The 136,706-nt window shown below is 35.8% G+C and overlaps 1 protein-coding gene across 5 annotated transcripts; it reads right to left on the minus strand.

The window, feature by feature from the left end:
- Window positions 1-8,652: 8,652 nt before the first annotated feature.
- LOC149806744 (uncharacterized) lies at window positions 8,653-107,343 on the minus strand. 5 transcript variants are annotated; one of them, XM_089957075.1, is made up of 40 exons: window positions 107,145-107,336; window positions 101,358-101,466; window positions 100,299-100,543; window positions 97,829-98,004; window positions 88,130-88,242; window positions 84,666-84,940; window positions 83,774-83,938; window positions 83,361-83,404; window positions 82,872-82,910; window positions 82,227-82,339; window positions 77,727-78,038; window positions 76,749-76,938; window positions 75,615-75,883; window positions 74,929-75,133; window positions 74,044-74,289; window positions 73,258-73,410; window positions 71,608-71,802; window positions 62,510-62,755; window positions 60,067-60,277; window positions 55,643-55,791; window positions 54,233-54,397; window positions 53,739-53,864; window positions 52,500-52,625; window positions 51,474-51,605; window positions 50,279-50,395; window positions 48,826-49,083; window positions 45,935-46,063; window positions 45,390-45,515; window positions 44,458-44,583; window positions 43,666-43,797; window positions 42,603-42,851; window positions 41,491-41,610; window positions 37,959-38,075; window positions 20,622-20,735; window positions 18,806-18,919; window positions 17,337-17,525; window positions 16,317-16,455; window positions 15,316-15,464; window positions 12,366-12,439; window positions 8,653-10,163 (listed from the first exon to the last, which is right to left on the minus strand). In XM_089957075.1, exons 1-40 carry the CDS (start codon window positions 107,159-107,161, stop codon window positions 10,152-10,154), a joined length of 6,186 nt encoding a protein of 2,061 aa, XP_089813201.1. In that variant the 5' UTR covers window positions 107,162-107,336; the 3' UTR covers window positions 8,653-10,151. The 5 variants fall into 5 exon arrangements, 4 of the variants coding, with proteins under 4 accessions (XP_089813201.1, XP_089813195.1, XP_089813205.1 ...); XM_089957069.1 differs by having other exon boundaries at window positions 55,619-55,791; window positions 107,145-107,335; XM_089957079.1 differs by having other exon boundaries at window positions 55,619-55,791; window positions 100,299-100,471; window positions 107,145-107,334.
- Between the last annotated feature and the right edge of the window lie 29,363 nt (window positions 107,344-136,706).

The raw sequence follows: 136,706 nt of genomic DNA on the forward strand, positions 1-136,706 counted from the left end.
AACAGCCCAAGTGGGAGTTGCCAGAGTAAAAGACAATACCGTTTTGCGTTGCTTACGGGTGTAATAGAACATTAAGAAAAGCCTGTGGACAACATTTTTTTCTTTTCCGAAAGATAAAGGCATAATGAAAGAATGGATACATTATTACAAACGAGTCGATTTCAAAGCAACACCATACAGCACTATGTGCTCGTTACATTTCTCAAAGGACTGTTACGAGAGGGATTCTGAAAAAATGGCAGCTCAAGGATACGCAAATGCTAGGCCTAGACTAAAAGTTGGCGCTGTTCCAGACATAACGTTGAATATTTTAAATCCTGGGAAAAGTGTTAAACGTGCGAGTTACGAAAATAGGCAGAAGGCCGAGTAAGTGACCACAAAATGCAACAATCATTTCACAGATCTTTTATCTACACCAGCAGTGCTAAAAATAAATCTGATGGCCCAGGCCCTCTATTTTTAGTTCCGGCCCATTCTGTATTCAAAGTGAGGTGCCCGTCAGGCTTGTCGAAACAAAAATTGTTTGCCTGAGGAAACTTTGATCGCGCTGGTGAAATGAGTAAATGTATTTTCAAGACGTTGACATACATGCCTTAACACGGCACAATCTAAATCAAATCAGTACTGTCCAAGGTGAAATTTAGATTTGATTTTAATCAAATGGAGGTTTTGCCAAAAAAATATTCTAAACCTGTCGTGTTTCGAGAAAACACAATTTTCAGTAATCTTATAAAAATTACAAATTTAAAAAAAATTGTATACATGTTGTATGTGTAAACGGTAACCTGTAATGATTGGAACTGATATAAAACTATTCCTTGGGCAGTTTAAATAGCAGCGATTAAAAGAAAAGAGGTCAAAGTTTCACATTAAATGGCTGACAATAGAAACTGGCGGGGGGAGACACTATTGACCCAACCCCCAACCCCTTGCCCCAATGTGCGAGCGCCCATGGGACGTACCTTTTCTCCATGTGATACTCTTATTATTCACCCAGGACAAGCCCATTTTGCCTATTCTGGTCAGCTGTGGCTAAATTGCAAAATAGCTAAAGTTTTAATTTAAGTACGCAAACAATAAAGCCGGTGTGACTAATGAACAGACTCCTTATCCTTGCATTGATCTTGTGAATAGGACTGCCCTTCGGACATACTTCAAAGAAACCATGTTCGATAGTGTGTGTATGTGTAACCACCAGCAATTGATTACCAAAATAAACGATGCCTATTTTGTTGTTACTTACGATGCCATGGACTTCAGGTTTAAGTCTTAATGCATGTAACACTGTTTGCTGAACAAAATACTTATTCAGAATTAGTTCTTTAGGGCCACATATACTGCATGGCATATTTTGTTTTATTCCTTGTAATTTAATCATGGTAATTAAACTTTACATGTACGGTAGAGGAATGGCAGGTGTTAACTGGCCCAGTTTCTTCGGCGGAAATGGAGATGCGATTTTGTTTGCAGAGAAAATTTCACAGTGATTATTCATTTAAGCTAATTGGTGACAATTTTATTCTTTTAATTTTTTTATACTATAGTACTGTTGTAGTTTAAAAACATCTGAAATTTACTTGAATAATGTTTAATTTTCACGTTCTATTTACTGAAGAAGAAAAAAAGAAAAAAAAAAACTGTTGTGTGATATTAATTATTTCGTCCAGTGCCGGATTTAGACGTGTGTGCTTGTGATTTGAATTTTTAACGTAGCTTTAACAATTTTTCAGTCATATCACTACGATGTCTGCAGTGTGGCAGTTTAGACTGGATTGCATACGTTATATCTATTTATAAATGGTTTGGGGTTGGGTTTTTTTCTTCTGACAAATGAAAATTGACAGACATAATGTAATAATCGGGACTTCGCTACGAAAAATTTAGAGATATTACGAGATCGGGATGTAGATGAGGAAATACCCCCAAAATCGGGAGGTTTTTCTCCCGGCTTGAGAGTTGACAGGTATGAACTCCTCCGGGCTTGTGGAATTTCAGTCAGGGCTTGAGTTTATTTAAGTCACCAGCCCGGGGCCTGTGCCTAATAAATTTCTTTAAGCACTGACCAGTACAGTACATAAACTGTTATATCAGACTGCAGATTCAAGTTTTGAATGTGCAACCCAAATGTGGTCTCCTTCCGCCTGCCTCGCTCGCCAATGTTTATTTGTATTCGAGGACTGGCTAATATTGCGTCACGGTACCACGTGATCTGTCGTCTCATCAAAACTCGGAAAAACTCGGCAATTTACGGACTCGTGGTATCTTCCATGCAATAAAATCACTACCCGCTTACAATATTTAGTTTATAAACATGACAGTCGGATTAAAATCTGTAGAGAATTACATACGTAAAAGGAAAATTTTGATTTCTAGTCTACTTTAAAGCAATTTCACCAATATCTGGTTATCTCCCTAAACCTGAAATATATAGCAAATATTACACTTTTATCATACCAATCATGCTAGTTAGTGATATCATGGTCATATTCGAACTCGAAGGACGAACAACAATATTGTCGCAGAATAAAAACCGAGTGGGTCTTTGGACTAAATGAATAAGACAAATACAATGTGAGAAAGATGGAAATTTATGAATTAATTGATAAAGATAAATATATGATGTAAAAATACAATGATTCTCTCACGCTGTCAACATACGATTTACTCAAATCACTCTACACAACATTCACACATCGAAAATAAACCAAAATTATTAAATCAAAATGAAGTACAGATCCAAACACCTCATGGACTGCATATACGCTTCAAACAGTATTTTACACAATAAGAGATTCACATAATCTCGAATATGAATTCTGTTAAGATTCAAAATAATCTTAAGAACACAACTAAGATTCAAAATAATCTTATGAACATAACGAAGATTCAAAATAATCTTATGAATATAACAAAAAAATGCGATGGAACAATACTTGATCCAAACGTATACTTATAGACCCCTTGTACAGTCGCACGATTCCTTGGGTTGGTCCACACTCTTATCGACCGCTCGTACCCTTTATGAATCCACCACGAGTACAGTCATACGTTACACGTACAGACAGCATACAGCACTTTTTCATTTTTGCTACGTCTACGTCCGTGGCACAGACATACGTACATACATACATACGTATCGACAGCACGTAGCATTAAATGTTCTGGAAACTCCACATAGTTCTAAGCAACTTTAGACGGCTTCGGACAGCTTCAGATCGTTCTAGTCATATTCACAGTCACATTGACAATCACACTTCATAGACACAATCACAGCGACAGTCACATTCAGCTACAATTACACCAAATTGGTCATAATAATAGTTTCTGTTTGATCTCTAGATATATGATAATACTTTAAATCTGCGTTGTAATAAATACATTATTACGCGATAAGACATTACAAACCGAATAAGCTTCGCATATCAAATAAAAATGTAAATTTAACACTTACCCCTATGACTGGAGAACAATGGAGAGTTTATACTCCTTGACGTGATCCCAAAACGACCAGTGTGGTTTTAGAAATTGGTCTTACTTAAATCTATAGGAGAGTGAGTACAAGTCAAGGTAGAATACCCGTGCATATCATGTTAGTCATGTTACCTCGTCACAAGTAATCTCTGGCTAGGTACATGTTAATACAGTCGCTTACCTGGAAAAAACACATTCACCCTAGAAATAGTCGCATTGTTTTAAGACAAAACCAAGTTATTTCTTTGCCTAATTCTGTGACAAATATATATATATATATATATATATATATATATATATATATATATATATATATATATATATATATATATATATATATATATATATATATATATATAAGTTGAATCCTCAGAGAACGTGTATCATGCTCTTCTCTTTTTGATACAAAGATTCGAACCCAAATGTTATTTTCATTGAATTCCATACTCCATCCGTCAGTTATCACAAACACCTTGTGTAACTGTTACATGTAACTGCAGTTGGACTGCAATGCTTCCAAACCTCAAGAATAGTTTGATAATGTTAACTCTTATTGCAATGTAAGTAGCATCTTGCAAAACGACTCGAAAACATTAGCATGAGTCCAGCTAGAAGCAGCTAGAATCAATGACTGGTATATATTGTAACTGACGCTTTGTATTATATAATGGGATGGGAAACGTAGAACCTAAAGATAAATTTATAAGCTCTGTCATGTTTTGCAATGTGGCATCATAGTTTCCTCGTCTTTGCAGGGGATTCTTCCACAGTCAGTTAAAAAAGTATCTGATTATTTACATAGCGATAGTCATACAGTAACCACACAGAAATTAGGTTCAAACAAATATCGTTTTTTCTCCCTCGCTCAGTTTATGTTTATTTATTTATCTCGCTTTTGAACATCGACACTCTCCATCTTGAAAACTATGAACAATATTATACAGAAAAACGTAGACAAGGCACTATTATTTAATGAAAAAATAATATAAAACAAAATATTGTTTTGACTAAACTGAGATGTAATTGCAGTTGTTTAATAGCTGACATATTTCATGTCCATATGTCAACAAATCATCCATTTTATTCTTGTGATTCTCTTTTATATCTCAACTCACCTCCTTTTCGAACACTCCAAATTTTAAACCGCGAAGTGTTTTATGCTTTGTTGATCAAATAATGTTTCTCCCTTTTCAAGCTTGTACTATTATATTGTTGTACTGATTATTCATCTACTGATATAGAATTTATTTGAAAACAAATCTAGCTTCATGATCAGGAAATAAAGGCATTGTAATGACGTTCATTCTTTGCTAATCAATGTTTTCAAGGATTCCTTTTGACTTAACATGTCTCTTGTCATCTTTATTTTTACGTGCTTTTATACATGCACCAATACAATTTTCCTTTCCAAGCAATCAGCATATATATATATATATATATATATATATATATATATATATATATATATATATATATATATATATATATATATTCTTAATCTCATTATTCTCAACAATATCACAATAATCCGACGCATTTCTGTACTTTACACTCCCACAAGTGTACACAAATATTCAAATATTCATATTATTTAAATTTACACACTACAACTATTTCCAAAGTTACAATTTAATTCAACAATAGCAAAATCTAGAATATCACATTAATGAATACACTAGTTTACTACGAAGTAACTAAATAGCAAAATACAATATTAATTCTGACGAGCGAGCAATCTACATAATCATAGCTCATTTCTCAAGTACGCATGTAAATTAAACAATACAAGGGTAATTCTACGTACTAACGATTCTAGTAAGTAAATATACATACTGCACTTAATTACAATTACAATGCGGTAACATTCTGCAACAATCGAGCAAATAACTCACTGACCTTTACGAAGCTTTCTGTCCTTAGAATGTAATAAGAGTTTTCCCGCCAAATCACGAGTGTCTCCTTCGGAGTGAGTATATTCTGCTTTACCAGTACGACGGCTTACAAATCACTAATTCGTTATCAGTTCAACTGACTGTTAAGTTCTGGTTCGAATTGATGGCCCCACCCTTCCTCAGTTCTGATTGGATATCAATTCTACCCCCAGTCGGTCTAGTTTAACAGACGAGACTCAGGCCATCTGTCAAAGCGGGGAGATTTACAATAGCGTTGAGGGTCCTTTGTTCTTAGAACAAAGCTGCTAACATTTATATGCTAGTGTTAACACCTAACGGGGGGGGGTGTTCTTGTACAAACAAAATCGCCGTAACAGTGCAGGGTCGACATACTCATTGCGCTAACCCATTCCTTTGTTCCTGACTTACGTAATCGCGGGCAGGCAAACGTGACAGTGCACTTTGGAGACTTTTGTGATTTTATATGTCATGTCTTTCGCTTAATATTACTTCAGGAAATATAGTTTATTTCAGGACATCTTGATCATTTCGACCATTTCAGCATCCAGTTGTTGGTATTTTATTCAAGCCATGGAATGTATCATGCATATATTGTTATTTTTTTAAAGAGCTCTCTTAAAGTGGTATTTTTGTCCAAATTTTTGCAGACATATCTCTTTACATTCTATTTCGTTTGCGTGTATTGAATTTATTCAACCTCTTGATCTGCGCGGAATTATATGTACGATAATTTTTATTATATAATCAAATTCTCAAGTATAAGACAAGTGTCTGTGTAGGAATGACTGAGAAGATAAATGCCCATGTCAGAATTTCTCTTCTTTGTTAATGAGGCTGCTTTCTGACCATACGTCATTTGGGTACAATGCGTTAATGTTTTCATGGCAATCATAAATATACTGCCTTATGCTGAAATATATTTTTCGAACAACAAATATTTATTATGACGGTGAATGACTCTCAGATATGATAACATTTGAGTTTCTGAACAGATGAAACTATCTGTATACCAATCTGAACCCACAAATATTTCTTCTAATCCTCTTTCCCCGTTCACTTGCAGCGTGTGAGGGGGTGTTGAATGGATATACTGGAGAGAGAGCAGGTTGATTAAGCGCCAGCATTTATTTAATTTTTTTATTTATTCACCTCTTTATCTAGTGGTCTGTTGATATGAATAAAACATTACTCTATCAAGTTTCATGGTCATTATTTAGCAAAAATATCAAGTAAGCTATTGTTTTTTCTTGAAGCATCTATTTGTGAACATTGTTATGGTGTGAGTGAAGTGGTGTGTATCCTTACGAACAATTCGGAACCGCTGGGGCTGGACATGTGTTGTAATGCTTAAAGTTATTTGGCTTGCAGCTGATCATTTTTGAACCACTTGCATTTTTCTACATTATTTGTGCAAGTAGTAAACACATTTAACTTTCAACTGTTCAAAATAGAGTGTTTATTAATCAATCACTGCAAGTGCAATCAACAAGATATGATGAGAGATGAAAATGACTTTTACACAACTGATTCACAAATAGATGAAATGCTTAGGCATTTCACATGTCATGATAATATTATTTCAAAATCTTGTTCCCGTTTTTGTTTCAATTATTATTAGTCTGGGATATTGTTATGTATATTTGATTTCGCTATATCTGATTTAATATATATTTATTTCAATTTAATTGTTTGTCAGTTTTATTTTTTTCAATGCATGATATTGTAATGTAAATTTATTCACTAGATATGATATTTTTTCAGAAAATAGTTTGACATTGACTGTTCGTTTTATAAACACCAGGTGTTGATCTAAATCCTGACCTTGTTTCAAAATTTGTAGCAACCACGTAAACAAGTTCTATGTTTGTTTTAAAGTGATTGGTTGTTGTCGAGGTCATGATGAGACTTCGTGTTTAAGATGTAGACAATTTTTTTACTTGTTATTTCTTAGAGTAAAATGATTTGTTTTCGTCAGGGCCACACTGAGTGGACGTGATCTTTAACAAGTATTTAATTTCTATAAACTTCGAGAACATGATCGCGTGACCCCTTGTTTACGTTTTAGGAGACGATATAACCTCTGTTTTGGAGAGTTATTCTCTGTAGAAGCCGGACTGTTAAACTGGAAGTTGTATGTTGTGCTGTTTGGAGTTATTTCAAACTACTTGGATTCAAAAGGATTAATTCTGTTATTTTTCTGGAAAATACGAGTGCTCATGTGAAATTCGTAATCAAAGACAGTTTTTTTTTCTAAGAAATTTATTTAAATTTTCAAAACCGGAGTGATAATTCTTGTTTCTACAAGGAATTGTAGACTTCAACACTACATGTTATATCATTCGTCATCGTCTTCCATCTTGGATTCTTCGTCGGGATTCGGACTTGAAATCAGTAGAACATTTTGTTATTAAGACTTCAAAAATTGTATTCTTGGATTATTCTTGGGTTACTTTTGGATTTGATTCTATAAAACCGTAAGTTCATATTTTATTTATTTTTACAGAATTTTCCAGGGAAATAAATTATTATATTTTTTCAGATCTTGATGTTTTCACTCTTTCTTGTGTTACTGTTTATTCGCGTCTAAACACGTAACATAGAAATATATCAGGGTAGAATTGTAATAATACTATATCTGGCTTACATTCCCTATAATCATTGGTTGGCCGTGTTTTCACCATGTCATGAGTGTTTCATTTACTGAAAGGATCACTTTGTGCGCATTGCTACCAATTGCAGTTTCGACCAAAATAGCACAGACAGTGTTTGTAAACAAAGAGATATGCAGTTTTGTTTGAATATATGAGAAAAAAGTTTTCTTAAGAATAATTCGAAATTTATTTATTGTAATGCTTTCCAGTAATAATATTAATTATAGGATGCTGCAGGAGTTACTTGAATATTTTAAAGTAACTGCTTAGTGCAGATATTCGAATCTTCACACGACTAGGACTGGCTCTTACGTGTGTATATCAACACGTTCCCTTGTCATAGGACGTATATACACGGAAATCAAGAAAGTTCCCTACGGTTGCATGCTCACACTTAAGAAAAAACTTATGAAGGAAAGGTTCATCGTTCCATGAGATCTAGAGTATTGCTTATGTATGTGTGCGTCAATGTGCATCAATTTAAACAGATTCTGAAATATCACTGGATTAAAAATTAGCATAAACCTACATAAGTAAAAATATATACTGAGATTTGTTACAAACATCTGCAATATCAGATTTATAGTACATAAATAATCAAACAACTTTCAAGAATATATAATTTTGGTTTCAATAAGAAATTTAATATAGATTACAAATGGTACAAAACCAAATAAACAAAAAAATATTTTTTTATTGCCAAAATCATATTTTAAGATGTGACATTTATCTTTGTTTCAAATTAACCTCTAACATATCGGAAGTTTTGCATCACTATTTCAATCAATCCCGCTTCAGCGCTTCAAATACTTACTTAGTAAAAGCAGCTGTATCTTAGCGAGGTGGCAAATCAAATATTTGTGTGCCTGCAATTAAAATATTGTCCATATGTATGCATAACCTGTGTATAAACAACTGATAGGAGTTGGTTCGAATAATCCATTTGCCTCCAACGAATAAACGAATAAAATCCAACAATATTTCCCACAGATTATCATTATAATTGTTGTATCATTCAAACTAAAACATAAACTATTTAAATAATTTTAAAACCAGATTTTAGAAGCAGCACCAATCATGGTACTAAGTTTAATACTAATAGCGGTTGTTGTGTCGTTGGTACCTGCGAAAGCACTAAACGGTTAGAATTAGATTTTCGTTATGAAGTTAGAAACGGTTAGATATGCAATAACCCGTATGTTTATTCTTGTAAAAATAAATGCACGTAATCGTTAAGTGCCCTGATTTAGTTTTAGCGACACGTTTTGATAAAAACAAAAATGAATTTGTGACATATATCAGCAATGCAGATTGTATTGAATAGTAGACAAAGCACACCATTGCAAAGCATATATTATTAATCAAAGAATGATATTGTAAAAATGCATTAGTAATCAAAGTATAATATTGTAAACTATGAGTTAGTAATCAAAGTATAATATTATAAAGCATGAATTAGTGGTCAAGGTTTAAGATTTTTAAGCATGAGTTAGTAATTAAAGAATAATATTGTAAAGCATGTCCTAATGGTCAATTTTTAATATTGTAAAGCTTGTATAAATGGTCAATTTTTAATATTGTAAAGCTTGTATAAATGGTCAATTTTTAATATTGCACAGCATGTATTAATAGTCAATTTATAATATTGTAAATCATATATTAATGGTTAATTTGTAATATCGTAAAGCATCCAAGGTATTATGCACATGATCAACAAAAAATAACTCAACATTTCAATGTTACAGAAAACATAATTTGATGTTAAAAGATTTCCATAATCGCAAGCTATTTTTCTGCTATATGACAATACTTAGTACGAACAAATTGCATTGGAAGGCTTCTGTCAAAATACTTATCTGACAAACAATATTGTATTGTAACCTAAAAGAAATAATATGCATGTCAGATTTACTCCAGTATTGTAGACCGGTGTGACAACAGGATCTTTAGTACCTTATTTTCATCAAGCAGCATACCTAGTCTGTTAAAAATTTGAGAATAAGCATGTTTTTCTTGCTATGCAATATTGTCGCACAATGAATTTGTTTTCAAGACAGTAGAGGATTTATTGACATTATTGAATTCTTTCTCTCCAAAGGCTGATCTTCTCATCATCTCAGTACCAATCCTGTAATACAAAATACGTCTAATAAAACCCAACACGCATTCAAATTTCTAAAATATAAATTTGTTTAAAGAAACTATAAATCAAGCAAGAGTGAAAGAATAAAAACTAAATTAGAAAGTACGTATGCCTTGAATATTATAAATTGTACTATAAATTTCACACTTATCCGGAAACTCTCCAAAGTTATTCGGAATGAAGGTTACTATATTTTATGTGCTTATGAGCTAACACCACTGAATAATCGTAGTTCTAATTCCAAACGTTTTTACTTATAGGTAATCGCATGAAGGTAGGATATCACTGAAGTTCTTGAAATTTTTAAATAATCCGATATATATATTTAAACATTTAAGTCCATTTAATAAATACACATAGTCCAAGAGGTACTGACTGTTTAAATTAAATATTTTCCACTCTGATATTCCAAGGACAAGTATAAATAAATCACGCTTTTCTCCGTCTCTGTCTTGCATATCTGTCATAAACTGTAGAATAATATACGTTGTGTTTCTATTCTCGTATACAGTCACCAAATATCAACCAAATAAGCAAAATCTTATTAACTGGTTCACTAATAAGATTCTAGAACATTTAAATCATATTATTTTGACATAATTCAACAGTCATGGTCTGACCGTCTCAAATTATTGAGCCTATCAATGATTAGGACGTGCATAATAGCTCTGCTTGTCAAATGAACACCTAGCAACAGGTGATTTTCCTGACCTCCAATGAAACAAAGTGCGTGGCTTACTTGACCGAAATAGTTGTTTACCTGACCATTGCAATCTCCCTTGGTTTATTAACGAGATGTCTACGCTTGTTGTAAATGTCATACTATAGTACCGGCAAGCCACCGAATGATTGAATTATAAAATAAATGTTAATGTCGTAAACCCAAAAAACTTCGATGAATAATGTAATAGATGATACAGATATCGTTATATGTACTAACTCGTGGCATTCGTGTCTGAAAGTGTAAAGAGATGACATAAAATAGCTGAGTTGATGCAATTGTATGTTATTTATAAGTAAGAAACAAGCATTTGCATCCTCAGTGATTTTTCTCCTCAATTATGTAAATTTATTAGGGATCATTCCGAAATTACATACTCCCTCATAAAATTTGCTATTACTTTAAGAATTTGTATTAGCGTAATTATCTCGGTTTCCTTCCACATTTTCAAGCCTTAAATAATGTCAGGGAAAATCCCTCTTTGACTTTAACTAAATATACGAGGACTTTATGTTATGGTTTCCTAGGCTTATCTTATTACATTTGCAGTATAGATCCTCATTCCTGAACTGATTTTGCTTAAATAATAATAAGAACAATAATAACAACAGCACCTTCCCATATATTCATATGGAAATGTAGCATAGTATTTCAAGCTTCCGCTCTTATCATTGGCACAAATCACTTCCTTTCATATCTATTTGGAATTTTAAATTAGGTTATTCATTTTATAATATAGTTCTGTTTGTTTTATACAAATCGCTTCCTTTCTGGTCAATGGTTAAAATTTTAAATTGATGTAATACTTTTTAAAATGTAGTTCGCAGAAAAAACAAAGGAGAACATGTGTAGGTTTAGTTTACATTTTCAAATTCAAAATATCGATATGAGCATCAAGCCCAAGCCAACAGGCGTTTTCCATAAAGACTGTGAAATGTGAAATGTATGCCACCTGATATGTTTTAGTCACACTAATCTTATTCCATACCACGTTAAATAAATAGTATGCAAATTATACATATTATTGACTTTGTTACACATGAAATGAACACCTGTTCGGTTTAGTGAGCCCATGACTGATAACAACTCTCTGCTAGTGACACGTGTAAGGAATAAATGCCTGCATCGTCTGCGTTTATGAATATTTGCTCTTATCAAAGTACAAGTACCTCCAATGTCAGCTTCATGGTGCGTTGCTAACCTAAATGAGCGGAAACAGCATACGAATATACAGTGCACTCTTGCAGTTATGCGATTCTACATGCAGGATATTTATTTTAGCAAGCTTCAGAACCAGACTACTGTACGCACTAACTGTCTCTGCTAAAGAAGGCACTTTTGTTTCGTAGTAGTAGCAGCATAGCATTTTATGGTTCATATTTGATGATTAATATCGCGAAAAGTACTCATCGGCAGCAGCATGCTTGTTATCCGTAGTTCTACCAAGTTAAAGAAAAATACATTACCTGTGTGTTATGCGGAGGGAAGCTCCGAGCGGATCTTTGCAAGTTCATCCTTGAACCATACCGCTGGTAGAAATCTAAACGTGATGTAAAATACGTCTTATAAATCAAAACAAAACAGCAGGTCTCCGGTATTGAGGGATTGCTGATTTAATAATCTTATCGTTCACTATCATAGACCCTTCTCCTGAATTTAAGACATAACTATAGACATCCTAAAACCAGACCAATAAACGTAAGCTTACGTTTCTATAATATATTTAACACGATAATCTATTGCAAAAGAATTCCAAATATTTAGAGACGGTTTATCATGCAATATATTTTTAGCATATGTGTCTGGCAAGAAGAGATGCTCTTATACATCAAAGTTGGTTATGGTGTACTTGAGATAAGCACAAGTGTCACGTTATAAGTAAGGAATAATATCCAGATTGCAACATGTATATGCTAGACCCTGAGGCTAATTATTCGGTTCATAAATGTTGCGAGTGTCAGCCTTGCAAAGCGATTTGTACACAGCTGGCCAGCCGGCTTATGTTACGATAGTGTAAGCCGACATCAAAAGGACGGGTGGGAAGCCAGTTGTATATAACATGGCCATATGAACTTGTTATTGGCGCCTTATTTGGCTGTGTGCGATTCACAGGTAAGTGACATGAATTGCCGGTGTTGGGTTCAAAGGAACATCAAGTGGGGGTCGTAAATATACCCTTGACAGACTGCCGGGGAGGGGGCAATGTCTGCTAATTATGTAGACCATGGGTGCATAAACATCCACTCGGAATTGAGCAAGGCGTGGCCACCATTGGAATCGCAAGTTTAAATCTAGGGTCTTGAAACTAAACGTCAGTAGTCGCTAAACCATCTTGCGGAAATTACATATATAAGGAAGTTATAAGCTACTCCGACGTCATTCGAAATTATCGGTAAACATTGTTATTCTGTGAATTACAAAGGATCTTCGGACAGGTCAGTGACTTATTTGCTCGATTGTCGTAATCTATTATGGCAAGGTAATAGATTAATAATTATGTGCAGTATGTATACTTCATTACTAGAATCGTTAGTACGTATAATTACCATTTGTAGGGTTTGATTTATTTGTAGTATTTGATCGACATGCATATTTTGAGATATGATCAATGTATATGTAAAGAATTAATATTGTAATTCGTAGTAAACTCGTGCATTTATTCATGTGATATTCTAGATTTGCAAATGTTGAATTGAATTATCACTTTGTGTAATGGTACCAGTGTGCAACGTTAGTTAATAGGGGTATTTGACTATTTGTGTATACTTTGTAGGAGTATAATGTGTAAGGATATATCAGCGCATGGATATGTGGATATCTGTGTACACTTTGTAGAAGTGTAATGTACAGAAATGCGTCTGATTATGTGATACTGTTCTGTATAATAAGATTGAGAATCTATATATATACCGATGTGATGAAATCTATTGATATGTGCATGATAAGCAGTTGATACCGTGTATACCATACCAGAAAGTATGGGTATTTCGATGTGCACGAATGCGTGACCATAGAAGGTAATGTCTTATCTGATGATATATTGTTGTTTATTGTGAGACTAGATAGCTAGAGGAATATACTAACGTCCATGTGTGTCTTCGGACAGGAAGCTTTTAGGGACCGGAGGAGCTGTAGGAGACAGAGAAGGGAAATACTCTGGTACAGTTGGTCCCGAGTCTCTGGGAGACAAGAAAAGGAGAGAACGGAAGTGGAGGAAGTGGAAGGCTGAAGGACGTGGTTGTTGGACCGAAGGGGTACTGGGTACCAGTCAAGAAATACTACAGGTGAGTAGAAACACAGGACAGGAGGAAAATCTATCACACTAAGTCAGATGATGAAATAGGCCGTCACTTAGTCGAGTGAAAGACGAGTGATAGGGTTTTGAATATTGAATTTCATTTCAGGAAGGACTATCTTTTATTGAATGGCATTACATTTGTTGTTTATTTGAATTTTATCTTTTGTGTATTCAGTAATTTAACTGTCGGCATCGCCGACTGGGGGCTCGGAGCTTTGCATCTCTGTCATTACTTCAATTTCTACCAAGAACGAGCCAGGGTGGGTCTTCTGTAATAATTAAAGATAATACTGGGAGCACCCCACCCCAACCTAAGGTAGTCTACGAGACCCTTACAACAAGTTTAATGAATGTGTGATTATAGCCATGAAAAGCGATCTAATCTATATAGGATGAAATCTGGACAAGTTAAACTTAGCTGGCCACATTTCTTTACAATAAATAAGATATGTTAGGAGAAGGAAATTAACATCATGTCTCACTCAAACATATTCTACATCATAAAGGAAATGTTTCATACTCGATCACAAAGATTATATGATTATTTAACTGGATGGCTTTTCAGACTTTTTATTTAAAAACTGTCCATATGACCAACAGGTTTATATTCCAAGAACATCCTGAAACACAAACGCGGGGTTTCTGTTTAAAATTGAGGAAATAATTATGAATCCTAGTGTTTCAAGCTTACATACTTTTGCCTTTGTTAATACGTTTCAAACAGTTTTCACAACACCGTTGTTCTTGACCGAGCAAGAATCACGGATACTGGCCGTACAAATCCTCAAATTTCATTAGAAACAATGCTAACAAACCTGAATCTAAATTCTCTCCTTTTAAGCAAAAGCAGTGCATGTTCAAATGGAAAATATTAAAATTCATCAGAGATCATATTCTTAGCATGAATGAGAAACATTGCAACCCATAATGTAAATAAGTTATTGCGGTTTTATTCAGTGAACTAAAACATTTATGTTAGAGTCAAAATTAGAGTTACTTCAGTTAAACGCGCTTTATAAAGACCATTATTGATTGTACAGACATTTATAAATTGTTTAATGCAACAGTTCATAGGTACGAAATCCCGAGGCTAACATGACTTAACATAAATAAATAACCTGATGCCAATGGGACCTGACGTGAGATAGCGACTTCATCTCTATCTACACGATCAATGCATTTTCTTGGATCATGGTGCCAGACAAATGTGGTGTACTCTTTTGTATGCCTCGACTGGTTCCTTTCTTGATGTGAATCATGGCGCTGTCTGAAATAATTTTGACAACAAACCTTACATCTCTGCACCTTAGCATGTGCATTTCATTATTCGTAAATATGATATCGTAATCGTTCATGGTAAATATACAAATATCTCCTACTACGTACAATTTATACATGTTGTCTAAATAAATATATATATACTGATCAAATTTAACATGTAATTATTCTCTGATTATATACTGTACACAGTTAGGAATTCGTATTTTTCATCATTGCTACCATCCTCAAGAACATCATTATCCTCGTCGTGCTAACACAAAAGAAGTTAAAGGAGGATGTAAAAGATCTTGACAAATAGAAAACATACAAATATCAGCATGAAATAATTGCATACGAATTAGCAGTTATAAATGATGACATACAAAATAGCAACACGTGTTTGCGAGCATACAAATGAGCATACGAAACAGAAGATGTACATCAAACTACAAAAATGTGAAACACTTTACAAGCAACCTACAAATGAATCACGTAAAGATATTAATACTTATGACCTTTTATGTCAAATTAAGATTAATTCGTATTGTCGGGTGATTTATATTTCATGTATTTGGCTCCTTCTGCAGTCTTCCATCTTGAGGAGGAAACAGTGACTTGGCCATTCCTTGCATAGCAAATGACCATTACATATATATATATATATATATATATATATATATATATATATATATATATATATATATATATATATATATATATATATATATATATATATATATATATATTGACAATAACTTAACAATCAAATGCGTATAATTTTGTTACGACACGAAAAGGAACTGTTTTGCTGGTAATATTTCGTGGGATAAGAAGGCAACAAAATCTTCAAAGTACAAACCGGACATCTTGATTCAAATAACGATTTGCCTTTTCTTTGCGTTTCTTGGCATAAACTATCAAGGCGACGCCGATGATCAAAAGGGACAGGAAAAACAGTGGTACGCCAATGCCAAGCCCGACCAAGAGATCTACATTACCTGTGACAGAATATATGAGGAAATGATTGTCTAGTTACACAGAGGCTCACACTTGTTTCGTTCATAACTAGGACTTGACAAGCAGCTGTGACACTTCCAATTATATTTGTATTATATCAATATTGCTTATTAATGAGTAATACCAAGAATTGTTTAGAGAGTGCAATATCTGTACTGCACAACTAAATCGCTTTGCAATTCAGTTACTTTAATGATTCGCCAGAGATCAATATTGACTTAGCAAATCTAAAGGTTTGTTGACAAACGTAGTGTTCGAGCTGGAGATAGTATTATCTACCCTTCTTTAATGTAGAACAACTTTCCACCGTACACACACACACACACGTATGTATATTATTTGTGTATATGTGTTCCTCAGCCATAACCAGGATAAACTCACTTTCCTGGAGGATGTTTTGGAATCGACTCTAAAATTTCGAGGTAAAATTAGTATATATTATTTGCTTTTACATAATGTTGCTTACAGATATTCAGTAAATAATTTACTACTTTTCGACAGTTTTGGTCTTAATTTCAATGATTGTCAAAACTCTCTATCGGCATCAATCTTGATATCTGACATAGCTTATGTTTATGGAAAGGCATTAACGTTGATACTTGGCATGGATAGCTTAGTATAATGGAAAGACGACATTAATTCTGATATTTGGCATATATAGATATTGTTTATGGAAAAACGTTAACCTTGATACTTAGCATAGATAGGTTTGGCTTATGCAAAGACATTTACGTTGATTCTTAGCATAGATTACTTTCGGCTATGGACAGACACGCAAATGAGTATAACTAAGCACATTTAGTCTTTTGTGGTAAGGCCACAAAGTGTGTCATTCTTTGAGAGAACTCTGAATACGTGTTACCTGGGGGTTTGCAACCATCTGGTGTAAGTAAACACTCCTCTATGTCTTTACTACAGTCGTCTTTCCATCCACGTTTACATATGCAGGTACCATCTGTAGCTTTGCATGTCTGGTTGGCGTTCACGGCATTTGTAGCGTTGCACTTGCACGATTCTCCACAGTCTTTACCATACGTGTTATTTGAGCAAGCTATCAGAAATGTTTGTAGAAGACATATATAATGCAACATCGGACATTTTGAACATGGGAGAAGACAACAATAGCTCTGAATTGATAGAATAATGCCGATAAAATGTGATTTCCTGATATTTGTGAGAAAGGTAAAGTATAGTCTTGTATTCACTTAGCCCCGCCGGAACAATATGTGCCCCCTTCCCCCATACCGATTTTAAAGATGCGAAGCATCAATTTTTACACAAATATTCAAAATTTAACACTGTCATTTTGATCTGGTTCAAACCAAACGGGAGTTGTTTTACTAATAAGGCCGACATATGTGCGTGGGCGTCTATTTTTCATACAACAGGAGTCATGCTGTCCATTGTAAGCGATACTTACCGAACAATTTCGTAAATATTCCTAACTTTGAGCGTTATGTCCATTTGAACCCATGTAAATAAGAGTTCACACTTGCCCCTTTTTATTTTGTTTCATTAATTTGAGAAACATAAAGGCTGGTCATTGTAAGTATTGGATGTGGCGACGCAGGTTTTACTTTCTTTGAATCATTGAAAATGGACTTTTCCAGGAACAGCCAGTAAGGATTGCAAGAGGGCTAGTTATATACCGATTTGTTTTGAAACGCAAAGAAGATGACAATATAGGGGACCCGCTGGCGACAATCACGTTAGAAATTATGAACTAATGATGAAATGATTACCTTTTGTGTATATTTTATATTCTTGATGCCTAGGTTTCTAAATCGATAAGGGAAATACAGACTGTCTGTCGGTCCTGAGTTGCATGTTTATAGGTCCGACCTATTGGTATGAATTAATTTTATTTAATATAATTCAGAATGTATATTGTAGGAAACATAAAAAATATGAATGTCTAATTTCGTAATTAGAAAAGATAATTATCATTATAATATTAGCATAATTAATAAACCTTCATTTGATCTTTTCTACCACATTCATGAATTTATTTCATATGCTATGGACACCACGAAATCTGGTCACAATTATACAGATTTCGTTGAAAAGCAACACTACAAGTGACTATTTATTCAGCCTCACATCGAAATATATTCCACTTATTTAATAGCTCTAATTGACAGTATAGGTAAGAGAGAACTGTTTCATAACTAGTGTAATCAGCAGTTGCTGTTTCAATCTTCTGCTTTTGCACGTAAGCAATATTTATAGATGAACTTGAGAAATAATCCAGTAAACTTATTCCTTCATTTCAACCTCCATTGTGGCCTAAATAAAACAAGATTATCACTTTGTATGCTTTGTTATTCGTACCTTTTAAACAATTACGCTCCGTCCATCCGCTTGAACAATTGCAAACGTAGGCCCCCATTATGTTTGTACACTTGCCGTTGTTTTCACAAGGAGAACTGACACATTCATTAACATCTAGTACACAAAAGCAGAAACATGAAATAATAAATGACTGGAATAGTCCTTTTCAAACTTATTTCGTCTTAGCTACTTATTTTCCAAAAGCACCATTTTCTTAACTAGTTATTGTTAAAATCTGTAGCTTATTAGTATGTGATATACAGTCTTTATTTGTTCTTATGTGAAACGTACTGGGGACTCTGATTTTATCGAAATATCAAAGGATCAGCATGCATCTCGCTCACAACCAATATTAATGTAATGTAACCATTCAAGTGGTGAATTAATCTTTTCAATGTGCACCTTTTTCGTCATGTTTTAAAACTTTTTTCTATTTACTATATCATCAGCACACAACCCTCTCCTTTCCCCGCACAACACAAACTTTAATACTGCCTTGTTTTTAAGATAGTTCCGATTCGCCTACGGTTCGCACAATACCAGCGACATAAAGTATAATTATGCTATTAACAATTTTATGATCAGTTGAAGACGAGATGATATATGAATCGTTTTCAGTTTGTGCTGTTCTGCTACTACGCCTTTATCAACTGCACGTGCACTGGAGATGACTGACTGAGAATATTGTAAGTGGACAGATATAACTGAATTTCGTATTAGTTAATTAGTTACTTCTTATTTTCTGAGGACTCTCATATAACAAAATCGATAATGCCTATCTAGTTCCCATCATAAATCCAATAATGCATATTCCTTTACTTCTCTCTTTTAACACTATCGCAAACCATTTTTTCTGCATACATTATAAAACTGTGAGAGACAAATAACCATTTATCTTGATATAATTATTTTGTTGTACCGACTAAGCTCTTAATTACAGTTCATTTCTTTGATCATGGGTAATGGTTTAGTGACTTAGAAAGCATCAATTGGTATATTTTATATTACATTTGATTCACTTCCAATAGCAAAAAGAATTAGCAATTTATTAGAAATCAGTTTGAATAAATATTGGCAAAACTGAATACTCTTCTATTAAACATATGTTTGTCAAGATTATTTTAAAATAGGAGGTCCTTGAGTTATTGTTGAACATTTAATTCCGTTTATATTTTATTCTATAGTTTTTTTCAGGCTTAAAAGATGCTGAACTCATTACTGGTCCAAATCATGAATAACATTTTTCCACGTTTCCGACTTTGATTGGGCTTTCTATTTGTCAATAAATAACGCAAAGCATTACAAAGAATTTAATCGACCTACAATCATATTCGATGTAATAAATTGACAAAATAAACGAAATGGACAACAGTGCCTGTGACCACTGTAATGTCATTTCTCCCTTTTCCCCAATATTAATTGTTTATTTATTAAATTTTATAAATATATGTTTCTTTTGTTTTCATATGAAATGGTATGTCTTTAACAATATTAAAGCTTTGATTTTGTTTTCAACTGTTCTAAAATGTATGTCATGTTTTTATTATTTTTCTATGTTTTTGGACAGGACATGGATGAGTTAGTCAAGTTGTGTCCAGTCCAGTCCCACACTGTATAACAAAATGCTAACAAATTATGTTTAAAACAAGCTTTTGCAAGAGACAAATGAATGCACTGGTACATTTTGATATATTTATATACTAATAGCAGAATATGATGCATATTATAAACAGAAGATTTTAGTGTACACATTTCATCATTCAGTTATGTACGGCACGATGCTTCCATCAGCAGCATTTAAAGCTGGTTGGCTTACCCATTGAACAATGAAGTCCTGTCCAGCCAACGGAGCAATGACACCAATATGATCCAGCAGTGTTTTGGCACGTTGCATCATTCAAACATGGTGATGTCCTACACTCGTCTACATCTGAGGGAAAAAAAATTCTAAGTAAAACAACAAAAAAAAGATCAAAAGCGGTTGATACTGATTCAAAAGCCCGAATCGCTTAATCTACAAAATAACGTGAATTTTCATTTATATTTTCGATATATTCCTAAAGAAAGAATTGAAGTCTTATTCCAGCACAAATAAGGGTTTGTTTCAAGGTAGCTATCCAAAGATTTCGCTCGATAACTTGGGTTTGGGTTTGGTTTATTACATCCCACTGGGTACAGCCACTGTAGGCCTAAGCTAGAGAAACGTCCAACTTACGCAATGTATAACAAACATAACGCAAAGGCCATGCAGAGCGCGCATTACCAGACAAGTTAAGCCAAAACTTCACGCACATTATGCATTTATCGCCTCTGCATTAATATTGGGAACGCACAATATGTATTTCATTTGCAAAGTTCAATCCAGACTACGATACGTTGAGTAAAACTTTGTTCTTAGTGTCTCACCACGTAACTCGGAGAGACTTGTACCAGGCTGCCAGACAACTGATTTATCCAGCATAATCAAATTGATCTCCTGATGTAAAGTTCTTCCAAAACCTGAGATATTTGTCATGGTACTTATACAATGATCATCTGTTGAATTGTTTTACAATACAATAAGCAGATCAACACTCTAATGTGTAAGGATGTTTTCTGAACCCATACATTAACAATTCTCTGTGGCTAATCTGCAGTTATATAATAACATACTGCAACCAAGACTGACAACGCTAATTCTAATCTCATTAAAAGTTTATTTTATGTTAGTGGAATGCAGTTTGTTAGATAGTAAATCAACGGTTTTTGTTCGAGTTGGAATAATTGATTTATTTGAGGTTACTTACTTGAAGTTGATTCTAGAAATACCAAATGGGAAAATGTATTTTATTCATATCAACGATTTTGGGTTTCATCGGGTGCGTGTCATCTCATTTCCGATGGCGCGTAAACAGGTCCTTTTTAACTTTATTTAAAGAGTGAAACTATAGTATCAAACGAAACCAACCGAATCAGAATGCAAGCATTTGGTTTTTTATTTTGCGCAGATGACACAACCGAAAAATATCTCTAAACATTCTTTAAATCATGCCAGTATGAATGCCATTTAATACGAGGCAGACAACACTTGTATTTTTAAAATTGTGTACACTGACATTTGTCTTGTAAATGCTGGATTTCATGATCCCGCTTTAAAAATGAACCATACAAGCAACAACTTTCATCATTTTATCATGATCTGCATACAATTTGTAAGCACTATACTCTTTCAAATATTACGGGAATGTTCAAAACAGGGCTAAGATAGTTATGTTTCCATTGATGATAGTTTTCGTGTTGCAAAATAGTAAATAAGATATTTCACCAGTCTAAGAAAACAGTTTAGTCACTTTTGAATTGATTGAAAACGTAATGATCTTTCTTCAAAAGAGTTCTTGAGTTTATGTTCTGCAAAGGCATTCTCTCTCTCTCTCTCTCTCTCTCTCTCTCTCTCTCTCTCTCTCTCTCTATATATATATATATATATATATATATATATATATATATATATATATATATATATATATATATATATATATATATATAAGTAGTAAAGTGGGGCACATTAGGGACAATGGGACTTAGCATTAAAAAGACCCCTGGGTCAGATTAGGGACAATGGAAATTTAACATGGAGAGAAATCGTGGGTCACTTTAGGGACAATGGGAATTTAACATAGAGTTTGGGTCTGTCTAGGGACAAGGGAAATTAACATGGGGAATGAGTTTGGGCTTTTGGGATTTTTTTTAAAAAAATTTTAAATTTAAATTTAAATTTAAATTTAAATTTAAAAAAAGGGGTAGGTAATGGAAAGGCTATCTCTTTTCGAGAAATATGGCTGGCCCTGAAAAGGGCCTTTGGGTTTATGTTAATGTATTCATTAACATAAAGGGTACCGCATTGGTCTTCTTCTTGTCCTTAGGCTGCGTTTCACTGTAGGACCGTAAATCAGGACTCTTTTGAGGCATCCTTGTCTTTCTACGTAGATCCTACGTATCCACAGACTGGTGTTTGTCCTGTGGACAACGGTCCACTTGGATCAGACATACATGGGTATGTCCGTCCGGAACATCATGGAAGACTTAAGCGTAGAAGATTGCACATCGGTCCACATCTTGAAGCGACGAGAACAAGTGAATCAATGCACTGAACTGCGCTTATTTATAGGTAGAGGCAGGATTGAAACGGATTGAGTTCATTCACCAATCCAAACACGCGTTACAAAATTCAGTCAGCCCGCATCCAATCCGAAGAGAGTAGTCTGTGATGTCAGTTGGTCTATATAGATTCGCTAGCGCTTGTGTGCAGTCAATCTATGCGACAGTGATTCAACATGACGGAAACTCAGAAAACGATCCATTGGGGTGCACCAGCAGGGGAGACTGCCCAAGGGAACCCGGACTTACTTTCAGAAGAGGTACATTGGGATTTTGTGGATTTTCTTACCTCGCAAGAATTTGTGCCGGAACCTTCGTTACCTTCTTCATTACCGCAAGTGGAGAATTTTAGACAGAGACAGAAAGAAGAATTGGAGAAATTTATGCAACGACAAAAGGAAGCGGAACAAGCTTTTCTCCTACAGCAACAGCAACAGCAACAAGAAGAGGTAAGAAAAAAACAACAGTAACAACAGCAAGAAGAAGTAGCAGCAAAGAAACAAGAGGGTGAAAATCAAACGGCTACGGTACTGTTGGACATTTTAGCGGAGTTAAGAAGTCTGAAACAAATGTATCAGACTTCTTTATCACGACCGAAGAGAATACGACCTTCCCGAGCTAAACACGCCAACCCTGTGACTAAGCCTGTCGTACCACCCTTAGTGATTTCAACCCAATCATCAGAAGTAGGCCTTGGCCGTGGCAAAGGCTTAAGGCAGTTAAAGTTGATTGGTTAAACTCACCCCTACACCAAAATAAAAAGGCCCTTTTCAGGGCCACCCACATTTCTCGAAAAGAAATACAATTTCAATTTGCCAATAACTCAAAAATAAACCCCACCCATTTTACCCTTATAGTACGTGTCTGTGTATGAGTGCGTGAGTGTAGCTTCTTATTTTAAAATCAAAACTCAAAGACACTTACCTTATATCATTCATGTATTCTTTTATCCATTTTTTACAATCCAATTCACAATTCACGACAGAACACTTTAATTAAAAGTTCATTGACTTCTTCTTTCTCCTTGTTTAGTCTCTCTGTTTTTTGAATTTCTTCACCGTTTTTTCCTCATTTTCTTCCCTTCTTCTTTTCTTCTCCTGTTTCTTTGCTTCTTTTAAATATAATTGTCTTCTTTCTTCCTCTTCTTCCTCTGAAGAATCCCTCTCTTCTTTCGAAGAATCCCTCTCTTCTTCCGAAGAATCCCTCTCTTCTTCTGAAGAATCCTTCTTTTCTTCTGACTCCTCTTGTTTCTTTTTTGGGCAATCTGGAGACCAATGTCCTTTTTCTTTACAATAATAACAGGTATCTTGACTTTTGTCTCTTTTAGCCCCTGTTTTTTTTCTTTTTTGACGGTCTGGACACTCTGAAGACCAATGCCCTTTCTTCTGACAGATATAGCAAGTATCTTGACTCTTATTTCGAAAGGAAGGAGAGTAGTCCGTCGGCTGGTCTGAAGAGAATTTTCTAATGACCCCTCGCAAAGCTCTGACGAAACGTTCCATCTGGGTAGTCTCTTCCATCGTTCTCCTCGGTTTGAGAGTGAAATGAATAGTGAAAGGACAAGACACACCCTTTTTATATACGCTGGTTTGCCATGACTATAAATTAGTCTATGGTGTCTGAACTTGAGTCATTTGACGTTTTGCACTCAAGATGAAACGATCCTATTCATTCGAGAAGAAAGAAGAAGAAGAAAGTAAGAGGCAGAAACGTGATCTATCGCCTCGTACCAGGGCTGAAATCTTGGCACAAATTCATGCCAGTGATTTTGAAGGGGACATGAGTGAACCAGAATCCGAACCCTCTAAACCAAGTTCACCACCCTTAGTCAACCCTGAAAAGTACTATTCCATTCGAGAGACGGAAAAGCGCTCCTCTAGAAAATTTAGAACCACGGCTTACACCTACACGGTGAAGTTTAAAGATTTCAAGGCCGACGTACCCTTGGAGAAAGCAGAAGGGTTTATCACCGAGATGTGGGATTCTTTGCTCACCGCACTCAAGCGACAATGTCAACCCAAAGAAGACGATCGCTTGACACTATCCATAGATCACGACGGTTTGAAATCCCCTGTTTGGATCGAGTTTAGCAGACCCGCAGAACTAACCCCTTCCAAAGTCATGGACAAGATTCAACACGTACAACAATCTAATGACCAGTTTGACATCACCGATGGTAAAGCCACACTGAAAATGGCTCACGTCTCTCTTCCTCAAGGGACAGGACGCAAAAAGGTCCTACTGGTGAACGACCTTCGCAACACCAAAAAGAGTCTCGTCCGAATTAACAACCCTCATGACCAGATGTGCTTAGCCCGTGCCATCGTGGTGGGACGAACCTATGCCAACAAGAACGACACGGTAGAATGGAAAAGAACCTGGGAGAACATTCGAAAATCGAACCGAACCAAACAAAGAAACGAAGCAGAACTCCTGCTGCAACAAGCTGGCCTGTCCAAAGACACACCCTGTGGCATTCCTGAGATGCAAAAATTGCAAGATGCCCTAGCTCCACGCTACACCTTGAAAGTGCACCCTCAAGAAATGCGCGGGCCTCTGTTGTTTCGAGGCCAACATTTTAAGGACGGAAAATACATTCATGTTTATCATCACGATGACCATTTCGATACCATTACCAGTATCACTGGATTCTTGGGATATGCTTATTATTGTGAGAAATGTGACTATGGTTATAATAATCGAGAGCAACACAAACATTGTGGATGGAAATGCCCAGGATGTTTGGCCTCTCCACCCTGTCTGAGCGAAGAACCAGTGCCTTGTTCGACTTGTCTGCGCACGTTTGTCAGCCCTACCTGTTACCAACAACATTTGAAAACACAAGGTTCACAGAAGAAATGTGCTTGTCAGCTCCTGAGATTGTGCCCTACCTGTGGACAAGGCATACTTACCAATAATGCCAAGGCACACGTATGTCGAGGAAAGAAAAAATGTCACATTTGTCACCACATCGTGGACTTGGAACACCAATGCTACGTGCAAAAATACCAACCCCCACCAGAGAAAGAGGACGGTCACAAGAAGAAAGGCAATTTCATCTTTTTCGATTTCGAATGCATGCAAGAGACCGGCATTCACATTCCTAATTTCTGCGTGGCTCATCGAGCGTGCGAGAAGTGCATTCAAGAACCTATCTTCAGTCATTGCCCTCACTGCAGCAAGATTCCTGGAGGGCGCGAAAAAATCTTTCGGGGACCAAACACGTTAGCCGATTTTGCCCAATGGGTTTTAGACCCCATCGACAAGACGTGGAGCCAAGAGGACATCGAACGTTACGGAGATTGTCATCGTCATGCCACGGTGATGGCTCACAATTTCTCCGGATACGATGGACAGTTTCTTTTGAGATACTATACGGAACAAGGCACCGAGCGTCCTAAAGTGACTTTGAACGGAGCCAAAATCATTTTCATGCAAGTGGGACAAGTGCAGTTTAAAGATTCGATGAGTTACTTGGCCATGCCTTTGAGTCGAATGCCTAAAACGTTTGGAATGACAGAAATGGCTAAAGGGTACTTTCCTCACTTTTTCAATACGGAAGCCAATCAACATGCCGTTCTACCCCATTTACCCGAGGCTCACTATTACGACCCCGACAACATGCGTACCGAACAACGAGAAGCTTTCTACGCTTGGTACCAAGCTCACGCCTCGGACCCTTTCGACTTTCAGGAAGAAATGTTAAAGTATTGTCGTTCCGACGTGGACATTTTACGGCGTTGCTGTGGAAAATTTCGAGAACTGTTCATGGAACACGGAGGGGTCGATCCTTTGAAAGAAGCTTGCACCATTGCCAAAGAGTGTTCCTTAGTGTACCGCCAACGATTCATGCCTGAAAACACCGTGGCTGTCATCAGTCCTCAAACGACCCACTATGTCAAGCGTCAATACTCCGTCAAAGCCCTACGTTGGTTACATTACTTGTGCGACAAAGAAGATAAATGGATTCAGCATGCCCGCAACGGAGGAGGCGAAAAGACCATCGGAACGTATTCGGTCGATGGCTGGGACTTAGAAAACCCCAAGATCGTGTACGAGTTTAACGGTTGCTTATTTCACGGATGTCCCGTCTGCTACCCTGACCGTGACACTAAAAATCAGTTTTTACAACGGACCATGGAAGACCTGTACCATGACACTTGTCAGCGACGCCTAAAGTTAGAACAGGAAGGATACCAAGTGGTGGAAATGTGGGAACACGAGTACGATCACCGTATGAAAACCGATCCCGAGTTTAAACGCCTCGTGGAAAGTTACCAGTTCATGGACCCGCTGAACCCGAGGGATAGTTTGTACGGAGGAAGGACCAATGCCACCTGTTTGCTGTACCAAGCCGACGAAGAGAAAGGAGAAGAAATCAAATACTTGAACGTGTGTTCGCTGTATCCCTACGTGTGCAAATATTGTCGCTTTCCTGTAGGGCACCCGCAATTGCTGACGGAACACATCGACCTGAAAAACATTCGACAATACGAAGGCTTGATCAAGTGCAAAGTTTTGCCTCCCACGAACCTATACCATCCCGTCTTACCTCACCATTGTCAAGGCAAACTGATGTTTCCCTTGTGCCGTACTTGTGCCGAAACGTGAAACCAAGATCAGCCTTGTCATCACAGCCAGGAAGAACGTGCCTTGACGGGAACCTGGGTCAGCGTAGAATTGTTCAAAGCTCTGGACATGGGATACCAACTGTTAGAAGTGTACGAAATTTGCCACTTTCCCAAGACACAACAGTACCACAAGGGTGACCCTACTCAGAAAGGCATTTTCGCCGACTACGTGGATGCCTTTTTGAAACTGAAACAAGAAGCCAGCGGCTATCCTTCCTGGTGTCACACTCCCGAAGACCAAATACAATTCAAAGAGAAATACTATGCACAAGAAGGCATCTCTTTAGACCACATCGAGAAAAACGAAGGCAGGCGATCGTTTGCCAAAGTGATGTTAAATTGCTTGTGGGGTAAAATGGCACAACGACCGTGTTTACCCAAGACGGAATATTTGACAGAACCTTCCCGCTACTTCCAGATGATTCACGACAAAACCAAATACATGAAACACGTGGACGTCGTTCGAGAGAATTTAATCTTGGTCAATTACGAAGAAGATCTGGACTTTGTACAAGACGACCCTTTTGGAAATGTCATCATTGCGGCTTACGTGACAGCTCATGCTCGCTTAAAATTGTACGAAGCTTTAGAACTGTTAGAAGAACGCGTCCTGTACTTTGACACGGACAGTTGCATTTACATCCATCACCCGATTCAACAGCACCCTGACATCGAAGGAGACCGTTTAGGAGCCTGGACAGACGAGCATCCCGACGACAAGATTCTAAGTTTCGTCAGTGGTGGTCCCAAAAATTACGGCTACGAATACCGAGACAAACAAGGAGAAGTGCACACGACGTGCAAAGTGAAAGGACTGACTCTGAATCATCGTACCAGTCGAGTGGTCAACTTTGGGGTATTGAAAGAAGCCTTGCAATCGGGAGAGGATGGAAACTTTAAAGTGACCACCTATCAACCGAACAAGATTGTACGTTTACCCACTCACCACATCGTCAGTCGACCCTTGGAAAAAGTCTATCAAATTGTATACCAGAAGCGAGTGGGACTTCCCAATCACTTCACCTTACCGTACGGTCACGTCGGTATTGGTCTGTATATAAAAAGGAACCCTAGGCAAGATCGATAGTTCATTGTTCATTGAAGTAACTTACCATGTCGTTGACGTAGAAGAAACCAGATTGGTTAGGAGTCAAATGTTGGACATCACCGAGACCAGGGTTTTGAGGCTTGGACACAAGAGGCGACCCAGTATGCACGAGAGTTATTCAAGGAAAAAAGTTACTTTTCAACCTGTATTAGTGACGGTGCCAGAAGAACCCGTCACCCAGGACAGGACTGTCGTGGACAGGCCTGAAAGACCCTTTCGGGAGGACACTTGTGTGACCTTACCCCTACTATAGAACTGGTTAGAACTTTACCCAAAACATGTTGTACAGACACTTGTGTTTATTCCACGTTCATGGTTATCATGTGCCTTTTATTCTTGTACTTAAGCCTTTGGCTTTTATGTATTTTTGTCTTTCGTATTCATGTTTGAAACATTCAATAAACGTGTTCTGAAAAAGTATATAAACTCTTGTCTTGTTTGTTTTTCGTGTCACAAGTGACATTTCTCACACCATGGCTACCTCTGCTGTCTCTGCTCCCTCTTCCTCTACTGTCAAAGTCATCGACGAACACTTAGATCGTGCCAGTTGGGAGGCTTTGTATCTTCGCCATCCCTTTAACATGCTCATTGCTGGACCTAGCGGTTCTGGCAAAACCGAATTCGTCAAACGTTTGATCGAACATAAACATCATTTGATCGATCGGCCCCCTCAACGGATCGTGTGGTGTTACAAAGAGTGGCAATCGGCGTACAGCCTCTTGCGAGAAAGTCAAGGCGATTCCATCGTGTTTGTGGAAGGCATTCCTAAAGAAGACGACGGCATCGTCTCTGACTCCCGTCAAACCCATTTGGTCATTTTCGACGACATGTTAGGAGAAGACGAAGAAGAAATTAAACTGTGGTTCACGCGCAAAGGGCATCACCGTAATGCCAGTGTCGTTTACATCACCCAAAATTTGTTTCAACAAAGTAAAGCCCATCGCACCATCAGTCTCAATGCGCATTACGTGGTCTTGTTTAAAAGCCCTCGAGATAAATCGCAAGTGCAAGTCTTAGCCAAACAGTTAGGAACGCCTTGGCTGACTCAGGCGTACGACGATGCCACTCAAACGCCACACGCCTATTTACTCGTCGATTTGAAACCTACGACTCCCGAGGATTTGCGATTTCGTACCCACTTGTTTCACCACTGGTGCCAAGACGGAGGGCCTGTCCTGTACACGTCTCCGTCCTCGACTTCATTTCACTCCCCATAAAAAAATCTATAAAAACCTCAGACCCTTTTTCGTCTGTCTCACACAGTGCGAACATGACGTCCCTTCAGTCGCATCTTCCCGTCAAATTGATTCGTGCCTTGTATGGCATCAGTCGAGAAAAAAATCCACAAACACGAGCTCGTGTCTTAGAAACTAGTCTCAAAGAAGTCTTACGATGGTTCACGGTGACGGCACGTCAATTACTCCAAGGAATCATTCAGATTCCTCATCAAACCAAACGCTTTTTCGATCGAAACAAAGTCGCTTTGGTCCAACTGGCCGATCCCCGCATCGACACTCAAACCAAAAAACAAATCATTTTGAAACCTGGAGGGAGCGGTACTCTAGGAGGGGTCATCATTCGCTCACTCTTAAGATGGGATCCTAATGAACCCAAAGTTATACCCAAGACAAAAGTCCAACGAAGCCCCAAGAAGAAAAAGACCAGGTCCCCAAGGAGAACTTCTCCAGTGGCAGGACCCTCCTCTGACCAGACACCACCACCACCCCGGAAAAAGAAAAGAAGCCCCCAGGAAAAGAAAAGTCCACAGAAAACTAGTCGCAAGAGAGGCACTTCGGCCAGGACGCAACCTTACACTCGCAAACCACGACCTGCCACGGCGGTGACTGCGTCTCCGGCAGCTTCACGTTTGTCCACTTCTCCGTTAATGACACCCAGAACTGAAGAGTACTTGGAGACGTTGATCACACCAAGAACTTCTCCGTTGATGACCCCCAAAAGAACTTCCCCAGTGGCAGGACCTTCCAATTTAGTGGCAGTGGCTGCTGCTCACAAAGTACCTTCTCCCAAAATCAAAGTTCAAGAAAGATCGGGCATGTTACAAAGTTTACTGGATTTGTCCAAGCAAGAACTGGCTCGATTTAGTCCGTTACGTACCCCTGCACGACGTGTCATGCCTGTCCTCAAACTGATCCGACGTAAAGACAATCAGTGGCGACGCGTTCCAGTATAAAAAAGGCCTCTGACCAAGTAGGGGTATCAGTGAACTTGTAAAAGATGTCACCTCCAAGAAGCCACAAAAGAAAGAGACAAAGGCAGACGCGTCATCCGACAAAGCGCTTAGCCAAGCATCGACATTACCCTAAGAAAAGACACAGTCGTTCCAAGAAAAAGAGGCGTCAACAAAGGGGAGGATTCCTTGGCGATTTTGGGAAAAACATTGTCACCTTTATGACAAAGCGATAGTCCCAAAGAAAAGATAAAAGGGTGTGCGTTAAGTCATCGACGTTAGTGTCTGTTTGGTGAATGTCCCGGAACCCACAAGGAAAGATGTCACCCTCCAGAAAACCCCAAGGAAAGAAAAGGAAAGGACTGCCACCACGTTTAGCCAAACATGGGGACATGTTATCTGTCCTGTCCAAAGCTTCTCCACCCCTACGAAAAAAACTCATTCAAACGGCCTCCAAAGAGGTCATCGATACCGTGTGCGAATGTTGTTTGAACGTCTTGAAAGGCACGGTCCCTTTGTCCAAACACCAGAAACAATGCTTAAGCAAACATCGTCACGTTCTTCGCCAAATGGTTCAAAAGAAAATTCCCATTCGTCAAAAAAAGAAGATGTTGGTCCAACGTGGAGGCATTTTGCCTCTCTTGTTAGGCCCCATACTGAAAGGAGTCTTGGGAACCATGTTGGGAGGACTGGTGGGAGCAAGATAAAAAGGCCTTCGGAAGTCCCAAGATCTCAGAATTAACCCCTGACAACCCCATGGAAGGACGAAAACTAGCTTTAGTGCCTTAAAAACGATGGATGAAATACCATCGGTGGCAAGAACAACGCACCCCGCATTTACCTCCCAATCCCCATTTGAGCGAGATGTCCCAGTTACAACACGAATTGCAGTCCTTGATGGATCGCCAAGATTTGTCCGAAACAGAAAAATCGCAAAAGTACGGTCAACTTTTGCAACGATTGCAACTCTTTCACCAGGAAGCTTTAGACGAAACAGCTCTACCCACTCTGAAAGATTTTAAGACCTTGATGAAAAGTCCAGCACCATCACCAGTACCAGTACCAGTACCACCAGTACCAGTGACCAAGACAGAAAAAGGAAAAGAAGGAGAAGAAGAAGGGTTTCAAACTCCACCAGAAAAAGTACGCAAGTTAACAACACCACCTACCTCCAGAACTGGATGGATTAAAAAGATGATGGCCACCCCTTCTTCATCACAAGAGAAAAAGAAAGTGAAGACAGAAGTGAAACAAGAACCGATATCCCCCGCTCAGACATCCTCCTCCTCCTCTTCGACACCTATTGCCGGTCGCACACGCAAAGCATTGCAATCCAAGAAAATACCCCAAGAGAAAAAGAGTAGCCTCTTCCAAGAGTGGGTACCTTATTAACACACCAACCAACACAAAAAAATGGAAAAAGTCTTAGCCAGCATTTACTACGATCCCTCCCATCCTTCAGGTTACGCAGGAGTTCAAAAATTGTATCGTGCTGCCAAAACGCAACTGAAAAGTCTCCGTTTACCTCAAGTGCAACGATGGTTACAAGAACAAGCTACCTACACTTTACACAAACCCATTCGACGCAAGTTTGCCAGAAGTCGCACCCGAGTGGAAGGCATCGATCATCAATGGCAAGCCGATTTAGCCGATGTCTCTCATTTGGCCAGCTACAATCGTGGCTACAAATATTTCTTTTGTGTCATCGACGTCTTTTCCAAATTTGCCTGGGTCGTGCCCTTGACTTCCAAATCGAGCAGCGAGTTAGTGCGAGCCCTGCAACGGGTGTTGAAACAAAGCGGTCGTCACCCTCTTCGATGGCAAACGGACAAAGGTACCGAATTTCTGAACCAAGCTTTCCAAAAAGAATTAAAGAAACGTGACATTCATTTTTTTACCACCGAGAATCCCGAAACCAAAGCCAGCATCGTGGAACGTTTTCAACGCACTTTGAAAGAACGCATGTGGAAATATTTTACTCATCACCACACTCTGAAGTACATCGACATCTTACCACACCTGGTGCAAGCGTACAACCAATCTTACCATCGAAGCATCGGACGTGCCCTGCAAGACGTGACTCCCGACAACGAAGTGCTGATGTTTGAGCGCCTGTTTGGTACGTCCCCGACGAGGGCTGTCCCCAAGAAAAGTGGAGTGTTGGCCGTAGGAGATTGGGTGCGCATTTGCAAAACCATACGCACTTTCGACAAAGGTTACTTACCTAACTGGACGACCGAACTGTTTCGCGTCACTGGACGAGTGCATGGCCGTCATCCTGCCGTCTATAAATTGGAAGACATGAACGGAGAAGTGCTCAAAGGAACGTTTTATTTGCCCGAGTTACAACGTGTCACCAAAAAAGAAGACGACGTGTACGACATCGAAAGCATTCTCGAACGCAGAACCCGTAAAGTGGGCAAACGACGTGTCAAAGAAGTCAAAGTACGTTGGAAAGGATATCCACCCAGTTTTGATTCGTCGATCGACGCTTCGCAAGTCATCGACTATAAAAAGAAGTGACCATCATGCCCTTTCACACAGACGCAGCTACGTCGACCACTCCTCCTTCACCTAGTTCTTCTGTGCAAGATTTACAAAAACAACCCTTGTGGGTGTGGTGTGGAGAACGTGTGCCTAAAACGCAAATCGTCTTTTTCTGCCAAATCTTCGTGGTGTATTGTGTCATCGGGGCAGCCATCGCCAATTTGAGTTTGCAACAAGGAGACAAACAATTGTGGACCATTTTATTAAGCAGTTGCATCGGTTACCTGCTTCCTAATCCCTCCCTGAAATTCACCTCGAACGGGAACCCCGGGAACCTTGTGTCCAGTGCCAGTGCCAGTCACCACTTCAATCACAACCAGAACCCCATTTTGGGCGGAGACACGCCTCTGACGTCCAGTAATATACCCTCGGACAGCCACAGAACTCTAGAATTATGAGTCACGAAAACCAATTTTACTTAACCTTACCCAGTGACAGTTCCATGGAGGTGTTTCCCAACAACACGTTGTGCTGTTACACGGCTAAATTACCTCAAGCCATCCAGTTAGATCACGAAGCCCATTGGGAAGTGGCTTTAGTAGAAATCATTCACCCGACCCAAGTCCTCAATGTCCTTCCCAATCAAAATTTTTTTGATGTGGAAGTTCATGACGACCAAATGCAACAGTGGATGGATAGCAATGTCAAATATGACAAGAAAACCCGTACACAAAAGTACACCACCTATCACTTGTTCATTCCCCCAGGCTATTATTTTAGTGGTCAACATTTGGACAGCACCATAACCTCCAGGTTTAATGTCGTGTTTCTGAAAGCTTTGGAGCATGTCAACAAAAGTGTCACCATGGAGTACCACAAAGCAGCTCGTCGCTTCTTGATGAAATTTGAACGAAGTAAAATCATGTCCATTTTATTTTGTCCTGAATTGTTTGACATGTTGGGCGGAGACATGGACATGAGAAAGACCATGCTCAAGAAAAACGAATTACCCATCGTTTACGACAACGAGTCTTTTAGCAAGTTATTTCGTGCCCCGGTAGAACTGAACCAAGGACTGAATTTGATGTTTGTGTATTCCGATGTGGTGGAGTACAACGTGGTGGGACACACCTCCGTACCGTTACTGCGTGTCATTCCTTTCAAAGTGGATTCTGCCACGGACGCTGACGAGGAAGGTGGAAACACTTACCACGTCCACCGCGAATTTGTACATCCTCACTATTTGCCTGTCAGTAAGTCGTATTTGGACACGGTCAACATTGCTATAAAAGGAGATCTGGGACAAAATATTCCATTCACCAAAGGAAAAGTCACGGTGAAACTCCATTTTCGAAAACGGTTCTCTCACGACTCTTAAGTCATGTATCCAGTGTACCGAGGGGTTGCTCGACAGCGAGGACACGGTTTGGGAGACATGTTAAAATCGGCCTTTCGTTCGGTGGCCCGGTGTTGAAACCGATGATGACACGCGGATTGCACGCCTTGAAAGATGCGGCACTGACGCAAGGCAAAGAATTTCTCCAAAATGTCATCATCGACAAACAAAACCCTAAAGAAGCCTTCATGAGGGCAGGCAAAAATGTCTTGCTGCAAACGGGCAAAGACATTTTAGGCCAACGAGAAACACCTATAAATGCCCTGCACGCTACCGAGTCAGGCATTCAGCAAGGACAAGGCAGAAAGAGACGACGAAGAAAACACCCTTTCACCAGACTTCAAGCGAGAAAGGCCAAGAAAAGAAGAACCGTTCGAGACTTAGACGTTTTCGATTATTGAGAAAAGAGACAAAAAAATGATGCTCTTCAGAGAAGAAATGAACAGGGAAAAAGAAGAATGGACAGAGAAGTACAGACTTCAGAGACAGCAGCAACAACAACAACAAGAGCAGCAGCAGCAACCTGAAGCTGACAGAGGCTTTGTCGATTGTCGTATCGACACCAAAGAGTTCTTCTTCTCTTTCCGAAGAAGCAGACCTATCGCCAGAAAGTCTATCCTCAGAGGACATCGCATTCTTAGAAACTAAAATGAATGCCATAGCAAACAAAAAAAAAAAAACAGCCCTTTTCAGGGCTACCCAATACTCTAGAAAAGAAATAACAATCGATTTGCCAATGTGTGTAGGTAGAGTAGTGTGAAAATAAACACTAACTCTTTTTTAAAAAAATGTGAGGGTATGTGTTTGTGTGTTTGTGTTTGTAAGTGGTTAAGTAAGTTGGTATGGATAGTAGATTAAAATGATGTCTTTTTTGGTGTTTGAGGTGTAAATTTGGGGTTAGATTGGATTGCTTTGTGTATGTGGATAGTCTATTGAAGTGATTTATAAAAAATTTTAAAATAGTGATGGGTAGCATAAAAAAGTGAGTGAGTGTTTCTTTTAGGTCCGCGCGTTGTTGTTTTTGGTCATGATGTAGGTAAGATCAATTTTATGTTTTTAGGGGGACGTTTTCCTTCACGTCCGCGCTTTCACTATAAATTGAAACTCGTTCGGCAGTCCAGCTACCCTTGTTGATTGATCAACACCAAAAATGGACACGAGACTGGAGAAACTGTTGGAACTTCATGTGCATCTGGAATAAGCCAGGCGCATATTAAATGAACTGGCCGCGGAAGCCATTGTGGAGGAGGGAAGGATAAGAGAGGAGGAGGAAAGAAGAAACAAAGAAGAGGAGGAGAGAAGATATAAAGAAGAAGAGGAAAGAAGATACAAAGAGGAGGAGAGAAGATACAATGAAGAGGAGGAGGAGGAAAAGGAGAGAAGAAGAAGAAATTTCAGAATCCCAGAGAGCGAAAATTGGGATTCTGAAGCGACATATCCTGCCTCTGTTCTCTCCCCCAAAAAGGTAAAAAGTAACTGGGGGACAAGATGTGTATGTGGCGCCAGGCCTGGAAGGTGCCACCATTAACCAGGTGTCCATGAAGTTCCAAAAAAACAGCCCTTTTCAGGGCTACCCAATACTCTAGAAAAGAAATAACGATCGATTTGCCAATGTGTGTAGGTAGAGTAGTGTGATTATAAACACTAACGCTTTTTTAAGATAGTGTGAGGGTATGTGTTTGTGTGTTGGTGCTTGTAAGAGATAAGGTATTTTTGTGTGAATAGTAGATTATGGGTTTCTTTATTGTTTCTTAGCGTAGGTGAAGAGTATAGTTAGGGTTCTGTAAGCGCTCACGTACGATTGTGTGGATAGTAGATTATGGATTTTGTTTATTGTTTCTTAGCGTATGTGGAGAGTATAGTTAGGGTTTTGTAAGCGCTCACGTACGATTGTGTGGATAGTAGATTATGGATTTGTTTATTGTTTCTTAGCGTATGTGGAGAGTATAGTTTGGGTTTTGTAAGCGCTCACGTAAGATTGTGTGGATAGTAGATTATGGATTTTGTTAATTGTTTCTTAGCGTATGTGGAGAGTATAGTTAGGGTTTTTATTATATGAAATGAGAAAGTATAGTTTGGGTTTTATTATATGAAATGAAAAAGTAGGGGGATGTTTTCCTTCACGTCCGCGCTTTTCGTATAAGAACCCACAGTATTCGTCGTTCAAACCATTCTGCAAAGAATGAAAAAAGAAGATGGCTTCTAACCAAATGGACAAAATGGAAAAATTGCAAAACGTCCTCGACAATTTAGGAATGATAGAGCAAATGTTGGTTAACCTAAACGAGGATCACTATTCTTATAGTCCCCATCGAGTGAAGATGGAGATAAACAATTTACGAAAAATGAAGGTAATCATCAGTGATCTGTTGAAAGAAATAAAGGAGGAGAAGGAGGATGAAGAGGAAAGGATAAGGATGAGAGCATGGAATGAAAAAATTGAAAAAGAAGAAGAAAATGAAAAGAGGAAGAAAGAAGAGGAGGAAGAGAAGAAGAAAGAAGAGCAGGAGAAAAAAAAGAAAGAAAAGAAGAGAAAGAGTGTTGGAGATAAAATAAGAACTTGGTGGAGAAAAAGAAGAAACTAGAAGCAGAAGAAGAAGAAGAAAACCCAAAGGCCCTTTTCAGGGCCAGCCATATTTCTCGAAAAGAGATAGCCTTTCCATTGCCTACCCCTTTTTTTTAAATTTAAATTTAAATTTAAATTTAAAAATTTTTTTAAAAAAATCCCAAAAGCCCAAACTCTATTCCCCATGTTAATTTCCCTTGTCCCTAGACAGACCCAAACTCTATGTTAAATTCCCATTGTCCCTAAAGTGACCCACGATTTCTCTCCATGTTAAATTTCCATTGTCCCTAATCTGACCCAGGGGTTTTTAATGCTAAGTCCCATTGTCCCTAATGTGCCCCACTTTACTACTTATTTTATATATATATATATATATATATATATATATATATATATATATATATATATATATATATATATATATATATATATATACATATATATATATATATATATATATATATATATATATATATATATATATATATATATATATATATATATATATATATATATATATATATATATATATATACTAATGTTTTGTTATCATCTTGCCTATATCTCCTCCAACTGGATATGTATGATTGTATACTTTATTTATGTGGAAGTTTAAAGGACGGATGATTATTTTGCATACCAGTACAATCGGACCCATCTCCCTCAAAACCAGCAGCACAGATGCATTTAAAAGATCCTGGAATGTTGTCACATGCCTGAATGCAGTTATGCGTTCCTTCCAGGCATTCATTGACATCTAAAAATGTTAAAAAGGACACATAATGTGTGAGTTTAAAATATACATGTTAATCCATGAAATGTCAGGAGAATTTACATCTTCTTTGCTAAGTCTTTTCTATTTACTTTACACCACCGATGGAATGACCCACATGTTTCTCGTATCATTGATTTGAATAATGTTTACAAATTTGCATTGTTTGATCCAACTTCTATAATTATATACAATAAGAATATGTTTCAATGACTTTGGCATATTTGGATTTCGTTAATGTCTTTATTACGAAAATCAAATCTTTTTGTCACAGATTACTTTAAACAGCTTACTAAGAAATTTACAACATTTTATACAAATAGCTCATAGTATCACAGCTGTCGACTATTCGGATTAAACAAATGTGGATGCTAGTTATTTGCCTAATAATTGAATGTCTTAATAAAAATCAAAATATGCTCTTTCGATAAGCGCTTTAATTTCTCAAAGAATAAGCACTGAAGTGTGTTCTTTTTATTGGACTGTGTGCGTGTGTGTGTTTGTCTGTACAGGTAAATGTGTAGGAATTACTGCATACACATATCGATATGTGCAGACAGAAAGGTAAAAACCTAACAATGCGTAGTGCCGAAAGTCTGAGAAATTTCCCAAGCGCTTTCGAGCTCTACGGATCCATATCCAGGCAGACGACAAAAAGAAAATAACAATTACAAACACAAAAACGTAAGCATCAGTTCACGAACTGTTTTCTTACTGTAGCCAAAATCAAAGAATCTAATACAAACATATCTTTAAAAAAGCTGCAAACTGTATGCTGTGAAATATATACATTTAGCGAATCGGGTACTTCCATCTTGAAAGAACACTCCTTGCGTTTAACCTCCCCATAGGTAATCTATTTAACTGACTAAAGCAAAGGAAACGTAACTGGTAACGCAAAATATGATGAATGGCTTTACAACGATTGTCCCGGAAAACAAATTATTCTTCAGTTTAATCCAAAAGAGAAAAGACAGCACGCTTCAAAGCACAACATGAGATGATAATATATGTATTAGCATTTTAACGGCACTTCAGCACAATGATGAACATTTAGTGCCAATGAAACACAAGTTCCAAAATGATAAAAGCCAAGAACTGCAAAAAAATCTTATCAAGATAAATTCTTCTAATCAGATGGCAATATGAAGAATAGAATCAATAAGAATAGACAGGAAATTCCTTCTTCATGTTTATATTTGTCTGAAAATATTTGCCTTCCTCTGGAATTAGCGTAATTCATGGTTCTTGCATTTCGTTGGGAACCTTTCATGTTATTGTCATCATAACCCTGCTCAGGTGGTATTAAACGCTAAGACATATTATTATTTCATTGTCTTTTGTAGAACATGTTCTTTTTAACGTCTCAATTATATACGTGTTATCCGGATAACTTTTTCAGCAGATATATATTGACATCCATTTTATTACCTATTAAGTTTCCTTTGTTTCAGTCAGTATATATATATATATATATATATATATATATATATATATATATATATATATATATATATATATATATATATATATACAAAGTCACTCGTACATTATTTTCACACAACTTTGTACTCTCATATCTCTTGATTTTACTTGGCCCTGTTTGATTTTAACATGTAGGAATCCATAATAATTTGTGGAGTTGGCTTTTTATGTGTAAGCTATTGTTTTGTTTTCCCTGAGGAAAAGCCTGTTTAGCCCGAACGTTGGGAAACCGTTTGCACACACACACACACACACACACACACACACACACACACACACACACACATCATTTGTCTGCAATAATAATGAACCAAAAGGGAGCTTCTTCTTTTTCAGGTTTAAATTTAAACTTGTTTAACACAGCAGTAACGTCGAATATTTTAACACGGTAAAATGTTTCCTTCGTAAAGCGCTGATTTCTTGTTACTGTCATTGTTATTAAATTGCTGTTTACGGAAGAAACTATAGCCATCACAAAGTCTGAACTTAAATCCTATAACTACTTGCAAACACAAGAGAATATCTTCTTTTTACCATTACTTTGTATAATTTTTTGCAATCGAGTATTTTTACTCTACCAGATGCAGAAAACTAAAGACTTAATACAAAGATCGACATACCAAACTTTTAGTATAGTTCCTGTGTTATTTAAATCTTTTCGTCGCAATATGTTAGAGTTCACGCCTAATAAATGAAACACAAATTAGTTCATGTCAAACGGACATCTTTTCTGACTGACCTTGACACAAAAAATTATTGTTGTCAAACACCTTAACACGTTATGATATTGTTGTCAAACACCTTGACACGTTATTTTATTGTTGTCAAACACATTGAGACGTTTTATTATTGTTGTCAAACACATTGACACGTTATATTATTGTTGTCAAACACCTTGACAAGTTATATTATTGTTGTCCAAAAATTTGACACGTTTTATATTGTTGTCAAACACCTTGACACGTTATATTATTGTTGTCGTACATCTTGACGGGTTATATTATTGTGGCATTCACTTTGTCCTTTCACAGTCGTGCAGAAGGCATTCTTTGCTGAACAGAATGATGTTTCTTTTCTGGCAAGCTGTTTCAGCTGCAATATTTGCAGAATGGAAATGTCGAATTCGAAAACTGTGACTTTTCTCTTTTGATCTGGATAAATACTGGATACAGCGTAACTTCGAAAGTATTGGAGTCAATATTTTAATGATTCAAAATAGACTAAATCATTGAAAACGTCGTTACAAAATACATTGATTGTTATAACGACAATATTAAACATATTTGCTGCAATTTATTGATCTTTGTGAATCACATCTATCGATGATGTATCAGGCTCAGTGTTGTCATCCAATGTACACACAATGTATTTCCTGGATCGTGTTTTCACAAAAGTCACCAAGTATTCATTCCATTACACGTACAGGAGAAAGAAAACGTTACATGATTAAAATTTGTATTGGCTTTGATGAATTTAATGTCCGCTGATCAGTAATATTGAGCTTAAATTCAACTCCACATATACATCTATATCCACCAATGGTATTTTCACAGGCGTAGGAGCAATCGTTCTTCTCTGAACATTCGTCTATGAATGCAGTGCAATAAGATTTAAGGCATTGTATTAGATAGGTAGATAGATAAATTATGCAGTGTAAGACATTATAATGTTTTGCTGATATTTATCGTGAGCAGTATACGATTATAACACGAAAAGGCGTGTTCTTGCCGCCTTTTAACTCGTACTTTACGGCACAAAAATTGTAACAAATGTCTCCGAAAATATAAGAAATTCGGCCCGACATGTTTTTTTTTATCGTTTGCTATTTTGTAATAAATTGTGTCAATCTTTATATTCATAACACAGGACCAAATTGCAATATCGGGACTCGAACGTACTGCTTGTCACCTCATACCTTGACATTTTGTTCCGTTCCGTAGATATCCCTCTCCACACATGCATTCATAGCTACCAATTGTATTCAGACAGCCCTGTTCGCAGTCGTTCTGTCTGCTATCTATACATTCATTTGTATCTGAAATATATAGTCCATTCCATCGGATCCTATTTCTGCAAACATTATATATATATATATATATATATATATATATATATATATATATATATATATATATATATATATATATATATATATATATATATATATATATATATATATATATATATATATATATATAGAGAGAGAGAGAGAGAGAGAGAGAGAGAGAGAGAGAGTAATTTGAGCTTCACGAGACTATTCACATCACATCAGAGGCATACATAAGTAGCATTAACAAACAGTTAAAATTACCTATCACTCTATCACTGGTTACAAAACGGCAAAGAAGTGAAAAAATATCCAGCTAACTTCTTGCTTCTAGAGACACGAAAGAGGATGAAAGTTTCAGAAGAAGCAACAGCCTGATCGACATAAACCGTTACGCTTGTTTGACTGCATCAAAATATATAAATACTCCCAAAACAAGTTTAATATTTAAAAGTCACTATAGTTTCTGCCAGTCTTCAGGTGCAAAGGTAAACATATCTATATAAGGAAAGTCAAAACAAAATATAAGGTAAAAGGTATAATACAATATTGAAACACACATAGCTTTCATTGGACACAACTGATCCATTTGCCTGGATCACTTCTGTAAATAACTCCTAAACCAGCCAGGGTAAATGAATAGCGATACACTAGTTAGGGCGGTGTATAATCCTTATATCAAAATTTATTAAAATGATATTTAAATTAAATAAACCAAACACACATACTAAAGGGGAAAAACATAACAGACATAAAATCCATTAACTTTCGGAACTAGGGGGTCCGTCAAATGAAGTAATTCTGAGACGGACCACACCAATAAAGCAAAGGTAAACAGCAGCGTAATACTTGAAGAGAAAACAATTACGGATGAAATGTTCTCTTGAACAGAAAGTAAAATATTTAATAAGTAGTTTAATTTGTAGTAAATTGTAGAACATACTGGATGCATTATTCTTAAAATAAATGCCTATCCTTACCTTGACAAACATTGGTCTCATTCTTGAACCCAGGCTTGCATGTACATTTGTACGACCCAAATGTGTTGATACAGATAGTGTTTTGACCGACACATGGGTTGTAGTTGCATTCATCTGTGTCTACGTCACAGTGTTTACCTGTCCATCCCACTTCACAAATGCAGCCTATAATTGAGTCACATTGTTCAGCTCCAACTCCGCAGTTACATTCATTACTACAGTTTGGTCCGTAATGAAAAGCGTCACAAGCTAGGTAAAGAAAAAAGTGTGTGTTATTAAACTATTCATGTTATCAGCATATTTATACTAATATTCATGGATATAGTTATATTATCAAAATATGCTTCACCATCTTGCGAATCATCTCTTCTGTCCTGTATGCACCTCCTCATGAAGGATCAATGGATAATAATACATGTTTGATGGCTGAAACGATAACTAGAGACAGAGCAATGTGAAAACAAAGATATATAATTATCTAGAATATAGCTAAGCAAAAACATAGCATGTGAGGAAACGTAACCATAAAAGAAATTGCAGTGGATGATTCAGAGGGTGAGATTGATCAGGGTGATCTGACGGATCCCCTTTTCCAGTTAAAATGATACAATCTTGTATTGGTGACAAAAGGGAACTCGCTTGTCATTTAGGGAGAAGTCGAACCACCTCTTTAATAAGTTGGAGCGACCCATCTCAATTATTCTGGAACAGAACATAATTTATCATGAATGAATATATTTTAAACGCATGACGCCCGTTAAGGAACCAATCTTCTCGCCTCTAAGCAAGGGCTCCATTGCTATTACGGGTTTGCATTCGTTCCCAATAGAGGGTGAGACAATCTCTAAAGAACTCATTAATTCCGATATTAACTTCGCAACGAAGTGACGAAAACAGTTAGATATGAAATTTTGGTTAACATATTTCCCTGATGCTGATGAAAATGACCTGGTTAGTTTAATAAAGAGCCTGGATTAGTTTAAAATAATCGCAGCTTTTCTAACAAAATATCAGAATCACAAAATATGCAGTTATTTGATTAAAAATTACTTGTTCAAATTACCAATACAGGTTCTTCCATCATTGCTCATTTTATGACCATCACTACAGGAACAAGTATATCCCCCTTCGATATTGAAACACTTGTCCTTTTCACTGCATCGATTGGATATAAGATCTGCGCATTCATCGATATCTGAAATGAAACGCATTTACACACTGGAACTAGCATTTGCTGAATTATTTACAGGCGTTGCAAATAAAGATACTTGAACTTAAAAGATGGTCTAGAGTTTGAAGAACAACTAAAACACAGACATGCCATAGGAAACGTATACAAACTACCACCTAGGTAATATCTAGTCCGAAAGCCATAGAGGTGAATGAATATGATGCTTAATGACTAGAGGCGTGCACCGTAGCACTTATATTTCATTTATACAAATTGATTTAATCGTGTAGGAATATATATATATATATATATATATATATATATATATATATATATATATATATATATATATATATATATATATATACACATATGTTCGTGTGTGTGTTTATGTGTGTCAAATTATAAGTGTATTAGCATATTTAACATACAAATTTTAAAGAAATTACATCAAAATTGATCATAACTACAGTAATAAATTGATAGATTTACTAAGGTTGATAATCAGTATGCAAATATAAAATGTATTTTTTTCGAATCTCACTGTACAATTATCTGGATAGCTTAAGTTTCGGAGAATACAATTTTAGCAGGTATGTAGGTGGAAATTCGCTGACATCTATTAGGCATTGTCCTTCTTAGATAATAAAGGTAGGAGATATCTTTAAAAAAACATAAGACTACCTAAACATGTTTGGTTATCCGCTCCAAGTCTGTAACCTTTATTGCAGGAACAAGACACATTCCCTTCTTGCACATGGTAAATATGACTGCAGTTCAAATTCTTGTACCTTCCAGAATGATCATCGACTACAAAGTCACGAAAGGTAAAATTTGTTTTGAAATGTTAATAGTCGAACTCGGAGATTCGATGTTTTAAGTTTTAGGCAAAGTGGTTTGGCTTTGGTTCAGTACTAGAACTTTCGATACACACATTATTCAAATCACACATTTTGTTATTTGATATTGGTAGCTAGGCTCGGATTTTCTTTCTACCCTTCGCACAAAAAAAAGAAGAAATGTTTTAAACCTTAATGACCTTTTTACAGAATAGACTTAATATCAACTTTAAGGAGGGCTTATAGATCTGCCGACACATTTCAATAGAATAAGGTAAAGCAGTATTATAAATTATACTTGCATGTGTTCAAAGGTTACATGTCAATACTTGTGCTATTTTAACCATGATCGCGCATACACACGCTTACGATCATATTAACCTCAGAGGTAAACACTTTGAAAAATGATACATATTAATGCAACAACTCTCCCACTGTCTTGCACCTGTTATGTAATTTGCAGCTCAGTAACATTATAGTGTACAGTAACATCCTTGAAACACGAGAATAAGTATTCAACTGGTATATTCGTAATTGATACTGAACACGTCAAGCAAATAAAAGCAAACACATTTTACACATTCTACTCCGTAGTCTGATACAGATGATCAAGGATGAAAATTGAACATTTAGTTTAAGTTGTCCACCATTAACATACAATGATATCCAAAACGACCAATACTTTTTTATACTCGGTAGCTCATACATATTAACATGCATCATTGCCTACGTTCGCTTCAGACAATCTATTTCAACTTCTATTTGATGTAGCTTTACCTGGTTCGCAACGTTTCCCGTCAGCCATTAGATCGTACTCTGGGTAGCAGGTACAAGTGAAGCTTCCAATAGTGTTCAGGCAGGTGTGTTGGCAATTGTCCGTGGTCTGTGCGCACTCATCAGTGTCTACAAATTCAAAATCGATGATGGATTGCATAGATTTTATACTGACCAAGTTTGGTATATGCATTCGCTTTAACATTTCTTTCATTTATCAACCCTTTAAAAAGCCAATTTTAATTTTAGAACATTCTCAAATTATATTATTTTATGAAAGCAATTGAGAGGCAAAACCATTTCATTAAGCAAGGTCTTTATATGGGATGAGAACAATAAAAGAAATAGCAGAGACTTCAAACACACTAAAATATTGCAAAATTAGATTATCATTAATCTTGTATATATCGGATGGATAATGAATTTATAATACATTTTTTCAACCACATAATCTGCTTTTGCACAAAGAAACAATATGGTTCCGACTTCCTTCAAAGATTGCTAATATAGAAAATACCTAAAGTTATAAAAGTAGTTAACATCCTTACCTTTACATAGGGTATTGCTATTTAGATCATTTACATAGCCATTTTTACATCCGCAGGAGAATCCCCCGTTTTCGTTGGTACATAATTGCATGCAATCGTTCAAAGCGGGATCTTCACATTCTTGTATATCTAAGAATACATTAAACATTACTCACTTCGTTGTTCACAGTCTAGTCATATTTATTTTGTATCTCATAGTCAAAGTTTTCTTTGCTGGAAATCACTGTTTATAGGCATTGGCATAGTCGAGCATATAATAGAAAAAAGAATCCTATAATATCCAAAAAGAAAAGGAACAAGATCAACATAACAACCACCGTCAACAGAAACAAAACCAACAATAACAAATACATAATTATTGTAATTGGCAGTAGCATCTTTAGTAGTAATAGTGGTATCTACACCAGTCAACGGAAGGTTCCCAGGAACCGCTGTCATTAAACTTCTAATTTTTTCTAATCCTCATATTAAATAGTTTTTTCCCCATCAATCGGGTAATAAAAGGCGGTTATGCGAGAGAATGGTCCTGGTTCTTCCTTGCTGCAACTTACATTTCCTTGCAGTTTTCGATACAAAGCTTGCCGAGTTTCCTTTGAATGAAAAAATTATACAACGAATGGTATATCATTCATACTATACATATATTTAATTTATGTTACATACAAATACACATATTTGCCTTGTGAACGGATTTATGACTGACTACGGGTAATTGTGCATTGATTGTGTGAATGAACTCACATCCCTTCCGAGTGTGTCCGCTACAAAATGTAGTTCTGTGCTTTTTTTGGCTTTCACAATCACCTTTGCGTATTGACAAGTTGAATGTTTTCTTTTTAAGTTTCTGCTTATATTCACATTGTTTAAATCAAAATAGGCCACACGTATGACTTACACATGAAAGATGGTTTTAATGAAGAAAGGAGAGCACTACAAACACATCGTTACATTCTTGAATATTGAAATGTCAGCCATTCATGAAATTTATAAACTAAGCGAAATGACGAACCAACAAGAGGTAATTAGAATATTTTAATATATTTACAGTTGATCTAAGCCATTAGTCCGCCTTAATTAATATTACTTCCGACTATAAAATTGTTTCTCTCTATCTCTTACTTTGGTCGGTTTGACTTAACATTTACCATCCTCCTTCATATATCTAGAGACATCGTGGTATGACATAAGCGAAAATCATATATGCACGTCTTTTCGTGGATGTTTGTCCGTCTTGCTACGATGGTTAACAGAGAGAGAGAGAGAGAGAGAGAGAGGCGTTTGGAAATTTTCATATTTAATTAATAAGGATCGATTCTGACCCTTATAATAGGTTTAAGAAACAATAACAACAACAACAACAAAGGGACATTACGTGTTCCCCGTAACCAAGACAGGCTATTGCAACTTTGTATCATTGATTATGTGAACAATGTGCATAAATCCCAAAGGAAGTTTACCGTTACGACAAACCATATTTCTTTCAGGTTAAGTGGTACAAGTTCAGGTTCAAGGTTTTCATACAGCCCAAATTCTTTTTCTCTCTCACTCCCGATTTCTGCGTAGCTTGTCCCTTATTCGTGAGAAGGGAGGGGAATCGGAAAAAGGAAGGATTGCGATGAAATTGTGTATTGTGTCAAATTCATTTATGAGACGGGAATTATTAGTACTTTTTATAGTTATTTTCATTTGTTACTAATGATTAATGAGTGTAAATTCATCATTGATATATAGGAATAGAACTGACAGCCCGCAATTCCAAGAATGTTTTTATTTGAATAGTCGTATTATTGCGCCATGGGTGGATCACAATTTGATATACTAATAGCATTGGTATATCAAATTGCTTTATGCCAACACCTTAAAAGATATGTAACCTTTAATATAAATATATATATATATATATATATATATATATATATATATATATATATATATATATATATATATATATATATATATATATATATATATATATCGAGGAAAATATGTCTTTATAAAACGGGATCTGTATTATTAACCAAATAGGTGAAATAGTATAGGAAATAAAACATCAATTATTATAAAACGACCATATTCTTCATTCATGCTGAACTGATAAACGACTCCAATCTCCTATGATGTAGGTTAGTAATTGTGAATATATCAGACTCAATTTACTTATCAATAAGCTGCCATCTTTTACTAAAATAGCGAACACCTAAATCAAACTGAAATCTTTCCAAAAATACATCTAAGTAACCTTATTGACGATCAATGTACGCTGCGCACTATTCGCGAATGTTTAAGTATTTAATTACGATTATTTTCATATTTAATATTACGCATATGCTTTAGTCTAACATGCTCGTCTCTGGTAGAGAAGAGTGGACTTATTCGTCTTTCTAAAACAGATTCGTAGATAATCATCGTGATACTTCACAGATTAATAAGACTGCTTGCGGATAAAACCTGTCTTGATGTGCGAATACAATTTTTAAATGGAATATCATCACTTTTTAAATGTGATGTTATTCATGCAACGTTCAAGAAGTCCCTCGGTTTCAATGGCCTGAAACTTACTTAAGTTGCTGTTAGTGATGACACATCTAGACCTAGTTACGTGAATACGGATATGCCGTAATAATAACATTGGGATAAAGAAATAGCCATTTTTTACCGCTACGGTTTCTTCTAGCTTGCGAAGTTGATCTTATTTACTGTGCACGATGACTTTTAGATATATACAAAGCAAATATATATATATATATATATATATATATATATATATATATATATATATATATATATATATATATATATATATATATATATATATATATATATATATATATAGTTTCAATGACCTATTTTGAAAGGAGGATATGCCATTAAAGTAAGGGAATGATAATTACCCTGACAAAGCCCGTTACTGCCAAGACGGAATCCATCTTTGCATAGGCACGTGTAGGAGCCATTTGTGTTTATGCAAATCTTAAATGGATCTCCACAGGTTAATATGTTTTCCTGGCATTCATCAACATCCTCGTCACAGTTTGTGCCAGTCCATCCATCGGAACAAACACACCCCTTTACTGGATCACATTTCTCACCACCTTGGCCACAGGTACAAACATAATTGCAGTTCTCTCCATAGTGAGAGAATTCACATGCTGAAGAAGACGCATTGGTGTATATATATATATGTTTAATTTTAAACTTTCCAAGTAAATGATATGCGTAATCGTAAATTCACGGCCAGTTTACAGCTACGAGTACGACATCAATACATGAGATTAAAATGCCTCTTTAACCCATGTGTTATCTACAGATAATCGAAATGCATAAATAAGTTCGAAAATAGAACATTACCATCACTTAACGTGGATTAAAGTTCCGCAGGCCTTTAGAAGAGAACGTTGCTTAGCACTACGCGACACATGGTTCTCGTTTGAGCGTGGCTTTGTCGTTATGTCGTTTTGAATCTGAAAGCTCTCACAATAGAATCTTATTCAGAGAACTTGAAAATCATTTACTGAAGTAATCCATATTCAATTTAAAAGGAAAAACCTTAACCTATGTTAACTGAAGTCCTCTAATATAAAATGAAGTAAACTGATGAATGATGAACTGGATCTCTGAAGAATTCGAAGTTCATGCTGAGACCGTCGTGTCATAAATATCATCTCCTGATCAACTCAGGACGACAGAAATTCTTATTCTTAATCTTTAAAAGTTGAGTCTTATGAAAGACTGTCATCTTTTTCTATTGGTTACCATGGCAATTTCTCTGCAAAATTATCACTATCCCTAACCCTCCCCTACAAGAATTACTGCAGGAGTGCTTTGAATTATTACAGATTCATGAAAAGTCAACAGGTGTTTCGTTTCCATATACAAATAAAACCAAATTTGATATGTTATGTCCAGCTACAATACATTAGTGGCAAAACATCATCGATCATTCAACCAAATGTTGTATGCGTTTTTGTTTTTTTACAATTTCTGCAGACATTGAGAAATTGTTAGAATTGAAACAACTAGTGAAACTAGTTTCTCTTTTTGGTCAGATATAGGTAATGACACTCAAAGCTACCTAAACAAACACTACTCATGCTAATCGATATATAGATACCGACATCAACCTGAATTTCTTTTGCTTTTATATTCTGTCCATCGTCATAGCAACTTAACGCAAAGGTTACATAGAGCTGAGAACAAATATACATACATTTATATTGTGACAATTAGAAAATCTTGCTTTCGGCAGATAATTTCCGAATTAAATACTAATCCATTAACATATGTTCTGATAATGTTTATGTGTAAATGATAACTGGCAACAACAACCGCAATTAATATACTCACCAATACAGGTTTTATTGTCCGCATCGAGCATGTATCCATTAAAACAAGAACAGTAATAGCTTCCATGAGCATTGATGCACTTCTGTTGGCATATGTTGGCTTTGCATTCGTCGAAATCTAGATACGAGAAATTTCAGAGCTGATCTTTAATGTTAATGGTTTGAAATACAGTGTTAGTTAATATCCTGAAGAGTACAACATTCGATATATATATATATATATATATATATATATATATATATATATATATATATATATATATATATATATATATATATATATATATATATATATATATATTTCGAAAGGCTTTCTCCTTTTCTGCAAACTTCAGGTTTTGTTGTTAGACTTAGTGGTATCTAAGTAGAAAATAGATTATGTGAAATGATCTTCTTTTTCTAAAACTAACAGCTTATATGAGTGTTGTTATTATTACTATTATTGTGGGTTTTTCTTCTTTTGTTAGTCAGATAAAAAATAAAGTCTGATCAAAGTACTTATGTATTTATCTAGTACTGACCAATATTAAATCTAACTAGAATGTTTATAAAAAATATGTGTTATTTTTCAGAAATAACTAAATCTGAATTTGATCTGAAATAAAGCTGACACGGTCAGTTGCTTCAGCTTTGGAAAACTTACGCCTTACAACATGAAAAGGGGCAGTAATCCGATTGGTAATTGAGAATCACAAATGTTGCTGTAAGTTATACATAATGGATGCAGTTAAGAACGAATAGTAGATATGACAAATAAGTACATGCATAGCTCGTTTGTTTAGCTTCGATAGTCGGACATTACACTTTAAACACCCGTACTGAATGACAGTGTTTTTCAACGAAAAATTAGGATAGTAAACTAAATATTCTTGAATAGTTTGTGTGCTACCATATTTTATACGATTCCAAGGAGATAGAGACTTTAACTTTCACCAATTACTGCGAAACTTTTGTTGTGTTTTTCTTCACATATTTTACTTTAATAGTTCTTGCAATTTGGGCGGAGAATATATTAAATAATGTAAACAAAAATATAATATTAATTTAAACGAAAATACGTCTTAAGGAAAAGACAGAAAGAAGATAGAGAATGTACATATCATTTCCAGCTGACAACACTCTTCGTGAACCTTTCGGATTGGAAAAAAATATATTTTAATGTAGGACTATAATAATAATTTGAGGGTACTACCTACCGACACAACTTGTTCCATTTGTGTTCAGTTCATATCCAACGTTGCAGAAACATGTGGCTTTGTCATTTTGATCATGTCTGCATCCGTTAGTTGCACTGCAGTCAATCGTCATGCATGCAAGCGGTATATAATCTGAAATTTATAACGATGAATGAGATAATAAAATATCCCGTTGTGAATTGTAAACAAAACCCCATTAGGTAACATTATGTTAACTGAACGTCCATTGTCATTTTATTATTCATGATAATTTCTTTAAAAATGATTAAGGAGGAATGCTTTTTATGCGCTTGAAAGATTACTATGGTTTAAATGATGCCATGACAGAAATAATGCAAGTATTTCTTTAAGATCCTTTGAAATGAAATATGTGCCTATGACAACGTAGTTACATGCAAAATATATTTATGGATTTATTGCAAGTTATCTGTTTGATTCTGATGTGCAAAAATACTTGGCTTGAAAAGGTGTCTTATAGAATCTCAGACCTAATAGGTTGGGGGCGTTTATAGCGAAATGAAATTATTGAGGATGAAAGAGACTTGTGTACACAGTTTTAATTCTTGTTCTTTCAACTCGAACTTATATTTAAAAGAGAGATTAAATCTAAGTATGATACGTAAATAATAACTCAGTATTTAATTCAGAATAACAGTAACTTAGATTAAAAAAACGTTCTTAAATACTTGAATGAATGACACCATTTGGTGAAAATCCGATTATCATCCATTTCGATTTTGAATGTCATAACTTTTCATACTGCAAAATAACTTTCAGATTTGTTGTGGGATTTTTTACGGGGAAAGAAATTAATAGAATAAATTAGTATATTTCAAATAAAGTATTGGTAGCAGCGTTCTAGCATAAGAACGTACTATAGAATTTGAGCATCGTAGAGACGCTCCATGTTACAATTGTCAGGAACGATACTAGTTTAAATTGGTACTATGAACATACAGATCTCAAAATTTGAGACCTACTTTAAAATAAACATAAAACCCGATTTCAACAGTAAACTTTTCGTACCTCTTTCACATGTCCCTGTGCTAAGGTTGTAAGAATACCCTTCAAAACAACCGCAGCTGTATTTACCAAGGCTATTGTTGCAAACTTGGTCGCACTTCCTTGGAACTTCTGCGCATTCATTTATATCTAGAAAAATTAATCCAAAAATATAGCATTCATATTTAATTTGCATGCCGATGTTTATTACATAAAGCCAATTTCTGATATAGAAATTTATATAATTTAACTTTACATTTTTCAATTATTGATCTTTAGTCTTTAGATGGTACCACGTAGCCACTAGTATACTGAGATACCGTAAGAAGCTATTAGACGCATTATTCCATCTATGAACTTTGATAACGAAAATAACAATTGTTTTCAAAGCGGTTTACATAATAATAAGAAACCATCTGTGTCAAGTCGAAGAAAGGTTTTGTAACAGAGAATGAACAAATACAATGCCAATACATATTGTAAAGATCACTATAGCATTTAGCATATTATACTAATTTGTCGTCTTTTTAATAGTAAGAATATGATTTATACATATTATAATTTACAAAATGCAGCATGTTATCGTCAATTGAAATTCTAGATAAATTTGCATTGATTTGCTGATGTGTTTCTCAGCGCAAGAGAGGCTATAATGGCGACCAACATAACTTGTAGATGTAGAATCCGGGGAAACCCCCGGTAAGAGTCACAGACCCACGTGAAACTACTGGCAAGTTTTCTCACATACCTACATTGGCTGCGACCGAGACTCTAACCCATGCAGACAGAGATGAATGGCAGTGATCGGTAAAGGCAATCGCCTTAGACCACTCGGCCACTTGGGATCCCACTTTGAGTTGAGATGATAGCAATATTAAGCCAATGTGAAAATGTTCAAGTTCAAACGAGTACACAGACAATATATCCTTTAAAAGTATAGAAAAAATCTTAGTTCATAATATTTTAATGCATTATGTCTCATCGTGTTCCAAAAAGGTACATATTGATAAGGCTTCTAATTTGAAACTAAATTTAGGTACAACTAGCATGCACTTTACGATGTATTCGCAGGAAACATCATTAATTTCAGTATGGATAGCCAAGTCTACCTTTATTTAACAGCACAAAATTTTAATCCCAAATTTCAGTCGGAAACCAACAGCATAAAGAACAAAATACCACGACATTTGCTTTTAATGATGAATACTATCTGCAATTTAAGTTCACTCGAAATCACTGAAACAGCTCTAAAAATGGAATTACCTCTACAGACCGTACTGTTCGATGGATCAAGTCTATATCCGCTGTCACAGACACATTTGAAGCTACCTTCTGTATTGTTACATCTTTGTGTACAAATTCCAGGTGTTGTATTACACTCATCTATGTCTTCAAAAAGAATGATAAAGCATGACCTTATGTAGTGTTAATATACAAAAGTTATTAGAACAGCGTATACAACATTAAATGGTTTTTAGATAAATCTGCAAGATAATATCGTGTTATCTATCAACAGAGTTAAACTCTGCATTATTGTCACAACATGTACATACATAAACATGTAGTACATAATAGCCAACACAAGGAGTAGTGTACGTAACAAGCTACATTACATAATTCAGATTCTACTTATTGTATGGTCATGTTTGCATTAAATTAAGTGAAAGGGAACTTCTCTCACAGATATTAAGATAGATTGTCTGTCTCCATGAATATTTTTTTCTCAATCTTTGCATTGTATTGGTCTACTTATTTACCCTGACAACTTCCATCAATCATTGTCAAGTATCCCTTTGGACAATCCGAACAATTGTAACCGATCTTTAAGGCTTTGTGCACTTCCACAGGATTGTCGACACATGTACGAAGGGGAGAACATGGGTGTGTGGCACATCCGTCCAAATCATTCTCACAGTCTTGACCTATGGTTATCATGAAAAGGTGACAAGTTTTCCAAACATAATTATTTAAGAACATTGTGATTATAAACTTAATACATACATATAATGTAATGAAGAATCAAAAATAAATGCGCCTTTATCTTTATTCAAAACGCGTTACACTATGATGATAAATAGAACTTTATCACCTAAAGTAGAGATAATAAAAGTCTTCATCTCTGAATACCCCGAACTATATTTGCAAAACTGTGACTTCTTACACATTTATAAGCTTCTTCGTGCCATAAAAGACAGACCAATGTTCACAAAGAAATCTCATCAGCTTAATTGTATATTTATTATTTCAAAAAATTTGCAGTTTCTTTTAATTAAAAGTTAAGTATTAATTTGAATCAAAACAGAATGTCAAATACTATTGGTAGTAAACTGGTCCACATCTGTCCATTTCACTCCACTTGTTAGATTCCCCCAAGTGATTTTAAGTCGCAGATATTCCGATAATATTCTAAACTGCACTGCACTACACTAAACTACACCATACTGCACTGCACCACACTATACTACACTGCACTACACTATATAACACTACACTACATTATATTGCACTGTCCTGTGCAGTACATTGCTTTACCATACTGTACTGTACTGTACTGTACGGTACGGTACTATACTATACTATACTATACTATACTATACTATACTATACTATACTATACTATGCTATACTATATTATACTATACTATACTATACTATACTATACTATACTATACTATTCTATACTGTACTATGCTATACTATACTATACTATGCTATGCTATGCTATGCTATGCTATGCTATACTATACTATACTATACTATACTATACTATACTATACTATACTATACTATACTATACTATACTAGACTAGACTAGACTAAACTATACTATATTATACATGTATTTTTGTAGTTTGAAAAGGCTATGCGTTATAAAAAAAACGGTTGGAATTTCGGATGAACGATATTAAACATCGCAGACATTTACCTGAAGAGTGTGAGGAAAATGCTATTTTATGAGGTTAAAAGACACTGCATTGAGGTAATGTTCATATGTATTTTGAATTCAGTTTCCATATACATTTGCACTGGTATCATGTAAGTTTGTGCGTAAGACCCTTGAGTGTACTGCTTTAGGTATTATTGTATGACAGACGTTTTATTACTGAAAGTAATTTGAGTACAAAATCGTACATTTTACATACCGTCCCAATATGGGTCACATATACATAATGCTATATAGATTCCTCCTGATGACCGACTGTCATTTCTTGCACGGGTGCAATCACACACTCCTCGATTAGAACAACCAGTACATAAACAAATATATATCACATCCGAAGATCCATGTGCGCCCTTATCATCCGTTAATGATATGCTGAAACGAAACAGTGTCAAGTGAAAATTGTTTTCAAATTATTCCTACGACAAAATGTGATTCATTTCAGAAATTATATTAGGCAATGTTGATATGAAGGATCGAATTTAATTCTTAGCAGACCTTCAAAAGATTTATATCTAAAGTTATTATATTGCTTTATTTAACGTACGTACAAACAATCATAAAACACAAGGTTTATCTTCATAGTTTAAAGCACATTTTTGTTTTGTGTAAACAGTTCCTGGTTATTTGTTATTCTGTGCTAATTTGTTTGTTAATGTTGCTTGTTTTATTTTTCCTGTAAGTAATATTTATCGTCAAGGAAAGGTCAGCGTTTCAGAGTAGTTTTACTGATCGCAATTTCCAGGGTTGTTTGAAAATATTAATGGTGACATCAAAGCTCTCTGCAAATATATACTCGAGTTTCAATATACTGACTTAATATAAGCGCATTTATTCTATTGCACTCTTAGTTGGGTTTCTTTTATTAAAATGTTGCTTCATGAACAAGTCAAATTTAAATCAACTCGAAAATGCAACCCTCACTTTGAAACATTATTTAAAAACACCTCCACCTAATAATGTAATTGCACTGGAAGGTGAATCGTTTTCTTTTATCCAATAGCTTATAAGACAGGGACATTTAAATAGCATCAATGCAATCAAATCTAATGCTATGAGGACCAGCACAACGACTATAAATACTGTTATAATAATGATAAATACTACAATACTTAAGATATTATTAAGTATATAACTATAAATTTAAATTTTCATTATTAATATTTTATTGCTGTTGGTGAATACTATTTATTTCATACTAAAAATTGCCAAAATATACTTCATTATATTTGACAATTATAGTACTATTATTACACCAGTATGATGAATATGATTTAAAAAGAAAAGTTATTACTTATTGTACTAAATTGTCCGAATATAAATCTTTAAAAACACGGGCAATTTATATCAAAACTGAAAGTATAAGTGTGCCTTTGCTGTCATTAAACATAATGGATAATACAGATAAATACAGTGTCTCATCTATCTTTCATATGTACATGACAGAAATAGAATCATATGTTGTATCACATTTGTGTGTGCTTTCCAGTGTAGAAAACCCTTAAGGGCTCGGGGTTGCGTAATAGATCTGGTGTGCAGTCCTGCCTGTAATAAGAGGCGGCAAATGGACCAATGGAGGCAGCAACCGCGGTGGATCATTAGGTTGCGATAAAGCTGTGATACCTAATGTGGTGCGTCCCTAAGCAAGGCACTTAACTCTCAGTCAGTCCCCGGCACCAAATGACCTACTTGAGTTACGGTGCCGTAAAACACCAAACGAAACAAATCCTAGTGTAGAATAAGGATGAATATATCTCTAACATTCCTATGTATATATGATCTGCTTTGATCTCTTATTACCTTCTACTGTGTCTACAAGGTACAAAAACTAGCAAAATGCACCTGATTTTCATTATTTGGGTATTGTTTCACACTAGTAATAAAAACATCGAAAGATTGCAACATAAATTCATGCTTTAAACGTGCAGAAGTTAAAGCTACGAACTCGCAGGTGACCCTTCGCACTTATCGACTTTGTTGCAGGTACAACGTCTTAGTCCGGTTTCGAGTGGGTAAGTCGCTATTGTAATTGTTGTTTTTTAAACTTCATCGTTTCGTTAATATTTACGAAAGGAAAATAAATTCTATAATCAAGATGAAGCGACGATTTTACAGAATCCTCATTTGATGTTAATTTCTATTCATATTTGATATCTGGTCGACATACATATTTACCCTCAATGTTTTCATGGTCTCTTTCTTTCATAAATATTGATTCTACATCATTAACAGTACTAAACTCTGACGTAAACCAAGCAACACAATGATCCTACAAAATGTTATGATCACTAAGACAAAGCGATATTAAATTACTGACATGTGACTGAGAAACAATAACAAGCTCCATCAAACTACGTTCACATTGTCCAACATACATATATTGCCCAATATTCTTGAAATTACCTACACGCCAGTTCATTATACGTAAACCTCTTGGCTTTCAAATTCAAGTACCTGAATTCCACCAGAGCCTGGCTGCACAGTATCTTGTGAAACAAGAGGTTTAATGTTATAATCATCAACAATATAACCGTCGGGTAATGCATACAAATAACGACAATTGTTATCAACAACAAAATCTAGAACTCTTGACGATCGGGCATTAAAATCAGAACATATGATAGAATTTTCGATCTTTATTCGAATCTCTTTTTTTCCCAGAGATTGTAAGAGCATATTAAAATAGTTGCATCCACCACAGGTTGCACATAAAATGAATCCGGTAATATATAACAAAGGTTAAGACATAAATCAAAATGTTTCCGAAATATTGAACCTTCAAATTTAACCCATAGTATATCATTCTCATACCCACAAACAAATGTGCTGTCCCTAACAAATATATCTCTAATATAGATAAATATTCCCCATGATTTTATTTTACAATATTTTTTTCTTTTCTTTGATACACACAATGAATGATGTAAAATTCTGTGTAAACAAATCATATGATTCATTTGTCAAAGTTTATGTAAGAAGGACATTATTGATTTTGGAAAATATATAATTTAGCTCTCTATGCAATACTCTAGTGTCCTGTGATGATCTTTGGTTATTTCTATGTAAAATGCTACTGGGGATCGTCCTGGTTACAGTTGGCTGCATGCCACATTTGCTTTTTGCTGACGAAACACTCGACCCATGCCCATGATTGAGATTATGATTCACCAGCTGGACAGCGGCTAGTTGAGCAATATCTTTTCTCGTGGAGGTATGGCAACCAGGTATGTTTCCTGGTACGTTTCTCGTTGCTGACTGGCGACTAGCTACAATTTAAATATCCACTAGTTTTCACAATCGGTCATTTTACTTCGATCTTTTTTTCTATCTTGAATGTTAAAACAATAATATTTCATTATGCATCAGTGTTTCATAGGGACATTTCATCATTTGGATCATAATTCTGCATATGTCACTCAACAAAGCATTGCGCCTGACTCAGAAGTTAGACACTAGAGTGCCATTTTCCCATCTAACACCAAATTATATAAAGGACTGTATTAATATTCCTGTAATTCTTGTGAGTCATCTCAACAATCGTAAGCGATCATCACAGTGCACACAAGCTGGCAAACATGCCCCCCCCCCCGTATCATTAGCACTTGAACTTTCTTTGCAGTAATCGATATAAACATTGATTGCCACACATCTACTTCCTAAAACTTTACGAGACTGAAGTTACTGTTGTTGTTGTTTATTAATTTAATAAATCATCTTATCACTAATTTTAGGTAAATAAACGCAATTCTAGTTCATAGTTGAATCAAGGACTGTATCACTAATTTTTATTTCTCTTGTTTAATCTTAGGGATAAGAGTGTTCTTTGTATTTTCTCTGTTCATATGTATCGTTGATCAAGCTATATTCAGTAGACATATTCGGACGCTGTGCATTGCCATTAACTCAATTGTGTACACAAAAATTTTTTTGAACAATGCAAAACAAACATACTGCGCCGTGATAAGGTAAGGACATTCTCAATTGGTCTTTTGCTGATATATCGCTATTTCGACGCTTGCCGTCATCTTTTGTTAAGATTTATATTGAAAACAATGGTTCATTTTCAACCTTTGCTTAAGAGGAACAGTCCAACCTGGAATCCGAAATTTGCGTCGTTCTGTGTCAAACAAGATGCCTTGTATTCTGACCTTTTCCGAGTGGATACCCGGAATTATTATAAAGGATTATTCTAAGTCCTAGACCCGAACGATGCTAGTTACCTTTATTACAAAATAGCGTGCTCTTGTTCACCAGAATAGCCGATATATATATATATATATATATATATATATATATATATATATATATATATATATATATATATATATATATATATATATATATATATATATATATATATATATAGTGTATGTATGTATGATTAAAAAATGAATAACTACTCAAGTGTGTTGGCTTTACAAATATTCTCCTCTTCTTGGTATGCTTGAGAGATATACGAATAGCTATTTCGACGGGTGATTTACTATATACCTGAAACAAATCTTTTTTTTTCTCCAAAGGTTATATGTTATATCCTGATAATACACATATTCCCGCTCCAAGATCCTAAATATTTTGTTTATGATTTCTTCGAAAATAAAATATGAGGAAATGAATCTATCCTTCTTTAACTAATTAAGTAATACTCACACAAAAGGTTTTGGATTCATATCCGTTAGTGTGCCGGTTACAGTTGCCGAGCCATCTTGATTCTTAGTAATGTTAACTCCATCTGGCGGATTTGTAAGATAATATGTGATAATGTCACCATCGCCATCAAAACCGTTAACGGTGAACGAAAAAGGTTCGTTAAGTTGTATGTTCACCACCTCGGGCCCTGTTAGATCTGGAACTTCATTTCCTGCAAAAATACCGATAATACACCAATCTTAATAACATAATAAAAGAATAGTATGTCCATATATATGGGGGGATCAGAAAGAGTCTTGATGACAATGTGTCTTACATACACATTGGGCAAATATTTACTTTCTTTCAACTCATGTAATTATTTAATGATTGACCTCTTCCAATATTGCATTGCCTCATTGATAAAAGGCCGAATTTTAAAATTAGTCGGTCACTTGTAGTGAGTTAGTAGTATATGCTGTACATGATTTATGATTAGTCCACAGGTGGAACTTGGTTTTCTAACCGTATAAAACAAGGTGTAAAAAGAAAGCGTCTAATGGTCAATAACGTGGTATTTTGAAGAGTAGACTAGTTCCTGTCCTTCAATAGTTAACAACGATACGTGGTGTTATGAGTCTTAAGATTCTTAAAATAAGTAACAGAAGAGAGTGAAAAGCAAGAAGTTCTGTAAAATTCAACAAATAATGTATTTCCCTAGAATACAAAGTGACAAATGATTATAAAAAAAGAACTGAAGGTATTGCGAATTAAATCCCAAAATAATCCTAGAATTACAGACACAAGTAATAATAATTTAATGTCCTGAATAAACTTTGGTTGAAATCCAAATTAAGTCCAACGCTTAACATGTTGATGTGTCCGTAATGACTTTTACAATTCTGATGTGCCAACAGTCGTGTGGTGGATCATAATAATGCAGTCTGAGAATATTTCCTTTCGTTTGTATTTTACGATAAACTCAAGTCTGTTTCCAAGGTTGTTATCAAAGCACTTTCGTATTTTCAGAGAACAATCACTTGAATTGAATAATTTAATGACTACGTTCCAACCCAAATGAACTACTGTACACAACATAATTACACATTTATTCTGCTCGATCTCAAGAATGAATAATCTTTTCAGTAACAAGATTATATGGTCTTCTACTTGACCTCAGGTCACAATTAGCATTTTCTAAACAAGGCACTACCTAATGAAACATATCCCTCTAGAAATTGTCATATATCTACAAAATTAAATGTTAGTTATAATTAGAAACCTATTAAGTAACTTACAACACAAAATGTTTCGTAAACAACAATTAGGCCAAACAAATTCCTGGCAAATTTCCAAACTTCTAGATTCAGATTGAGATAAACATGTTGTTTACAAAACTAAAATCAATACTTCAGGTCAAGTAGAAACTAAGCTTGATTTTGGACAAGGTCAAGTCCAGCATACAATGTTATACTATCACTAGCATATAATGAAAAAACTAACAAAACAAACAAAGCAATAACAGTAGTCAGTTAATTCTGAGTTAATCCTATTGTGTCCATCACTGTGTCAGGTTGTTTCCGATGTCTAATAGCAATTAAATTACGATATGTGATAATTTAGAAACACTTTCTTTTCCATTGAGTGGCTTCGGCCTTTGACGTGTTGTATACCTGTCCGGAAAGGTGCGGGTTCAATTCCCACTTGCTTTGGTAAGATATAATCTTCAAAGTGTAGATCTACCATAAATACAAAAGTAACCTGATATATTTAATATTTAAAATGCTCGGATATAAAATGCTTTGTAATAAATAAACAAGTCACCCATAGCAGCAACAAGAGCATTTTTTCATCAACGCGATGTTAAGTAGGAGACACCTAAAGCTATCCTTATCTGCAATTTTCCGTACAGAACAATAACATTGATAATTGCAGCAACCATAACATTAGTGAAGGGAAGTAAGTGAGAAAAATATTCTATAAGTACAAGTTCTCTGCATTTTTGTGATTTATACAGAAACACAAAATCAGCATATTAATTTACACATACTTGAAATGTGACAGTTAGTTATGATAAATTCATCGGAATATAACTTATAACATAAATTCATATGAATGAATCAAATATTTGCATCTTTTGTCAACAATAATAAACAGTATGAAATATTGTAATAATTTTAGTCCCATATTCTACCTATCCTATTTAGTATGGTAGATAATTAATCTACAACTGGGCAGACGGATCTAAATACTGTATATTTATGTTGCCTAGATATTTATATTGAGTTTGATGATCTGAAAACAAAGATTATATGACACGATGCTCCATTAAAGCTTCGAATAGAAGTGCATTGCATCGATTATGTTCAGTTGAAGCAAAACAGTATTATGAGTGCTACATATTAAAATCCAAATTTATGTAAACAATAAATAAAATGTTTCAACCATAAATACTTTTCTTTACCTATCTGAGCTGCAACAACCGTAGCTTCAATTCCTATTCTTTTGGTTTCAATCGCAACTTCCCTGCTATCGGTAAAGACGAGATCAAATATGCATTCTGCGTCATTGCCACAATCCATCTTCGCCTTTTGAACTTTCACAGGATCTACTTCATCTATAAATTTCGGCGTAAACTCTGCATGTGCGAAATCCTGGTAACTCTTACCCGGCGGGTATATGAATGCTGATTGAATGGGATCAATCATCCCTACCCAAAAGACACAAAACTGTGACAAATCAGATTTTGCATTAGCCACATATATTGGTTTTGCTTAAAGTTAATTATTAATTGTTGATATTTCTCGATATAGCCATTATTATGAATTGGTAGCCTAATTTTCAGAGCAAACCAAATTGTTTCATTTCTAAAAGTTTGATACTTTTCAAAACACGGGTATAGAATACTAGTCTGTTATGTATACGATTGGTCTCAGAACTTTACATATTTTTTATTTATTGACTGTAAGAAATACTTTTTAGACTTAAGTGAGCTTGTATCTTTATATGTTTGTTTAACAAGTTGTTTCGCGACAGAATTGATCTTAAATTACCTGGAAATAGTATACATGTAGACAAGCTTCAGATATTGCAGACATAAAAAGCAAACAAATGACTGCCATGAAGGAGGAAGCAGCCTCATTAGCTCCTGTATTTTAAGTAAAATTCTAAATTTTCTAAATTTTAATTGATCTTTATTCTGACCAGGTAGTAATCTAGATCTCACAAACCGTCTACCAAAATCTTCAAAATTATCTGTCAAGAACTTTCTGAATCAAACATGGCCGACATTTCATATCACATTTCTTGAATGTGCAACACATCAAACAATGTGTGACAACCACAGTTTCTCTTGAGATGATTACAACAAAACGTAGATGGAAATCTCACCTTTAATGAGGATGATACCCAAATTGAACATATATACAAGATAGAGACACGTAATGATCATACAGTGAATGTGAAACTGTTCATAACAAAAATAAAATTCACATACATGGGTAGAATGCAATAACTGCGGAAAGATCCTTTCGTGAAAAGAGAAGTCAAATAACTAACAACACAGAAATCAAAGCAATTGCTTTAGCAGACAAAGTCTTCATCCCAAGCAATGATGCTACCTGTCAAATGCTTAAAACTACCGTGCGGACTTAATAGATGTTGTTGATTCATCCGAACACATCACTCAAAACGTTGATGAAATATAAGCATTAAGTCAGTAAACTACTCTGCAAGGGAAAAAATAGATATCATAGCAAAATAAAGAATGTAGAAAAGATCACAACAATCACTAGTAGTACCCAGAATGATATTGAAATAATTATATCATCAACACAAATAACACCTACGATTCAGAAAAGAAAAACGTGTCGACGTTCAATGTAACATTCCGCAGGCTACTATAAACACTGTAAATGATATCAAGAGATCCTTAACAGTGGAAGCCTCACCCGATTTTGGAAACGTTGACACAACTTTACATCAACACATATACCAAAAGTACTATTGTCAACTATTAAAGCAACCATTTGTCTTCAACGCTGATTACTGAAAGAACTTAAACCAAGAGGACTGACGTCAAAGAGGAAAATGTCACATGTATACAAAATACGCCCCTTGAAATGACACTTTCTCCATTTAACGAAAATTATTTTCAAATACTTAATGAATTATCATGTTATGATCGTAGCACTATCGATTTTATATATAATGATAAAATATGATACATGTTTGTCGAAGTATCTCGAGGTCAAGCATGCCACAGCAGATGTTTCTTTATTAAATTAAAGTATTCTCATGTAATTGAAATTCTCTTACCAAATATTAAGTCAAAGTAAAATATTTCGAATTGTGAAAAAGATTATTTGAGTAAACGTACTTCAGCATGATCAAACAATATAAATCATCATAGAACGGTTGATATTAGTTGCAAGTGGCACAATGTTAATTTTTCAATCTAAAATGAAATGATACCAAGTCAAATTCAGGCTATAGTAACTGTTGAACATTTGGTCTAGATAAAAGAAAATTGAGAATAAACATCAAGCACATAAATTTAAAAACTCAAATATATTCTTGTTTTGGGGATTTTTGAATTTTTTTTAATGAAACAAGAGATTATAATAAACTCAGCGTTGATAGATTTTCTTCTGAGAGACGTGAAAAACAGACAGGAGAAGGTGGAAGTATCCTCATTTAGGTTTGCAATGCTATTATATACGATCGACTAAATGACCTCGAAACAGGAGAAATTAAAACCAATTCAATCAAAATTTATTTATAACAAAGCCTATCCTATTCTGTTCATTGTATACACTACCAAATAAAAAACATGATTGAACTGACAAGTTCGAAACTGAACTGGTGAATACAAATAGCCTGGAAAATACTGAAAACATTATTGCTGGAGATATACACATAGTCTATCCAAAATTGAAAATTCAAAAATGGAAACATCTTTATGATCAATATTTTTTTTAAACAGGTTACCTACCATGCAACAAGTATCACTACTGACTCTGAAATCCTTCTGGATCACATTTATACAAATCGGACTGACAATCTGAATACAGGTGTCAACATTGTGACCACTGTCCTGTGCGTCACTCGCCATTCATTCAGTGGTCCCAAACAACATAAATATGTGAAACTTACATACAGATACCTCAAATGATTTAATGATTAAGAATTCATAAATGACCTATGACTGACCCATTTGACAGTTCGAAAATATTAACAATTGCAACGTTGTTCCGGAAATGTTTAATAATCTCTTCAACAAAATTTCGATATTCGCGCTCGACTAAAAACAAAATGAGTAAAACAGAATAGAAAACTGAAGTGACTTTCACCTAGAATCAACAACACTATGCATACGATACAAATTTCATAACTCGAAGACCGGAAACATAACCGGACAAATGCAGATACTATTTTGATTGGAATAATCAGACAAATAAAATACTAAAAAAAACCATTGAAGAAAATCAAAAATCGAGTAAATGTGTGGAAATATGTAAATGAATGAAATAATAAAAAGTCACCTGCTCCTCCCAATAACATCAAATATAAATGTCATATAGCGACTTCTATTCAGGATGTAGTGAACTCATTCAGCAAGTATTTTATTATTGTCTCTGGTGAATTATGATCGTTTCTGATAAATTTCAAAGAAAATATGAAACCATTGATCCTGCTGTTCTAAAAGAGAACCCAAAACTACAACACAGTGTACTATTTAAATTGGATTATGTTACAGAGCATGAAGTTTACAAAACAATCGACAGCCTAAATGTAACAAGGTTACAGGATTTGATAGGATTGTACCCAGAATACTTAAATTATCTGAACCTGTGGTAACTGCGTTAATTATTGCAACAAAAGAATATTCTGACATGCATAAAATTGCAAAGAGGGAATTCAATTTTTATGAAAATTGCCAGCACGTATCCAGAAAATTACAGATCAACACTCTACTACCCACACTTTCTAAAGAATAGAAAACCATTGAGCAAATTCCAAACATTTTTATTTAATTCAGAATATGCTTATACAGAAAAACAATCATGATTTCGGCATTCACACATCCCGTCAAACAGCTGATGTATGGATGAGCAAATTGAACACAGAAAACCCAGTTTACTTGGATGTTGAAAAGACATTTGATATTGTCAATCATTCCATGCTACTGTCAAAAATGAAATAAGTTTAATGACCCCCGAATCCAGTGGTTAGCATTATGTCTGCAAGTAAATACAAACAAGTATGCATTGAAAGTAAAATATAAAGAGCAGAAAGTATCAAAGCCGCTCTTGGACCTTTCGTTATTTCTTGTCTTACAAGTGTATCAAATGTTAGCCTTTTTGCAAACGATTCTACACTTGACTCATCTGAATCCTCCATCAATTTTGTGCAATGACGTAAACAAAACCATATATTGGTGACATAAAAATTATACGCATAAAAATGATATGCACATAAAAAAATAGAATAAAATCTACGCTGATAACCATTTCAAAATAACAAGCACAATTACTCAAAATAAAATCAGAATGAACTATCAAATGACGAGAAATTGAGAATGTAGAAAGTCTTACAATTTTAGGTGTTTATGTGGAAAGAGTTCTGCAATGGAATGATCAGGTTGACAACGTATGTAAACACTAAAGCAAAATAAAATATATTACTAAGCTCAGAAAAATATCTTCCAGTGGAAACAATACTTCTCTGTTATAATATTGAGATACGTTCAAAATAATTAAAACATAGCAGCATGATCTATACTTGTGAACCTAATGCACACAGGAAGCCTATCTTCCTTGCTTTTAAATGGATGGATTTATCTACAAGGCTTGATTATGAAACAAAGCATATTAGTCTACAAGTCTCTTCAAGAATGTGTTCCACTGTACCTTTAGGAATTATATGTAACAAACTCATCAGAATATGAATTCGAGTCTGTATCTGAGGGAAATCTTTGAACTTCTCAAGCCAAAGTTAGAAACCCTCAAAATGTCGCTATAATAGTTAGTTGCTACCATATGGAATATTATTCCATATCACAGCAAAATGAGTGATAATCCAAAGTTATTTAAAGAGAAGTGTTTAACAAGATTTCAGTATTGTCATACTAATCTGAAACTTTATATCATTTTTAAATATTGTGTATATTGTTCTCAAAATTTTAAGCAGATCAATGAATTATTATTAGCATTATTATTGTTATTATTATTATTATTATTATTATTATTATTATTATTATTATTTCACATAATATGCCAAATGATGAATCTTTATACATATTCATGATGAATGTTGATAACCCGTTTCAGATTTTAAACAAGGTCTGCATTATATACTGCTACGTTCATTTCTAAGTTAGTAGGCGATTAACAGCAGTAGAATCACGTCACATATTCCCCTTGTCGTAGAACCTATATCAGATTAACTGTAATGTGTAAAGCAACCATAGTGCAGGAAAATCTGTTCAAAAGACATTTTAAAATATAATTACAGTTAAAATTTAAGATTAAACATTTTCAATAGTTATATAATTTATATAAAAGCCTAAGGACATTCAACCTAAATACATATACATATATATATATATATATATATATATATATATATATATATATATATATATATATATATATATATACACACTTTGTACTTCTTTAGATGGTGAGCATAAATAGTTCTTGGCTCTTGGCATCCGTCCGTCTACGGGAGACGATGGCGTAGCTCCAAAGTAAGCTTTTGTCTATCCTTCTTTCTAGCTCTCTTTTCAGCTTGTTTTATTCTTCTCTCTTACTCTGCGTTTTGAACTCCCTGCCTGACAGCTAGGCGCCAGCTGGAACGGTTGTTTGCACAGCTCTCCCAGTCGTTGACATTGATGTTTGCCGTCTTCATATCCTTTTTGCAAACATCTTTGTAGTGCAGATGTGGTCGTCCAGTTGGTCGTGCACCTTCTGCTAACTCTCCATATAACAGGTCCTTGGGAATGCGACCTGGGTCCATTCTTTTGACATGGCCAAGCCAGCGAAGGCGCCTCTCGCTGAGAATGGAGAACATGCTGTTCATGTTGGCGCGTTCTAGAACCTCCGTGTTGGGTACTTTGTCCTGCCACTGTATGTGCAGAATGAGCCTCAGACATCTCAGGTGGAAGCTGTTGAGTTTCCTCTCGTGTCTTGGATAGGTGGTCCATGTTTCGCTGCTGTAGAGAAGTGAGCTGAGTACGCAGGCTTGGTAGACACGCAATTTGGTCTTCTCTGTGAGGTTGGGGTTGTTCCAGACTCTTTGGTCAAGTTTGGCCATCACTGCTGCTGCCTTGGCAATCCTGCCGCCCACCTCAGAATCAATGGAGAGTGAGCTGTTTTTGTACAAAGTGACGATGTTGGTGCCACGCATGTCCTGTGGGATGTATCTCTGTTCCCAGAAAAGGCAGAGGAGTGTGTGTAGGGGCTGGAGCAGTGCTGGTTTTTCGCTCTTGAGGATTTCAGGCGGAATGCCGTCGCTTCCAGGAGCCTTCCCACAGGCAAGGCAATCGATGGCTTTTCCGAGCTCTTCCAGGGTGGGCTGTGTGTCTAGCTCCTCCATGACAGGCAGGTCTGGAATGGCGTCCAGGGCAGTTCCAGTGACATCGTTTTGGGTTGCATATAACTCGAGATAGTGCTCAACCCATCGCTGCAGCTGGTCTGTGATGACTTCGCCCGTCTTGGACTTCAGGGGGGCGGTCTTGTAGCTGTGGGAGCCTGTCGCCTTTTTGATACCCTCATACATTCCTCTTGTATCCCCGGTGTCAGCAGCTGTCTCAATACTGTTGCAAAGGTTAAGCCAGTAGGTGTTGGCACAGCGGCGGGCAGTGTTCTGGGCGTTGTTCCTTGCAATCCTGAGGGCTTGTAGTGTTCTGGGGCTAGGTGCAGCCTTGTATGCCAGGAGGGCTTTCCTCTTTGCCTCAGTCACGGGCTCAATCTCCTCCCAGTTTGACTCATACCAGTCGACATTCTTTCGCTCCCTCTTCCCGTAAGCTGTGATGGCTGAATTGTACACGGATATGGGACCACTTGGAGTCAATGGTGTCATCAGGTGTCACTTTGGTGAGAGCTTCCTTCAGTTTGCTGATGAACTGCTGTGTTTTCTCTGGGTTGCTTGCACAGCATCTGTTGATGCGTGGGTGACCCTTCTTCTTGGCGTGGTGCAGCTTCTTGGGTAATATTCGCACCTTGCTGGCCACGAGCGAATGGTCCGTGTCACAATCGGCACTGTGGTAGCTGCGGGTGAGGAGGACACTGGCCAGTTCTGCACGCCTGGTGATGACGAGGTCTAGCTGGTGCCAGTGGCGTGAACGTGGGTGTCTCCACGACACCTGGTGGATCTCCCTGCATTTGAAGAAAGTGTTGGTCACACATCGGCTGTGGGAGCAGCACATCTCCAGCAGTCGCTGACCATTCTCGTTGATCTTGCTCCTTCCGTAAAAGCCGAGACAGGTGGACCAGGCCTCATGGTCAGCTCCCACTCTAGCATTGAAGTCTCCTAGTAAGTAAAGGCTTTCATTGTTGGGGATACTGGATACTGCCTGATCCAGAGCCTCATAAAACTTGTCTTTCTCCTCGTAAGTGGAGCAGAGGGTTGGGGCGTACACGCTGAAGATGTTGACTGGCCCTAAGGATGTTGACAGCCGGAGGGCAAGGATTCTCTCAGTACCTGATGATGGAGGTTCAATGAAGGCGATTAGCGTGTTCTTTACGGCAAAGCCTACACCATGCTGCATAGGTTCATCCGAGGGCTTCCCCTGCCAAAAGAACGTGTAATTGACTTCCCTGATGGTGCCGCTGTCAGCCAGTCGGGTCTCTTGGAGGCAGGCAGGCAATATCAATGTTCAGTCGGGAGAGTTCTCTGTCAATGACGGCAGTCTTCCGTCAGCGGTCAATCCAGGACACATGGTCCTGATGTTCCAGGTTGCAAAACGAAGAGTTGGAGTCTTCTTATTTCTTCTTTTAGTATTTCCTGGTGCGGAGTTTTGTGGCCCACTTGTCGAGATGGTTCTCTAAGCTCCACGCACCCAGTGAAGCAGGCAGGCCGTGGCGGGCAATACCTTACTGACTGGGGGCTGCCCAGCTTGAGGCGGGCGGTAGCTGTCCAGTGAGACCTGGTGATCTCTCCCACCGTCAGAAGTAACCCCTGGCGCCAAGCTCTACGTCAATCGAGCTTTGACTTAGAACCGGTAAACTGCTACTTCTTGTGTTGTGCCGACGCCGTACGACGACGCTGGAGTGTCCTCTCCAGTGGAGCTATGAAGCCTGGGCAGGGTGGTATGGAGAATCAGCTGTTGTCCATGCAGCAGATCCCCCCTCTCCACGCAGCTGCTGTGCCCAAGGGAACGACGAATGCCGATACAACTTGGCACCAACGGCGTAGCAGGAGTTGCCGGAATGACATTGAAGTCAATGTCAGACCGCCTTAGGGACTCCATCTCCGGATTTTCTGTCGGGGTTTACTCCTTTAGCCTTTCCCATGAGTGGGTATAGCCACAAGGCAGCAGAGGTTTGGAATCAGAGTTTTCCTTCTCCTAGATGAGCTACCATCCAAGGTTTACGAGTCCCATCTACCCGAAGCAACTGGTTTTAAGGCGCCAGTGGGCCGCCTTGACCCCTTCTCCTGTTAGTAGAAAACATGGTCTGCCGGGCTTCAAATCTAAGCCACTCGCGAAGGCCAGGAGTTGGATTTTAGTTGACAGAGGCAGTCAGAGACGCAAGCCGCATGGGGCATTTTTTGGAGGATTGGGGCGCTTGTCTCCCACTCCCACCCCGAGCAATGTCAACCTTAGACCATTTAGATGGTGAGCATAAATAAGAAATAAACTAACAGAACATACAATTACAGATCAAAAGTACAAAAGCCTTCATGGTTTTGTAACCTACAGGACGGAAAGACCCTAAAACAAAACACAAACAACCACAAAGGAAAGAAAATTAAAAGCATAACATTCCATAGGATACTACTTGTATCTTTACTTACTGAATATAAATATATTATTTATTTATGAGAAAACTATGATGGTTTTGTTTAATACTCGATCTTCTTTGAACGTTTTATACTTTTAGCATTTCAACTAAAAAGGGGAATACAATTTCGGCTGAAGTCGAATTGAAGCCAAATACACATTGTTAAATGTTTCAATATCTTGTCGTTACGGACTGTATTTCATACTTCTATGAGCAGACATCTTAGGAACTCTAAGGTCTGTGTGAACATACTCTGTTCTGTTACGTAGAAACCAGTTAATTTGACTACAATATACAATTATATATTCTGAACTCAGTGTTACATATATTTTGCTCTTTTCGTTAGAGATGAAAATATTGATCTTACCATGAGTATCTGCAATAATTCTTTATTTCGTTGAATTAAAAAATGTACTATTCCAGATCAATTTAGTACATTTATGTAAATCATTATAAAGAAATGCCCAGCTCAAAACTAATACTTCTGAATGGAACATAGTTTCAACATTACAATATATTATCAATCACGTCCTTTAACCATGTCTGCTATACTCACATGTTTGACCATAGCGAAAAATATCTCTATCACTCGAAGACGCATTGAGCAAAGTACCGTTCCTACACATGAAATCGTTTGTGGCATCTCCATCAAAATTTCCCATCAGCCTTAGAACTCTTCCTTTGTAGGTGTTCGGTATGGTTACCTCAATACTAAGCATTTTTAGTGCAGTGGAGATGATGACGGAAATACCTGAGATAGATAAGACAATAACTTTTTTGCAATATTTATATATCATCATAAAAATTGGAAAATGGTACTTGGTACAAAACTGATTCCATACGTTTTCAACCTTATGGCCGTATATGGAGAAAGCTCTGTAATCGAACCGTAGTTTATTTTTGTTAGTGACACAATACGAACTAAACTAATACTTTCAGTTTGATTTATAGCAATCGTTATTTTATGTGCAAGCTTAGTCAGCAATGCAATCATATAATAATTTTTAGATATTTTTAATAGAAGGCGAAGATGAAGGAACGCAGTACACACAACGATACTGTGTTAATATTACACATTTTCCGGTGCGTTATTTCATAAATTCATTTTCCAACTAATGGGGACCCAAATGTGAAATTGTATTGGGAGTGGAATCAAGATTTAAGTTTTCCACGCGAAGGGAGGGACACACTTTCTTGCTACGCCACTGAAGGGGAATAGCAAGAAATAACTAAATTTCTAAAAAAAAAAGACAAAAAACAAAGTGATATATTATCAGTGAATGAGGTGAACGAGTTCTTATGTAAGCTATCTGCACAATCGGGATGATATACTGTTTGCCGTAACATCATTGCGAGGACACAGTGTTTCATACGGTGCCAACTGCAGCATTGCATTTTTAGACATAAGAAAAGCATTAATAATAATACTACTACTAATAACATAAGTAGAATGAGGTTGAAAAATACCGTGCAGAAGGCTTTGAGCTCAGTTTAACTGGGCAACTAACATGATTATTTTATTGAGTGTTATCACATCTATACAGAAAGAGCAAAGACCTATCTGATATTAAATAAAACGTGCTTTGAAATACTAATAAAGCCAAGAAGATAAGAACAATAGTCTTTCTCATTTTATATTCAAGTTGCGATAAACATATTTTTGTCTGTGGGAAACAAGAGCTGCATAGTTAAATAAAATATGATCTCACTCTAGTTCAAGCAGGTGACATTTACACGTGTTTAGAATTAATAAAAGACCAATCAAATAGAATAAACTATCTTTGACTAAATACGTTTTCCACAAACATATATTGACTGCACGTGTTCATACAACAAAAAGGTAAATGTCAAATAGTATCATTTAAACACTGTAAAATATTAAAAGTTAGATTAAAAAGAAAAATGAAAATAAGGTTTCAAAAAAAAACAATCTAACAAGAATTGTTTAGAAACTTTATACTGTTTATTCAATGTTATCGCTGTCCCAAAAGATACCTCCTGTTTTGTCTCATCAAAATTTCGAACAAGCTCGGCACTCATTCTGCCTTTAAAAGCTCCGAAAGTACGATATACCTATAAGGGTCAATCGTGTACAATTTCAAATAAGGCTAATGATGCTTTAAATTTAAGATAAGTAAGTTACACAGATCTTAGAAATAGAAACAATGATACAAATGACAAAAAATGACTTCCATTATATAACAACCTGAGGAGAACGATGCACTAAGTGTCTGCATATTTCGTTTTAATGACAAGTACGATGTAACTATGGAAAACTCCTTTGTTGTGTCGAAGAATGCCTTTGTATAGTCTTGAAAATTTATCTCGTGAGGACTGGATTTTGCATAAAGTATGATTCCTGCAAAGACAAAAAAAAATGAAATCTGCATTAACATCTTAAACGATACATGCGATGATACTTATATAAGTAAATAGTGACGGTGGAGGCCATCATGCCATCTCTATTTGTTGAGGTACCTATTCATTGTCTATCGATTAACCTATCTATATTTATTTCTACATGTGTCTATCAACTTTTTATCTCTGGTGTATGCATCAAATTAGTCATTTTAAATTGCAATTCAAAACTTTTTCTACAACAATATAAAATAACATGATGTATTCTTTAAAACGAACATATGTTCGGAACGGAAAATATGTCTATAAAATTGGTGAACTCATGTACATTTGCATCGTTTTCGTTATCGTAATGACCGTTATTTGTAAATTGACTTTCTATTTTCAGCAAAGAAGATAAATTAGATTTATATGTTCACATATATAGACTTTCTCTTTTTTAAGTGCTAATTCATGACGACCTTTTGACTCCTTGCTCTGTGTGTGTGTGTGTGTGTGTGTGTGTGTGTGTGTGTGTGTGTGTGTGTGTGTGTGTGTGTGTGTGTAGGGTGTGTCAACTTGTCATTTCTGTCTTTTAATATCAAACAACATTCCAATAATATGTTTTTCACTAGTACGACGTTTTGTCAATTACCAGTTTTCGATCTGTTGAGTTCCACGTGCACACTAATACCGAAGCCATCTTTGGCGGCAAACGCAGAGAAAATAGTGGCATCACTCAAACTTCCATCCTTTCTTTCAATTCTTTCGGTTCTAGCCTGAAGGTCAAATATTCCAGTCGCAGACGTGTTCACTGTCATGAGTGTGTACTCTCCCCATCCATTGAACGTGAAACTTCTTCCATCCAAGGTAGTGATATGGGGATCTCCACGTGCAACAGCTGAATACATTGACAAAACGACAATTTTTTTAAGTTTTCGATAATTAATGCACATTACTTATTGGGTGGTGGTGGAAAGGTTAAGTTAATGTGCCTCAGCCAAGCAATCAGTAATGTCATACGCTTATATCTAAGGCCGAAATGGAGATAGTGTACACCTACACTGCCACCATTACAGCTTTTATAAATCTATTCATTTAACAATCGTAATATGATCCCATGAGTTAGCTTGCTGCATTTTAGAAAAGACATTGAAAACATCGCTATACAAATTAAAACAACTTTCATTTCCAATTATGTAATATGCGCTTGAAGCAAACCACGTCACGTACATGTCGTGGATATTACTATTTTATAAACAGCTATGAGTTTCCCTAAAGTTAAACGATTCTTACTAGTTGGAACTAATATTGGGTCGCAATCTTTGTCGTGCCTTTCAATGTATTGATCAATAAATGAAAAACACTCTCGTTTCGAATGTTTGTAATGACAAACTGTAAACATTTGTGGCTACTTATGTTAAACAGTGAGGAAGGACAACAACTGTAAACATTTGTGGCTACTTATGTCAAACAGTGAGGAAGGACAACAACTGACAAATGGGTTTTAGAGATTCAGTAGTAAGTTAAAAGTACTTACTGTGCCACGAAGGGAAAGAGGTGTAACAATGACCAAGTGGTCTAACGTCGTAAAACAAATTACAAAGGTTGGTTTGCTGGTTGCAACATGTTTCTTTCATATCTAAATCATAGACTTTGTGTTCGTTTGTCCTTATATCTTTATGGTATCGAATGAATCCAAACGGACCATCTCTCCGGAAACCATTGTTGTCATAGCAACACATCTGAAAAGAATTTGCATTTAGAATTGAATCCTCTGTGAAAAAAGATCAAGCAATATTTAACATTCGTGTATCTCATACGTCTTGTAATATATGAGTCAACAATTCGAAATCGCATGTTATTTTATTAATACAACGATCTCTGTCTCTCTCTCACACACACACACACACACACACACACACACACACACACACGCACATACACACACACACGCACACACACAACATGCATATAGTCTTTGATTATTTATCCTCTAATTTTATACAGAGCATTTTTGTTGTAAATAAAACCCACGTATGCAATACATTCAGTGTAAATTTTACAATAAACTATAGTGTGAGAAAAGTTTCATTGATTAGCGATCTCCTTGGTGAAAGCAGGGACTTTCAAAACATAGTTATAAACCAGACATTCTTGTTTTTGTATGGCATACTGTTAGAAATATCACCACATAATGGCTGACATAAGCAAAATTAAGATTACCTTACCAGAGTCCTTGGGTTTAAATTGCCAGTTTGGCAATATGTATGTGCATAAAATTCCAGTAAAATTAGTAAAACTATCGTTTGCGAAGAACTGGTCTGGCCCAAGCAGGTCTCGGCTACAAGGACATAATGGCATCATAGCCATCCCTTCATGATATACGTCTCGGTCATTTCTCTCTGACAGGTACCAGCTGAGGCACTTTTGTCGATAGTTGTCAGTCTCAGCAGAAGGATAAGTAAGGCGGTAGAGAAGTAGTCCATAATATCCTTCAAAATATTGAATCAATATTATTATTATCTTATGTATATTGAGGTCTAAGAGTATCTGCAGTTTTGACACAGACAGACAGACAGACACACACACACACATATATGTGTATATATATATATATATATATATATATATATATATATATATATATATATATATATATATATATATATAAATCGTTTTTCATCATAAACTAAATTATTTAATTATAAACTCTAAAATAGCTTTCTTATTCCGAACGAAGTTTGACCGCTCCGTGGCCCAAGTGGTTAGAGCGTCCATCTCTGCTTCGGCCGAGTCATACCAGAGATTTATAAAAATGGTACTATCACCTGCATTTCTTGGCGCTCAGCATGAGTACGTAAGTGTTAGGAATGGTCAACTTGGTGTAATCATAATGTGACAGGGTGGGACATACGCTACATGTCCGCGGCATGATTCGAAAGTGCTAGACATCACTATAAACTGCCACACCGCAGATATGTTAGCGATATGACTAAAACAGTTTTTAAAGCTACATTAAAAATCTAAGACACACACACGTACACAACCACTCTTATACAGATGCCTAAGGAAGAGTTCACAAAGGGTGCTTCAAACGCCCCATGTTTACTAAAAATTTTAAATTATGTAAGAAAATAGAAATATGTAAAGAACGGTTCATTCAGGTTTGTTAACTTTTGTGCATAATTAATCTTGTTACATTTATATTAATAATTTATCGTTTATTGTGTTTCATCTACTAATACGATACGAAAACTGAATATATATTTTTCAGTTCAAGCTGTGATACTTTAATGCAAATATATTAGTTTTCTTCCTCTTTGACTGAAATTGCGTCTGTCAATAAGCAAAACATACCGTAAGTTATTGCTGTCGTAGAAATACTGTACGCTGTCTTTTCGAAGGAGTTGTAATTTTTATGGAACTGTCCAGATGCCGCAGAATACCCAATAAATACGCTGCCAGTTCTAAGATTGATATCGCAATATATATAGAAAACGAAAGTGTTCACTCCATTTGTAAACAGAACCAGTCGAAAAGTCATTTTCTGCAAAACATGAATCCAAAAATATAAGCAAAAACGTTATAGGTGTGGCGATAATTTTGTTTGTCGTTCGTTTATACCTTGCTTAAAAGTATATCTCATGCACCGGTACTATACCGTTGAAGTAGATGTCAAATGCAAGTCTGACCAGTGACACTTCAATAGTGTCAATGCGCAACGAAAATCGAACACAAGTTACTCTACTTGTATTCAAATAGTGACGTGTTATCTTACAAAACTCTTTGTTTGGATTAAAATGTTCCAAGAGGAAAGGTCTTTTATTTATGAAACGCTCTTTATTACTCATATTTTAAGGCATAACTCTACTTTAATGACTTTAATAATTTCCATGTGTGTGTCTGTATATATGCGGTGCATTGAGCTGCTTTTGACGAGACAAAGTTTGAGACTAGCAATAAGAATGGTGGATGTCGCACAAGAATTATCTTTTTTTAAAATCCGGATATATATATATATATATATATATATATATATATATATATATATATATATATATATATATATATATACACGTATGTATGTATGTATGTATGTATGTATGTATATACATATGGATGGATGGATGGATGGATACTTCCGGATGGCACACACACACACACACACACACTAACATACGTACACACATATATATACATATATATGTATATATGTGTGTACTTATGTATGTATGTGTGTGCCATCCGGAATTTTATATATATATATATATATATATATATATATATATATATATATATATATATATATATATATAAAGAAACAGTTAAAGTTACCTCGCTGATATTGCTCGAAGCGACATTTGTCCAATCAGCAATAAGTATAAACTGAGGGTCGAAATTGTCAAACTCCTTATGGAATTTTTTAATTGCATTTTTTGCTTCTTTGATGTCAGCCGATTCCGATTTATTTTCTATTATATTGTGTATACGATAGGTTATGCTAGCATCCCTATTCAAACTGGACCGATCAATGTAGACCAAATAGGGAGCCAAGACGGTTCGTCGCCTCAAGACGGAGAGCGTTGTACTAGTAATACCTGGAGACTCAAAAGGTAGGTCAAAAGAAACGATACCGTTGGCACACACCTGTAATAATGATAACAGTGAATAAATATTGTTAAAATTAACATGTACTTAATCACTTAGTAAATATTAGCATAAGACGATACAGTTTCTAACAGGATCCCCCTCCCATCGTTAAATAAAGTCAAAATTGTTTAGCCTTCTAACGGAATATTAACATTAGCCCAAATTTGTGTTTATAACAGTGTTGCGTTATACGTCGGTTGGTCTGGACTCGAACAGCAACAACTTATTACGTCATACTATTCACAATTTTTATGTAGGAGAATACCTTAGTTTATCTGAATTGGAAATTTAATGGCAAACAATAGTTCTTTGTTACACAGGAGGAATTTATTTTCAGTGTGTAGATAAATAAAATGCCTATAACAAAACAATTAACAACAACATCTACACTTGCTATTTTAAATGCATTTTGGGACATTCAGACACTTACTAATCACCCAGGGTAGTATAAAAGAAGAGGTATAGATACAAATCAATGCCGTCCCTATAACTTGATATGATCACTATTGATATAGTTAAAAAAAATCTCTGCCCCGTCAATAATATCCTGACTCTCTTTTTAAAAACAAAACTCATCTCATATACTGATCCGATATTCGTGTAATACAACTAGTCTAGTGTAAGTAGAAATAAAACTAACCCACCATTTGTTCTTATTGCGGCATTATATAGCAAGACAACATAAGACCGTAATTTAAGCAGAATTCTGGAGAAAAGAACAATTGATATAAGAAAGTCACTCAGTTTGTTTAAAATCCTGCTTCAACAAGGTCTTAATCAACTGACCATACGCTATTATTATTATTATTATTATTATTCCATGATGAAGACATTTTGAACGAAAGAAGTACATAGGGAAATGTAGAAGACAGAAAGTAGGAAGTGATTTTTTTCTATTATTATGCGGCATTATTCCACAAGCTGAAATGAACATGAAGTTACCCATTTAGTAGTTTCTGAGGGCAAGCATAAATCATATGTTATAAATACTTAATGGCATATTGGTTTCAATCATCTATATCTGAACATCTTTGCCTTTCGAAATATTATCCAATCAACGCAGTTCAATTTGGTGTATGCCACATTTGAAGTCTTGATTAAGTCCGGCTGCAATGTACATTAAAGAAGAGCATATACAATTATGATTTATATATCAATATATGTCTGTCTGAGAGAGAGAGAGAGAGAGAGAGAGAGAGAGAGAGAGAGAGAGATGGTGATGGTGATCGTTATGATGATGATGATGGGCCGGGTATCGTAAAGAGAGTGAATATAATATCTTTTCTAAAGAACCAAATCAAGACACGCACTTTCTATGGTATATATTCTCATTGAATTCATAAGACCTTATTCCAAATATTCACGGCCAAGGGAAATATGTTCCCTTTAAAATCCCACAAGAATGAATAGCATCCAAACTGTAATATTTGCATTTTGTCCAAGCTTATATCTAGTGTTCACACAATCACACTAAAACATTAAATAGTGAGTTTGAAATTAGGGTTTGACCTATTTTCCATTTCTCATAAATCCCAGTTACTATACCTCCAGCTTAAGCAAATATGAACCAAGTATATTAATCGCTCTCTCTCTCTCTCTCTCTCTCTCTCTCTTGCGTCGTAATTTCAGATGCGGCCGGTTGGATTGGAAGGTGTTATAATTTGTGTAGGCAGTAGGGTTGGTGAGTCTCACCGACATTTTCCCCCATAACCTCGTATATTTATCAAGTTTAAAGACAACGTATTACAAAATACGACTGCCAATGCACATGATAATATTGATGATAGTATATAATTTATCTCTCGGAGCTATACTCTGTAAACGGTAGATCCAATGTCTGAATTTGTTCTCGTGCCACACCTTTTTAATATATAGAATTTGGAATCAAGCTAAGATTTCTGACATATACAGACATATGTCATATTTTTGAAAAGGCAGATATACATTTTTCTCGGATGCGTGTCAATTTGTAAATTTGTGCAAATTTCAAAACGAGAGTCACATAGATTTATATTTCAGGTAGACACTTTGACCTTGCCAAATATTGAGTACAGCAATTCATTCTGGCATTTACAAACATTCTGTTTCAGCAAGCATGCATTTCTAAAGCGTCTGTGTGTAGAGTTCCTAAAAACTTCAAGACGTGTTTGCACCTCGGCATAATTTAAAAAGTATACCCTCAAGTCGTTCATGGAATTATCGTGTTTCGAGGACCAGATTTTTCTGTCGGAAATACATTAAGGCTTATCATTACCAAGATCGTTACAAACATCACATGATTTCTTATCACAGGTTACTGTGGCGAGGAAAGTGACCAAGGATTTACAGATCGTGGCCAACATATGTTTTTTTGTGGAGAGCTATGGTGTGACTGAATAGCATCCAGGCCATGCATTCCGGAAAGACAAAAAGAATTAAATGCTCTGCTTGCAAACCGCAGACTCTAACTGATTTTGTCGAATGGATTTTATATCCCGCCGATGATACTTGAAGCAATGTGACAGAAACTCTCATCGATACGCGACTGTCATGGCTAATAAATTCTCAGGATACGACGGACAATTTCTTTTGAAACATTATTCTGCACAAGACACCGAATTCTCATCAGTCGTCATAAACAGAGCCTAAATCATTTACTTGAAAGTGTGAAAGGTACTATTTCAAGATGCTTTGGCTATTTAGCCATGCCGTTGCAGAAAAGATTTTAATCATTTGGAATGACAGAATGGCTAATGGCTTTTACTCCACACTTTTTCAATGCTGAAGTTAATTAACACGTCGTGCTATAAATCAGATGCTCTTCAGCATGATCCTAAACGCTATGTACTCCAAATTCACTCATCACACATGTTTGACTTTCAAGAATAAATGTTGAAATATTGTCGATTTTGTTTGCCCATTTTACAAAGATGGTGTGGGCACGTTTGAGAATTATTTCTGAACCATGGAGGTTTTAATCTTGGCCGGGAACGCACGAGCCATCATATTCCTGCAATCCATTTAAGCAGTCACTTGTAAATACTATGCGAAAAGCTTTTTTTTTGTGGCTACGTAAATTATGAGAAACTCAAAACAAGCAGATACAACAAGTTTAATGTGGTGGAGAAAATAATTTTGAATTTTATTCTGTATATGGGTGGGACTTAAAACCAACCCAGATACTATACTAATTACAAAGATGTTTATTTCATGGATGCAGTAGCTGCAGGGGACTTAACAACTCCGTTCTCAGAGTTCACTATGGAAGAGGTGCACGACAAAACGTAGAAAACCAAGGATACTGAGTGACAGAAATGCGTGACCAAGACTACAGTTAACGTAAACGTTTGAAAACCGAACGCACTGCCAAAGAATACGAAGTGATGGCTATCGAACCTTTAAATCTATTCACTTGTTTGTTTGGTGGACGGATCAATAACTACAAAGTTGAAAAATCTTTTAAGGAACAAAGGAAATGCACCACGGTTCTTCATCCACCAAACATACTAGCCTCTATGTGGAGCATATCATGTGCTGAAAAACTGCGTTAAACTCACAGAACCGCAAAGAAAATCCACTTAAACTGAACAAACTGACATTGTGAATAGTTTAACGTAATAATGCATGTCAGTTCTTGTGCAGACCGATGCATATAAATATACTGTTACAAACATATATTTCAAAATGGCGGCCTAATTTTAATTTCCTGCTAGAGGCGATACATATATGTATAATGCTGGCTAACGTAAGGGCTCCCGTAAGACAACAATTTGCCATATATTACTACTCGCGTGCTTTAGTAAAATACTATATCAATATATTATGCAACAGTTTACCAAAGTAACATTATGTGCCAAAATAAGTAAATTATTCTTAGTTCTTTAGTTTTGGTTGTGGGTCTTTTGTCTGCGAAATTGATTTGTTCAAAAAATAAAATATTAGGTCCCTTCTCTGTGAATAAGCACATGTATGTACATGCATGCTTAAAATGGTGAAACCATTTGGGACTAAAATATACGAGAAGTTTCAGTAGGTCACAGGAAGTGATCACCTCCTTGTTAACTTAATAATGACCAGTTTAGCTTTACACCGTTGGAGAATGTTAAGTTCTGAAGTTTGTTGTAATTTCCCTTGAGATCTATCTCATGGTTGATTTTAATCTTAAATACATTTATGACAGTATTTCCTGGCGTTAAAAATAATTACATATACGGCCTTGTGCGTTGAATTAAAAATTGGAATCTCGTAGTTGGATGAGACCAATGTGCATGTCTTGGCAACATTTATCGATGTTTTATCTCCTTTGCTAAACCAGTCAACTGAAAAAGTAGCAACATTTAGCACAGTTAATCACGATTATAATGGTAAGTGTAAAACAATACAGACAATATGCACACATCAGTGATAAAACGAAAATTATTAAAACTCGATTTTACCTCCAACCTAAATGTTATCAGACTAAAGGTTTACTTTGTGTATCACCAACTAGAACTTCTTAACCCAGCATATCAATTAATCTCTGTCTGGAGATCTTAAAAATCTATGTAGGTTTCAGCATAATTAATTCAACTTAATTAGCTTTGTGTATCGTCATAAAGAAATTTGGTTATCATAATCAAATATGAAAAAATGACAAGCTCCACAACACATTATTATGAAAATATTATTTCAATATACTTAGGTCAAGGAACTATACTATTTAACATTATTATTCAATAGGAAATGCTTAAATTATTTGGTTTCGTGGACTTCGTAAAGGACTTATATGACACAGATGTGATATATAACTGTATTAAATAATAAATATAAGACCCTTCTATTTTGTTCAATCAAGTATGGACATCAACTCACCCGGCTTGTCTCTAGGTATGGGAGATATCGTCGTAATATCTATCAATATAAAGCAGAATCACTGTAATGAAGACGATATCAAGCATACGTCGATAGAATAGAGCATTATTTTATTACAATGCCCGTATTATTCGTCATTGTTAGATAACTTAGATCGTGTATTGACATGCTACACTACAAGTTACGAGCCTGCTATGGCAGCAAATATACATACAAGAAGACCATTATCAATTAAACCAGTTAACCAGTCACGCAGATGACAGGGTAAATTAAGTGGTATTAAAATTTCAACAGTAAATTCTCAGTTACACATTAATTTTGCAAGGAGTAATGATCATGATGCATTCATTCTTCAAAGAGGCAGCTAGTTAGGCATCAACGTATTTAAAAACCATTTGCAAACATGACATGTGATGTAATAATGCATGAAGAGATTAAACTATTTGATTTAGTTTTTTCTTCTTCTCTTTCTCCCTTTTGAATGCTCGCCTGGTGTTACGGTGAGAATTATGCATCTTTGTTCGCTTGTCAATCTGAAATTGAATACAACAACCCAAATTAAGGGTGTGTTAATGACATCAATACAGTTTATATAGCCCGATATATTTTAAATCCAGAAAAATATTTCAAAACCAATAAAGCATTTTCTTATTTCAAATGATTATTAAATGGTTTGAAAAGAAAAATTTGGCTTTAAGTATTTAATTAAAAACGAGTAAGTTTCAAAGAATTCGCAAATCTTTATAATGAATTTATACAGTCATCTATTACGGTAACCTTTCTTAACTTGCTTCTGCTGGAACACAATTTTAAGTAGATATTTAAAATGGCTTGAATTGTTTTTTGATTAAGACATAGGTGCATCTTGCAGCATAACAGATAAAACTGTTTGAAAGGCTTACCCCAGTTGGTCGGTAGCTGAGAAGCATAAAATATGGGACCGATCGGCGTCATCAACACTAGGGGTCCAACTGATTTCAACATACCATGCGTTCTCTGCTTTGGGATACTGCATTAGTTCTGACTTTATAGAGCCGCGCGGTGAAACTGTTGTGATTTCAGCAATGCTGTCAAAGTATCAAGAGTAACATATTTTTAAGGTTACAACGCTCGATCACTAGTTCATGAACATAAACGTTACTCGCGAAAAAAAAAACTCCTTAGCCCCTGGAGGTTTGTGTCGTTTTCGCCTGAAATGTGAGTAGAAAATATTTTTTGTGGGCTATTTCTGAATACATCATAATACATCGACTTCCAAGTGATTTCCCATTAGCCTAATGCCTAGGTGTATTAGAAATATCGTTATTCATTGGCTATTTTGCTCGCGCATGAGCAGAAGGGTAAACGTTGGAGTTGATCTGTCTGTGTGCAGTTCAGACTGGTCTATCTTAGATCTGAGGCCAGAAAGTCTAAAACCCGGACCCAAAATCGGATTCCGACCAAGGGCGAGTTTTGGGTGGAGAAAAATCGGCTCCAAAAATTAAGTTTTTCCCTTTGTATTTTGTAGTGCAACTAGAACTTCCAGATATTTTGGTACCATTTTAGAGCTACACCCACTTTAGTGTATCATACATGAACTTGATGCTACAGAGCTCGGCAGTAGGCTACTACATCCTACCACGTAAACGCTGCGCCAGGGGTTAATGAGTTAATTCTACTCATCATAAGTGACATGCATATACACAAAAATTCTCTTTCTAAACGTAAATGTTTTATTTATAAATTTCATTTAGCGTGGTATCGTTCCATCATCACACCTTCCAGATATAAGCTAAAGATAATAAGTGTCCTTACCTTACATTAGGAGCTCTGCTTCTTGCTATTATTTCCTCTTTATGGTAAGCCCCTTCTCTGATGTAAGCGACTTCGCCGTTTAGCTTGGTTGGATGTAGAAATTCGGGAACACCATAGCAGCCTCGAGTCGATGCATATATTTGTACCAGAAACTGCACGGGAACACTACTGTATGGGACAGTACCCCCAGTGGCCGGAAAATCCTCAACCTGCACAGCGACGCCGTAATAGCCACTTCCGGTTCTGTTTGGCGTATAGTATATTGTGCATGTCGTCTGCTCAAAAAGAATTGATAAGATATATTGAACATGTATAAAATAGCTTTGAACATAATCCTAACATAAGCCAATGGTCTTCTCTCGAATGATTTATCGAAAACCGGATGTCATATATATATATCTAAAGGGTGTACATGAGATAACCTGGGTAGCTGACATGATTTATGCGTGCAAATTTTCTTACGTCTACTAAACTCCTTCCACAATCATACAGAATTTTGAAGTCAAATATTCTATCTCAGGGTCCATTATATTATATGGTATTAATTTTCTTTAACATCGGTTGTCACAAAGAAAAAGCCATCCAGATTAGCACGGTTTCAAACCATCAATACGTTAATTCTCGTTCCATTCATTAAAGTAGAAAGAATTTATTGAGAATAACATGTTGTGTCGTTATTAAATGAATTTAGCACCCGAACCTCTAAAATATAATTCTGGATTAATTAGCCTCATTCCAGCGTCAAACAGGATTTAGATGCGCCTCTGTACATTTTGTTCTGGCTTTGTTGGTGGAAAGGGCTTTTGATTTAGAACTTTTTACTTCATTTTTACTCTTGTACGTTATATCTTGTAGCGATCCCAAGTCAAAGACGATAAACAAACTGACGTAAATTATAATAGCTGTTCAAATGGTATTACTATTTATGGTTAGTCCTATTCCAGACTGGAGAGGGCAAAAAAGAGCATATTAAGTCTGAAGAAAGATGAATGTCAGATTGCATTAACTGAAATCAAGCACATTTATTTTATCTTGGGTCAAAAAGATTTGATGAATCCTTTTATTGTTTGTTGCTATAGTTTCACCCCATATCATAATGTCATCACCCATTTGTTCATCTCTCTCTCTCTCTCTCTCTCTCTCTCTCTCTCATATATTATTTGTGACTTGGCTCTCTGCAAAGGTTCGGGTGTGGATGAAGTCCTGAATAGGTATATTAAATGTATAAAGTTGGCTGAACGGTTTGTCCATTCCAATTCGCCAAATCCCACTTTTGGCATGCAGTTGTGAGAAAACCTTTGCCTTAGGCGAACTAGTTACATCATCAACTGTTCGCAAAGGATGCTGCTCGCATTTGCTTGCGCCGTTTACATCTTGGGGATAAACTGATATGCGAATCTTGCTGTTTTGTTTGTTTCTTAGAACTGTGACCCTTGCGTTTAACCAGTTTGATGGTCTTTGCACTTGTTCGTGACCTCAAGTGATACCATTCTTTCCAGTTCAGCTTTAACATGATATCATAGCCCCACTGGTACCCTCTGAGAGCGGTGTACCAATGAGGGCACTTAAGGATCAAGTTCGATATGATGCTGATAAAACAAGTCTGGATATTCGTCCAGAATGTTCTCCGAATTTGATGTGCCAACATCACGCACAGTTTCAATTCTGGACCGTGTTACGGCTTTGACCGGACTGAAGACTTAATACTGGAATGACATCATGGTCCACAACTTTGAACACAAGAACATAAAAAGTGTTCTTATATTTGCAATCCACTAAGATTTTATTTTGTTCCTCTGAATGTTGCCAGCTTTAAACGTGACTAAAGCCATTTCTCCTCCGACCACGTTATTTAAAAGAAATTGGCGCATTACGTCGTATTGTAGTCCGGTATCCATCTTGAAACGTACTTCCTTGCTGCAAATAACAAGATGGATGTACAGATCATTATCTTGTATTACTTAATCTTCGCTAGAGTCCTTATGAACCAATGTGATTCTTCTCCAGAGTTCATTTCGTCTACTGTTTGAATTCGTTTTCCGTTCCGTCCTTCACTTCAGTGCGCAATTGTCCACCTGGATGCATTTCTTGGAGTTATACATAGTGATATCCGCAACCCTGACAAAGAGTTTGATCAATCTTTGGTTCCTCTTGATGCGACGATTCGCTTGTAGTTTCCTTTCGTATGACTTGGGCATGAACCATATTTATCTTCTTCATTGATATTTCTATGCTGTGATTTACTATTGTCGCGTATTCAACAAACGTCAGTAGCTTTCTGTAATGTTAGATACGAACCTCTCAGGAATCTCGCTGCTACCATCTTATAAAACACCCCACAAACTTAGAGATCCTTGATTAAACTGTCGCACAGTTTTCAAGACTTGTACTTCGACTCTTTGTTCAATTATTCGGTTATATTTTGATCTATCGTTTCATTTGAGCCTTGATTTCTTATATAAAAAACACACGTGGCTCATATGTAGTGTTCGTGCGTGGATTGCAATACACTTTGAACTTCTCTAAAATAACTTTTAACTTAATCCTCCTCAGTACACGTCATATACACATTGACCAATAACGTGCGATAATGTTGATGTTTGCACTTTGTCACCTTGCTAGCCGATTCCTCATTCCGTTAGATAAAACTAAAAAAGTTGATACAATTTTCTCCAGCTCTCGCACACTTTTCCTACAAGTCTCAGTGAATCGGGTGGGGGTGTCTTATATCCATTTTCCTAATGTCCGTTCGAATCTGACACTAGTTATATATGCATATGTGTGCATTGCTTCTGCAACTCACAAAATCAAAATGTGGTCTTATTGGATCGATCATAACGTTTGCCTCTTTCTCACGAAGACAACCAGTATGAATGAGTGAGCCTTTCCTATAGTCTGATTCCGAAAATAGCTATTATAATTTGCGCTTATAGATGCACAAATGGTGGTTTTGTGGTGGAAGATCTTTGAAGGTTACATGCTGAAAGCAGATGAATTCGCATTATAAAGCAGAGTGTATGTTTCAATGTCGTGATAGCTTAGCCGCCATGGGTAAAGAATATATACAGTGTACTCTTCAGGTAAGCTACACAACCTTATTGCGCTTATGTGTATCAGTCATATGCTTAGAGAATGCTTCTCTCTCTCTCTCTCTCTCTCTCTCTCTCTCTCTCTCTCTCAGTAGTTGTGTACTGAACATTACATTTTCCTAGTAAGTAGTGGAAGTTCAGTCCTTTAATTATTCAATCGTTTTCGAAATTGGGATGGTTGTGAAGCAGAGTCAATTTTACAGTATGAACACAAGCAGGCAATCGGTTTACCCAGTTCAAACACCCAATTTTAGTCTGAATACAAAAGCTTTCTTATGTTTCACAAATGTTTTCTTCGAGCAATGAAAGAAGATACTGTCTATATGATAAAAAGTAAATGCGTCTTATTAGGAACACGGCAGAACAAAAACTAACCCCATTCAGGACAGCGCCAGGAAATGCACTGCATATTCCAGCGCATTCGTCATAAACTGAAGAAGATCTATTAGACCATCTGCATCGAACGATATCACCGTCGTTATCGGATACTAAAAAGAATATAGAATATCTAGCATATAGTAAAAGGCATAAATGTGTAATAAGTTAAAATGAATATCGGTAGGAATTCCATGTGATGGCATATTTAACATCGAATGATTTATATCACATAACATATTTAACAGCAGAATAAACTTCAGTTGGAATCCTTAATAACTGAGGTCCACCTTAGTGTATAAAGTGAGAAAAAGATCAGAATATACAATTCGTTGTCAAACAAAAAGCTCCGATACGCCTAAAACAGGACATGCCAATACATAAATAAACAAATAAATAAATAAATAAATAAAGTAGCATTAATCGTGCGGCTGCTGTACAAAAAACTGACATTCTCGAAACTTGACTTAGAATTAAGTGTTCGTAAAATGTAAGGTCTAACAAACTAGAAGCTAACATAAAACCTAGTTTAGTCAAAGCATAAAAATGGCATATAAGCAATAAAATAAAATCAGTTGAATGGCTACTACTTTGAAAGCAAAATACGTCGCTTGCGCTACATGTGTTACATGTGCGTCGGAAAAGATCCGTAACAGAGCGGAGTAAGTAATTAACTTCCGATATATACAATCACCTGGGGCAGAAGCTTTCGATACTGAGATGGAGATGTTACAAGATATTAAAGGCCAATACTTTACATATCTAAACAATATATACTGAAAGCTTGAAACTTAAAGGAAATTAACTAATGGAATATTCATCGAAGTTTTCTAATTTATATATATCAAATCAGTGGGAAAATAATTTAAATATTTTATCTATCAAATAATTAGTAGTGATATATCTTTTAAAAACAGTACAATGGTAATTCGATACTTGATTTACCGATTCAGATAAAAGTAAGAAAAATATTATAAGGCCCTTTTATTCTTCTGTAACAGGTATTTGCGAATAAGCCAAATATATACAGAATATAAATAAAAGAGTAAAATATTCATTCAGAAGGAATTAAAATAAGCATATGATATTAAAATTATGTTCAAATGTTTTAGTGACATATAACATTCCATATAAATTAGTTTGCTCGCTTAGCGGAAATTCATCTAAATATGTTCTGATATAAAGAGCAAACCGCTTGTATCAATGTTAAAAATATGGTCAAAATATCTACTTGTACACCACCGAGCCAGTTTTGAATACCCCCACCAAATATTTGCTTAGGCCATCTAAATACAATTTGACAGATACGGCCATTGGCCCATTAGACGCTTGATAAAACTCATAATATCCCCTAAATTGGACTTCAGTTAGATATCTCTGTAAATACGTATGAAATATATAATGGTGGAGTCACTGCTAATAGGCAAGGCTGGTCAAGAATGGGCGTTGTCCACACAATACCATATTGACCATATCCGCTCCGAGTAATGGTAGAATCAGATCCTTTAATATATGGTACCATTACGATGGAACAAAGTTCTGTCTAGATTGCTTTTATGGCAAATAAACAAGTATATCTGTTACAAACTCTTGATTAATTTGTAGGCCCGAAAACACAACGACCATGTTAGAGCGAAGACAACTCGAAAGAAATAATGCGAAAAAGGCTCAGTTGTCAAACTAAAAATTACTTGAACCAACTGAAATCTTGTGAATTGTGTTTAATGTGATTTTGAAAGTAACATTGTACCAAACATGGTGTATCTGAGCTGTGCATCATATAATTGTCATCGTGCTTTCCATGAATCTAGTACGTCACGGACGAAGGAGACCTGCCAAAGTTAGACGATGCAGATATTTGAACACTTTCAATTAGGGTAATGTATGAATCACAAGCCAATTTTTAAATGTTTCAGACTAATCATTTACAGTGGTACTTGTTGCATTTTTGGGTATGTTACATCCGCTGGGTTAGAATTGCAAAAATAACATGCCACTAGTTAAGGCCAAACAGTACAAAGCATATGTTCACAGAAAAAGATTTTAACACAACAAATATCTATAAGAAACAATTATTCGAAGACAAAGTTATGATCCTTATCTTTTAAGAGGGAAGCAGAGTGCTTCTTCTCATTGCAAATTCAATTTGAATTTCGGATTCCATGAATATATCACACTCTTCATTATTTACTAACTTGTCAGATTAGGACACACATTTTTATCAAGATGATTGTGCAAATGAATTTAGGTGAAGATGTAAAAATAATACCTTATAAAAAAGAGAAATATATTTGATTCAGAATGAATTTCATATATGATAGCTTCATAATAGATGGTGAAGAAATAACTGGAGACGAATGATAAGATTTGGTGATAACTTTCGATTTATGTGAGGTTTGAGTAGGATGTAAACAATGCAAAATTCATAGGAGCTTACATTTCTGAGAAAGAACATCTATCCATATGAGTAAATCGATAAACTCGATGAAACATTGCGACCTCCTATAAAATGGTTTCACTCATCACATACTGATTCACTGATGACGACTTACAATATATACGCAATGTGGCTGTCACACTTCAACCTTGAAAATGTTAGTGACCTGTACAATAATTACATGAAAACATTTTCTCTGCTGGTATGTGACTTTTCTAAGAAGTATAAAATATATGCGTTAAACACTACAAGTGAGATCCTGCACTCTATTACAGAACATCTTATTTGTCTCAGGATGCAAGATTTTAGATATCAGGTGTTGAATTAAAACATGTCACAGGCCGTTACATTTTCTTGACAATTAGTGTAAACTTCTGTTGGGATTAGTATGATGCAATAGATGAAGTTAATTATTTTTACCGACAGTTGTGTTGGTGTCTTTAATGAACTGATACAAATTAATACAACGATTTTCTAACTTTTAACTTCCACGTGCGATATTGAGTTATAACAGCCCCTCCCCCATTCGCATCTAAAGGACAAAATTTATGTTATGTACACTTTCGAACTAGTTGTCAAGCAAGCTGAAATTTTACTATATGGATAAGATGAGCTTGCTCAATAATGTTCGAAAGGACGATAATAAGGAAGGTTCAGAGAATGCCAGTTCATGTGAAAGTGGTGGGAGAAAATGAAAGACTGTCACTGAGTCTGATGTAACTATTCCTCCAAAGAGACATATGCCAGTGACAACAGAAAATTTCAAATATGACACCATTAAAAGACTAAGAAATTGTCAGCTGCATTGGATACATTGTTATCCCTAGCTTGCATTTATTGACATAGAAAAAACGATGTTTTGCAGTTATTGCAAACAATATCCCGACCTGGCACAAATTATAAATTCAACCAGTTCATTTTCTCAGTCGAAACGATAAATTCTGATCAAACCAATCAAGTCTCGTGACATTTCTGGACTTACAAGGCATGCAGAACATGGTATATGCGCGAGCCATCTTTTGCAGAAAACCAGTGGCGTTAGAGTTGCTGACACTCAATAGGAAAGACCCCTTTGTAGTATTCTAGAAACAGTGCTATATGGTAATACAGACTTTCATCAGCAACTTAGAGATCTGCGATAAGGCTGATAGACAGGGTGCTAGATGTAGGTCTGACAAGTGAGTTTTAGTATGTATTCTATGGAATAAACGTGTGTCTGTAGAAACAGGGCCTTTTCCTCTCTAACTGAAAAACCCAAACATTACACCCTTTTAAAACATTACCAATTTAAAGCAAGTGAAAATTAAGGTAAACCAAGTGAACTTTCTAAAACCGCGTGTTCTGTACAAGTGGGTGAAAAAGAGTTGATCAGCCCGGAACGTGTTTACTTTGCTCAGATGAATAAAAAATAAATCTGAACTTTCAATGATGAGTTAAATAGCACAGCCATCAGAGAGTTTTCTGGGTTAAAGTAAAAGCTATTCGTTTACATTCACAAATATGGAAAGAATCTTTATTAAAGAATAAATCAATGTGTAACAACTCATTCTGTAATGTGATATGTACCGAAATTATCTTTAGCAACATAAGGAAATGAACGACGACAAATATTCTCAGATCGTAGAATTATTATATTTAATTATCCTTCTCAACAAAAGGAAATGATCAACATAGAAATATACTGAGAACAATAGACAACTATAATCAGATCGTACAAGTATTATATGAAAGAATCAAACTGAACAAAGTAGCACCGAGTTCTTAAGATAACACGTCATTTAGCGAATAAAGAAAATATTGTACCGAACGCTCATTTCCGGACACTGTATGGAAAAGCCAAACTCAAATCTCATTAAAAAATTTTTTTTTTTTTTTTTGTTGTTGATCTGTTTCAAAGTATCTACAAGTTCTTTTTTCATTATGTCTGGATTACCATGATTCTCTTGGCATAGAAGCCTTTAATCACAACGTTTTTCTTTTTCCAAGAACACCCTAGCTGATGTTTCAAAATGTCTACCACTAATGCTAGTCCAGATGAGCTAGATATTTTTATTTATTTGAGGCATCTAAAGTCCCATAATCATCAATTAAAAACAAAGTAATTGTAAAATGATACATGTCAACCAGTAACTCTAATCACGTTTCTAATTTATCTTCGGGATCTATCCGATCACATTTTCATTTTAAAGGAACCACTTTCTATCGTTCTTCCTGCATACAAACGTTATATATTTTAATGTTATATCATTTCCTTTCTTTAATTCATTGACTACATCGTAGTTGCTGTATCGTATTTATCAGATGACCCATTTTTGTTGTGTAACTATGTGTTGTTGGTGTACTTTCTTTTCTCTGTATTGTTTCGTGATCAATACAAATGCGCATGGCGAGCATGTATCAGCTGATTCATTTTCTAATTTTGTTTTTACTTTTTAAAAATTCATAAACTTCGAAAGCCTCATGTTCGCTTGCTCTTTAATCTGCTATATATGTACTGTTCTTCAAACATTTTAAATGGACAGTTGTATTGTTGATACAATATATTTTATTTAAAAAAATAGATCAATGTTTTCTCCATCTTCCCAGCATTTAAAAGATTCAGTAAATCCTCTCGCTCTTTTACAAGACAATATTTTCTCCATACTTTTTTATATGTTTTCAAATAAAAGTTTGTTTCGCGTCCATGTTAAATTATTCTACATCCAAGTCTTAAGAGTTATATTCAACATTTCCGCTACAGATGCTTTTTTGTCTGATGAAAGTTATTTAATGGTTTACTTTCCTAGCAAATCTTTACCATTTACTTGTAAAAACCTTTTATCTTTCCAGACTATACTTTTTCAAGGTATCACCATTTGAGTATTTGTCTGAAAACCCTCTCTTTGTTGTCTCCCTTTTTCTTTCTTCAGCCCAACTGCACTGTAGTTTAACCATATTATTTTATAAATGTGTTGATGGAAATTACACGATGTTCAAATATAGTAGGAAAAGTATTAAAACTAAAGACGCTGGATTACGATGTGTCTCTCATTTGGCGACAAAACAAATTGCAAATATACATGAATATGTAACGGATGATATGAAATTTTAGTGACAAAAACTACATTGGTGAATAGTCAATGTGAAGCGTTTCTTTGTTAACGAATTCTCTTTTGCAAAAGTGTATAAAGCAAAAAGATTAACAACAAAGAGCGTGGTGAAGACGATGACAAAGTGAAGAAAGCATCTGAAGGAGCAAAGGAGAAACTATTAATTTAAATGTGTAGGACAGTGTGTGCATAGTTCAGAAAATAAGGAGGAAAGAAAAGGGAAGAACAAAAGAAAGCGAGAATGAAGCGAAATTATAAGTGAAAAGTCATTCCTTGTGAAGAGAATCGTTGCAGAAATGATGGCGACTCATTTCGGAAAATAGGATTTGCTGTTTACAGTTGCTAATGACCAGTGTAAGTGTATGCTTGTTAGTAAGAGGTGTGCTTAGTAATTTTCTTTTACTTTTCAATACATTTATGAACGGTATCGATAATACGAATGTTTACTTCATATGGGAGCGTTATAACACCATAGAGGAAGGTATTTAAAGTTAAATGATTATATGTTGTGAGGGATTTAAACTAGTTCGATGAGTTGGTCTTGGTAATACATATAAGAAAATGTGTTCTGTTCTGTATACAAGTCCAGATCCACAAAAATGTAATAAGATTTTATTCTTTGTAAATAAACTGCATTGTGAAACGACTTAAGTTACTGTCAAGATCTTTCTTTATACATCGTCATACGTTTCGAATATTTAAATATCAGCTATAAATTTAATGTCTTTTTCCATCCAGAGATACAATAACGTTCAATTTTTATATTTTTTCATTTTTCCAAGGAGCTCGATTCTTTATATATATATATATATATATATATATATATATATATATATATATATATATATATATATATATATATAGTGGGTTCAAACCTACTCAATTAAAATTCTGCAGTGATCTCCCTTTCTTTATACTTTGCTTGGCCTTGATTTCGATTGAAAAGCGAAGGATTTGGTAAGACCATCATAGCGAATATTTGTCTTGGGAGTGCAAAATGTTCCACTACTACTACTACTATATTTCCAGAAATAGAAGTTCCATTTGATTCCAATTTTCAAGACATATATGAAAGTCTTTTAGCTTTTTGTTGAGGTGCGATTCGTGAAGAAGATCTAAATATGAGTGACAAGTAATTCTCAAAGTTTCCGCATTTTCGGAAGAAGATTAAAAAGATTTGCTATCAAAATGACATATTTCCCGAGTGCCACTATTCTTAGTACAATAAGCTTATAACTTAATGAGATATTTAAACTAATCCTACAAATTATGGAATTGGTTAAGAGCTAAATAACACTTCTCTCTTAACAATTGATAATTACAGCAGCATTGTCAGCAAATAATGTTTGCTCTGCTTCATTTTTGTAAAGGTTATATCCTTTATATTACTATATTTTCTAACAGCGTAAGTTGAAATGTTCTATTGTCATTATAAATATTTAAAGAGATAACCTTGTCTTACACCGCATTATAAGTGGAAACGTTCTGATAAATGACTGTTCTTTGATAGACAGTTGTTGAGATTATTACAGAAAAGACCGATACAGTTTACAAGATTTGGACCAAAAGTAGGAACATCTACTGTATAGATATAGATAATCTAGACTATCAAAAGCCTCTTCAAAATCAGCAAAGAAATGAAGAAATGGGGAATCGGGACTTTCTGCATGTTCAATAATGTCCAACAAACGGCTAAACTTACTGGTCTGTAAATTTGCTTCATTTTATAAAAAATAAAACCGTTTTGACATTGGTGGATAATGCTGGAAATAATTTTACTTAATCCTCTCGGATATTATTTTACTGCAATTTAATAATCGCTATTCAGAATGCACAAAGGCCGCCGCTTAGAAAGTTCTCATTTAGCAATCAAAGATAGTATGCCAAGATTTTGTAAACTAAATTATCTGCCTTCCTCAAAACTGAAATTGAATGCTTCAATAAAACTCGTTTTAAATCTTGCCCGAATTTCTTATAACACTCGAATGTTACACCACCAGATCTTGGATTTTAATTATTTTGAATAACTTTAATACTGATGTACTTTTCCCAATTAGCAATGAACCCACATAAACTTGCGTTTCTTCCTCTGCCAATGTATTTTCGTTTTCAACTGGAAAAAAAATTGTGATGACTTGGAGACGTTTATCTCTTTTATGTAAATTTGGTAAAACCCCTTTTCATTTATTAAATTAATCTTGGCGTTGATAATTGCTTTCTCTATATTTTTTATTTCCTAATTATTTTACTTGCATAATTCCCTTTTTCGAGGTTAGCAAAATATTTACTACATTTTTCCCACCCCCATCTTGCTTTCGATTTTAACATGACAGCCTAAATCTTTCGTTACATAAGTTTCGTAAATCTCTTGTGACCTTGACATCTTTATCTTTTTTCTATATCGTTTGGATTATTCTCGTACTCTGTTGCTGAAACAATATTGTTTCTTTTCCAAAGCCTTCTCCTTTTCCATTATAATTTTCTTTTTCTGTATTGCAAAATCTATGATTTCATTTCAAATATCATTTTTAGTAATTCCCATTTCATATGAGGAGCAGCAGCCACATTGTCTTCCATCATGATATTTGCACTCTTTTATTGGGTTTTTGATATGCTTCATCAACCAAAAGATTGTTATTGGTTTGGACTGCGCTTCTCTCTAATAAAACCCAATATAATTTATTACTGCAGAAAGATACGAGCAAAAAGAGGGAATAATTTCACTCTTAAAAATAATATTGATCAGTCTGCCTAAGACTGAAACAAAAATAACCTGCAACAGATGGTCGAAGAATAGTCAGAATGCCATGTATATTGTTTCACCGAAGGAAAAAGGTTACATCAGATATCAGTGAGAACATACTTTTCATTAGACTATGATAAACTTCCTCTTGTATATTGTTTTGGGTTAATGTTTCCCCATTGCTGTCTGCGTCGGGTCGATTACTGTATTAAAATCCCCAACTATTAAAGTATTTCCGGATTATCATTTATATAATAGTCCGCCTTGCCAATTAAATATTGACAATTAGTCTTAAGCTTATTGATGTTTACAAAGGTAGCATCTAAATCATCCAAATTTTATTCCATATTAAGAATTCTAACACAACAAGGCTCGCGGGTATTTTTTGTTAATCTTCAACTGAAAAATGGTTTCGAACCTAATTGCTATCCCAGTACTGTCAGTATAATTTCCACTGAAACACGGTTCGAATGCCCATTCGTTTTTTTCCATAATATCGCGACTTCATTCGTAGAAAGATTTTTTTGCACAAAGCATAATTATGTTTTTGTCACTAAGCCTCGAACACGCTTTACAAAACTCACCTACGACGGAAAAATATTGATTAACCGATGATTAATTCTTCTAATTAAAGTTTTATTCTCCAGTATGGTACACTGCATCGGGTTAAATTGCTTTCTTTAAAAAAATTTCCGATGACTTTCTTACTGGGTAAACTTTTTTTTTTCAAAAGACCTTGTATAGGCTAAGTATTGTTAACATAACTTTTAATTCCATTTATTTTAGTGTATGATTGACATAACTTTTAATTCCATTTATTTTAGTGTATGATTGATGGGTTTGGGGTTATACAGCAAAGATTTTACTTTAAATGTGCATCTTTCAAAAAAATATTAGGTCCGTTTGATCATTTCAATTTTCTGAACTTAAAATTAAATTGAGAGGAATAAAGCAAAGGACCTCTGCAATTTTTTTATACGTGTTTTAAATTCATTTATTGCACTTTCAGAAGTTAGTATTGTCTGGTAAACCTCCTTTTTATTTTATTTTAGAAGCTGCTAAAGTATATGCTCATTTCTTAAACACGCTGGAGAAGTTATTGTAATCAGGCAGCGAGTTGTTGCACTAATAATACACATAAAGAAATTTTAGTTACAGTTCATAGAGGTATGTCATCGTCGTGGGTACAATGTCTTTGTTTGAAATGCACACAGCTTTACACGTTCTACATTTTCCACTTTCAAAACTGTTTAATAACTGTCAATAAATCAAGAATGGAAAACAATGGATTCTAATGCGTAAACAAACAACAAAAACTATCGTGATCATACTTTCGCAAAATTTTCTTGCTACTCCAAATACGTATAAATCTATCAAAGAAATTTGTTCTTGAATTTATGACTAATCTGCTCATATAGGCAGCATGTTACCTGATAGGTTGATAGATGCACCACAGCCTTCAATAATTCGGACGATAGGGGACACACTTGTCACAGGAGAATGGTTAATTTTTCCTGTAGCTTGGCGGACGGTAAGATCCGCCATTGCGGTCATAGACCATGAGCCACCACCAGTGAGAAGTTCAATCCAACAACAGCTGCTAAATCTGTAAAACATGAACAAAAACTTTTTGTCAGTAGTTTCCTAATTTCAAGAATAATATTTATCGTGAACAACTGACAAACAGAGGTCTTGGACTGACTCTCTCTCTCTCTCTCTCTCTCTCTCTCTCTCTCTGGGATATATTGTGAATAAAGCAAGTAATAAAGTGTATTAACGGTTGGGACATATGTGCCTTATGTTTTCCACTTTCGTCTCTCGTTCATAAACAATTAAATTTTTAAAATCATTGTGTGTTTGATAAACATTTTGATAGGATCAGAGAACTGTCATTTGAAGGATTCGTGAAAAACTGAGACAAATAAAGAATATAAAAAAATTTTAAAATTTTTTTAAAAAATTTATACATTTTTATATTTTGTTATGTAGATCATATTGGTTTGAGTTTATTCAAAGCAAGTTCTATACATAAGAGTATATAGATCTGTTTATATCCTGTACTTTTGACACCTTAGTGTGTCATGCTGCTGCCATATCATTTCAATGATATAAGCTAATTAACGGCATTTTGATATGCAGCTACTGGGTTTATTCTTACGCTGTCACGAGTAACTTACAGACTTTAGTACAAAATATGTCCACCATAATAAATTAAGTTCCTTTTCTCCTATTGCACTTGTCACAGATTTCATGAAATGGTGCATTTATGAACAAACACTGTGTGGATTGTTTACTTTTTGATATTATGCTTCAGTACATACGATATACAGGTCTGTCCAATATTCAGTAGCAATTATTTCTGCAGAAACAAAAATAAGTGCTATGATGTAGAAAGATTATATGCAGAAGTATATGTAGTTATATGTTCGCTAAGATCTTTATCCAATTACCTGGAATCTTTAAGACTCAGCACGGAAGCACGGAACGTTGCCTCATAAATTAGTTCTCAGAAACATTCTATGAGGACAAAAGATTTTCATAAAGCAATTAAAGCACGTGCTGCTAAAATGGGCTAAAAACAAAAGGCCTGGGAAGAAAAACTCGCGCATTTTATCAATAATCACCTGAAGACAAAACAAAGATGTTTACATATTTAAAAATGGAAGCATGGACATCCTACCCCCACCACGTAGATTAGACTACTTTCTCACTGGGATCATGTACCATGTAAGAGCCAAAATGAGGTCCGAAAATTAAAATCTGGCGACGAAGCGCTGAATAAAACATATATATATATATATATATATATATATATATATATATATATATATATATATATATATATATATATATATATATATATATATATATATATATGACTAACACCATACGACACCCACTGTGATAACTTGGTCAAATAATTTAAAGTGCTGCAACGGAAAGCAGACATTGAGGGTCACGAAACAAATTGCTTAAAGAAAAACAAATGTGTGTACCCTAACTAAAAATTTGTGTGCCAACCACCTCACACACCAATTACACACAAATGAGCAGCAAGCATCAGTCTGTTATTCTCCAGCAAGATAAACCTGTGGATGCTGATATCAACGGTAAACACCTCCTCTCACTTGAGTTGATATTGTCACGACGAAGAGGTATGTTGTTCACACATACGTCTTCGTCGTCACAATATGAAGCCAAGTGAGACAGCCCAACTTTTAACCCAGATCACAGACCCCAGTGACTGTTTTAGCGAACTGATCAGACAATTTTTCATATAATTCTGAATTTAGTAAAATTAAGTACCTTCAGCGAAGCAAACTGCATTTGGCGTTAATATATCCATTCATCCACAATCAAAGTTCACATGCATTTTTCTGTAGTACTCTGTAATTAACTGTGTATCCTACCATATCTCTAATTACTATTGCAGTTATATTTTCAATTACATTTAGCAGGTTTCATTCAATATAAGATTGTTTGAAATATTATTCATCTCTAAAGTAAATTTAGAAAGATTATTTAGTAAGAGAAAAAGTATGTATGCATTGTTAAAGTGCACTTGACGCTGTAAGTATGCATAAAACAAAGCTCATTAATAACCTCTAATCATCATTACGTTACACTAAGCAACGACAAGTGACGTAATGCACGGTATTCAATAGTCATGCGCGTTTCGCTCGAAAGGATTGTTCAGTCTTCTTCATTAGAACATGATCTCTTTCAAGAAGAGTTTTCTTTTTTGATAGCTATTTTCACTGATATATATTGTAATGTTTGCATTGTTAGAATTTGTGCTCTCTTCCGAAGTAAATAAGGCTTGCAAACTCTCCTTGTTGAACATCGCTCTCAGTAACAACATCATATGGAACAAACACTATAATCTATCAATACGGTTACCCAACCACAATGCGAGATACACCAGGTGTTATGTTGTAGCGGACGGTCCATGTTCCTGTTGTCCAGTCTTCTGTTTCGCTGAAGTCCGTGCAAAGGTACTTTAGGTCAGTAATGGTACTATTGCATCCACTGATACAGATCAAGTTGCCTTCACCAACGAGAGGAGTTCCATTCTGTATATATGAATCATTACACCAATGGCTTCCAGCAGAGCGTCTCCAACTAACTCTATAATTTATATCAATCTAATGGAGAAAAACAACAATTGTTTATTTAAATGTTAAATAATTTCATTGATGATTGGCATCGTTTTCAAGCGGTAAATTTCACACATCTAACGCTCAATCGTTCGTTTAATTTAAAATGAAACATAAAATCAAAAGCCATTTATTATACCACAAATTAATGAATCTGGCTTAACGTGCGGTACATGGAATCGGCACAAATGTAAAGTGTATGAATCACTTGATAAAGTGTATTGAGTTTCATGAACACAACTACGGAATAAGGTAGCGAATTTTGCAAACAGTCGGATTGCTCCCTCACTGCATGTGTTCCTTTGCTGTACATGACAATGTTAAGTCTTTTCTGACGTCATAGCGTGTTATTGAACATTTGAGATACATAATAATCACGATATAAGTAGATTAACCTAAATAACGCAGTAGTCCTGTGATACAGTCTTTGTTATATTTACTAAAGTGTTGTGCCTTACTTTGCTTGCTTCACATTAGTTTGTATAATACATTAAGCATCCAAAACAGATAATAAAAAAACATACATACATACATACATACATACATACATACATGCATACATGCATGCATGCATGCATACATACATACATACATACATACATACAGGGATGTAGTGCTGTTGGAACGCGTGGGAACGGTGTTCCCTTAATTTTTTTTACACGTTTTCTTCCTCGCCATTGTCCCTCCCCAACGCATCTGAGTAACATGTGTTCCGTCGCTTCTTTATTGTATTATCTCACTTCAATACTGCATACAATCGTCAAGCAATCTAAATATTCCCAGCGAAGGTTACAAATTTTACCTCATTGGGCTTCTCTGTTGGCTTCCAAAGAAAATAACCTCCTCGAAAGTGCGATGCCAGGCATGTACAGATGGAACACGTCAGTAAACATAAAGTGATCATTCCAAATCTGAAAAATCCCAAAGTCAATTTCATTAGAGGAGGATATGTATCTGTAGTGTGCACTATACTGAAGTGTGTCAATGATACAACCATGGTTATGCTATGGCGTTTTATCATGTCATTTTTCTTTGGACGACTGTCTCATTCTGAATAAATGAAGGTCATCTGAAAATGTTTACAGTTAACTTGTTTCCGATAAAAGGATACAAATCTTCGGCGTTTACGCTAATGTAGATTTTTGTAATTTTCTGTTCGTGTAAAAGTTAATAAATTACAGAAAATGTTCCTTCTAATCATAGACGAACATAGAAAGCTTGCGATTTCTTCGTCGTATTGCACATAAAGTATCAAAAATGGTGCAGTTGAATTCTTTTTCACTACCAGTCATGTTTTTTCATCCCTTGATGTGTGAAAGACCCTGTTCTTGCCAGTAAACATCAGCTTGCAACCAACAAATTGTTTCAGCGTTCTGAGTGTCACGATTTATTGTCTTTTACTTATAGATACGATTGCGGTTAGATTTATCTCCCTTAGTAAAGGTCTTCCATCATTATTGTTGACAAGAATGGAAGTAAGTCAGATATTGCAAATTTTAGGACCTAAAATATGGATTATCATTTATTTAGATCTGTACTTTTTTATATTATGCAATGGTTTTGAATAATATTGTATTAAGTTTCATAATTATACATAATATGCAACAATTTTTAATTATCATGTATTTTGTTATATAATTCTATACATTTTGCAGTGATTTTGAATAATCAATATTTAATTATATAATTAAACACATTTTATAGTGACTCTGAGATATAAGTGACTTTCGAAATAATATCAATAATAAACTCCTTTTGTGTTTTCTTACGCTAAATACTAATATTTTTTAAAAATTAACCAACAACACTAAGTTTCTTTTAAGTTGTGTATAATATTTCCACTATTTTACTATTCTACTTAAGACGTGGGATAGTTTCCTGCCACTCCCTCACCCACCCCACAAAAACCTGAATGTTTCCTACTGAATATATGTTTCTTTATGCAGTTAGATAGTAAAAAGTATGCCATGGAGAAACTTAAAATGCAGGAGCTTCAGCGCGACTGTACCCACAATTTCTTCATAATAGCAACTTCATAATTTGTACATAATATAGTACGTATAGGTTTTCAAAGATACTATTTTAATTTTCACGCAGTATTCAAATTTAAATAGGGTTGTTATTCTTGTTTATTCTTGTTTATAATCTCTCTCTCTCTCTCTCTCTCTCTCTCTCTCTCTGTATATTATTATTATTATTATTATTATTATTATTCACTTTGGGCCTATAGTCATTCGACTTTTTACAGTCCAGGTGCTAGTGAGTTATTTTATTTGATTAAACATCGTCTTAATTGGATTTTTAATATTTGAATAATTTAGTGGGAGGAATTAGCTCCATTTCAAACAATGCACGTTCCTAAACAGGTTTTAGCTTCTTTTTTTGTCGTTAATATTACATTTAGTCTAATGAATTTTATTTTGCTATATTACCTTGTTCTCATTTTCTTGTAAACAAAATTCGAAGTACATTATGACATATTTAATCAAAATCTAATCATATCCTTAGTTGAAGAAGTTTGAACTTCCTGGACTAGGAATAGACCAAATACTATATTAGTGACAAAAAAAAGCTAAAACCTGTTTACCAAACTTAGAGATAATAACATGTCTTCAATTAAAACTCAATAAGCGAAGACGACGGGCTTTTTTCTTGTTGCTTGCTGATCTGAAATTACAGACACTATTCATGCTCACAAACGCGTTCAAACAAATCGCAATGCCAAACCTGCTTTGTATACAGTGGTAATCTATTTCAACACGGAATTACTCTTCATTTGTTATGCTCGAAATTTAAACGCGAACATATGTAATATATCTTACAAAATTATATTTCAAGAGGTTTGCCACCAATTTACTGCTAATAAATGAGCAAACAAATGAATGCATGTATGCATGTTTTGTACGAACGTCAGCATGTACGTAAGTATGCACACATGTAAGTACTTGTGTATGAGCGTACATTTGAGTTGCACAAAGCAATGTGTGTAGAACAAGGGGGTGCAAGGTAGGTGGGATAGGTACTTCATACATGGCTAATCCAATACGATCCAATCACCTGTTTCAATACCTGTCTATATATCCATCGCATTAATGCATAATGATAATTGATATAAGAGACCCCGTTCAGTGATGTATGAAGCCGCGTTGCATTATCTGCCTGATGGATGGCTCAACATTTAGAGATAAGTCGAGCAGACACACACACACACACACACACACACACACACACACTTAATCAGTTATGCGCAAGGCAGTTTAGGATGACAAGGTGACACTTTTTTCTCCTAAAAAGGCTGGAGATTTTATAGGGATGAGTCAAGTTGAATGCAAGTAGGTAACTGACAGAGTCACATCGAGATATAAACATCGAGACTGGTTATACCCATTCTTCTGTGACGGTCTAATATCACCGACGCCTTCGCCAAGTATGGAAAAAAATTGAAAGATTACACGTGCATAATTTGTTCGACCAGGAAGATGTGTAATTTACCTGTATATATAGCACGCTCTCTGAATTTTAAACCGTTAATACTTATCATGCGTTGAGAGCTAGATAAGCGGTAGATACGTAGACGTAAATGTCTAGATCTATTTATTCGTCTGTCTGTATCTAGTTTGTCAGCAGTCTGTCAATCGCTATGGTACAGACATACAGACAAAAAAGCAAACGGGATGGTGGGTTGGATCGAGAGATTGGGTAGTTGTCATTAATAATAAAATTGAAATTAGCCTGAAGAAATAAAACGTTGTGACAAATAATTTGGCAAGCTTAACGTTGTGATCAGGGGCGGATTAAGGCTCACTGGTGCCCTAAGTACTGACAAATCTTGGTGCCCCCCTCCTTTCCACGAACACCTGGGAAGATAACCCTAGGGTGCGCCATGATCAAGAAACAGAACATTATGATCAATTTGCACTAGTTTTATCAATTTTTTCTTTAAAAATCTTTCATTCGTTTTTTTTCTTTTCACCCTTTTCTCAACTTTGTGGTGCCCCCTTTGGCCCTGGTGCCCTAAGCACGTGCTTAGTCTGCATAATGGTTAATACGCCCCTGGTTGTGATTAGGCAGCGGCATCTATCGACTAGTCTCTTTCGTGCATAAGACTAGGCTCTTTCATGCATATCGTGATGTTATGTCAATAAAATCATTAATGGTACCTTCCTGGGTTTGCATAAGAAGGCTCAAGAGTGGCAGATAGCACAGCGGATTGTAATGTTAAAATTAAAGTTTATCATTTCACGTATCAATTTGAACAATAATAGAATGTATTTGTGTCTGTGTGTGTGTGTGTGTGTGTGTGTGTGTGTGTGTGACAGTGTGTGTGTGTGTGTGTCAGAGAAAGAGAGAGAGAGTGAGTGAGAGAGAGAGATTTAACGTAGCTTCAACAACTTTTCAGTCATATCGCTACAATCTCTCCAGTTTGGTAGTTTATTGTGATTTCTAGCAATGGGTCATCTTGCCGCAGACGTGTAGCATCATATCCCACCTAGTCACATTATCCAGACACCAGGACGACCAGTCATAACACTAACGTCTTAATGCTGAACGCCTAGCGAGGCAACTGCTAGTAAACTCGGCCGGGGTTCCATCTCGCGACCTTCCGGATACGAGGAGGACGCTCGAACCACTTAAGCCACTGGAGCGGTATAAAAGAATTAATGTGTTTGTTACAGAGAAATACATTTCTGACTGAGTCGCCCATAACGCTAACAGTCACAGCATTCGATAATCTTGTAAATAGCAAGGGTTCACGAAGAGTTTTGAAATTATCAGTTTTCTTTATTTTCCTATATTATACTTGGCTTTAGTCTAATGTTCTCATTTTCTTGAAAAAATAAAAAATGGAAAGTACATTATAGCATATATAATCAAAGTTTGAACGTCCTGGACTATGAATAGACCAAATAATATATCAGAGACAAAATAAAGCTAAAACGTGTTTGCCAATTTTATAGGTAATGGCATGTCTTGAATTAAAAATAGTAAGAGAACACGCCGTTTTTTTTTTTGTTGTTTTTTTTTTTTTTTTTTGGCTGCTGATCTGACATTACAACTGCTATACATTCCCACAGAAGCATACAAATAGATCGTAATGCCAAACCTGCTTTGAATACAGTAATAATCTATTTCAGCGCGTAATTAATTTTAATTTTTATGCTCGAAATTTAAATATGACCATATATAATGTATCTTGTAAAATTACATTTCAAGACGATTGCCACTAATTTATTGCAACCAATGCAGAAAAGCCAAAATAAATAAATGAATGCATAGGTGCCTGTACAAATGTATGTTTGTATGTAATTAGGTACGCACGCACGTACGTGCTTAAGGATGCGTGTACGTATATATGCAAATAGGCATGTAGTTAGGACAACAGTTTAAAAGTTAGGTGGGGAAGGTAATAGATGGTTAATAGATATCTCCCTATTATGATCCATTATTATGATCCATTGTCACCTATTACAATATGTACCTGTCGACACATATATCTCCTTATGGAACACTGGCATTGTGTCCGTCTGTCGGTCTGTCAGCAATATCTAAGCATATTTGTCTGTCTTGCATTCTGGGGTATATCCACCGTGTGGCAGCTAGTTAGATAGCTCAAACCGTTATAGACGGATGGATGGAAGAACTGATATATACATAGATAGAGACAGATTGATATACACACAGACGGAGAGCAGACACCTTGGTTGATGAATGGATATATCGATAGATAAATTAAATGGGTATTGGAAAATGCTGAGCATTATTCTGTTAAATCAATTCTTAAAAATGAGTATTAATTGGTGACCGGGGTATAAGTATACATTTTATGAATTTTTCAGTAAGATAACTAAATCCAGTATATTTTAAACCAGCTAGCTGTTAACAGATGACATCTTCAAATGACGTAAGGCAAAACAGAAGTACGAACCGCTTTCACTGAAGATCAATCTAATGATGATCCCACATATGTTTATAAGAGGCCAAAACGTATTTGAACAAATTAAATTAATTATGTAGCCATTAGGATGGTCAGTACAATTACAGTCTGAAGCTGTGCACGAGTAAAATGTCTCCTTTATTGGATCAGTAATTAGTTGACAATCTACAAAGGACGAAACAAAACGGACATGAGATGGCAGTGATCAGTAATGCCTAGCGCTTCTGAACCACTTTCAACGCTTTTGAACCACTATGAATACTTTTGAACCACTATGCCACCGGGTCACCGATTTGTTTTGTTTTAAATGTATCTTGACATTAATTAACACGCTAAATATGGACAGAGAGACATTCAACACAGGTAACATTCTACATACATCTTTCATCCACATTAATTTTCATTCAGTAAGAATAACGGCCAAGCTGCGGTCGGTGAAATCTGTTAATTCAGTATATTTATGTATGTAACAAGAAAGATTTGTTTTTTAAAACTAAATTCTGAATCCTACAAGAATTCATGGTTGAAGCGAATTTATAATACGTTGATCATTCGTAAGTTTGATTTCACCTTGAGCACGCAATTTCTTTCGCAAGAAACTGAAAGTTTTGTGTGTTTAAAATTTGTATAAAGATTGGAATAAAGCAAACTTACCGATGACCGGCGTTCATCTTAACTTTTTGATGTATGTGGCCTCTACGTTTGCCGCCAACTGCTTGTTATTTGGCCTTGATGAAACAAGGAAGTTCTGAATTTGTTCTGCGTGCAACCCCGGGCCTTCATATGTAAATTATTGGGACAGAACGGTGGAATGCTACACAAAACATGTACAGACAGGTTCGTCTTTCTCAAGTTTCGTTTTCTTCCACGTAATGACTGTCCCTTCATCAAAAGTAGTTAAGAAGGATATAATACAACTTTGCTAATGTGACGTGATAGTGTATAGCAAAAGCTATACAGCAGACGGATTTGATAGATTAACATTACAAACCTGTTCAACTGAAAATAAAATACATTCAAGCGCAAGTTTAGAAAACCTCCACCTTAGCAGGTTTCACGAACCGGCGGTATATAGAAATTCACAGGATTGCAAAAAATTATCCAAGCGTAAAATGTGGGACGGATGTGGCTGCGATACACAAAGTGTGTCGACAGTTTTGTATCCTTTACTTTTGCGGTTTGCTTTAGAATATTACACGCAACAAGACTTTACCACTACTGAAAACATAGGTTATCAAACCTCTAAAGACTGCTGGTGTAGAGTTAGAAAACCTGGTCTTGTAATTTCATTTTAAATCCTGAAAAGAAAATTCAGACTTTTTGTTACTATGGTGTGCTCTTTTAAATTGCTCTCTTGGATAGTTGTGAGTCCTGCTGATATATATATATATATATATATATATATATATATATATATATATATATATATATATATATATATATATATATATATATATATATATATATATATGAGAAAGAGCATTTATCACGGGTATGCAAACACTTCATTTTGTAATGTCCTTTATGTTGCTGCAAAGATCAAAATATCATTCCTAATTAAGTGTTGTTCTTGTTGTCAATTTTCTTTTTTCGAAGAAATGATCTTCATCTGACCCCCTTTTGGTTTGACACAAAGATTATTGTTGGTCCTTAGCAACGACGATACCCGCAAAAATTAGTATGCCACGAAAAAATTGAATTCAAAGTAGTATGATTGCCTTCTGCAAATTTGTGCATGTAGGAAAAAGTGCGTTTGATAGAAATATTAAAAAGAAGTACAACTATGTAGAAATGTTGAAGAGAAATTCAATTGGGTTTGCATATCCGAATGAGTTCAACTTCTCTCTTTCACTGCCTTGAAATATTAATAATACTCCACAAGAAACAACAAAAAATCTCGCAGTACTTTTTGCAACTCGATTTAATGAATAATTACCATTGAAATTATGATGCACTTTACTTTAGCATCTTTAGACATGCATTGCTAACCGCATATTTAATGAAAGTTTATACCTTCTTCAGTTCTTCGACAATGGTTGAAAACTAATTTAGAGAATTTCCCGAGACATGTGTATAGTTTCTGATGTGTACAAAATATTTATATGGACAGTTATAGGCTATGTTCACCGAAGATTCGTTTTCGACATATTATATGGCGTATAACGATCATATTAAATGCATCGGATCTTCGAGAGATCCTTATTCGTGTCAGAGATTGATTACAGATAAATTAACGATATTAAAAGGATATTTAAGATATTTTTAAAAATGTAAAAAAGAAAAGGAAAATTATTACACCATGGCTAAACAATTTGTAGATCTGTGGGTACTCTTGATTATTCAACGAAGATGAATACAGAACATGCATACCGGTAACTCGCAAAAATTAACACAATAAAATACGATGTTACGTGATAATGTGTTTTATATATATATATATATATATATATATATATATATATATATATATATATATATATATATATATATATCCATTCAGAAAGCTGAACGGAGGGCTAGATTAGGTCCTTAGGATAACGTGATTAGGTTGAGAAAAAATGTTTAATCTCTACTGAAGACCTTGAATCAGCATAGGCATTTATTGCGCCAATTACAGAAAGAAAAAAGTCTGGAGGCACTTCCAGAAACTACTGAAATGTTTAACCGCGCAGTGGCAGGCGAATGAGAAGATGGAAACGAATCGGGAATCGACACTTTTGCGTTTCAGATAGTCTGTTAAAAAATAGTGTGGTCTGGTCTAGGATATCCAATACCAAGAATTGCTTTATTTTCTTTAAACATTATCCACTTAACAAATAACTCACTAATTATTTCGGCTTTCTTCCAAAATCTCTTCATCACATAATATATTTATCATTTAATCGAATGATGTAACGGAAGCTAACGGTTAATAATAAACCCTTAAACGCTCAGCCATAATAGAACATTTATAAAACTGGAATAATTTGTTCATGGTCGCGTTGAAGTTAGGATGTTCATTTAGGTCACAAACTCTATCCACCATTACTATTATTCAAACTGATTAAAAAGCCGCATGTTATGTGCAACCGGCCGATTATAGTCAGTGAAAATGAAAGTGACCATACAAGAGGACAGAGTCATTGGGGGATAGAGGCTGTGGCTTTGATCAGTAACCACAAAATCGCTGTTATCATACTACTATGGTAGACACGTCTTTGCGATTGTGACGTGACAAACTGTTTTTTAGAATTTATATATTTTAAAGGAAATTACTTGACCTTTCTTGTCTGTAAATCCACTACCAGGCGGCTCCTTATCTTTGCTAGGAGTTGTCTGTGATTTTCCATTTTCGTCAAAACCGTTTAGAATTCTGCCTTGCTAATTATTTTATCCTCAATAGCCAACGAATACAGGTTACTAATCGTACTGAGACTATTTTCTGTCGCTAGCTGTTTCATCTTTCTAGAAACAAGCCCTAAGTGTTATCGCATCTGGTGGTGAAGTCTGCGACCGAATGTTTTCACGTGTTAATGCTAGAATATCAAGCTGACATTGGGTTGATATTGGTACATCAAGGTGGTCCCGTCTGTCAATTTATATTTGGCTCCTAACAATATAGAATTTCAATGTATATGAGGGATTTTTAACACCACGCTGACGCAAATATTCGTCGACATGTGGATGAAAACCACTATCAATGTTAGCATCAGCTGTCAATCAGTCTATCATCCCGTCACAAAATTACTAAGCTTCTTCATCACTCTCAGAATCCATTACTTATATGCAATGATAAATATAATCTTAAATATAAAGGCCAAAGATGGTTAAGTAGCCGTAGGGACAAGTCTGTAATGCTTCAAACTGAATTTCATCTTTAACTATTAATGATATTGATTTCATATATATGAAAGATTTTGGAACACCAGTGTCGAGTTCGTTAATTATTATTATTACTCGTTCATAAGGCTGATTGTTGATTGATATTGTTAATTGACCCCATCCATTATAATAACTGGATATTGTAAATAAATACGACCAGGACTCGTGCGCTGTTAAGATGTGATATTTAGGTTTATCAAAACCACTCCTATCATCAAAAACTATTCCAGCATTTGTTATGCCTTCATTGTTTAATTCTTCTTCATCGATAAGCAGTTTTAGGCACGGTGTATATAAACTTACTACACTTGATGGTATGGGCACCTCTGCGATTTGTTTATCCACGTACTGTTTCATCCCACCATTAGCAGTATCCAAACAGTCTTTGATAAACACAACTGACACACCGGCTTCTCTGATTCAACTGTTTCAGCCTGGTTCTAAGTAACAGCGCCTCTTGAATGTCGATGTTAGACGTCTATAATTTACCAGTTCAATCTTAAGTAATCACAAGCTCGCCAAGGTCAACATTAACAGCATGACTGGTAAACTCAGTCAAATCCGCTTTGACGACATGCCTGCTTAGATCCACATCAGCACAGCGTGTAGCTGGGTAAAGTTCGTATATGTCAATAGACATTTTGTATAATATTAAATTTACTTAAATGTAAAATTAGTAAGTGTTTGCGGGGTAAGTAAACACTCCAGTTCATGCAACGCTTTAACAACAAGATGGCAACAAATGTGGCCGTACATCAGAATATGCATCGGGTATAGTGGAATACAATAATGATAGAAGACTTTGTCCGCCACTGATTGAATGCTTAAGAGCTTGAAATGGTGGTGCAGATCCATTTAGGTGTCACCATATAAGCAACCTGAATACAAATCCAGGTTAACAATACTGGCTTCACATGTGCTTGGCACCATCGATGCAAGTTCGTTTCGCATAAAAACCCATTGGAAATACTTGACTGATCTCACCATCGTGAGTAAATCAAGATTATTTAATAGATGCATGGCCTTTCGCGTAATCGAAGACATCTGCATGGTGGTATTCGATAACTTGTTCCTGGTAATCGAAGGCTTTATCCTTTGTTTATTCTTATACGACTTCCGGCTGCCTTTTTCAAATCCATTGATGATGCCTTTTGAAAAGCCCCTAATGCTGCCGCTTTTGCAACCGCTGGAGCCGCTGATGCTATAACGTTGGAAACGTTGCAAGGAAATATTACACAAGTCGATTAGAATTGTATCGCCTCTGATTTAGATAATTTTAATGTTATTGAGGTATTTTTTGTTTGGCCGCATTAAGATGATTAGGTTGTGTTTTGGTCAACTACACTGGGACGATCATGCGTAATTTTAAAAACGAATTAACATAAAAGTGTTTCAGCAAAGGATTTTTTGTGTGGAAACAAGACATTTTCCTAGTGAAAGACTATGTCTGATACAAACCTAAATATGTCTTTTTCTAACTTTACACTCCTTAGGATCGATTTGTCACTCCATTTACAACAAATAACGCAAATTATTTATATGAAGAAATTAATAAATGCAAAAGAACAATGCTAAGCTGAAGTCAAAGACGATATAAGTTAGTTATTGCAAAACTCTTGTTCAGCCCATATTCATATATCTTTTTCAGCACTTCCAAATCCAACAGCAAATGCTGAAACAAAACCTAATTGTACTTTATTCACTTTGGATGGGGCGGTAGAGTAGACAGAATCAAAAATGACATCACGGTAGCTCCAGAAAATGAGGGATGTATTCATTCGTTAAGTACATCAACATAGGACGGGCTAATAGACTGTTGAAAAATAAAGACGGATCGTGCACAAGTTTGTCAAGTACAATTATGTGAAAAAATACTGAAGAATATTTGGAATTTAGGAAGAAGGAAATAACAAAAATTTGGTGAGCTCATTTTTTGGAAGATTGACTTTTGGCAGTGTATTATTGGAAAGAAGAACAGCAAAGTTCAAATGAATAGTTATACCTGATTACTTTAAACTTTGTCTCTAACTGACTATTCTATCAACACATATCTTGGGCAGAAGCTACCACTGAATTTCAAGATGATTTATTGGATGATCAGGTTATTTAAAAATTAATTTTAAAATTAACTAAATTTTTAGTTTTAATTATAAAATGAAGAACTAGATGGAGCGATATCTTTAAATACTTCGATTTAATATCCAAACTTCCAAAATCAGGGAACGAAACTACCATACACCATGTAGTAAATAATAATTGATAAGCAGGATGATAAAATAATGAACTTGAAAAACAAAATTCAATGAAATTGTTTAAAACAATCTTTTCTTAAAGGAAAAAATGGCAACAAACTAAGAAAGAAATCCTGATGACAGTATTAAATACAAATATAAGTAGTACGGAGGCGTTCGAGATTTAGAGTCGGGCAAATATTTTTACTTAGGATACCAAGGTTATCGCTTTTAATTTTGAGCTAATTCATAGAATAATTGTTACTAATACTTTTTTTTAAAGAACTAACATATTACACGACGATAAATGTACTTTCAGTAATGGTGAGAAGGTTTGCGATATTTCTTCAAATTTGGGATACTATTTTATCAAATATTTTGCACATTGTTCTTCAAATATTGTACATTTGTCCATAAAATTAGTATTTTTAGGAAGTGAACAATTAGATAATTTGTGTAATTTCTTGCTAATGTAGGCTAACTTTTGTATATACATTTGCAGATTCCATATTCTTCCATTTATGTTCTTAAACAAAAAATTCAAATTCATAGCAACATTGAAAAATACACTGCTTAATTATGCCAAAAAATAACCACTTTCTTCAGCAATGGACAACAATCATGAATATATAACTTGCGTAAGAATCCATCTTCATCTTGCATATGATTATCTTTGTTTGGGTCTGATACGATGGCAACAAGGAACAAAATAACGAAATGTCACAAAAGTTTATATCAAATACTTGTGTTTTTATATATAAATTGTACACCTAAAGAGATTGTGTCATATATATATATATATATATATATATATATATATATATATATATATATATATATATATATATATATATATATATATATATATATATATATAACTACTTTCCATTCATAACATGTAGGATTACTCAGGATCATAATAATAAGGTAACAGTCATACGGAACACTTAGGTGAAATTTTGTTTAGTCAGCAAAAGGTCCACAGTTGATGGGTTCACAAAATAAGACATAGAAAAACAGATGAAAGGACAGTTAGATGTTTAGATAGTTTCCTTTTTATGGGACTATCACTGGAACGAAAAATAAGTTTGCGAAGAAAAGTTCATGGATGGAAACAGTGGGAATATAGTAATAATAATAATAATAATAATGAGGACTTTGTATAGCGCCAAATCTTTAGAATCTCCTTGCGCTTTACAACATTATACAACACCTAAAACATAACAAAACATATAATGGTATGATTACAAAAAAACAAACACCATGAAATTAGAAAAAATAAAACAAGCTGAAAATATTTAAGGTAGAAACATTATTAGGTCTTTTAGTTTGTTCTGGCAGTCGAAATGTGTGAGTTGTAAGAGCACTCTTGAATTAGATCACTGTTTTTGTGTCTAAGTTCAGTGGCCAAATCGTTCCACGGAGCTGGGCCCTGATATGCAAAACAACGTTGTCCATATCACGTCGTTTTCATAGTGGGAATAATGAGTACACGATTGTCAGAAGAGGAGCGTAAATATCTTGCTGGTGTGTAGACTTGGGTGAGGTCGGATAGGTATGTTGGACTGGAGTCCGTCAGTGAAACGTAGCGAAGAGAACAAATTTTGTGTTTGATTCTGAATCAAATGGATAGCCAGTGTAGGGTACAGAACAGGGGGAGGTATGCTCTGATCATGGTACTCTAAGGATAATCCGAGCAGCTGTGTTTTGAACTTTTTGAAGTTTCTGGAGTAGATATTGAGACGAACCAGACAGAATTGAGTTATAATAGTCAAGTCTTGAAAGTACTAATGAACACACAAGTGTTTTAGTGGCATCAACTGAAAGATATTTGCGAATGGAGTTGATGCGTATCGGCTCAAGATATGCAGCCTTGCATATGTTCATGACATGTTGGTGCAATGTGAGAGTACTGTCGAGAGTATCAACTAGGTTTCGTACTGACTGTGTGAAATAGATGTTGTTGTTGCTGATATTTATTGTTTGAAGGAAAGGATGTGAAAGAGAAAGTCTTTGTGTTATGATCAGAATGGCTTCAGTTTTATTATCATTGATCTGCAGCTTGTTATATTTCATCCATGATTTCACATCAGAAATGCATCTCTCTACACCTTGGATGAGAGCATCTACTTGGATGGCTTGATTTGTATATTTGGATGTCATCAGCGTACAATTGGTGAGAGCGGCTGAGCGTATAGAATAAAAAGAACAGGTCCAAGAACTGACCCCTGTGGAAAACCAAAAACACAGATCAACTGGGCAGGAGTGTATTCCATTTGCGGACACAAGCTGTGTCCTGTTGACCAAGCAGGAACCACTGTAAAGCTGTATCATGAATGCCAAATAAATGCTGGAGACGGTGAAGTAATCTATTATGGTCTCTTGTGTCGAATGCTGCAGACAAATCAAGGAGGGTGAGTATTGTAATCTTTCCGCTATAAAAGTAGAGAGAAGGTAATTAACTACTTTCAGAAAAGCAGTTTCACTACTGTGGCAAGGGCGATATGCACTGTACATTGCAAAAAAACAACTGTTTGAATTCAGATGAGATACAAGTTGGGATAGAAGAATTTTTTCTAAGATTTATTTTTGTTTGTATGAATGAGAGATTAGAAACCGGCAGTAGTTCTTTAAATCGTTATGGTCCAGTGTTGGTTTCTTCAACAGAGGCTTTACATTGGCAGTTTTGAAAAATGATAGGAATTCCCCGAATGAGGGAGAGGTATTAATAACATCAGTTAGTAAAGGCAATAGTTAGTGAAGGCAACCTGCACATCCAACCTTATATTGTTTGAATTATTGCTCTATTATCCCTATAAGTGTCTGACACTAAGGGTCCGTACAATTCAACTTCTCTATTTTTAGGTAGTCTACGGACAATAAATAAGATATACATAAAAAAACTAAAGGAAAGACCCCCCCCCCATATATATAAAAATTAAATTGCATTAGTAATGTGCTGGGCGTCTGATTTACCTTTTAAATGATCGTGGTCGCAAACTTTATGAGCGTTAACTGCGTTACTAAGCACTGTTTGTGCGAATAATTCGCACTCAGTTGTAAACTGTTATTTCGCGTTATCGTTTTATTACAGACATGATATATGTCGACTGAGGAAAATGTTTATCGTCATCCTCCGGGAACATTATCGGTCTTTTTCGATCTTAATTATACATAAACTAATTATGCAATGTTTCCCAGTGTATCGTAGAAGTCGTTAACACAGTCTGCATCTGTGCAAACGAAAGATTCAACAATCGTACTGTAAGCATACTATAACCATATAGAGAAGGCAGAAGGAGTGTGTTGACTACTTTTTGTGTCATAATTGTTATGTGCTCAATTACATAGTCTGTATATATTAAAAGTCACAGTAAATAACCAATAGTACCATTATTTGAGGTTGGAAGTTTTTAACTTTTCTCGGGAATATCTATCATGTTACCTAAGGTGAAGCATTCTCTTGTGTGCAGTTTATTTTTCTTGTGAATAGTAACGGTTTAGGAATTGCTTAGCTTATATTTTTAGTTGGTTTGACACCAGTTTCTAAAATTTGACACCAGTTTCTAAAATTCTTCAAATCCAGTACAACGTTAATTCCTTATTTGAAATCACTATATTCAAAATATTGAAACATAATGTTTTTATTACCTTGCCGGTTGAATGTGTTTATCTTCCACTGTCTCATTAACATTGCTGGACTTATACAATCCGTATTCGAATTTATCAATGTTCTCTAGTTTCCATTGGCATCTACCACGAACTGAATCAAACCAATGCTTATATTTGTCGATGATGCACTTTGGTGGTAGTCACTGTCGAGTTTTCTTAAACGGATTCAAAAGCGTAACTGAAAACATGATTTTATTATCAATATTTCCGCCTTGAAACAATTTTACAAAACCAGTTGGTCAGATCGATATGTAAACTCCCATGCAATGATTTATGCTTACCGATATTCAGTCGATTCAGTTAAACTTGCTTTAGTATCATCAGTTATTTATCAATAAATTATAAATGCCATCAAACAGTGTATCAGATTTGATAATCATCGCAATTTGTTTTGTTTCGGAAACCTATAAAATTAGTTAATATAAATAGTTTTTGTATTTCATTCGCTTTATGCCTACATTTACCATTTCCGGTGAGGACAGTTGTCCTAATATGACTTAATTAAAAATAGCATGGCTTTTAAAGTGTTGGTCGTGGATGTGCAAAGTTCATTCATTCAGTCAATACACAATTTTCTGTAATGCCAATCTTAACTTAGCTGGAAATGCAAATGTGCGTATTTGCATGTGGTATACATAAAATATATGTATAATATGTACCCTGCATCTTTGATACTTGTTGCATGAATTTTTCATTAAAAGGAAACTCGGGAAGTTTCGTTTCGTTTTAACGAAAAGTTATACATCTCGTGGTATATCAATATCAATTTCGGATGCGGGAGGTCTCGGGTTCGAACCCCGGCCGAGCAATACCAAAGACTTATAAAAATGGTACAAACAACTGCCTCGCTAGGCGCTCAGCATTAAGACGTTAGTGTTAGAACTGGTCGGCCTGGTGTCAGGATAATGTGATTGGGTGGGACATAATGCTACATGTCTGCGGCATGATGCCCCAGTGCTAGACTTTTAACTGCCACACTGCAGACATCGTAGCAATATGACTGAAAAATTGTTAAAACTACATTGAAAATCCAAATCACACTCATATACATCTTTTATTTGACATGAAGTATCATTGAATATATTTTGACGTTATATCCACATTTGTAGTGATTAACATGAAAATAGTCTTGCTCTGACTTTTTGAGGAAATAAAGCATATTAATCAATTATATTACTTGCAAAAATTGTAAATTGTCTTGAAGTAATGGAGAATTTCCTTACGACTATTAATAAACAAAGGACATGTGGAAGATTTCAAAGAAAAAAATATGTCTTGTATAACCTCTACCAACAAGTCTCCCAGTTTGCAATCTGGATCACCTACAATAACCTGATTTAATTATAAAAGAAAACCATAATGCTGTTGATTATTTAATATTGAGTAGTTTTGAACATAATTCACACATATTAGACTGTTTTGAAAGTCTCTTATGTGTTATCTTGGTATGGCGTTTATGTGGGCACCACCAAATAGTACACTTGTTTGTGCTGCCAATACCTGGCAAGCCAAAAACAGTCAACAATGAGCATTGCATTAACCTTACCCACATTAGACCAACAAGATCAACCTTATATCAACAACATTTATGTACAGCAATAAAAGAACCATATTTCACTCTGATGAACAAAAGTAAATCGTTTATAAATTGATCCTGGGGAAAAAGTCGACACATGTTCATAAAATGATATACCCTATAGAGCCAATATCGCGCGACCACATAAATGTGGGAAAAGCGACACGAGAACAGCATGATAACTGATAAACAAATCCATATTCATTCAAGAAAAATTCCAGACTTCCTGAAGAATATACAGACACATTAATTACCTTGGATAAATGAACCACATCAACAGATACCAATAAAGTGCAATTTACGTGATATCAGAACATATTATAATAATGCATTGCACTTTTACTACTGTTCTGACTATGAAACTGCTTGATCGGAATGATGTCATTCAAGGCGTGAGAAAAAAAGGTGCCAATGTATACGCATGGAAGAGAATTTATTGGCAAGGTAGCTACTTGTATTTTGTAAACAGCCATCTCAATTGACCTATTGGAATCAAATCTAATCATTACCACCAAGCAGAGGTTGATGTGGTAGTCTCTCCTTTCAGTATTGTGTTAATTCTGTCTCTCTCAAAAATAATAATAATAATAATAATAAACAATCTCATGCTCTTATCATGAAAATTTAATTCTTAAGAAATAAAATTTACACTCTGTACATAAATACTTGGTTAAGAGTATAGAAAAAAAACTTATGGAAAACGTGAGGCATGATCAAAACGTTGTAGGTGACAGGTAAGTGATCAAAGCCGGAAAAGATCCATAATTATAGCAAAGAAGTGCACACAGATACAAACATAATTGCCTTTCACGTCTACGTTTTATAAAACAGCTTTGGTAGGAATATTTTTTGCAGTAGAAAACTATACGTTGTAACTTATAAATTTTGGGTTATGTTAAGAACAGCGAGATTTATTAATGAAATATTTTGCAATCAAAATGATTAAAAAAAATAGTTATATTACCAAACTTGTCATGTATAAAGAAGCATCGCTTTTGATATCATACTATTTAGTATATAATTCTTAATCCGTGCCATAAACGATTTCCAAAATTATTCATAAACTGAACGATCACAAAATATGCAAGAAGTTCAAAATATCTAATACCTATTTTGTGATTGATATATGTCTCTGTATCCGACAATGTGTTTCATGTGAGAGAGCGACAGAGAAAGAGAGTTTATATTTATAGATATTAATGTAGACTCTGTAAACCGGGCGTCAGGACTTTGGAATCTGAAAAATCTTACATTTGAAATGTCAATTATAAACAAAATGGCTGATATCCTTCCTAACTCACTGTCAGTTCTTCATGTCGAAGATTGTTCTACTTTTCGTGTTCGTCGATCGTAAATCGTAAATGCTATCCATATCGTACTCTTTGGTTACACATGCAATCAGAAGTTCCTTTTCACACTTATTTGTACATGTTCCAATTTATAGACGAGAGGATCACGTCGACGCAATTGTCCAGTGACACGAAACAATTCGTTTGAATATTTAGGTAAATAACTTTCGTTATAAGTGCGTTTGGTTTTTCCACATGCGTTCTTTCAAAATTCTTTGAAAACGTTCCACCACACTGGTTTTGTTTCAGGATTCTCGGAGGTGTTTTCAGCATCTGAATCGTGAGAGTTCTTGTTTTTGTAAATCCACTAAAATTTGTAACACACCTATTCTGTCTTGTAATTTTATTTTTGGTGAGACCACTGTTTTACCTGCAGCAGCTTTTGCTGAAGTAATAGAATATGTCCTCAGAGGAGAAGTTCGTTTAACAATGAGTTTCCATCTGTTTGGGGGTTTTTTTGTTTGTTTTTTTAAGGGGGTGTTGTTGTTTTCTCCGTTAAAATGGGAAATGATGGTCTTACATTAGGTTTGGTATGCCTCATCATAAACGGCGAAAAAGTAGAGGTGACAAGAGGAGACACCGTAACTGAGCGGTGTTGCTTTCTGGTATACGTAAACGTTGTAGCAGCAGTATCTGACTGTTTAGGAAATTTTCTCTTTTGGAAACTCTTAATTTGCTTCTTAGAGTGTGAACTTGCTGGAGGACTCTTCTTAACACGTCTTTGAGATAATCTGAAATGAAATGTGACCGTACTTTCGCGACTGATCTCACACAGTGCAAGAATCAATTTCGCAGGAGGATAGACTGAAAGATTGTCATGTTGAATACTATCATAAAGAAAAGGAGTGAAGGATGATTTAAAAATATGTTTTAAGGCAGACGCCACATGCGTCTTGTACATGATAAGATCTCTTTCTTGGCGCCAATGTTGAAGCACTTTGCAACAAAATCTCGAATAGTCGGAGTGGTAGGTTTTAAATCGATGAGTAAAGTACTCGTGAAGTATTTAAGTGGCATTGTCATACGTATAATTCAGCCAAGAGGCTCCTAACAGTTTGGCTGAAACTCGCACTAGAGATTCGACTCTCGGAATTTTAAACAAGACCACATAATGCGAATTGAGACTGATAGTGCGGTGTGTTTTACCTTTTGTTGAAATAAATTACGAGTAATATAGATAATACCAGCATTAAGATTATGTCCTTATCGTGCAAGCAAAAAATTGATGTATTCTTCCTCCTTGCACATGTCATCGAAGATGACAAGATATATTTAATTAAAGTCAGACACTAGCTCATCGTCTTAACGAGTAATGCCTTTTACAAAAGAAATAGATTTTCCTTGTGTAAGTCGATCGCCACTCTTTGTAACACCACGCGATACGTTGTATCTTCGTCGCCCGCAACTGACGTGTTTAAGGGAGGACGAAGATAAAATGTCTCCCAACTTGACGATCTGACTTTCCGTCAATCGCTTTGAACTTTGAGTAGGATGCATCCATACCCATGCTAGTATAATTATGAAATTAAAGTGGAAAACACAAGAACTTATATATATATATATATATATATATATATATATATATATATATATATATATATATATATATATATATATATATATATATATATATATATATATTAGAAACGTTTAATGTTTTTCTCGTCATAGAAAGAGTGACCACAAAACATATTTACATTTTGAAATCAGTGTACAATAATTAAAACACGAAAACAGTTAAGTCATAAATCACTTCTTCTATTAACAAGGCTTAAGTTAAAATCACTGCAGCTGAATATAAATAAACTAGTGTAAAACGGTTTGGATCTAACTGTGTTACATGGAATCTCTGTGTTCTAATCTCAGTGGAATTCATTGTCTCTAATTGCTCGGGAAATGCCATTTCTTCATCATTGTTTTCAATCTATATACTACTGATACTACTACTACTACTTTCGTGGACCTGTTGTATATATTTCTCTATGTTGGGTTCTTCCTTTTCTACCATCGTTTCTAAAAGTTTCTTTTTACTTGCATTGATTCTGAGTTAAATTATTTTATTGAAATACTGACATTGACTTCCTTCCACGGACTTCGTTGCAAGACTGGGACAAAAGGCATCGCATGGTAGGCATTTATAGAAGAACTTCACTGGAATGTCTTTCGTCCTGAGTCAAACTTTTGCCAAACGGTATATGGTGATACATTTTATACGGAACCGGTTACGTTACTAACTCACACACCACTCACCGTGAAGAAGTATGTCTGTTCTTAAGGCGATCCTTCTTTTAAACGTGATTTTGGTAGTCCTCCAAGTCGTTGTCCTCTGGAATTATGTGCATCACTGACAAATTGTAGTAAAAGTCGTACCATTGATATGTTTCTTATTTATGTGTAGGTGGTCAGTTCTGACCATGTGAACACTTTCAAAACAATCAATCGTCTTATCTATTTCACAAGCAGAGCGGTAAAGCACACAAACAGCATCATTCTTGATGGTTGAGGAGCAATAGAGTCGTGCTGCATCGCTGATATCACAGGGTACGGTATCAATCTCGCCGCAAGGCACATCATTGCACCCGAGTTTATTATTGAACTTGGAGTTAGCATTAGTTCTATCACTCGGCTGCAGTGTCGAATTCGTCATTATAGGTGGAAGTGTGTTGACCTCAAAATTGAATTTGGAGTACGTAGAGGGTCCCACATTTTTTTTTTTTTTTTTTTTTTTTTTTTTGTTGCTATGTTGACTTATTCATCATCTTTTTAGGTAAGCGTTTTTATTCGCAAATAATTGTTGGTCCTGGAAATGTCCCTTTAATATGCTGGAGCACAGTGTGTGCGTACGGTCAAGTGTTTGTGGTATAGCAGTCGCACGCGTCTCTCGTACACAATCTCATAGACTTTTCTAATGGTCAATTGACGATTTCGTTATTTTTCAAACTTACACATTTGAGCGGATCCAATGTTTTCATAAGAAAGTTTTGATCTTGTTCGGACTGTAAGACCTCTTTTAAGACATCAAAGTTGACTACTTGGCTGGAACGATAGTTCAGTGTCAGTCCTTTGACTTTGTAGTTGGCATGTACTTTATAGGTATACGTAATTTTTGGGGCCACCACAAGTAAAATTAACAATAGTGTCTTATTGGTGTTCTTCAGTCCATGTCCCTAAACGATCTCCTCATATGTCTGGGTGATGACCACCGGGCTTATCGAGGTACATACAACTGTCTGTGTCAAAGAAAGGGACTCAGTCTAATAAATGTTCTATGTTCGATTTTAAATGGGCATTGGCTGTCACGTACGATGCGCAGATGATATTTCCAAATTATTCGTGGTATGCAAACTGTGTCACTTCTTTAGTAATATCAAATCTTCAAGGTTGATTTCCATGTTTTTCATGAGTTTTTCCTCAGTTGTCCACAAGTTGAAAGCAGCCACTTGGATCTGCCAAGTAATCCGTCTTGGGTAATATCGGAATTTGCGCCAATTTTCGTCACAGACAATTCAACATGACTTGAGCAAACCATCGTCTTCCATCGTTCTTGTCCACATGTTCGAACGTACTGCTTTCTTGAGTTCGATTTCGCTCTTTGAATTTGTCTTTGTCTTCTGGTATTGTAGAGGAAAAAGGATAGCCGCTAGCTTCTTGTTTCAGTTTTGGGAATTCGCTGACACAGCCTAAGAAAGTTTCATCATTGGAGTCATTGTTATTTCGATCATTTTGGTATGGTTCTGTGGAAGGAAAGAGCCAAATTTTCTATACCTCAAACAAACGGTATCCGCGATCCAGAGCATGAAACAATTCAACACTTACCCATGCTTCTGTCAAAACGCGTTCTTGATCCTTGTGCCGACAGGGTTATCTTGATTACATGATTCAGAACACGTACGGCATAAAGGAAATATGTTTTCCTTGGCAAAGATGTGGTAGAACAGGATATTACAAGACTGTCAGCGGTAACATTTTTCATTTGATGAAACCTTCGTTCTGGCGAACGTGTTCCGCTTTTAAATGTTCTGGTAGCATTTGAGGGTGGTCAGTAGGGAATCGAACATATCTGCACACTCAAGGATACAACCATCACATGTTGATGTAACTGAATAGCTATGCTCGAGATTTGTCCACGTCGTACAGCATACGTGTTTCATTGGTTCGTCCTCTAAACAAACTGATGTCAGGATTCAAAGATTCAATGTTTACTTCATCGTACTCTTTAGCACTGCGTCTAAACCCTGGATCGATTTTGAAACGCCGATCGTACTCGTGCTCCCAAATTTCCTTCACACGGAATTGTTGTCTTTATAAAAAAAAAATATGTCCTTGGCATGTTTGCTTGTAAAACTCCTCCATGGTGAACTCAAAGGACTTTTATGGTATTGTCAATGATATCAAGTTGGACGTTCGTGAAACAAATATCCCTGGAATTCGTATGGCATCTGTGAGTTTTCGAAATCACAGTGATCCACAGAAAGACTTCCAATTTTCTTTCAGCTTACAGGCTGTGAAGAAGATAGGAGAGTCAAATCATATCGCCCATCGTGTCAATGATTTGCAAAGTTATTCTAAAGCAAACTTCCACCAAAAACTACGGACTATTCCACTCGAGGTAAAAGTCAAGATATTTACTATGTCTGTCATGACAAAGGGCATTGACCTCCAGAATGTCCAAAACGTGAAGGAAAACGAACGACGGGAAACAAAGGTTAAAAAAAACCTGATACCATTGTCAGGATAAAGGGTATTGATCTTCAGAGTATCCCAGTAAAAAAGAGAATGAGCTGAAAGATAAGGTGGATGTGTGTTCTTCAAAATCAGAAGATGCAACCCATACTCATTAAGAAATTTTGGATGACTTAACAACTAGAAGAAAATGAAGAGGAAGACTCCATATCAGTAAAGAAATTATAAAAAAAGAGACAGAGATAGAAAGAAAAAAAGGAATTATATGATGTATTATGAAATTTCATTTTGACTCGTGTTCAAAAAACAATATTGAATGTGCGCCGGTATATTGAAAGCAACGTCATTATATATATATATATATATATATATATATATATATATATATATATATATATATATATATATATATATATATATATATATAGAGAGAGAGAGAGAGAGAGAGAGAGAGAGAGAGAGACAGAGACAGAGACAGAGGGAGAAAGAGAGAGAGAGAGAGAGAGAGAGATGGGTGAGAAAGATAAGACAACTCCCATGTGTATATGCACATGCATTAGCCCATGGTATCACCCGTTTGCAAGAAAATTTAGGCAGGACGTGGGCACGCGTCGAGTTATCGAGTTATCAACCATCGTTTTGGGTCTGCTGTTCAACCTTGACTAACCCGTGTATGTGGAGGCATTGTGGGCCATTACCGGGATCAAAGACACAGAGATATGGAAGAAAATAATTTTTATGGAGTGGCAAGGGTGTCTTAAGCGCCTTGGTTAGCAAACGCCAACGACCCTTTCCTAGGCAAAATAGATCTCTAGACAAGAGTGATACTTATCATATTTGCCAATTCTTTTGTGTTTTGGGTGTTGTGCATGTATGTGTTTGTGTATGTTTTCTATTTTGTATGTGAGTGTAAGTTTATAGTAGTATGTCTATAAACACTTTCTACCCTAGTGTGTGATATCATGTTTGTGTGTATGTAAGTAAAGAGGCGTATAATGTGTTTTGTTGGATTGAAGATAAAAATTTTAAAATCACTATTCCCATATGCATCCAAACACTTTTGATCTCTTTGTCCCTATACAAGTTTTGTCCTTTAAACACATTTTCCTCATAATACCTTTCCATTTAAAACCTATGGACAATTTTAACATAGATGTACCCATGTGTCTTCCAAACATCATTACGTCATACAATCGCCATATAAGTGAAACAACTCTCATATATAGTTGTTTCACTATGTTTAAGATAATCAAGCTCTCGTCGGCAAATGAAAAGCATCCGAACGTCCATTGGATTTTACGGAGAAGTGCGCCAGAAAGCTTTCTGCAACTATCGAAAGCGTCTCAGCGGTCAGCAAGCCACCAAATAAAGACGCTGGGTTTTATTGAAGACCACCATAGACATAGGTCGCCAGGGAACAACCACATACGCATGGACGTAGTTGAATCAAGCAGCATCGGGTGGACCCAAATGCATTAGCACATATTGTTCGGTGCACGACTAACAATTCAGATACAATGCCACTGACGCAAGGTCGTTTAAGTAAGTTAGGTCAGCCGTAGGCTACCCAGAGCTTACGCACGTTGAAACTATCCCCAGACTCTTTTCCTGCTCAAATGAGGGGCAGACACTACCGCCACTCAACTGCTCTGACAAGGGGCACCAGGCGGACAAGCTGCATTGTATAGAAGCAAAGGCTAGAAAACGATGTGTGAAAGTCCTTTTGAAGCAAGAGTGCATAGCACAGCTAGCCCCTGGGCGACTCACACCCATGAAAGCGTCTTTATGGCGGATTTGGAGCCTCCCGACACTTGCTTTACACTCCCGGTGTTGCCAGCAACTAATGACTTCAAGTGCCTCAATCAAATATTGCTTTTCAGTTCGACAAAAGGTGTGTACCTTACTTAGCACACCACTGCGCCATAGCCAAGTGTCTCCAGCGAATGACGTCGAATGACAACAACCGGCTATAGATAAGCAATAAGAGAAATGTTGTGCGATATATCATATCGTGCCCACCCCTAGTGAAACATGCAAGGGATCGAAATGCCAAGCATATACCAAATGACCCGATGCTCACCAATGGGCAAGTCGCTCAGTAAGACGCTATGCTTGAGGCAACACTAGCGCCCCAAAAAAGGAAAGTACATGACGGGTGTCTGACAGCGGTATTGCTAAAAAAACAGAGCCACCACCCAGACCTGAACACCAGCCCCCACGAAGCCGACCTAACCTACCATCTGACCACCGAAGCAGGCGAAGCATGACTGCAAGCTCAAAAGGCTTATGCAAGCGCTGAAAAGGAAGGGTGAATAACCAGGACGGAAAACCGCATGATGGAAGGTGAGTTGACACCAGCCACCATAAATACCCAGCCTGGGCCTACCAGCACAAGGACAGCATGTACAATTTTCAAAAGGCCCCCAGGTGCCGAGATGTTGAAAAGCCGTCCAAATTGCCAGAAGAACCAAACTGAGAGGTCACGTCGTCTCCAACACGCAAACGACAACTCGATCCACTCCAAACTCCTAGGCCTCCATTTGTTCTAACGGAGCGACCAACCGAAATTCAACAAACACGTGGTGGGCTACTTAGTCACGATTCTGTACTGCCATCCGCTGTAGGCCAACCAATCAAAGCTGCCTGAAGTTATGGGTCAGAAGTGGTAGAGATTCTAAAAATGTTGATCGATATAAAAGGAGTCAAAGTTAACCTCAATTTTAGAAACACGTTAAAGACAGCCATGGCCGATTAAGCGATGACCTACCGATGATTGATCCTGTAAGGAACAAACGAGACGTGATGCAGCTGCATTATTCTGACAACCTAGAAGACTAGTTTCCACGGCCGATGGCGACATCTAAGCGACACTTGACAAGTTCACATGCGAGGCTTCATGCTGGGAGCTAGTGAGGTGAGGTGATATAGCTGCACATTGCGCAGTACCGATCATTCTGAGGCCAGGAGCACATACAAATCTCATCCGTAAATCCCCAAAAGCGCCATTTTAAACCTAGAAAATTAGAACAACCTCTGCTTTGAGTGGATCCTCCCGTCCACCGACACTCCTCCGACGAAACCAACGCCAAGCGAGTCGACAGGTAGAGCCAGTACCAAGACTGACCCAACTTTGCCAAGCTTAAGTTTCAGATCAAAGTATTCAACACAACCAAGTTCGAGAGTCTCCTCCCCAACATTGCCTTAAACATACCCCATCCGCCTGAATGAAAAGGCTCTGCAAATACCGACAACCCGTTGCGTGTAACCGACGTTGAAAGTCAACAATATGTGTGGAGTATATACCTTTCACGAATGGCATACAAAAACTGTAAGCACGGACACTGGACACATGTTTGTTACCGATATCTCCATGCCTTCTCCATGCCCGACCTGCTTACACACCTCGAAAGCATAACCTAGAAAGACGTCAACCATCCACCATTCTAGCTCTGCTATATGGTCCACTGCTACGATATTACCAACGAGCCAGTGCTGAAACTAGATAAATGCGTGGTAGCCAATTCGTTTCCAAAACCTGTAGGTAGAAATGGTGGGCATCCAGTAGCCAGCACGCGTTGAATAGTCATGATGCCAGCCAACATCAAGGCTTTCAATGACACGAAAGCATACCACATCTGTCAAACTCGCCTAGGAAACGACCGATTAAAAGACCACTGCCACACCGTCGGACGATACTGGGGGGCAACCAGAACGGATCTAAATTCCAGCTGAGAAAAATCCCGGAGAAACCTAAATGCAAGCAGTATTTCATGACCACGAGCCTAAGACAGCGACATGTTGATGGAAGCCATGGGATCGGTATCAACGGCCGAAGGAACTACGTCCTAGAAGTTGAATTAGACTACCTGGTAGAACTCCATAACGTCCATAGCGACTATCCGCTAGCCCCAGAGTCCACAAGAGTCCGAGAAAAAGTGCCTGTTCACATACCAGCGTGGATTTGTCGACTTGCTGTGAAGGCAGTATACCAGCTGGATGAAAGTGATACCCAATCTGCTAAAGGTACACCCAGCTCTAAACCGGCCTCGGGATGCATAAATACAACGTCCACCAAGTGTTAGAGTTCAACGTAAGCCCCTGAATAGCGTGATACGGGTTCTAGTTCGAGTTTATGTAAACCGAAACATACAGCCTGCTTTTGTCGTTCAATACGAACGATTACCTGGTTATCCACTTCATGCAAACCACTGCCAAAAAAAAGACTGTCTCTGAGTTCAAGGACGAGTACAACTGAACACCAATCACCGAGGCTGTAGGCCTTGCTTGCTCTATGTTCATGCTTTGGATGACCATGCGATATCTGTTAAAGGTAATCTCAATGGTCAGACGATCAGAAATGTCGACTTGATAGATGGGCTTGTGAACGTTTAGCATCTCAAAAATGTAAAAGGATGTAAAACCGGTAGTCGTAAGACACCGGGACTTGTCAGGCTTGTTGGCCGGTACAACAATAGCAGCCGAAATGCGGGTTCTGGCGCAGATGTCTGATTGTATGCCTTGATAGCTGGCATAGAACCTGGTCGGTGGTGCTCGTGACTACCACCATACCTCAGACTGCCTGCTTTCCCAACAGACAAGCAGAGTGCGCGATAGAGATCGGACTAGTGGCTATAGTCATTAGAGAGAACGGGTGTTTTCTTCAATTGCTGACTTGGCATAGCAGAAGGTTGTGCACGGGTTGAAGTGGCAGTTTACATTGGGTGAATGACGACAACGGAGTACATAATTTAATATAGGGAAAATATAAGTAGAAACCTTGTTTTTCGATCCCAAGTAGACATGACCTTAAAGAGCAGAGATAAATGGGCTGGTCTGCAAGGAGAAGAATTTTTACTGCTCTCCGGCAAGAGGAAATTAAAAGGAAGGTAGATATATTTTATAAAGCACCATGCAACCAATATACACGCAGATTTACATTCCCACCTTTGGTAAAGTTTTTTTAAGATTAGAAGAGATAATAATAGGCTGAGTAGAGTTGTTTGACCAGCGTGTAAGCACAATCGTTGTGATAATCTGGTTTGTGATCCCAAATGGGTACAACAATGTGACCACTCTCGGAAAGATCTTACGACCCTGTTCGTTACCCGTGACGCCGACGGCATCTAACCTGACAACCTACTCCCAATCCTTTCAGCTGATAATGAAGCTGTCGTTTCTGTTTGGCCTCAAAAACACTAAGTTGGTCCCATTCCGCAGGGTTTTTTAATTATACCTCGACTCTACGTAGATCTCGAGCAGATCAGCATAGCGAGCAACATGGTTGATGACATCCTCAGCATGCTGTTGCGGATTGTTTTGGTGGGGGACGAAAAGCACGCAAAGACCCACACCACCTATCATTCGCGTCTTCGCTAGCGAAGCTTTGTGAGAATGGCCTCAAGAACTTGAACGTGAGTGTATTAGATGCACAGCGCAGCCAGGAAAACCTGAGAATCGCTCGTGGTTCTTGAGATAGACGAAGAGCAACCTTGACCACCATGTGGCTTGTTGGGTCTACTTTCCTAGGCGATGCAGTGTCTTGTGAAGGCTTAAGAGCTGGAGGAAAGTGGATAAATCCATGAAAACCACCAAACTCGAATGGCCAATGACCAAGACTTTCACCGAGATAAAGAGATCCATGAACATCGTGATTTCTGGGATAGTCAATGACCAAGATTGATAGATACATAGCCACCAACACTGATAATAAATGACCATGACTTGAATGCCTGTAGATTCTCACAACTGGAAGCATCCTGATAGAAGACAAAACTAGGACATAGCATGCCAGTAATAAAGGCAAAGTGTGGAACAAAGTTGGGGATTGTGTGCTTTTCTTTTTTCTGAGCTTTCTGAAAATCTATGTGCAAGTTTTGCCTGTATTTTAATTTTTTTTCTCCAGCATTCTGTATGACACCTTGTCTTTTGTAAACTCCTTTAGAGTGAGGTGCGTAAGTATGTAGATATATGTTCCCATTTAAAAAAGTCGACATACTTTTTCAATGATTAGTATATTCAGTTAAAATAATAACAAGTCATGTTAGACATTGAAAAACTGTATTTAAAAGTATCATCTAACCAGTGAACCTGACGGGACACAGATCAACACTAGGTAATTTGCCGGTAAGTAAAGTGAAACAGCAGGTGTTCATGGTGTCTGTACAGCTGGGTCATCAACATCATTTATAAGATGACATGTAGTTTGAGCTTTTTCCAAGAGAAAATTCAAAGCATTGACCAAGTTCGTGCTGAAATAGTCGATATAAAAAACAGAACCAGAACAAGCAAGAGTCAAAACTGATCGGATTGATAATTTTACCTAAGAGTATTAACCACATAAAAAAAACTTAACGTGAAAGAATTACCTATGTTTGCCGCAGTAAGTTTTAATACCAAAAAAGATTTTTTGAAATCCGAGTACCATGAATATTCTGTAAATCGTTAAATCTGGTATAAATGGATATTTCGCATACACTACAATACTGATCAGTCCAGAAATGATGATGCAAGATATATTGCATTTATCAGTGGAATAGATAAATATTTTTCATGGTTACAACAACAACAACAACAACAACAATTATAACAATGACAAAAACAGCGACAGCCACAAAAAACACAAAACAACAACCACAAAAAGAACAATCACAGTAACCAGTCAAAAAGCAGACGAAACAACAAAGAAGAATGGTGTGATACAAATCCTGACCCCGGTGCCCCTGGAAGTAACCTGTACCACTCAAGGAAATGGCCTTATTAACACATGCCCCAATTATGTCTTTCCGGATGTTGATCAAGTACAAATTTTAATCGATGGAAGACGAGCCGGCAACAATTTCCCAAAAATCATTGATGAAGCAGCTGCTATTTGTCAAAGATTATTTACAGGCGGTATCATGAACATTAATGTTTATCGGTCCCTCATTGACGAAATAGTAGCTGATTACCGCAGTGATTGATGCAATTAGATCAGTGACAAGAAAATAAGATGATAGTGCATAATGCTGAACGTGGACTTGTAATGGTCAGGGTGATAAATTCACGATTATAAACATATAAAGTTACCTACGGAGATAGACTTGGTGATGTTGTTCGTGGTCTATTCAAAAGGATAGCCCCAAAAGCAATACCGATTGCAAAGCAACTGGGAATGAAAGCTATTGACGTTTGTGATAAAGGTATTGGTGCTGTTGGTGATGATGCTAGTAAAGCATTCTCAGCAATCAAGGATATACTAGCATGATTAATACGCAGACCGTCAGCGGTCCGACCTCAGCCAGTAAAATTACCCAGCACCGAAGTTACGCCTGCAAATGTTAGTAAAATAATAAATCAAGCTGCAAATCAAAACCTAGCAGAGTTGGCTGGAGTACCCCTATCAGAAACAAATATATATAACTGCTAGTCTAATAGCAGGAAGTGGTCTTCGTGTTAGACGATAACAAGTATAATAAAATGTTTAAGCGTGTATCTGATCCAGCATTTGACATGGACGCACCAGTACTCAAGGATGAGTCTGTGCGTGATTATCAATAGTATTCTTATGAAGCATGAGAACCAAACAAACATGGACGAATCAAACTACAAGTCCAGGATACATCAAGATATTTCCTACCTGCCGAGGCATTCTTTGAAGTTCAGGGTAGACTTGTAAACACCGATGGTAATCCTTATGGTGATTCGCAGAGTGGATTTGTTAATAACAGAATTATGGCATTATTCAGCAGTGCACGACATATTATTGATGGTAAAGAAATCGAAGCATGCCTCAATAACGTTGCTGTTGCTACGACATTATTGGGGCTATTCCGATACAGCTATGATTATGCAAGGTCCACAGATCTGAGTGGGCTGGGCGTGTCCCTGAAAATGGAGCTATGATCCGAAACGTTGCAGAGTTGGAAATGAAATTTAAATTTTCAATAAGAGTAAAGACACTAACAGGTGAGATTTTGTTTGAATCAAAATATAAATCAAAGCGAGCTTCGATAGAGATCGTTGATCATAACTCTTATGCATGAACGTCGGACATAACAATATTTCCACAAAATTGAACTGTTAAATTTTATGACGGTTATATGTTCGATTTTATCAAAAGTATCAGTAAGAGCGACCATGTATCCGTGTGGTTGTTTCAAAGTTCCGAATATGATTATTACCGTTCCGTCAGTTGCTGCTCACTTTGCTGAGCAGAAAAATTCATGGAAACGGACAAATCGGATTTTCTTGAAGATATACAGCGCAGTTGTGTCGAATACATTACTCTTTCTAAAACAATCAGCACTAGATAATGTGACTGTCAGATATTTATATGAATCTGGTGAATTTTAAGAGGGTACAAAAATGAGTGACTGACCCAGTCTGGAATGTAACCACACATAAAATTTCAAGCGTGGTAACATCCACGGGTAGACCTGCAATCTGCAGACTAGATTCAACTGCTCCTCAACGTGGATTTGTACATGAACAATTACAAGTAATTTCTGAAGATACACAATTACTAGTTTACCTTTCATCGCAGATTTTATCCAAAAATTAAAAAGCGATTCTCTCAGAGCAATTATCATAGGTCCATTTAGGTCTGGTAAGATGCAATTATTGCTTAATTTAATAATGATGTGGCTTAAGTGGGATAAGTTATTTTTAGTGGCACCATCTGTAGATGATCAGCAATGCCACGATGTGCTTAAAGATTTAAAAATAAAATGCGAAATTGTTGGACGAGTACAGCAATGATATTATTGATTTTATCACCAATATTGATGATGCTCCATCTGTGGATGATGTTGATGGATGTATTAATAATCTCTTATTATACGATGATGTATTGCTAGACAAACAATCAAATCCAACTCGGATATTTTTCCCAAGGCAGACACAAAAACACCGATATTATATATGTTACGCAATGATATGTGCAAATACCTAAAGTGATCAGAGATAAATGCAATCTTCCCCGTACAGAAATTTCTCATGGATTCCATATGGAATACTTCAGGAATCCGTATGAAAGAGATAGGGACTGAAAAACGTATGGAATCAGACAATTTATTCTATATCAATTCCATAAGTACTTCACAGCAAGCGAAAATTCCATATGGAATACAGTTGTAACTTTAATCCATAAGCACTTTTTTCTATATGGAAAGCAGGCTCATGTATTATAGTATCATGGAAAATATCTTCTGAAGAATTAATGACCTAAACTATCTGATTTAAATAGAAATATAGGTGGGAGTTAGAGTACATGTACATGTCAGTGTAGCTGATGTGGAAGGATGCATATACTCATTAAAATTTGAAGAAACACATGCATGTCAGTTTTCTTTAATTTATTTCCACAGATGTTTAAAAACAGACAAAGACATGACCCAAAAAGTAGAGAAAATGTAAACATGATCAGAAAATTAAAATCTGGTAGTACAAGCATAGATGAATCTTTGGACTTAAAATTTTTTGTGAAAGGTGGATTTTGGGCTTGATCTGATGTTTACTCTGAAAAATAATTTTTTGGCTTCCTATTAAAATATGCTCTACAAAAATCGTACCCTAGTGAAAAATGTGACTGAAATTTCAGCAAAATCACAGTGAACAGTTTTTGACATTCACTCAAATGTCCTTTTCACTATAATTATGGTATTTTATCAGATTTTACCAAAATTTCTGAAAATATCATTGAAAGTTTGTCATTGAAATTTCACTGACTCTGCCAACATTTCTGAAAATATCAGTGGGAATTTGTGATTGAAATTTCACTAAGAGTTTGTCAAAAATTCAGAAAATATAGTGATATTTTGTGATTGTAATATCAGCGACATTTCAATAAAAAATATCGATAAGATATAATAAAATTTATTTTTTGTTTCTTGTATAATTTGAATGATTTTCAGCAGCTTTAATATTTCCTGTTTCTGATAGCTGTAATTTTAATGTTTATTTTGGGCACAATAACTTCTTTCCATATCTTTCCTTGTTATATTTCTTTTTCAAATTATGTTGTTGTTGTTGTTGTATTTTTGTTTAACTTAAACTGGATTTAACTGCCCTCAAACAAGTTTTCTTGTTTTCCGTTTTTAATCAGAATTTCGCTTTTCTCTGGACCTGAATCTGATTTTCCTCGATACTGGCCTTTTTTAAAAAAAATATTGTCTCCGAAACCTTTTGTAAAAAGAAATAATGCTCTATACCAGTGCTGTCCAACCTTTTTGACACCATGGGCCACTGAAAAATGTTTTTCTTGAAGCCGAGGGCCGCAGTAGAAAACTGAGAAACAACGACTATATGGTTGCTCGAGCTCTGGCGGGCCATTTAAAATCAGCCTGCAGGCCGCATGTTTGACAGCACTGCTCTATACGGTCCCATTCCGCAACGAGCTTTCGAATAAGTTTATTATTTAAAAGATGATCGCTGTAAAGAGCTTACTTATTGGTCAAAATTTTGTATTTGCCCAATGAACCGTTGCGTAACGGAAACTGATGGGAATGAGCATGCTTGTAAACATGGCGATTCGAATTTTCGAGCCGGATACGAGATTGAATAAACATTTGAAAAATGTGCGGCAATGAGAATAGCTTGAAAGCAAAGTAGATGGGAACGTAATTGGTCAGTCAGTATGAAAAGTGAATGCCAGGACGAGCATTTTGCTTTTTGTGCCATAAAGAGCTTTACAGTAGCGGCTAACGTGCTAAATAGGACAAGGAATTTAACCAGGATGATTTCGAAGTTATATAACTCAAAACTGATTAACTTCCAGAATGAATTTAAGGAGGGACAACGTATAGATCACTGGTGGGAATTGTTGCCAAATACCCATGTCTATCAAAGATAGTGATAGTCATCTTTGCGGTATGTTCTTGGCCCACACGTATAATCTTTGAATATCGTGAGGCATTATTGTGTATACTATCAAAATATTCTAGGTGTGTTAGAATTCAGTGTAAAATAAGAGCAATTATATCATGATAAACGTTTGTCACAGCTGCTTATGGAATAAGGACTATCGTATTTACCGCATATGTTGGGACACGATAAAATAATTTTTTTGTCGTGTCCCAAAACTTATGGTGAAACATTTTTCACTTTGGTCATATGTCCCAAGACTTAACAAACGAAATAAATTTGTCTTGCATTTGTGCTTGCCCCCACCCCCACCCCGCACGTTGCAATAAAATAGATAAATAAAACGCTTAATTGATAATAAAAAGAAAGAAACTAACCTTGTGTTGTTATCATTTATTCCTTTTTTCAACATGAGCATTAAAGAATAAAATATTTCCACGAAATCCGTATAAGTAGCGTAGGATTCCATACTGTAGCGTGTATCAATTATGTCCGATACCACACACCACGTTGTTCATTGACACGAACATTGAGAAACAATTGTGTGTGGTTGTGCTCAAAGGTTTGAACATGTCATCCGACTGAAAACTGGAGCCAACAAAATCGCAAACAAGAGGGAAATAATCGACATCTTGAAGACGCCATTCATGCATGGCACGGTGTTGGGTGCAAAATAATCAAGATTGAATTATATCCAAGTCTACTGTATGACAGTATCTCGCAAATAAAACTCATCAGTTGAAAACACATTCACTTGAGTGCAAGTGACAATCTTTTCACCAGCTTGGGTTACAAATGTATCCTTACTATTTACCCGCAGACATCAATGCTCCTTTGTATTAATTGTAACCACAGATGCCAAGCACATAGAAGCCCTGGTTGGTGGTGAATAAACACAACTGTCAGCAAGCAGTTAACTCATTCTTTGAACCTACCGACAGGACATCAAACACAAAAGGTTATTTTCATTACAAAGCAAGCCGATCTCAAAAGCCGACTTTACTGTTTTTTGGTAAAGAATACAAACACAAAAGGTTATTTTACTGCAAAGCAAGCCGACGTCGGAAGCTGACTGGATTTTCTGAAGTGAGCAGATTGATTTTTTTCGGGATGGGGGGATATACAAAGACGGCCGAGATATGGAAGCAAACTTGGGTTCCTTTTCAACTGTATTCACGGGAATTTTGAAAATAAATTGAAACAATGGAACAAATTTTAATGTGACATAATATAGTGCTTTGTGCACAGATATCGATGACCCAGCGTCACCCTGAATATTTGGAGAAAATAAAATCATGTGATGAATTCGTGAAGGCTAGAAGATAAGCAAACGATTTCGCAAAGGAAAGGGAAATAATCAACCGATATATTGATGACAACTGCCATTCACACATGGCACGGTGTTAGGTGCAAAATAGCCAAGATTAATTTATATCCAGGTCTACTGTATGACAGCATATCGCAAATAAAAATCAATATTTGAAAACATATTCACTTGAGTGCAAGTGACAATCTTTTTGCCAGCGCCGGTTACAAAAGTATCATTACTATTTACCCGCAGACATCAGTGCACCTTTGTATTAATTATTCTACAGATGCCAAGCACATAAAAGCCCTGGTGGTAAATAAACACAATTGGCAGCCATCCGTAAACTTCTTTGAACTTACCGACAGGACATCAAAGACAAAGGTTGTTTTTATTACAAAGCAAGCCGACGTCGGAAGCTGACTTTGGATTCGGAAGCCGAATTTTTTTAAAGGATATCAATACAAAGATTATTTTATTGCAAAGCAAGCTGACCTTAGAAGCCGACTATGGATTCTTTTAAGTGTGCCGATTTTTTATTTTTTAGCTTTGAGTTTTGAATATACAAAGACGGCCGAGATATGGAACTAACTTTGGTTCCTTTTCACTAGTAGTCAAAAAAAAATTTCAAATAAAGTGAAACAATGGAACAGTTTTTAAAGTTACAATATAGTGCTTCGTGCGCGAACATCGATGACC

The sequence above is a fragment of the Sinohyriopsis cumingii genome, chromosome 1, assembly GCF_028554795.1.
Source record: "Sinohyriopsis cumingii isolate HCF-2022 chromosome 1, ASM2855479v2, whole genome shotgun sequence".
Classification (NCBI taxonomy): domain Eukaryota; kingdom Metazoa; phylum Mollusca; class Bivalvia; order Unionida; family Unionidae; genus Sinohyriopsis; species Sinohyriopsis cumingii.

Excerpts from the sequence above, each read along its gene's own strand:
- LOC149806744 (XM_089957069.1), bottom strand. Across the intron at positions 83,405-83,773 it reads TCAGCTACCGACCAACTGGG|ATTGACAAGCGAACAAAGAT; the intron begins GTAAGCCTTTCA and ends ATTCAATTTCAG. Across the intron at positions 73,411-74,043 it reads ACTCAACAGATCGAAAACTG|GAATCATACTTTATGCAAAA; the intron begins GTAATTGACAAA and ends TTGTCTTTGCAG.